The following is a 111,430-nucleotide window of genomic DNA, read 5'->3' as shown; positions in this document are numbered from 1 at the left end:
TTACCTAACAGACCATCTTTTAAATGTAAAGCTTGCAGGCCAGGCTCCCTGTTTTTTTACTGAAGCATCATCCTTTGCAGTTCTACCCCCCACCCCGCCCCAGAAAAGGAGCTACACTCCTTCACATCCTCTTCTTCCTGTCTGCTAGGGCTTTTGTAGTAATTGAACTTCTGAAATTTGTTCACACTTTTATATAAGGGAAGATTATATAGTCTCGATGATTCAGAACAGCGCAAGAAACCTCTTCCTTCACCTCACCCGTGTACAATTCTTACCAATTGTGAGGCTGAATGTGACCCGTGAGGTCGAACGAAAACAGCTGACACTGAAAAACCGTGGATACTTTTTAGCTTATCAAAGCCGCATTTAAGAAGCTACAGGAGGAATAAAATGATGAAGCGCTATGGTGCCAGGAGCGTCTGGATCTGGCGGGTTACGCCGCGCCGACTGCCCGTCTTTCTGCGGCGGACCCGGAAGGGCCTGTCCGCGTGAGGCGGCGTTTAGAGCCGGCTCTTGTCGGTCACTTACATGGGTGAGGAGGACTGAAGCCCGCCCACCTGCTTCCCTCCGCCTCACTTGAGAGTTCCTTTTAAACTGCGCACGGGAGCAGCCCCAGCGCGCCTCTTGCGTGCTAGGCCCCGCCCCTCGGGCGGCCCGCTCTTCCTTCTCTGATTGGCCGCAGTCCCTGTTCATCAGCTGTGACGCCGCTTTCGCCTGCCGGAGCCCCGCCCTTTTCCGAGAGCCCTGAAAACAATTTCAAGATGGCGGCGGCGGTGGCGGCGCGGAAAACAATGGGGCCGGGGCGGCGGGGACAGGCCGAGGCCTGAGGTGGGCAGCGAGCGACTGCCTGGGTTGGGCCGAGCGGGGCCAGAGGAAGACCCCTGCCGCGCGCGAGCCCGCTCCGCAGCTCGCGGGGCCATGGCGTGGCCGTGAGGCAGCCGGGCAGCCGGCGGGGAGCGGAGCCTGCCGTGCCAGCCGGCCCCGAGAGGCCCTCCTCGGGCCCGGCCCGTGCAGCCCGCGGCCCATGGTGCTGCCCACCTGCCCCATGGCGGAGTTCGCGCTGCCGCGACACAGCGCGGTCATGGAGCGCCTCCGCCGGCGCATCGAGCTGTGCCGGCGCCACCACAGCACCTGCGAGGCCCGCTATGAGGCCGTATCGCCCGAGCGCCTGGAGCTCGAGCGCCAGCACACCTTCGCCCTCCACCAGCGCTGCATCCAGGCCAAGGCCAAGCGCGCCGGCAAGCACCGGCAGCCGCCCGCCCCGGCCCCAGCTCAGGCCCCGGCCCCGGCGCCCGCCCCGGCCCCCCGCCTCGACGCCGCCGATGGCCCAGAGCACGGCCTCCCGGTCGCGGTGAGTAGGGCTCGGGGAGCAGCCCTTTCCCGGGAGATGCTGCCCCTGACGCCACCCAGGGCCCTTTGAGACTTCCCCAGTGCCCGCAACTTCTCTGGTCTGGCTCGGGGGAGGCTAACATGGCAGGGACTGAGCGGTTGTCATCTGCGGGAAGTGGCACTGTGGCGTTACTTTGGGAAAACATGACCCTAAGGACCTTACATTAAGGTCTCGGGTGGGAAGGCTGGCGAGCTGTCGGTGAAAGGTTTTTCTTCCAGACTGGATTCCGAAATTTTGAGAAGAAACAGACTGGCATTAAAGTTGCCTGTGATAGTGGCTTCATTTATTCTGCAGATGTTCATTGGGTCCTTGCTCTTTGCAGGGTCAGGGCTTAAATATGGAAATAAAACGGCCTTTAGTTGACCAAACTGTTCTGCATGGAAAATCAGGAATCTTTGGAAATCTTAGTAAAGACGTACTGCTCATTGAGGTGTACAAAGGTATTCTTTATCTAGGCAACCCTGAAATTTGTGAATTTGCGATTCCCGCAATACTGTTGACAAAGCCAGTGTTCATTATAAGCCTGTTTAAAACCTCTGATGATATTAGAGTTTGTTGGTAAATTATTATGCCCTTTGGATTCTCAGTAGATATTTGGGAAATTTGTTGGTTAGAGGTTTTCCTTCCTGAGACTGATTATAAGGTTCCTTGCTGTTGTTTGCTTGGTAATTTAAAGTTTAGAACAAATGTTACCAATTTAATTTGTGTGTTTTTAAATTCATGCCTTTGTTAAGGTCTCACCTGGGCTGTTGCAGTACTCTTCCCTAATTAGCGTTAAGGTGTTCGGTCTCTTTCACCCTTTAAATGCTAGGTCTGTCACAGTTCTGTGCTCTGGTTGAATTATTTTCCTTATTCTCTCCCACACTAGCTTGGGCTGCTGGACATCTCATTGCTTATTGTTATCAAGTCTTACATAGTCAAGTCTTCTCATCCTCACTTTTCTTGTCTGTAAACTGAGGATGTGTTTGGTTTCCTCTAGGATTTTTATAAGACTCAAAAGAAATGAGTGTCGATGTGAAAAATATTTCATAAATGGAAAGGCTGCCTGCAGGACCCTCCCCCATCACCTTTCAGAATCCTGACATCCTTCAGGTCCATCTCATCTTCCTCTTTAAAACCAGTTTCCACCCTACCCCACAGCAGTTAGAATCTCCTTTGTCAAAGCATTTAGGAAATGTATTGTCTGTGCTATTTATTTTAAGCACAGTGTCACATACTACTTTAGGACATCTCTTGCAAACAGACTGTAAGCCCTGGGAGACAGGGAGGGGGGAGCTCACAGTCAAAGGAAAGACTTTTAAGAGTTGTGGGGTTGGGCTTCCCTGGTGGCGCAGTGGTTAAGAATCTGCCTGCCAATGCAGGGGACACGGGTCGGACCCCTGGTCCAGGAAGATCCCACATGCCGCGGCGCAACTAAGCCCGTGTGCCACAACTATTGAGCCTGCGCTCTAGAGCCCACGAGCCACAACTACTGAGCCCACGTGCCACAACTACTGAAGCCTGTGTGTCTAGAGCCAGTGCTCCACAACAAGAGAAGCCACCACAATGAGAAGCCCGCACACCGCAACTAGAGAAAGCCCACGTGCAGCAGCAAGACCCAACACAGCCAAAAATTAATTAATTAATTAATTAATTAATTAATTTTTAAAAAGAGTTGTGGGTGGTAATTCCGTGTAAGTAAATAGTGAAAGCTCATAAAAATCTCAATTTTACACACACATAGTTACCTTGAACACCCCCTAGAATGTATATTAGTAGTGATTCAATTTGTTTAAAGAGACTAAGAATTTAGATCCCCTATGATATTTTTAGTCCTAAACTACTAGAGAGAAATTGTACATGCTGTTTGAAGAGAAATTAATTCTGAGTGTGTTAGAACTTGAGTCTGGCCTGTCAGTCATTCTTTTGGGTGATTAGGTGTGCCATGTTATGTTGATGACTTATCACATTAAACCTTGACCCATGGATTTCATGAGTTAAACTTTAGAATGGAATTGCTCTTCAGCCTCCTTACTAGGAAGGGGGACCCTTTTCACTTCAGTCTCCAAGTGATTCTAGGTGAGCTCTTTGGCCTTGGAGTGGGGTTTTAGGAATGGAAGATCAGTGTCACTAAGAACACAGTGGCTTGTTCCGTTTTCGTGGCTCCTTCAGTTCAGAGAGGGGGAGAGTCCTTGCCTTGGTAGGAGTTTGGCTTGGAGAGAGAGCACAGCTTTGCCAGAGAAATGGAGGGGAGATAGTGCCTCTTAGTCATTGTTATTTTTGACAATTCTGTGTATGTATTTGATCTAATTAATATTCCTTACATAAGGAATATTCTTATTTTTTTCCAAATGTCCTGTAGTGCTCTTAGGCAGTCGTTTCATAGCAAATTCACCATCGGTAAACCATGTGTACAAGTGAAAAGGGATCAAGTCAAATTACTAGTAGAGTACACCTTCTGCTTGTGTTATTCCCCTTCTTAGGATATTCCACCACAACAAAACCTTGACCACTACCTTCCTACTGTAGATGCTGTTAGAGATGGATAAGAAACAGTGCTTCAGACTTTTTTCTACTCTGATTGTCAAGGAATTACCTTATTAGGTTTTCTTCATACTGTGTGTGCTCATTAAAAACCAAATAGTAGTTTTCTAATCACAGGATTGACTTTTTTAAAAAATTTATTTATTTAATTAATTTATTTTTGGCTGTGTTGGGTCATCATTGCTGCACGGGGGCTTTCTCTAGTTGCGGCGAGTGGGGACTACTCTTCATTGCGGTGTGCAGGCTTCTCACTGCAGTGGCTTCTCTTGTTGCGGAGCACGGGTTCTAGGCATGTGGGCTTTAGTAGTTGTGGCACGTGGGCTCAGTAGTTGTGGCGCGCAGGCTCAGTAGTTGTGGCACACAGGCTTAGTTGCTCTGCGGCATGTGGGATCTTCCTGGACCAGGGATCGAACCCGTGTCCCCTGCATTGGCAGGCGGATTCTTAACCACTGCGCCACTAGGGAAGTCCAGATTGACTTCTTTGTATTAGGGATGCCAGATAATAGAGAATTATCCATTCACTTTATACATTCATTCTGTCATGAAAATAGTCTTCTACAATAGCTTGAACATTTTCTTTTAGTAAAAATTTTTTTAAAAATATTTATTTATTTTGGCTGCACTGGGTCTTAGTTGCAGCACACGGGATCCTCGCCATGGCACATGGACTTCTTAGTTGAGACATGCATGTGGGATCTAGTTCCGTGACCAGGGCTCGAACCCGGGACCCCTGAATTGGGAGTGCAGAGCCTCAGCCACTGGACCACCAGGGAAATCCCTCTTTTAGTAAAATCTTATAAAGGTTTATGCCACATCCCCTTATCCACTGTTGTCACGCTTTTGCTGCTTACTCCTTAAGTCGTTGTGATAGTCTACCAAGAAATTTGACGGTTGCATGCCAACCATTCATGGAAGTTGCCTTTCCTGCTTAGTTTAGGCATGCAGTATTTCTCTCTCTCTGTCTCTCTCTCTTTTTTTTTTCTTTTTCTTTTTATCCTTTTAAGAAGATCTTTAACAGGACAGAAAAATTTAATTTTGATAAAATCCAGTTTATAATCATTTATTTTCCTAATTGTGTGTTGGTGTTATGTTTAAGAACTCTTTTTATACATCTCTAGATTCAAAATATTCATATTTTGTTGAGGGTTTTTTGCATTTAAGTTCATGAGAAATGTTAATCTGTAATTTCCTTCCTTTCTCTCTTCTTTCCTTTTTCTTTCTTCTCCCTCTTTTTAACTTTTATCTGTACATAACTACAGAAATAGTACAAAGAACATCTGCATACCCTCCTCTTAGATTCTACCCATTGTCATCATCATGCCCCATTTGCTTTATCATTTGCATACATACCTCTTTCTCTCTTCTCTTTCTCCCTAAAACTTTTGTTCCCTGAACCACCTGTGAGAACACTGCACACGTGGCTCTCTACCCCAAACACCCAGTGTGTACCTTCTAAGAGTTAAAAAAAGATGTGCGAAATTTTAGTAATGATTTTGTAGACCGAACTTGTGTAGGAATTATGTAAATAACAAATTATTTTCAGGGAGTAGATATTTCTAAACATAAAACAGACATTGTTCTATAATCATGTGGGATAATTTTAGAGAAAAGATGACTAATGTGGCTTTAGGATCCCATTTCTTCCTGTAACATTTGCGACCTTGTCATAGTACCATCTTTCCTTTTTTATCTTCAGTATCCCCTTTCCCACTGGGTCCTTCCCTTTAGCTTGAAACAGGAGCACATAGTCTCCTTTCTTTTGTCTTTTCTCACCCTCAAAATAGTATTCCATCTCCTTCCTTCCCTTTGCGCTTTCCACCGCACTTCCCATTTACTCATTGCCCCGTTGTAATCTGCCTTCCACCTCTTCTACTTTTCCGAAGCTGCCCCCTTAAAGGACACCAAAGATGGAATTACCAAATTCAGTGGCTTCTTAGTCATCATTCTTTTTGACTTCCTCCTTCCTCAGACTCTTCTCTTAGCTTCTACTCTCTTCTGATTTTCTTTCCAGCTTTCTGACTTTTTTTCTGTCTCCTTCCTGCTTTCCCTTATTAATTCATGCAACAAATATTTGAGTGCCTACTGTGGGCCAGAGCACATTTTACTTGCTGGGGATACAGCGGTGAACAAGACAGATTGAAACTCTGCTCTTATGGAGAGAGATCAATAATTTTTAAAATTAATTTTAAGTTATAATAAATGCTAAGAAAAAATTTAAAGAGTTATGTGATACTGAGTGATTTGTAGCAGCAGCTTTAGATATGGTAGTAGCAGCTTTGTCTTAATTTGGCCTGAATGACAGGAGATTATGAATCAGCTGAAAGTTTCAGAAAAGAACATTCCAGTTAGAAGCACCAGCACAAAGTCTCGGAGGCAGGAACCTTCTGAGCTTGCATGAAGACAGAAAGGAGGTCAGTGTGGCCAGAGCAGCAGGTATGCAGCCGGTATGAGTAAGCAAGGATCAGATCAGGTGCAGTGAGAAGCAATAGCAGGATTTTAAGCAGAAACATCACATGATGTAACATTTTTTAAAGGCCATTCTGGTGCTAGATGGAGGATGTCTGGGATTGGTCTGGGCAAGAGTGGATGCAGTTAAAGCTTTTGCAATGTCTGGGCTGGGGCTCGTGGTAGTAGTGCAGATGGAGAGGAGGAGATGGATTCTGGACAGCTTCTGAAGGCAGAGGTGACAGAGGCTGCTGATGGACTAAATGGGTTGGGTGGGGGCAAACGGGAGGAGTTGAAGGGAATTCCAATCTTTTTCGCTTGAGAAACTTTCTTTGCACACTTTTTAAACATTCATGGTCCCCAACCAACTATATTCTCTACTTTTTTCACTCAGTTTTCTTTTCCTGGGTTAATGTCATTGATTTTTTTTTTTAATATTTATTTATTTGGCTGCGTCGGGTCTTAGTTGTGGCACGTGGGATATTCGTTGCGGCATGCGGGATCTTAAGATTGTGGCGCTCAGGTTCTTCGTTGAAGTGCACAGGCTTCTCTCTAGTTGTGGTGTGTGGACTCCCGGGCGCCCAGGCTCAGTAGTTGTGGCAGTGGGCTCTCTAGTTGTGGCTTGCGGGCTTAGTTGCCCCGCGACATATGGGATCTTAGTTCCCCGACCAGTGATCGAACCCACATCCCCTGCATTGGAAGGCGGATTCTTAACCACTGGACAGCCAGGGAAGTCCCTGTCATTGATTCTTTCATGGCTTCGTCTATCACCTATAATAATGAGATTCTCCAGATATCTCTACCAAGGTTCAGATTCAGCTGTCTACTGAACATTTCCACTTTGATTTCCCACATGTCCAAAAGGGACTCTCCCCTTTTCTTGCCAGTCTTATGTTTCTTCAGAGTATTTCCCCAAGTCCAGTCATCCAAAGTAGAAACTTGGGAATTATCCACTCCTTTTCTTCATTTCCTGTTTTTTTGGGTTTTGTGGCGTTTTGTCGTCGTCGTTGTTGTTTTGGCCACGCTCTGCAGCATGCGGAATCTTAGTTCCCCGACCAGGGATTGAACCAGTGCCCCCTGCATTGGGAGAGCAGAGTCTTAACCACTTGGACCGCCAGGGAAGTCTCTATTTCCGTCTTTAAGTTGGTTATTTGTTCAACCAACATTGAGCTCCTGCTGGGAGCCAGAAATTGTGGTGGTGCCAGACCTGTGTGTCATGCAGTCTGTTGGGGAGTAGATGGTAAACAGTTCATTGCAAAGCCCTGTTGAGGGCTGAAAAGCCTGTGGGAATACTAGGAAAGGGATGCCCCTTGGGTGAAGTTTAGAAAGCTTTAAAGACTTGACTTTTAAAATGGGTCTTAATATTTTGCCAAATGTTTTCCCAAAGGGTGTTACATGAAACGCTAATTTCATGGGCTGTTAAAAGAGTTCTAGAGTTGAGCAAATTTGGGTGACACTGGGATAAACAAATATAAGTTTCCTTTATTTAGGACATTTCCAAACATTTAATAGGCTAATATGCATGCAGACTTGAGCTCTTATCAGGGGGCATCTAATAGGATTTTGATTCCTTTGGAAAACTAAGCAAAAGCACAAAATTATGACAGTGAGTAAATCTTTGAATTTAAGGCTTAAAGTGCCAGAGAGACTGGAAGATAAAACTGGAAAGGTAGGAGTCATATCACGAAAAGCTTTATGTTTGATACTGGGTGTTTGGACTAAATAATTTTGGGACATTGTGAATCCCGCCTCACACATTTTTATGTTGACATTTTGAACTTTTCATCCTAAGTTTTTAAGCTTATGAAAAATTATAATGCATTGGTTATGTTAATCAATTGTATATTAAATTACTGTAACAATTTATTAAGTGAAATATATGAAATAAGAAATTTATGTAACACATAAGTGCTACATATGTTTAATGTGAATCGACTATTTTAAAAAGAGAAAAGAAAAAGGGCAAAAATGCTGTTTATAGTTGCAGAGGATATAACTTCCAGAGAATTATAAATTTTAGCATTTAAAATAAAATGGTTATATCATTTTTTAAAATGTCGCCAGTAGAATCTGAGTACCTTAGTGATATGCTCTCATCAACCATTTAAATAATGCTTTTCTTTAACAGAAATTTTATTTATTTTAAGAAGGTTTATTTATTATTTTTTTATTAATTAATTTATTTATTTTACTGCGCGCGGGCCTTTTTCTAGTTGTGGCGAGCGGGGGCTACTCTTTGTTGCGGTGCGTGGGCTTCTCATTGCGGTGGCTTCTCTTGTTGCAGAGCAGTGGCTCTAGGCGCGTGGGCTCAGTAGTTGTGGCACGCGGGCTCAGTAGTTGTGGCTCGCGGGTTCTAGAGCACAGGCTCAGTAGTTGTGGCGCATGGGCTTGGTTGCTCCGCGGCATGTGGGATCTTCCCAGACCAGGGCTCGAACCCATGTTCCCTGCATTGGCAGGAGGTTTCTTAACCACTGCGCCACCAGGGAAGTCCCTATTTTTTTTTTTTTTTTGGAAGTCCCTATTTTTTAAATTTATTATTTTTGGCTGCGTTGGGTCTTCGTTGCTGCGTGCGCAGGCTTTCTCTAGCTGCAGTGAGCGGGGGCTACTCTTCGTTGTGGTGCGCGGGCTTCTCATTTCAGTGGCTTCTCTTGTTGCGGAGCACGGGCTCTAGGCGTGCAGGCTTCACTAGTTGTGGCACGTGGGCTCAGTAGTTGTGGCGCACGGGCTTAGTTGCTCCGTGGCATGTGGGATCTTCCTGGACCAGGGCTCGAACTCATGTCCCCTGCATTGGCAGGCAGATTCTTAACCATTGTGCCACCAGGGAAGTCCTAATAGAAATGTTAAATCATTCCTTTTTCTTGGAACTTGCATTTCTTTTTCCTTTCCTTTCTTTCTTTCTTTCTTTTTGTTAATTGGAGTATAGTTGATTTACAATGCTGTGCTAGTTTCAGGCACACAGCAAAGTGATTCAGCCCTACACACATATATATCCTTTTTCAGATTCTTTTCTCTTATAGGTTATTACTACACAGTAAATTCCCTTTTTGCTCTTTTCAAAGTTGATTTATAGGGAATTCCCTGGCAGTCCAGTGGTTGGGACTCCACACTTTCACTGCTGAGGGCCCGGGTTTGATCCCTGGTCATGGAACTAGGTTCCCACAAGCCACACAGCATGGCCAACAAAAAAGTCGATTTATACAAAAGAATGTATGTAGCATTTATAGGTTCTGTGTGTTATATATATTTCTTATTTCAGTAAGTGGAATTACAGTAAATTAGTATACAACAAATAACAAGCGCATTATAAATTTTTATAAATAAGTAAGCAAAAAAAGTACAGGTTTACTATACATGCCTCCCTTAATGAGATGGATGAGGCTTTTCCCACCTCAATTTGTTCACATAATTGTGGATGAATATTACTTGTTGACAAAATGACAGTTCTTAATTCTTTTCCTATTTTTTGTTTGTTTTTATACATTTAAGTTCCAGTAATCCTTGTTCACATAAGTATAAAAGAAAGGAAAAAATTTAATTATACAACGTTAATCAGGTTTTTCAAATTTGAGTTGGTATGCCAAAAATCATACAGTGGTATGTATCATCAAAATTAATTTACCAATTAAACGACAGCTTGGTTTGGTACACTTTCAACTTTAATGAAAGCAGAGAATTAGAAACCATCTGACTTGCAAAAGGATAATCTAGTCATCAGTCATTCACTTTCTCAGTTACGGAGAAATGAAACACAAAGGCTTTACCAAATCTTATCAATTGATTGTTGATTATACCTGTTATTCTTTCACTTAGAAGCACCTTGTTTAACCTAATATACTCAAAATTGGTTGGGAAAATCAAAATACTCTTCATTTCAATACACCTTTGCCAATACAGTATTTTTTGATAAAATATTTTTATTTGCTTTAGATATATTTTCATCAAAACCTTAGAGCTGTGACTGTAGCTTGTTTAATGTATGAAAAATGTCTACCTAATTGGCAAACTCAGTCTCCGTTTTCAAGTTAATCAGCTTTTTGTCAGAAAAAGTTTGACTTCATTTTTCAAATACAAATAATACTATACAACCCCGTGAGTACCATCTCACTTCTGAATTCTAAGGGAGAGTTCAAGAGCATGGAGCCTTGTCATGAGTTTGTTGCCTGCATCAAATACTGTGCATTGCCTGCATGTATTTTATTCATATGAAGCATTCATTTGAAGAGCTATACGTTATTTGGTTAGTTGAGGATGGAGGAATGATGTCTTTAAATGAAAAATACCACCACTCCTGCTGCCTTAATTCAAAGCATCCCAACTCGCAGGCCAGACTTTGGCAATTTAAGTGCTCAAGTCAGTGAAGAACTGTTGTGCCTAGCAGAGCAACAGAAGAGACTGTGGTATACGGTGAACATTTGGAGCAGCATGTCATTGGGGTGGCATCTGGCACCATGGGAATGAAACCCATATGCAACACTCCAAGGTCCCTAAAATACTTTGAATGCAGTTCTTTGAAAATGGCCTAATTTCTCTAGATGTCTTTACACATATGCCCTTCCCTAGTCTCATAATGCCTGACACCTGCTCACCATTCAGAACTCTGCTCATGTGCCATCTCCTCTAGGACCTCTTTCCTAAGTCCCTCCTCTAGCCAGGCTAGGTACTTAAACCTATGCCAGAACAACCACACTGAGCTTTAATTAGCATGTTTGCCGCTCTCCATTAGATTATGAGCAATCTGAGAGCAAGACCAGTAGTTTAGCACCAGACCTCCCACATATTTGGCAGTCAGCAAGCATCTGTTGAACGAATGTGAATGATATTGTGGAAGGAGCTCTGAATTGGGAGTCAGAAGCTGTATGTTTTTAGGCTGGGATCATTTCAGAGGTGGAGTTGACAGAGGTAAGACAGTAGGCCCTGATTTGTACTGCCATGTTCATTGCAGCCTTGTTCATAATAGCCAAGAGGTGGAAGCAATCTGAGTTTCCATCGACAGATAAGAATGGATGAAGAAAATGTGGTGTATACATACAGTGGACTATTATTAAGCCTTCAAAAGGAAGGAAATCTTGTCGTATGTTGAAACATAGATGAACCTTGAGGACATTATGCTAAATGAAATAAGCCAACTGCAGAAAGCGGAATACTGCATGATTCCACTTATCTGAGATATCTAAAATAGTGAAACTCTTAGAAACACAAAGTAGAATGGTCGTTGCCAGGGGCTGGAGGGAAGGGGAGAGTGGGAGTTGTTCAGTGGACGTAGAGTTTCAGTTTTGCCAGATGAAAAGTTCTAGAGATTGGTTGCACAGCAGTGTGCATATAGTTAACACTACTGTACTGTACATATAAAAAAGATGGTAACTTTTATGATATGGTTTTTGACCACAAATTATTTTTGAAGTATAGTTGAATTAGTGTTGTGTTACTTATTGCTGTACAGCACAGTGACTCAGTTGTACAGAGATATATACATTCTTTTTCATATTCCTTTTCATTATGGTTTATCACAGGATACAGAATATCGTTCCCAGTATATATACCAGTTTGCATCTGCTAATCGCAAACTCCCCATCCAACCCTCTCCCCGCAACCCCTTGGCAACCACCAATCTATTCCCTATGTTCCTGATTCTACTTCTGTTTCATAGATAGGTTCATTTGTGACCACAATTTTTAAAAAATTAATTACAAGCCCAAAACTATGATTTTCCAAACCATATGCTCGGAAAATTTTTAGCAATTATAAGGGCTTTAGTTATTTATTTATTGGCCACACCTTGCTGGCATGTGGGATCTTAGTTCCACGACCAGGGATCGAACCAGTGCCCCCTGCATTGGAAGCACAGAGTCTTAACCACTTGACCACCAGGGAAGTCCCTAATAAGGGCTTCTTAATAAAGGCATATCGGGACATCCCTAGAGGCGCATTGGTTAAGAATTCCCCTGCCTTGGGCTTCCCTGGTGGCGCAGTGGTTGAGAGTCCGCCTGCCGATGCAGGGGACACGGGTTCGTGCCCCGGTCTGGGAAGATCCCACATGCCACGGAGCGGCTGGGCCCGTGAGCCATGGCCGCTGAGCCTGCGCATCCGGAGCCTGCGCTCCGCAACGGGAGAGGTCACAACAGTGAGAGGCCCGCGTACCGCAAAAAAAAAAAAAAAAAAAAAAAAAAAAGAATTCCCCTGCCAGTGCAGGGGACACGGGTTTGAGCCCTGGTCTGGGAAGATCCCACATGCCATGGAGCAACTAAGCCCATGCGCCACAACTACTAAACCTGAGCTCAAGAGCCCGTGAGCCACAAATACTGAGCATATGTGCCACAACTACTGAAGCCTGTGCGCCTGGAGCCCGTGCTCCACAACAAGAGAAGCCACCACAATGAGAAGCCTGTGCACCACAACAAAGAGTAGCCCCCACTGGCCACAACTAGAGAAAGCCCGTGCACAGCAATGAAGACCCAACACAGCCAAAAAAACAAACAAATAAATAAATTTATTTTAAAAAAGATACTCTGTGGCAGAGTGTCATGTATATCAGAATTAGAGCGGTCCCCACTTACCTGCAGTTTTGCTTTCCACTGTTCCAGTTACCTGAGGTCAACCATTGTCCGAAAATATTAAGTGGAAGATTTTAGAAATAATTCATAAGTTTTAACTGAGGTGCCATTCTGAGTAGTGTGATGAAATCTTGCGCTCTGTCCCCCTGGGGACATGAGTCATCCCTTTGGCTAGCATATTGACGCTGTATACCCTATACACCCTTCAGTCACTTAGTAGCCATCTGGGTTATCAGATTGATAGTCACGGTATTTAAGTGCATCTAACCCTCATTTTACTTAATCATGGCCCCAAAACACAAGAGTGGTGATGCTGGAACTTGAGAGAGGCCAAAGAGAAAGTGTAAAGTGCTTCCTTTAAGTGAAATGTATAGATTTCAGTACTGTCCCCGGTTTCAGGCGTCCACTGGGGGTGCAACCCCATGGATAAGGGGGAACTACTGTACTTGGGGCACTTTTTAACTACATATCTTCTTGCCTACTGATGCCCTCCCTTTTCCACCTCTCCCCTGACTTTCATCCCTTATCACTGCTAAAATGAGTCACTGTTATTCATGGGAATAGTCATATCCCTTAGTTGTGTGGAGGTAGGTTAAATGTTTGGTCTCAGTTCTTCACTCTTTGGGTCATATTATACACCTACACCCTTGCCCTAGTTTCAGAGCAGGCAGAGTATACATCCCCATTCCTTGATTTGGAGCTTGGATATATGACTTGCTTTGGCCAATGAGACATTAATGAGAGGGATAAGAGTATATATTGTATTTATGAAACAATAATTTTTTAATTCAGAAAACAAAATCTTGGAAATATTATAAAAATATGAAATATATGTGTGAACTATACATATGAAATATGAGTAATTTTCCCAAAAAGTAAAGAAAAAAAAGACAAAGCCGAAAATAGAGAAGAAAATTAGAGGACCAGTGTAGGAGGTTGAACATCTGAAAAATAGAAGTTACTAGAAGAAAGAAATGATTTAAAAAATAATTTGAGGGACTTCCCTGGTTGTCCAGTGGTAAAGAATCCACCTTCCAATGCAGGGGACGTGGGTTCCATCCCTGGTCGGGGAACTAAGGTCCCATATGCTGTGGGGCAACTAAGCCCGCACGCCACAACATTGAGCTTGCGTGCCTCAACGAGAGAGCCTGAATGCTGCAAACTACAGAGCCCACGTGCTCTGGAGCCTGCACACCACAACTACAGAGTCCATGCGCCCACGAGCCTGCATGTCACAACTAGAGTGAGAAAACCTGCACACCACAGCTAGAAAGTAACCTGAGCGTCGCAACTAGAGAGAAAGCCGAGCGCTGCAATGAAGAACCTGCGCACCGTAACAAAAGATCCCACGTGCCTCAACGAAGATCTCATGTGCCGCAACTAAGACATGACGCAGCCAAAAAAATAAGGAAAATAAATAAATAAAATATTTAAAAAATAATAATAATTTGAGAATTTAAGGGTATGAGTTGCCAGATTAAAAGGGCACACTGTGCCCAGCACTGGGGAAGAAAATAGACCCACGCCAGTTATAAATTCTGAACATTCAGTTTAAAGAAGAGATACAAACTTCCATCATGGGGAGGGTAGGGTACTAGGTCATATATCAAGAATCAGAGTATCTTTGGACTTCTTGGCAGCACCATAGGAATCAAGAAGACAACAGTACAATGCTGAAATTCTGAAGTAAAATGATTACCAACCTAGAATTCTATACCTAGGCAAAGTATACAACAAGAATGAGTATAGAATAAAGTCATTTTCAGAAATTAAGGATTAAAAATTTTTTAACTGTCACCCTTTTTAAGAAGCTACTGCAAGAAATACTCCGTCCATATTGAAAGAATCAATCAAGAAAGAGTAAGACATTAGATACAGAAAACAGGAGACCCAACAAAAAAAAAATGACAAGGGTTCACTTGGAGGAGGATGATAAGTGATACCAGGATGGCTTGTATTGATCATGTCTCTCCTTTCATGCTTTGCCAAGGACACTCATGGAAGTTTTCAGCTTTTCCCTGAGAGTGGGAGGTAGGCCACGTTGGGCTCAGAAGCAGAAGTACAGAGCAGACCACTCTCACTGACCAGACTTCTGCTGCATGTCCAGCGCCTGGTCTACATGCTGCATGTCTTGCCATGCGCCCAACTGTGGAGAAACCTGTGTTTCCCAAGACTTACTCATGACCTCGCTTGCAACTTCCTCAGAGGGGACTTTGTCAACTTCCATAGAAGCAGAAGTCAGACCATAACCCAAGACTGCTCTGCTTACCTCCTTCTGGAGCCTCTGTCCAGTGAGATCAGTGCTGCCTGCTCCTGGCATGGCTGGTGTTTGCTCGCCCTCCCTTTTCAAGACTAGATGGTATGCTGTTTGGGGATAGATTAAATGAGAGTGGTAGAACTATAATTAAAAGCAATTAACACAAAATCAAGATATTAGATATCTGTGTCAGGGGTTGAAGAGAAGGGATACAGGGGCTTCTAAGGAGAGCTTCTCAGACTAATGTGCATGTGAGTCACTTGGCGACCCTGTTAAAATGCAGATTCTAAGCCAGAGCAGGGGGAGGCTGAGATCCGGCAGTCTTTAAACCTTCCAGGCGATGCTAGTTCTGTCCTGGGACCATACTCTGAGTGCCAGCGTTCTAAAGTGCTGGTACTGTTGTGTCTTAAGTTGAGCAGTCGATGCACAGTGTGCATTGTATTGTTACTCTTGATGTATGCGTGTACGTGTGATACCTTTCACAACAAAAAGGTTTTAATTGCAAAGGAAAAATACGAGAAGGATGTACTGAGCAAAAATCCTGGAGATGTAAACATGTCAAATCATAAAAGCCTTGCATACTTTATTATATTAGTCGTGTTCTCCAGAGAAACAGAACCCTTAGGAGACATATATGTATGGAGTGGTGGGGAGTATTGATTGGTTTTATTGTAATGAACTGGCTCACACAGTGACAGAGGCTGACAAGTCCCAAGATCTGCAGTTGGCAAGCTGGAGACCCAGGAGAACCAATGCTATGTAGTTCCATAGTCGGAATGTTGGCATGCTCCAGACCCCATCAAGAGCCAGTGTTCCAGTTTGAGTTCACAGGCAGGAAAAAAAAACGATGTCTCAACTCAAGGCAATCAGGCAGGAGGAGTTCCTTCTTGCTTAGCCTTTTTATTCTGTTCAGGATCCCACTTGATTGGATCCATCCAAATCAGGAGGGCAATCTGCTTTACTCGGTTTACTGATGCAAGTATTAATTTCATCCAGAAGCACCTTCATAGCCACACCCACAATAATGTTTGACCAAATATCTGGGCACCCCATGGCCCAGTCAGGTTGATGAACAAATGTTAAGAAATTGAATGACTTAGAATTTCTCAACAGCAACACAGGGAGCTAAAAGACAGTGGTGCAGTTCCTTCCAAATTCTGAAGAATGATCTCCACGCTGGACTTACCTATCCAGACAAGATACGAGTCAAGGGCATGTGTAGAAGGAAGACATTTTCAGACATGTGAAAAATTAATCTACATGCTTTTTCTTAGGAAACTTTGGGAGAGTGTGTTTCGTAAAACAAAGGAATGAACCAAGAAGGAAGAAGATATGAGATAAGAGGGACCTTAGGATGACAGTAGCCAGTCCACACAAGAGCTTGTCAGAGGACTCCTGGACAGACTCCGCCAGAAGATGAAGAGACAATGTCTTATGTGAATGCACATCTCGAGAGACATCTAGAACACTGGCATAGACTCAGGGGTTGACAAATGCATGGAAAACCAAAGAAATAAGCGAAAAGAATATAACCTTTTTACACTTTTGTCCTAAACATTTTTATTAGAAAGTCTACAATCTGTGTCATTAGTTGGATTGTGTTGTACAGCTTGAGCACACGTGTGCCGTCTGTTTAAGTCATTATGTGGAGAGTTAAGAATTTGTGCGTTCTGTGTAGTGTATGGTACCAGCCTCTAGTATGGTAGTCAGTGAGCCATGTCTGGGAGTTATGAAGCTGCAGGTGGATGTTTGCAGCTCATGTTCCCCAGTGTTCTGTATTGTGCCTTCAAGGATTATTAAGATGTGAGCAGGCAGGCTTCCCTGGTAGCGCAGTGGTTGAGAGTCCGCCTGCCAATGCAGGGGACACGGGTTCGAGCCCTGGTCTGGGACGATCCCACATGCCGCGGAGCAGCTAGGCCCATGAGCCACAACTTCTGAGCCTGAGCGTCTGGAGCTTGTGCTCAGCAACAAGAGAGGCCGCGACAGTGAGAGGCCCGCACACCGCAATGAAGAGTGGCCCCCGCTCGCCGCAACTAGAGAAAGCCCACGCACAGAAACGAAGACCCAACACAGCCAAAAATAAACAAACAAGCAAACAAACAAATAATTTAATTTAATTTAATTTAAAAAAAGAATCCGCCTGCCAATGCAGGGGACACGGGTTTGAGCCCTGCTCTGGGAAGATCCCACATGCCGCGGAACAACTAAGCCCGTGCACTACAGCTACTGAGCCTGCGCTCTACAGCCAGCGAGCCACAACTGCTGAGCCCACCTGCCACAACTACTGAAGACCGCACACCTAGAGCCCATGCTCTGCAACGAGAAGCCACCACAATGAGAAGCCTGCGCACCACAACGAAGAGTAGCCCCCGCTCGCCGCAACTAGAGAAAGCCCGCGCACAGCAATGAAGACCCAATGCAGCCAAAAACAAACAAACAAATTAATTAATTTTAAAAAAAGATGTGAGCAGCTATCACTCCCATGTTCACTCCACACACACACTCTGATACTGCTTCTGAGCTACAATTACTGCTGATCTTCTTCCTCTTTGCTCTCTTTACCCTCTCCAAGCCTTAGTTCCCTTCCCTGTGAAATGGTGATAATACCTGCTTTGCAGAGTTGCTCTGCCTAGCACAGAATATATGCCTAATAAATGGTAGCTCTTACTGGTTTAGGAGGTTTCTTTTTAAATGTTTGTTTTTGATCTCCTACCTACCTCTTTTCATCAAATCAGGTATGAGCTGGTTTGGCAAACTAGCCAATCCCAACGAACAGAATTTAGGGGTCTGTTTACTGAGTGGTGTTAATGAGTCAGGTCCCGTTCTGGTGCTGAAAAGACAGAGGTGAATGAGGGAGTGACCCTGCCTTTGGAGCTGACAGAGACAGATGCGGGATTGGACTGGACATCACTGTGCTGTGTTACATGTGCCACATTAGAGGGTGGCATGAAAAGCCAGTGGCAAACTCTGCAGTCGCCTCTGGGAATTGAGGAAGACTGGAAGGTGGGCGCTAGGTGCTCTTTACTGTTGAGTGCAGGGGGGTGCCCACACAACTCCCTGTGCTCCTGGCACGTCCACTTCTCTGCCTGCTCACCTCCATCCTTATCGCCACACACCCATGGCCTCTCCCCACTGCCAGCCTGAGAGTCCATCAGAATAGCACCAGTGAACCTGACCTCTGCTGCCACCTGTCATCACTCACTGTGCTCTAGCCACACACAAGCCTGCCAGGGACACTCTTTTCCCAGAGACCCTTGGGCAAAACCCTATCAGCAAACCTCAACAGTTCCACCTTCAGCATACATTCAGAATTGGCGGGCTTCCCAGGTGGCACAGTGGTTGAGACTCGGCCTGCCGATGCAGGGGACGCGGGTTCGTGCCCCGGTCCGGGAGGATCCCGCGTGCCGCGGAGCGGCTGGGCCCGTGAGCCATGGCCGCTGAGCCTGCGCGTCCGGAGCCTGTGCTCCGCAACGGGAGAGGCCATGGCGGTGAGAGGCCCGCGTACCGGAAAAAAAAAATAAAAATAAAACAAATTGGCCACATCTCACCACCTCTGCTACTACCACCCCAGTCTAAGCCATTGGTTCTTTTACCTGGATTATTGCCTCCTAATCAGTCTTCCTGTTTTCCCTAATCTTCCTATGATCTGGTCTCTGCCCAGCAGCCAGAATGATCTTGTTCCCCTGCTGGACCCTGCCACAGGTTTTCCATCTCACCTGAGGATAAAACCAACCCTTAACCAGGGCCCACAGACCCTGTGCAGTCTGGTACTCCTATCCTTCCTGCCTTCTCTCGCTCGCTCTCCTCCCCCTGGATCCCCTCTGGCACCATCACTTCAGGCTCCCCATCACCACCACCACTAGGCACGCTCCCACTCGGCCTCTGTATCACTGTTCCCTAGGCCTGGACCCTCTTCCAGAGATGGCACCTCTTACTCATCTCTCACAGATTTTGGCTCAAGCTTCTCACACTCAGGCCTTTACTGAGCACATTTTAAAAATCATAAGCCCCCACAAACTCCCTTTCTGTGCTTTATTTCCTTGGGAGCACAAGTTGATAGGAATGTAGGCTCCAGGAGAGCAAGGGATTTGTCTGTTTCCTTCCCTGCTATATCCCCAAGGCCCAGACAGTTGCTGGCTTGATGAGCTCTAAGTAGATTTTGGTTGAATACCCTGAATGAGATCATGAGAAGCAGTTTGGGAGAAAGTGAGAAGGGGCAAGGTTGAGGCTTCCCAGCCAGGAAGCTGCCCATGCAGAGGCACAAAGGGTCCTGGTATGTTGAAGTTCAGCTTTCCTGACACAGGAGGGCAGGCTGTGACCAGGAGCCTTGTGTGCAGTGAGGAGCCTGCTGCCAGAAGCAGGCAGCAGGTTTAGGGGTGCTCCCTTCCGTCTTAGTGCTGTCCTGAAAACTTAGGTTCAAAGCTAATTTCTAGAGCTGCGTTGTCCAGTACTGTAGTCACCAGCCACGGAGGGCTGTTAAGTGCTTGAAGTGTGTCTAGTCCAGATTGAATTGTGCCAAAAGTGTAAAATACGTACTGGATTTTGAAACTGAGTACCAAAAAAGAATGCAAAATCTTTTTTTAATATTACATTTGAAGTGGAATATATTGGGTTAAATAAATTATTAAAATTAGCTTCACCTGTTTATTTTTGATGTCACTACGCCTGGAGGGCTTTTTAAAACGGTTTCCTTGGCCCAATCCCAAGTTTCTCACTCAGTGGGTCTCATTAACCCAAGTTGATGCCTGAGAATTTGCATTTCTAATAGGTTCCCAGGTGATGCTGATGCTCCTGGTCTGGGACTACACTTTGAGAACCACTGCTCTCGAACAGAACAGGTTGAAGTTATTTTTTGAGGTGGGGAGGGGAAGAATTTGAAGGGGAAAAGTCTCAGATGAGGCAGGTCCAGAGGGAACAAGAAGTGCAGCTGAAGGGAGTTCATCTTTGCAAGGAGAGCTGTTTCCCTCTCAGAGAAGAGGGAAAGAAGAGAGTTGACAAGTAAAGACATTAAGTTTTGGGGTGAAAAAGAGGTACATTTGAAGGAATCACAGAAGTTGAACTTTGGGAAATGACTTTGAATCCAATAGATCTGTGTTCAAATCCTGGTTCAGCACTCACTTTCCATTCCCTGTAAGCCCACCCCACAGGTAGTTACGGGGATTAGGTGAACCGGTACTGCCTCCATTATTGGGCAGAGATCCCACAAAACTGAAGGACAAATATCCACGGGGCTAAAGAACCGTAGAGTGACTGTGAAAGGGAGGGATGGGGAAGGTGGGAGGGTTAATTCTAGAAATGTTCATTGGGTGCTTGTAACTCGCTGAGCATTGGACTTGGTACTGGGGGTGAAAAGGGCAGGGCTCTTGCCCTCCACGGATGGAGGGAGATGCAGAGAAATAGATCAGTTAGTATTTACAGTATGACTCGTCATGGAATACAAGTACAAAGGTTTGTTAGAGCACTAAGGGATGGAATAAGGAACTTGACAAGGTTTGGGGTAAGTGGCCAGGGAAAAAATGCTCTAGAGGAGTTGAGGTTTGAGCTAAATCTTAAAAGATTAGTAGGAGGTCACCAGGCCAGAGGTATATTCTCAGTCCTGAAAGGAGTTCATTTAAGTCTAGGCTTCACAGGAACAGCAGAGGATTGAACAGAGTTTATTGAGATCAGATCAAACAGGCCTGTACATGCCAGGTTAAGGAATTGGAACTTCATGTGTAAGCGGTGGGGAAGTAAGGAATTTTAAATGGTTCAAATATGTGTGTTTTTTAGAGATCATGTTGAAAGCATCATAAAGAGTGGGTTAGAACACAGTGAGAATAGATCAGCATGAAGTTACTTCAATTATCTAGGTTAAAAAAATAATAATAATAATGAGGAGTTGAACTAAGATGGAGGTGGTGTGGAGGGATCTTACTGGAGAGCGATTAAAAAGGTAGAATCAGCAGAAATCAATGCCTGATCATCCAAGAGGTCAAGGATTGAGCCATGCACCGAGTCAGGGAGAAAGGGGAAGGAACGGATTTGGGGAGGAAGGCAAAGAGCTGAGTTTGGAGGATATCCTCTCTGATATCCATGTGGAGATTACCAGTTTACAGTTGTCTAGAGCACAGGACAGAGGGCTGGGCCCAAAGGTGATGATTTGGGAAATGTTCACTTAGTAAATATTTGAGTGCGTGCCTGTGCCAGGTTGTCAGGCCGTGGACGGGGTTGCCTGGTGAGGTGACAGCAGTGAAGAGGGACGGATGCCCTGCAGGTGTCATAACTGAAGGAGCAGCCTGCAAAGAGTGGCCTTGGAAGCAGGAGCAGGTCCAGTGTGGTTGCATGGGCCTTAAGGGAGGAAGGCGTTTGGAGAAGGTCAGAGCTCAGTGCCTGAAAAAGGTCAAGTAGATACAGTTTGAAACGAGTTCCTTGGATTTAAGAACCAGGAGATCACTTTGGTGAGTATGACAAAGTAGAGACTGCTCTTTGAAGAAGCTCTGAAACGAAGGAAGAGGATTAGCTGAATGGTAAGAATGTTAGCTGCTCTATAAGTGGTAGTGACACGCCTCACAGCCGCTCCTCCTCACCCCCTGGAAGTGGTTCTTCTTACCACCGCCACCCCTTATTTTTTTTAGATGAGGAGCCAGAGCTTTTGTAGATGTTTAGCAATTTCTCTGTGAGTACACAGCAGTTAAGCAACGGAACCAGGATTCAAACCCAGCCTAGCTGTGCTCTTAACACTGTGCTAAATGGTATGGAGAGTAGGATGGAAGTTAAAAGATGGGAGGTACTGAGCATGTGTCAGTGCTCAGGGGAGGAAGAACTGGTCAAGAGGGAGATGAATGGGAAATAGAGAAAAAGGCGGTATATGAATGAGCAAGAACCTTGAGGAGGCCCAATGGGGTAGAGAACCCAAGTGGAGGAGGGCTTGGCTTCGGAAGGGCATAGCATTGCCTTTATATACACAGTCCCTAATTAAGTCAGAATTTCCCCATAAACAGGAAGATCATGGTGTTTATGCTTTAGGTAGTTGTTATGATACATTTTTCATATTCATATTCCTGTGCCTGATTGCATTCATAGAACAACAGAATTCCAGAGGATTTCAGAGAGATCTAGTCTAATCGATAAGAATTATCTGCTGTTCTTTAAGTGAGCTCATGTATCATTCCAAGATAACCCTCCTTTAACCCTTTCTCTAATTGCGGCGAGTGGGGGCTACTCTTTGTTGTGGTGCACGGGCTTCTCACTGTGGTGGCTTCTCTTGTTGCGGAGCACGGGCTCTAAGCGCGCTGGGTTCAGTAGTTACAGCTCGCGGGCTCAGTAGTCGTGGCTCGCGGGCTTAGTTGCTCCGCGGCATGTGGGATCGTCCCGGACCAGGGTTCGAACCTGTGTCCCCTGAATTGGCAGGCAGATTCTCAACCACTGCGCCACCACGGAAGTCCTCTATATCTCCCTTTTTAAACTAAACTTGGAAGAGAACAATCCATATTCTCTCTACTTACTCACGTCTCAAGTCAAGGGTTTTTACTCCAGTCATTCTTCTGGAACTGTTCTGGGCAACAACATCGGTGATCGTTTAGTGACCAGACCCAGTGTACTTTTCGGATGTATTTAACCCATCACTCTCCCTTGTGCTCTGTCTTCAGTATGGACTCTTCGTCTGCCCCTTGGCTGGCTTCTCACTCTTTGTGAGTGAATGGATCTGCTCTTGGTTTTAGCTGCATGTGTTGCTGATGACCGTCTTTCCATGGAACTCATAGTCAATATTATTCACTGCCTCATGGACATTACCTGGATGGTCCAGTCATTTCTTCGTGGCTAAAACTGAACGAACCCTCCCCCCACCCCCAAAAAACCCTGCTTTTCCTTTGTTCTCTATCTTACCCATGTATGCAAGCTAGATAGAAACTCCTTTCTCCCTCACCCTCAATGTGAAATCGGTTTCCAGTATCTGCTGACTTTCCTTCCACCCTAAATCTGAAATCATCTCTTTTTCCCCATACCCATGGTCAGATCCTCATCTCTTTCATGAACTATTTCTGCAATTACCTACTTGTTTACTCTGGCTTGTAGCCTCCCTCCCTGAAATCCGTTCACTACACAGTCATTATAGAGAGCTTATAAAAAGACAAATCTGACCTCATCTGCTAAGGTCCTATTAAAATGACATGCAACACATCACCTATAAGTATTTATGCCCCACCCACCCCCCAGTCTGAATCTGATCGAGCTTCTAACTGCCAGTTTATAGAAAATACAGAGGATAGAACTTGTAAAGGACACCATGGGGCCACAGTCAGCCAACTATGGAAGTGGAAAATTTTACAGGACAAGTGACTAAGCGTCTTGGACAAATAAATGACAAAGGGAAGAAAGGGAGAGAGAACTGTTACATATTGAAAGTCTTAAGAGCATGTCAACCAAATGCAATGTGTTGGATACTGATTTGAATAAACCAACTGTAGCAACAATTCTTTTTTTAAACATTCAGTAATGGTGTTATGGTTATCTTTTTTTTGTCTCTGACTTTTCATTGGAGAATTTAATGCATTTACATTTATATAATCACTGACATATTTGAAATTATTTCTGTTCTTTTAGTGCTTGTTGATTTATTGTCTCCTTTCTTTGATTCTTCCTTTTTTCTTTCCTACTTTTGGATAGATTGATAGTGTTTTCTGTGATCCCTTTTTTTCTGTTGCTGGTTCTAAAGCTAAAAACCGTATTTCTATTTTTTTGGTAGTTAGCCATAAATTTTAAGGTAAGTACTTAACCATAACTTTTTTCTAACATACTTTATTTTTCACAAGTCTGTGGAGTGGATATTATTAGTCCCTGCATATAAATGAAAGAAATGAGTTTCAAAAGGTAAAGCATATTGCCCAAGATCATATAGCTTATTAGTGACCGAGGTGGATTTTAAATGAGGTCTATATTATTTGAAAGCGTGTATTTTAAAAAAATCTAACACCATGCCGCTTACAAGTGATTAAGGTTCAGTTAACTAGAATCATCCTTGTGTGGACCATATTTTTTTGAAACATCAGGCAGTCCAGATCTTCCATTAATTTTGCTGTGCAACCTTCAGCAACATACATTCTCTCTCCAAGTCTTAATATCCCCATCTGTAAAGTGGCTTGATTATCCCTAATAACATTTTTATTTTCATTATTTTTTAAGATTTTTATTTATTTTACTTACTTATTTTTGGCTGTGTTGCGTCTTAGTTGCGGCACACGGGATTGTTCGTTGTGGTGTGTGGGCCTCTCTCTAGCTGTGGTGTGTGGGTTATTTTTCCTCTTCTCTAGTTGTGGCACACAGGCTCCAGGGCGCGTGGGCTCTGTAGTTGTGGCACGCGGGTTCCAGAGTGTGTGGGCTCTGTAGTTGGCAGCACAGGGGCTCGCACAGGGGCTCTAGTTGAGGCGCAGGAGCTCAGTAGTTGCGGCGCGCGGGCTTAGTTTCCCCAAGACATGTGGGATCTTATTTCTCTGACCAGAGATCGAACCCATGTCCCCTGCATTGGAAGGCGGATTCTTTACCACTGGACCACCAGGGAAGTCCCAACATTTTTTAGATCATATTTTTAAAGTGCTTGGAGAGTTCTTTGGTTATTGTCTTTTAAAAAGCTTTTATATTTTAGCAATACATGCTGAAGTATTTAAGGAGAAATGGTGTGATTCCTAGGTTAGCCCAGGGAGCATGGGTAGGGTGAGTAAGACAAGATGGGCTGTGTTGTTTCAGCTGGACAGTGGGTACATGGGGGTCATTGTACTTTCTTTCTACTGTAGTGTGTGTTTGAAATTTTCCATAATTTATTATGCTTAATTTTGTTTTATTTGTTTTGTTGGCAAAAGATATTGATGAGACAGGGAAATGTAAGCACTGATAGGATATAGGATAGTAATAAAGAATTTAAAATTTTAAATTGTGGTAAAATACATATAACATAAAAATTTACCATCTTAACCATTTTTAAGTGTACAGTTCAGTGGCATGAGGTATGTTCACATTGTATGCAACCACACTGCCATCCATCCTCTTCAGAACTCTTTTATCTTGCAAAACTGAAAACACTATACCCATTAAACAATAACTCCCCATTTTCTCCTCTCTCCAACCTCTGGTAACCACCATTCTACTTTCTGTCTTTAATGAATTTGCTTCAGGTATGTCATATGAGTAGAATCATAGTATTTGTCCTTTTGTGGCTGGCTTATTTCAGTTAACAATGTCCTCAGGTTTCATCCATGTTATAGCATGTGTCCAAGTTTCCTTCCTTTTTAAGGCTTCTGTGGGTATACCACATTTTGTTTATCCATTCATCCATTGATGGACCCTTGGGCTGCTTCTACCTTTTGGCTATTGTGGGTTACGCTACTATGAACATGGATGTACAAATCCTTGGTTTCAGTTCTTTTGGAAATGGAATTCTTTTAGAAATTAAATTGCTGGCTAATACAGTAAGACTTTTTTTTTTTTTGAGGAACCACCATACTGTTTTCATAGTGGCTGCACCATTTCACATTCCCACCAACAGTGCACCAGGGTTCCAGTTTCTCTGTATCCTTGCCTACGCTTGTTACTTTCTGGCTTTTTGATGGTAGCCATCCTAATGGGTTTGAGGTGGTGATGATAAAGAATTATTACTGTTGTAGGTGTGATAATGACATCGTGTTGTTATATACATGCATGTATATTTAAGAGTTCTTACTTTTTAGAGATACATAGTGAAGTATTTGTGGATTACATGATGTTAGGCCTAGGATTTGTTTTTTTAATTATCCAGTTTTGGGGGGGGGGAAGATAAGGAGATAGAAATGAAACAAAATGCCCAAATACTAATGGTTGTTTAAGTTGAGTGATGGGCATATTAGGATTCATTATACTGTTCTCTCTAGTTTTGTGTATTTTTAAACATTTTCCATTAAATCACATTTGGGGCAGTCATAGTCCATTCCAGCCTTTCCCTTTCAGTACTCCCTGTTGTACCCTTTACGCTTCATCACCATTAAACAACTCATTTTTTTCTGCTTGCCTCCCTCCATCTACTGCCATTCAGTGCTCATTTGTATATCCTTGCCTTTGCCTCTCAGCCGAAGTGCCTTCCGCCTCCTCTGGATGACTTCTCTGCATCCCCTTCTCCAGAAGGTCTAGCAATGCCGTCCCCACACTGTTCTGTTCTCTTTCCTCCTGTAACACTCGGGCCTGCCTTCATTGATTCTCCATCAGATTCTGGGGGTGGAGCCGGAACTATGTCTTGTCCTTTTTTTTTTAAGTGAAAGTATTTTTATTTTTTAATTTTTTGGCTGCCCCTTGCTGCATGTGGGATCTTAGTTCCCCAACCAGGGATGGAACCTGTGCCCCCTGCCGTGGAAGCACGGAGTCTTAACCACTGGACCGCCAGGGAAGTCCCATGTCTTGTTTATCTTTTTATCCCCAGTGCCTAGTGCCCTGCCTAGCATGTAGTGAAAACCTAGTGAATATCTGAATTCACCATTATTTTGTGCACAGCCTGTATAGGGCATTATCTGTCACCTAGTAGGATCTCGGTGAATGAGCGCTGCATGAACCCGTGAGGGTATCTCCCTCTACAGGGCATTGATTTGATAGTAACAGGACAGCAGTGCGTACCTTTAAAGCTGAGTGGAACTTCAGGTCATTTTACCCAGGATCTTAATATTATAGGGCATGAAAGCAGATCCTAGAAGAATTGCATCTGAACTAAGATCACACAGCCAGTTAGCAGTAGCCTGCTTTGTTTTCACGTACACCATGCAACCTTCTGAGCCTCACGTGGCTTCCCAAATAGGTTTTTCTATAGCAAAGAGAATGTGCGGACTGCTTGCCAAGCATGAGAACCAATCTGTTTATCAATTTTGATTCTCAGTATACAGTGTGAATTTTAACTTTCTGCTTTATAACCATTGCAGGAAGAGATTACATTGTGTTAAATACATAGTCCTGCTTTCTTAAATAGCTTTTTATAAAAAAGCTTTTTAAAAGTTTTCTTATCAAAAAAGGTGATAGTCTAAACAGGAAAAGAATTTTAAAAAGAATAGATACATGTATATGTATAATGGAATCACTTTGCTGTACACCTGAAACTAACACAACGTTGTTAATCAACTATGCTTCAATATAAAATAAAAATTTTTTAAAAAGGTTATAGTCATTTGTTAAAATGACATAGAACTGTACACCCACATTCTACCCATATCTTCTTCCTTGTTGATATTTTGCTGTAATTAGGTAAAATACAACTGTTGGGGGAAACTGGGTGAAGGGTACACAGGACCCTCTGTACTCTTTGCAACTTCCTATGAATCTATAATTCTTTCAAAATAAAAAAAAATTTTAAGGTGATGATAAAAATGTCTAGGCACAAAACTATAAAGTTTTCTGGAAAATACATTTCTCAAAGCTTGGCATTTTCAGTATATCCTGTAGGCAGATTTAGTGGCAAAGAGTGGTGCTTACAGATCTCCTTAGTACTCAGTGTGCTTCTAATCAGTGATGATACCAAACTATTAAGACATAATGTCTTAAGAGTGGGAATCTTTAATAGCAAATTATAGAAGGTTCTGTAACATTTTTTTTTCTTTAAATATTTTACAAAGAATCTGTGTAGCCTTGGTGTGTGAGATTTTTTTCAGCACAGCCCATTTTTCTGGTAACGTCTTAATAGGGCTCTTTGTGCTTGGTCTCAGGGAGGTACTCCTTACAGTTTGAAACTCTGACTCACTCCCTGCTGCTTGTTTTTTACCAAACTCCTTTAGCTTCACAGGTGGAGGTGGGATTAATTTGGGCCCGATCTCAGACTGACCAGGGGAGGGGCAGGGCTGTGGGGATCTGCTGCAGATCCTTCCCAAGGCCTCTGAATGCTCAAACTTTAGGAAACCTCATGTAATCTGACTTTAATCTGCTGTAAAACAGAAACAGTGATACTCATCTTAAGGGTACCTTTGAAGATTGAGTGAGATTCTGAATCAGTGGGGAATAGTAAGTGCAGGTGCTGAGTGGTCCTCGAGGCACACTAAGGAAGTAACGACTTGTCCTTGTAGCATTTGGCTCAAATTAGTGCCTTATCAATGTTGCTACTTTGGACCTCACTGATTTTTCCTCAAATCATTGAAACCTTTAATGTTGCATGAAAATAGAGGATCTTTTCCAACAACAGTCGGGGTTCCTGAGGGTCCTCACTGTATATACAGGGTACTAGAAGAGCTCATGGGGAAAAGAAAGGTGAGCATGGTATTAGGTTGAAATTACCAATATTTAACTACTGTTACCTTAAAAAGTTAAATGATTTTATATGTTTCAACCTATACTCTTTTTTTTTGAAGTATAGTTGATTTACAATGTTGTGTTAATTTCTGCTGTACAACAGTGATTCAGTTATACGTATATATTACATTTTTTTAATAAAATCCTTCTTGGACTTCCCTGGTGGTCCAGTGGTTAAGACTCCACACTTCCAATGCAGGGGGCACAGGTTCGATCCCTGGTTGGAGAAGTTCTGCATGCCGTGCGCTGCGGCAAAAAAAAAAAAAAAATTCTTTTCCATTATGGTTTATCATAGGATATTGAATGTAGTTCCCTGTGCTATACAGTAGGGCCTTGTTGTTTATCCATTCTATATATAATAGTTTGTATCTGCTAATCCCAAACTTCCAATCCACCCCTCCCCAACCCCCCACCCACCTTGGCAACCACATGTGTGTTCTCTATGTCTGTGAATCTGTGAATCTGTTTCTGTTTTGTAGATAGGTTCATTTGTGTCATATTTTAAATTCCACATATAAGTGATATCACATGGTATTTGTCTTTCTCTTTCTGAATTACTTTACTTAGTATGATAATCTCTATTGGCATCCATGTTGCTGCAAATGGCATTATTTCCTTCTTTTTTTTTTTAGAAATTTATTTTTTATTTTTGGCTGTGTGGGATCTTCGTTGCTGTGCACAGGCTTTCTTTAGTTGCAGTAAGTGGGGGCTACTCTTTGTTGCGGTACATGGGCTTCTCATTGCGGTGGCTTCTCTTGTTGCAGAGCATGGGCTCTAGGGCACACGGGCTTCAGTAGTTGTGGCTCACGGGCTCTAGAGCGCCGGTTCAGTAGTTGTGGCTCACGGGCTTAGTTGCTCTGAGGCATGTGGGATCTTCCTGGACCAGGGCTCGAACCCATGTCCCCTGCATTGGCAGGCGGATTCTTAACCACTGCACCACCAGGGAAGTCCCTGTCTTTTTGACTTATAGTATTGTCTGGATATATGCCCAGGAGTGGGATTGCTGGAACATATGACAACTCTATTTTTAGTTTTTTGAGGAACCTCTGTATTGTCAACCTATACTTTTTTTTTTTCCTTCTTCTTTTGGCCGCGCCACACAGCATGCGGGATCTTAGTTCCCTGACCAGGGATTGAACCTGCGCCCCCTGCAGTGGAAGCGCAGAGTCCCAACCACTGGACCGCCAGGGAAGTCCCTGTCAACCTATACTTTCATCTACATGTCAGTGCATAAGGAACATTGATAAGAGAGCCACCCCTGTCTTGAACAGACACATCTGTTTGTTAATTCAGAGTGGGAGAACTCTCATTTGGGGGAGTTTTACCACAAAGCACACTGGAATTTCATTGGTGGGTGGTGGAAGAGGGTGGAAGTACAGACTAGGTGAGGGACTGTCCTCACTAAGTGAGGTCTGGTGGGTGGGTGGGGACAGTATACTGATTTGGTGTCCATAAGGTGTGGCAACTCCAGCTTGACTCACCGTTGATATCCTGGGGCCCCTCTCCCAGAGTAGAAGATGATGGGCGGCACAGGCTAGGGTAGGAGTTAGGACTGACTGGATGAGCATGCAAGGCCTCCAGTTTACCATCAGGCATGAAGTATTCTTCAACAAAACCCCCTTGTGGAGGAAATGAGCACCAGATCACATTATCCCAGAACTGAATCCTCCTGAAACCCCGTGCATCGGGAGACCATTAGGTAGTTACAACAGAAACCTCTGAGCTGAGTACCCAGAAGTACCAGATACACTGAGGGCAAGTACAAGGACAGCCAGTCTTGTATGCTTTATAGCCCTTACTGTGTTTGTTCTTAAAATAATTTATAATCAGTTCAGACCATTTTTCCATCTGTTATAAATTCCTGGAAATCAGGCTCCATGGTTTACTCATCTTTGTCTTCCTCTGCAGTGCCCTGCACATATCAGGCACTCCGGCAAATGCTCAAGACTCAAAAATCTGCCAGAGCCACCGTATTCCACACTTCCCAAACCCACCTACATCATTCCAGTTAAATTTTGTGTGCAGTTGAGAAAATGACCTGGCGTTTCCTTGGGCTAAAAGCAATTGGTATTGCAAAATTAAGTTGTTACTTTAGAACTCTGCAGCTGTTTGCATGTGGATATTGAAAGAGGACGTGGTAGCTTTTATAACTGTTATGGCAAAGAAGGATTCTGTTTCTAATCTGGGACAATCAGCTGACTCATCAGGTGCGTTGACCTCTTAGGTGTCCATCTTCCCCCTTAGGAAAATAGAAAACTGAGCTCCCAGGTTTACAGAGAGCCCAAACCTGACACTGAGGAGCAAATGATTTTCCAAAAAAAAGAAATAATAGAAAGAATAACCCCCCCGAAAATTAGCAACTCATTTTTATTTCCTTCTGACCGACTAAATGGGTATGAATTTACCTTCCCAGAGGGAAACTTTTAAAACAAAGGATCTTGTAAAGGGTCCATTTTAGGATTATGGTTCCTTTCCCCCTCTCACCCCTAGGTGGCAGCAGGAAGCAGAAAACCCTACATGAAAGTAAAGCACACGTCCTTGTGTTGTAGGGGCTGTGTTCTTAGTTTTGGTTCGTTTTGTTTTAATATTTATTTATTTATTTATTTGGCTGTGCCAGGTCTTAGTTGCAGCACGCGGGATCTTTGTTGCGGCGAGCGGGATCTTTAGTTGTGGCACGTGAACTCTTAGTTGTGGCATGTGGGATCTAGTTCCCTGACCAGGGATCCATCCTGGGCCCCCTGCATTGGGAGCATGGTGTCTTAGCCATTGGACCACCGGGGAAGTCCCAGGAGGTATAGTTGATTTACAATGTTGTGTTAATTACTGCTGTACAGCAAAGTGATTCAGTTATACATATATATACATTCTTTTTTTTATATTTTCCATATGGTTTATCATAAGATAGTAAATATAGTTCTCTGCGCTATACAGTAGGACCTTGCTTATCTGTTTTGTATATAAAAACTTACATCTGCTAACCCCAACCTCCCACTCCAACCCCTCTCTGCTGGCAACCACCAGTCTGTTCTCTATGTGATTCTATTTATTTCATAGATAAGTTCATTTGTGTCGTATTTTAGATTCCACATATAAGTGATATATCATGGTATTTGTCTTTCTCTTTCTGGCTTACGTTACTTAGTATGATAATCCCTAGTTGCATCCATGTTGCTGCTAATAGCATTATTTCCTTCTTTTCTATGGCTGAGTAGTATTCCATTGTATATATGTACCTCATTTACTTTATCCATTCATCTGTCAGTGGACATTTAGGTTGTTTCCAGGTCTTGGCTGTTGTGAATAGTGCTGCTGTGAACACAGTGGTGCATGTATCTTTTTGAATTATAGTTTTCTCTGGGTATATACCCAGGAGTGGGATTGCTGGATCATATGGTAATTCTATTTTTAGTTTCTTGAGGAACCTCCATACTGTTTTCCACAGTGGCTGCACTAACTGACATCCCCACCAACAGTATTAGGAGGGTTCCCTTTTCTCCACACCCTCTCCAACATTTATTTTATTTTATTTTTTAAAGGGTGTTGTTGTTTTTTTTGATAAATTTATTTATTTTATTTTTGGCTGCGTTGGGTCTAAGTTGCTGCACGCGGGCTTTCTCTAGTTGCAGAGAGTGGGGGCTGCTCTTCGTTGCGGTGCGTGAGCCTCTCATTGCAGTGGCCTCTCTTTGTTTCGGAGCATGGGCTCTAGGCACAGGGGCTTCAGTAGTTGTGGCTTGTGGGTTCAGTAGTTGTGGCTCGCGGGCTCTAGAGTGCAGGCTCAGTAGTTGTGCACAGGCTTAGTTGCTCCGCAGCATGTGGGATCTTCCCGGACCAGGGCTCGAACCCGTGTCCCCTGCATTGGCAGGTGGATTCCCAGCCACTGCACCACCAGGGAAGCCCTCCAGCATTTATTGTTTGTAGATTTTTTGATGATGGCCATTCTGACCGGTGTAAGGTGATAGATACCTCATTGTAGTTTTGATTTGCATTTGTCTGATAATTAACCATGTTGAGCATCTTTTCATATGCCTATTGGCCACCTGTATATCTTCTTTGGAGAAATATCTATTTAGGTCTTCTGCCCATTTTTTGATTGGGTTGTTTGATTTTTTTGTTGTCGAGTTGTATGAGCTGTCTGTATATTTTGGAAATTAAGCCCTTGTCAGTCTCATCATTTGCAGATATTTTCTCCCATTCCATAGGTTGTCTTTTCATTTTGTTGATGGTTTCCTTTGCTGTGCAAAAGCTTGTAAGTTTCATTAGGTCCTATCTGGTTTTTTTGTTTGGTTTGGTTTATATTTCTGTTACCTTGGGAGACTGACCTAAGAAAACATTGGTATGATTCATGTCAGAGAATGTTTTGCCTGTGATCTCTTCTAGGATTTTTATGGTGTCATGTCTTACATTTAAGTCTTTAAGCCATTTTGAGTTTATTTTTGTGTATGGTGAGAGGGTGTCTTCTAACTTCATTGATATACATGCAGCTGTCCAACTTTCCCAACACTAGTTGCTGAAGAGGCTGTCTTTTTCCCATTGTATATTCTTACCTCCTTTGTTGAAGATTAATTGATTGTAGGTGTGTAGGTTTATTTCTGGACACTCTGTTCCATTGATCCATATGTCTGTTTTTGTGCCAATACCACACTGTTTTTTTTTTTTTTTTTTGCTGTACGCGGGCCTCTCACTGCTGTGGCCTCTCCCGTTGCGGAGCACAGGCTCCGGACACACAGGCTCCGCGGCCATGGCTCGCGGGCCCAGCCGCTCCGCGGCATGTGGGATCTTCCGGGATCGGGGCACGAACCCGTGTCCCCTGCATCGGCAGGCGGACTCTCAACCACTGCGCCACCAGGGAAGCCCACCACACTGTTTTGATTACTGTAGCTTTGTAGTATTATCTGAAGTCTGGAAGGGTTATGCCTCCAGCTTTGTTCTTTTTCCTCAGGGTTGTTTTAACAATTCTGGGTCTTTTATGGTTCCATATGAATTTTAAGATTATTTGTTCTAGGGACTTCCCTGGTGGTCCAGTGATAAAGCATCTGCCTTACAATGCGGGGGACACGGGTTTGATCCCTGGTCAGGGAACTGAGATGCCACATGCTGCAGGGCAACTAAGCCCATGTGCCACAACTACTGAGCTCACATGCCTCAACTAGAGAGCCTGCGTGCTGCAAACTACAGAGCCCACACACCCTGGAACCCGCGTGCCACAACTAGAGGAGAGAAAACCCACATGCCACAACAGATAGAAGCCCACGTGCTGCAACGAAGAGTCCATGTGCTGCAGTGAAGATCCCATGTGCCACAACCAAGACCCAACTCAAGCCAAAAATAAATTAAATAAATAAATCTTTTTAAAAATGTTTTAAAAAAGATTATTCTAGTTCTGTGAAAAATGTCATGGGTAATTTGATAGGGATTGCATTAAATCTGTCGATTGCTTTGGGTAGTATGGCCATTTTAACATACTAAGTCTTCCAATCCAAGAGCATGGGATATCTTTCCATTTCTTTGAATCATCTTCAGTTTCCTTTATTAATGTTTTATAGTTCTCAGTGTATAAGTCTTTCACCTCCTTGGTCAGGTTTATTCCTAAGTATTTTATTGTTGGGGGTGCGATTTTAAAAGGTATTGTTTTTTTTTTTTTACATTCCTTTTCTGATATTTCATTGTTGGTGTAAAGAAATGCAACTGATTTCTGTATGTTTATCTTGTATCCTGCTACCTTGCTGAATTCGTTTATCAGTTCTAGTAGTTTTTGTGTGGAGTATTTAGGGTTTTCTAAGTATGGTATCATATTATCTGCATATAATGACAATTTTACCTTTTCTCTTGCAATTTGAATACCTTTTATTTCTTTTTCTTGTCTGATTTCTGTGGCTAGGACTTGCAGTACTGTGTTGAATAGAAGAGGTGAGAGTGAGCATCCTTGTCTTGTTCCAGAATTTAGCAGGAAAGCTTTCAGCTTTTCACCACAGAATATTATTGGCTGTGGGTTTGTCATAAATTTATTATCTTGAGATGTGTTCCCTCTATACGTAGGGGCTGTGTTCTTTTTTTTTTTTTTTTTTTGCTGTATGTGGGCCTCTCACTGCTGTGGCCTCTACCGTTGCGGAGCACAGGCTCCGGATGCGCAGGCTCAGCGGCCACGGCTCACGGGCCCAGCCACTCCGCGGCATGTGGGATCTTCCCGGACCGGGGCATGAACCCATGTCCCCTGCATCGGCAGGCCGAGTCTCAACCACTGTGCCACCAGGGAAGCCCGGGGCTGTGTTCTTGAGTTGAGTCCTAGGATCATGTTTTGCTTATACTTCTGCCCTACAGTTCCATTTATTGAGCATTCCTAACCTTTTCTGAGCTAACTTAAGTACCCAGATATGCATTTAAAGAAATACTTAGCCAGGATTTATAGAACACTGTGCAGTCAGCTTTAACAGTTAAGAAATAAGAAAATCTTGAAGGAGAGGGAATGGAACATTAAAATTGGAACTCAGAGACTGATAAAATTGCCCTCCTTGTTTTCTTGCTCATTGCACATTTGTGTCTACAGGTAGTTTGCTGCTGAGAGCTGGTGCCCTTGGCCCCCTCCTTCCCTCCACCCCCCGCCCAGGGAGTCAGGTACTTCTGTGCTCAGCCTCCTGGGGTGGATGTGATGGGTCATTGTGGCCCTTCTCTGCAGCAGAAGAAAGCAGCACAGAGTGTCCTGTGCTACTCTCTGACTCCTCTGAAATCTGCTTAAAGATAATAATGAAAGCTGTTAATTGGAATGTTGTAAATAGCACAGTATAAATGCTTAGGGCCAGTGGAGGGGGGAGGGTGGAATTGAGAGTGGGGAATAAAGGACAAAAATGTAACAGAAGTAAACATAGGAGAGGAGCAGACATGTATAGAGGCTGAGTGCAGGTGCCTCTGTTAGTGGAGAAGTTGTGTCCTAGTAGCTGAAAACGAGGCTGGGACATAACAGAAAGACACCACCTCTTCTCGTCCCTGTCATGTTCTCTCCATAAAACTCCTGCCCGTGAACTCTCAGGGTGCTTAGTGCTCTACGGCTTGCATATGGTGTTTGTCTTATTCTGTAGCCATGTCCATGTATGTCCCATGTCCTAGAAGATTGGAAGCCCATGAAGAGCAGGGACCACCTCATTTGTCTTGATATCCCCACAGCACTTGTCCCTGACACACGGTAGACTCTTAATAAGGTTAGTTGAACAAATCCAATTGAGGAGAACATGGGGAAGTAAGTAACTGCCAGACAGACATGACTGTGTTCAAATTAATGGTCTTGTTAAGAAGGGGTAGGGTTTGGGAGGGCTGGTGACTGGGTGCAGGGGATTAGAAGATGCTCACGGTTGGTGGGGAGCAGAGTGGGACAAAAGCCAAAACGCAGAGGCCTGTAAGGCATATGAGGAAGCAGCCTAGGCTGGAGAGAAGGGGTGGAGCTGGGCGAGGGCACCTAGAAAGATGAGGAAGGGCATGAACATGCCTGTGCACCAAGGTGGAGGCCTGGAGCTTGTGATCAGCACCCAACAGGGCCTGAAAAAGAGCCTATAGTAGCCAAGTCTCCTTTAGCTGAAGGCAACAGAAATCCAAGTTAAACCAGCTTAAACACAAGGAGGAATTTATTGGTTCCCATAAGTGACAAGCCCAGGGGGATGGCTGGTCTCGTGTATAACCTAGATCCGGGATGCAAATGATGTCCTCAAGAATATATGTGTATCCTTTGGCTCTTTCTCATTAGCTCCATTCTCAGTCACACCCTCAGATTAGATGACTGGGCTGCATCAGGCTTGTGTCCTGCAAAAAGAGCTGCAAGAGTCCAGGGACTGACGCATTGACTGCAGCCGGATTACTTTCCCACAGCTGAGCTAGTCTTCACTCAGGCAAGGCCACAGGAGAGGAAGAGGCAGAGATAACCGTGGAGGGGGAATGGGGGTGTGTTCCCAGAGGTGAGGGTTGTAAACTGGGCAAGCAGCATCGGCAGGAGAGCACTGCAGGGGTACAGGCCCCTGGTTTAAGTCACCATTAGAAGCAGACGGGCCTCATACGTGGTGTATATATAAGTCACTCTTTTTCTTGTTTTTCAGCATCTCCATGATACAGTGAAGAGGAATCTCGATAGTGCCACATCCCCTCAGAATGGTGATCAACAGAATGGCTATGGAGACTTCTTTCCTGGGCATAAGAAGACCCGCCGGGAGGCCCCTCTGGGAGTTGCCGTCTCTTCTAATGGCCTGCCTCCAGCCTCCCCCCTTGGTCAGCCTGACAAGCCTGGCACAGAGGCCCTACAGGCCAGCGGGAAGCACTCACTGGGGCTGGACTCCATCAATAAGAAGTGTCTGGCAGACTCGAGCCTCCACTTGAATGGAGGCAGCAACCCCAGTGAGTCATTTCCCCTGAGCCTGAATAAAGAACTGAAGCAGGAGCCCGTGGATGACCTGCCTTGCATGATCGCAGGGGCCGGAGGCTCCATATCTCAAAGCAACCTCATGCCTGACCTCAACCTTAATGAGCAGGAGTGGAAGGAGCTCATCGAGGAGCTGAACAGGTCAGTGCCTGATGAAGACATGAAGGATCTATTTAATGAGGACTTTGAAGAGAAGAAGGATCCAGAGTCTTCTGGTTCTGCCACACAGACCCCCTTGGCACAGGACATTAATATTAAAACAGAATTCTCTCCAGCAGCCTTTGAACAAGAACAGTTAGGCTCTCCACAAGTGAGGGCTGGGTCTGCAGGACAGACCTTTATGGGGCCTTCCTCTGGCCCTGTGAGCACAGATTCACCCAGCCTAGGGGGCTCTCAGCCCCTGTTCCACACCTCTGGTCAGCCTGGGGTGGACAATCCCAGTCCCAACCTGATGTCGGCATCAGCCCAGGCCCAGAATGCACAAAGAGCCCTCTCCAGTGTGGTGTTGCCTAGCCAGGGCCCAGGCGGGAGCTCAGAGCTGTCCTCTGCCCACCAACTCCAGCAGATTGCTGCCAAGCAGAAGCGTGAGCAGATGCTCCAGAACCCACAGCAGGCTGCCCCAGCACCAGCACCAGGCCAGATGTCCACGTGGCAGCAGACAGGCCCCTCCCACAGTCCCTTAAATGTCCCTTATTCCATGGAAAAACCTGCCAGCCCTCCCGGTTACAAGCAAGACTTCACTGGCTCCAAACTGCTCATGATGCCCAGTGTGAACAAGAGCTCCCCTCGGCCAGGAGGCCCCTACCTCCAGCCCAGCCATGTGAACCTGCTGAGTCACCAGCCACCAAGTAACTTGAATCAGAATCCCGTGGCTAACCAAGGATCAGTGCTGGACTATGGCAACACCAAACCCCTTTCTCACTACAAAGCAGACTGTGGGCAAGGCGGCCCTGGGGCTGGCCAGAGCAAGCCGGCCCTGATGGCTTATCTTCCCCAGCAGCTGTCTCATCTGAACAACGAGCAGAACTCCTTATTTCTAATGAAACCAAAGCCAGGAAATTTGCCCTTCCGATCACTGGTTCCACCTAGCCAGGTGAGCACGGGGCTTTACTCTGTTACTCTGCATCCACATCCATCCTAGTGTGGTTACCGGATCCCAGGTAGTTGCGGCACAAAGGGAGGGAGGGAGCTGGTACTTTCGTCCTTTGACTCCCTTGGGAGTGAAAATTAACCAAGCAAACGAGGATTGATTCTTAGTAAACAAAAATAGGGTAAAGTTCCCTAGTGTAACTTGGTTTTATCTGTGTACCCATTTGAGGAATCCCCTGCACGTGGTCTGGTGTCTCTTTCATGCCATACAACTTAAGTCATTTGTGGCAAGATCACATTTAATGTCCTTAGAGGCTCTCCTTTTTTTTTTTTTTAATATATACCACTTTTCAGACATGTGTGTTCAAAATACCATAAGTTTTAGTAAGATTATAACATTCAGGTGAGTGCTGCTTCCTAACAGGTTATTTAGTGAAAACACTCAAGCCTGGCAGAATCACATGGCTTTGTAGGGTGGAGAATGGTCAAGTACCATTCTATGAGGATCATTATTTGCATTTCTACTCACATTCAAATATGTTCTAAAATGTCTCCCCACTGGAAGCCTTGTCATGGCTAGGGCTTGTATAGTAAACAAACACAGAGTGTTCCTGGACTTCCTCAAAGTTAGCACCTGCTTTTCTTACTCCACAGTGTGTCCCGGATTGTCTTCTGTATCTATAGAAGACATATATATCCAGGTCCATTGATACTTTTTAACACTTGTGTGACTGTAGTTGTGTCACATGCAGGTGGGTGCACTGCATCGCCTCTTTCACTACTGGAAGCCTGCAGTCTCTTTGTAGCACACTCTAAAATTTTAAAAATTAAACATTAAAATACTCGGTGCTAGTAATACCATGAGGAAATCGACACGTTCAGATAGTAGTGAGGGTGTGTAAATGGGCACAGTGCTTTTGGAAAGTAATTTGACATTGCGTATTTTTCATAAGCCATAAAAATGTTTGTAAGCATTGACACATTATATACCCCTGCAAGAAATAATCCAAAAACAAGAGGAAAGTTACATACAAGATGTTCATTGCATGATTATTTCTAATAGCCAAAAACTGGAAGCAGTCTAAGCATCTGTCAGCAGAAGAATGCATGTGTACACGTTCTTACTTCTAATTATTTCAGCCACTAAACTGCTACACAGCCACTGAGAGCATCCTAAAGAGTGGCACAGTGATGTCTGCTATTTCAGTAGTACTTTGCACCTCACGAGGCACTCTTGTAGTCCATAAGCTTCTGGTGATTGGAGTGAGGAGATTACTTCAGAATCTGTCTGCTCTAAAATTAGAATCTTGTAAAAAGGTTAAATATACAAGTGAGGGACTTCCCTGGTGGTCCAGTGGTTAAGACTCCACACTCCCAATGCAGGGGGCCCAGGTTCGATCCCTGGTCAGAGAACTAGATCCCGCGTGCCGCAACTAAGACCCAGTGCAGCCAAATACATACATACAAATAAATCAGGACTGGGGAAAAGCTCAGAAAGTTGAATTTGTTCAAATGATAATTGCTTTTTGCCTTTTTCCTGTATGAGTTAAAATTTCTCCTTTTCTTTTAAAGGTAAGTAATGATGTTGGGGTAATACTGTGGTAATCTTTGACATGACTCTCACTTTAGGTCCAGGTGTTAATAGAGAATATCCATTAAAGTTCTCATTGGTACTCAGCATTTTTTGAGCATGAGTATCTGACAAAAGTCAAGCAGTCTCTTCCCAGGAAAACGCTGTACACAGGTGGACAAACCATATAATTTCAGGAGGTTCAGGGACAGCCCTGCCACCAGGGGCCCAAGGTTTGCACACTCAGAATGTAGCATCTCCATCGACCAGAGCCCCTCAGAAGTTCCTCCTCTGGGGGCCTGTCCACGCCCATGCATTCCAGTAAGGGAGCATTTATAAGTTACAGTTGCCGCTGGAACTGTGTATACAAATGTACGAGCTTAAATGTAAAATCACACCTTTGCCACTGGTGAATCATAGGAAACAAAGCTAACGTGCAGCTAGTGACTGTTCATTGCCATGCCTGGATACTCAGGTGTTAGTGCTGGTGGTCTCCAGCCCCGCCCTGGTGGGTGGTTTCACTGGAGTCACCTGCAGGGGAGAGGAGCCTGCAAGAGAGAGCCTTGAGGCAGGCTTTCACTGGATGCAGCGCATCTTCTGTGATCAGGGCTTATGGTCTTCAGTGGGTCCCACCTGACTTGAGACCCCCTTCTCTGTGCCGACAGGACCAGAACCCTCCCAGCGTCCCTGCACCAACCCAGGCTGCCAGTGTGGGGGCTCAGCCACCCGCCGTGTCCGTGGCCAGTGGTCACAGCAGCACCCCCTTTCTCAGCAACCAGCAGCAGGCAGCTGTCATGAAGCAGCATCAGTTGCTTTTGGACCAACAGAAACAGAGGGAGCAGCAGCAGAAGCATTTGCGACAGCAGCAGTTTTTGCAACGGCAGCAGCACCTTCTGGCAGAACAGGTAAAGGGGGGGGGAGGAGACCCCACCATCCCTTCGCATGTGCGCCTGCCTCCCAGGTCACTGCACTGGCTCCAGGCTCCCGTGTGTACGTGTGTGCATTCGTGACTGTGTGTGTGCCCGGCATTAGAGCACTCCTGGAAACGGGAGTGTGGCGTTTCTCAGACAGTGGTAGCCTGTGTCAGAGCAGCTCGATGTCACTTAGGGGGGATTAATGAAGGCCGAAGCTGTGGCTGAGACTGCATGTGTTAGGAACGTTTTTCCACGTCCCTTGTCAGCAGCTACCAAAGCACTGAGCTCACTTGGTCCACCAGTTTGCTATGGGATCCAGCTTTTTTGTAAAGGTAGAGATTGCTATAAGGGAGAACATAAAGCAGGGAAATGAAGACATCCCTGAGGTCCTGGGGTTCAAGAATCAGGACTGACAAGCCCCCTCCCGGTCCTGCAGTTCACCCACTTGGTCACCAAATGGAGTGTTCAGGTACCAAGGTTACAGGAGTTCTCAGGATTTTAAATTACATCCTTAAGACGTAAGAGAACTAGCTCCCCAGAGGATAAAGTTGATGGAGGATGACTTTAAAATCCACGGTACTGCCTCGGTTCTGCCAGTGTTTAAATAACAGCTTTATTGGGATGGAATTCACATGACATACAATCCACCCATTTAAAGTGTATAATTCAAATAGCTTTTGGTTTCTTCACAGAGTTACACAAACCATCACCACAGCCACTTTTAGAACATTACCTAAAGGAAACCCTGTACCCACTAAAAGTTGTTCCCCCATCTTCCCAAGCCTAGGGAACCACTACTCTACTTTTTATCTCTATAGATTTACCTATTCCGGACATTTCATATAAATGCATTCAAGATTCAACCATATTGTAGCATGTATCCATACTTCATTCCTTTCTGCGGCTGAATAATATTCCATTATATGAATATGCTGCATTTTATTTATCTGTTCATCAGTTTATAGACGTTTTGGTTGTTTCCCCTTTTTGTGGACATAGGTTTTCAGTCCTCTTAAGTATACACCCAGGGATGGAATTGTTGGGTTACATGGTAACTCTTTAGTTTAACCTTTTGAGAAACTGCCAGACTGTTTTCCAAAGCAGCTGCACCATTTTGCGTCCCCACAGCAGTGTATGAGGGGGCCAGTTTCTCCACATCCTTGACACACTTATCTGTCTTTTTGATTCTAGCCATCCTGGTAGTTGTGAAGTGGTATCTATCTCATTGTGGCTTTGATTTGCATTTCCCTGGTCTGCCATTCTTTTTTCTTTTAATTGATGCATCACCTTTTTTTTTTTTTTTAAATCATTGCCCCATCCTTCTGTCTCCTACTACAATTTATTAAGAGCCCCCCAAATGAGATTACGAGCATTATCTCCATAGGAGTCCCTCTGAGTAACAAACTTGGACAGTTTACTTTTCTCTAATCGCTTTGTTTTTGTTTTATTTGGGTCTTGTAATTTTCTGTTGTTCTTGGCATTTTCTAGGAGAAGCAACAGTTTCAGCGCCATCTGACCCGCCCGCCACCCCAGTACCAAGACCCAACACAGAGCACCTTCCCACAACAGGTTGGACAGTTCACAGGTGAGGAGTGTCTGAGGCAGTGGAGTGGGGCAGGGGAAGGCAGGCACTGGACAGAGCAGGTAGTCTGTTCCACTCATGCTGAGTTCCTGCTCTCTGCCCAGCTTTATGCTATAGATGCTAAATGGATGTATATGCTGCTGTAACTCCATTCTGCATAAGGAACCTAGCGTTCCGGTTACCCTACAGGTCAGAAGAAAGTCGTAGAGGCAGACTACTTTGGCTAAGTGCTTTGGCTGGGTCCCTGGCTGTATAATCTTTTGAGGCAAAATCATCTGTAGTTGGAAGATATCTTATCAATAGGAAGTGGTTTCTGTAATTCTTAAGAAAGTTCTTTGCTTCTAGCATTATGTGTCTGTTCAAAAAATGACCTTCTCCTATTTTCCAGATAAGGAGAGACTTAATGCACTTCTATGGCCTTTTGCTTCTTTTCTTTCTTCCTGTCTGCTCATATTGGTGTCACGGATGGCAGTATCAGCAGCAGACAGTTGACCAGAAAGGGGCAGGAAGCATTCTGAGGTCTCAGCTGTCATGTCTCAGATACGTGAGGGAACCTGACCGCCATTGCTCAGGCTGTTGCTCCAGAAATTTAGAGAGATTTCAGTTGACAGATGCAGTAAAATCTAGGCCATACCTGCCTTTCTAGCTCTTGGAATATCTTCGAAACCTGTGCTTCTCTTGGTCAGTGATTCTCGTTATAAAGTGTCCCAGAGAAGTTGACCACAGCTGTGCATTCCAGAGGAGACTTAAGTGGGGTTGTTTCTTGGTTTTTGGGGTTTTTTTTTGCGGTACGCGGGCCTCTCACTGTTGTGGCCTCTCCCACTGCGGAGCACAGGCTCCGGACGCGCAGGCTCAGCGGCCGTGGCTCACGGGCCCAGCCGCTCCGCGGCATGTGGGATCCTCCCGGACCGGGGCACGAACCCACGTCCCCTGCATCGGCAGGCGGACTCTCAACCACTGCGCCACCAGGGAAGCCCTTAAGTGGGGTTTTATGCTTGTGCTAACAGGGACCAGGGGTTGAAGTCTGTGGGCATCTCAGAAGCCTGGGTCTTGGCCAGCTTTCCTGCCTTCATCCCATCTGATGTTGTTGTGGGCTGTCAGTGGGAGAGAAGTGGACTGTTTCAGCATTTCCCTTTTTTCAACTCAGTTTTTAGTTAGGTGCTGATGGAGAGAGGAAGAGGAGAAACAAAGTGTACTCAGTTATGGCCAACCCCTGAACAATCGCTCACCTACCCACAAAAATACATCTCAGTCAGGGCTGTCACCATGCATCCACTGCTTAAGACAGAGTCCCAAATAGCAAGTTCCCTGAGGACAGGACCTCTCTGTCCCATTCCGTGCTGTCTCCCCAGCCCAGAACCCACCACAGAGCAGGTGCTCAGTAAATATCTTCTGATTTCAGTCCAGACTCCTTCCTCCCTTCACCACCCTGCAGTGCCACACTGTGTGGGCCTCATCTAAGTGATCCTGACAGTCCCTGCCGAGTTAGGTCTAAACCAGAGTCACAGTCCAGTTACCCTTTGGCTTTGCAGCCCTGTCCCCTCCTATGGTGGCTGCGGCTCTTCTGAATCCGGCCGGAACCATCTCTTCCCTTTATCTCTGGACACTCTCCCCACATCCTAGCCATAGCGTTTGCCCCTTCCTCTGTGCCTGTCTTAATCTCGTTTTTGCTCCAGACCGGCCTCCATTCCACCCTGTGGGAAACCTTTGCCCCCAGGGCTCTCTTTGAGGTTCCACTGATCATGAGGTATCTATCTGGTGTTCTGATTTTGCCTTTCAGGCCTGTAGGATAGCAGCTGCAGCTTGGGTCTTGGAGGTATCTCCATAGTGGTGGTGAAGAAATGCTAGCTTAGTTGACAGAATTTTCTCTGTCTTCTAGGGTCCTCTTCTGCCATGCCTGGCATGAACAACTTGGGCCCGTCTAACTCCAGCTGTCCTCGAGTGTTCCCTCAGGCCGGGAATCTGATGCCAATGGGCCCTGGACACACTTCGGTTTCCTCTCTCCCTTCAAGCTCAGGCCAGCAGGACCGGGGTGTGGCTCAGTTCACTGGCTCGCAAAGCATGCCACAGGGCAGCCTCTATGGCATGGCTTCTGGTATGACCCAGAGAGTTGCCCAGCCCCCGCCACAGGTCACCAATGGACATGCCCACATTCCACGGCAGACCGGTGTGGGCCCGAACACCTCGGTTTCAGCTGCCTATGGGCAGAACTCTCTGGGGAACTCGGGTATCTCCCAACAGCACAATAAGGGGACCCTGAACTCTGGTTTAACTAAGCCACAGGTCCCAAGGGTATCGGCAACCATGGGAGGCCAGAATTCCACATGGCAACATCAGGGAATGCCGAACCTGAGTGGCCAAACCCCAGGGAACAACTCCGTAAGCCCCTTCACTGCAGCTTCCAGTTTCCACATGCAGCAGGCCCACCTGAAAATGTCCAGCCCGCAGTTCTCCCAGGCGATGCCCAGCAGGCCTATGGCCCCCATGAGCTCAGCAGCTGCAGCGGGGTCCATGCTGCCCCCTGTGAGCACACAGCAGAGGACCAGTGCCCCTGCCCCAGCACCTCCCCAGGGAGCCCCACAGCAGGCCTTGCCGGGCCTGAGCCCAGCTGGGCCTGAGCTGGGGGCCTTCAGCCAGAGCCCCGCCCCAACAGTGGGCGGCCGGGCAGGGCTACACTGCGCCCAAGCCTACCCTGTGCGGACCGCAGGCCAAGAACTGCCCTTTGCCTACAGTGGGCAGCCAGGTAGCAGCGGGCTGGCCAGCATGGCTGGAGATGCCGACCTTATCGACTCCCTGCTGAAGAACAGGACTTCGGAGGAGTGGATGAATGATTTGGACGACCTTCTAGGGCCTCAGTAACAGGAGGATTTGTGGTGTTTTCAGTGTTCATACAGCCTATATTTTTCTTCTCAAATTCAAGAACAACTACTTTGGACCAAAAGCCCACAGCCCGGGGAGCTGGGCAGGTAGAGCTAGAGCCATGGGGCTGAGGCCTGGTCCTCCCAGGCTCTGTGGGGCCCAGGGCTCCCAGCCAGCAGTTGTGGTATGTTGGGCTGGCCCCACCCCATCTGCTGGCGTCGTTATCCGGTGTTGGGACAGCAGGACAGGGTTCTGCAGGTGGTTTTCTATCCAAATGACCAAAAAACCAACAGTGAAACCCCACGATGTCAGGCTTATAAAAATCTGTGCTATCATGTTGACTTAATCCAAGATTTCTCCACTTGCCCCAATTTTGGGACAAATTGTTGTTGAAACTTTATAGCAGAACTATTTGCAATTTGTAGCATAGAAAAGATTTTAAATTTTTTTTAAGGTTTTAAAACAGATTAGGGTAGGTGGTGGTTTAAATTGATAAGTGGCATTGGAAACTTAGGATTTCCTTTTGATTAAGAGCCTTTTTTATTCCTGCTCTTTGTCAGCTTTCAGGGCAAAGGGAGGCTCACTGGAAAATCATTTCCGTAAGTGCAGGCTGTGACTGCATGTGCCAAAAAGGAACAACAGGATGCCATGAGAAAGCAGAGTTAGGGACAGAGATCTGGTCTTTCCAGCAGCTCCTCCTTCTCCCAGAATGCTGTTCTTCCAGGCTGGCATTTAGGAGGACGTGGGCTGAGGAATCCCTTCCTCCCGTGTGTTGGTAGCAAGACCCCAAGCGGCCCCCGGGCCAAATGCTGAAATGAAATAATTGGGATTCCTGTGTCCTCTTTTGTTGTTTCTCCTTTTGCAGTTTCTCCGAAAACTCACATTTAATGTGTTAGGAAGGTGATCGTGGTTGAGTTATGAACAGATGTCTTTCCTGCACCCTGTCTTCATTCCCCATAACCTTTCTTTCTGCCTCCCCTTCTTTCTCTCTCCAGCCCAGATGGAAAAACTCCTTAAGCCACTGATTTACTGGATTGGAGAGGAAAAGAAAGAGTCACTAGAATTCCCTAGGGAAGCCTAGCATAGTAAGGAGCTGGGTGTCCCCTCCCCAGAAAGCAAAGGTTTGTGGGAAGGAGAAAACTAGGTGTGCCCTGCTTGGCAGGGAGGACGCGGGCCGGGCCCAGAGGAAGGATCCACTTTGTTGTACGACTTCCGCCACTCCCTCGTCAGGTGACTTGCACTTTTTAAAGAGAATTGCTTTGTAACACTAACACATCCTTTCTAAAGACTCGAGTGGATTTCTCTCTTAAGGTCTGTGACTTTTTAGGTCTTGACTAAGCTAAGAGTCCGCAACAACCTGTGGGCTGTTTGTGGGAAACGAAGACGGAGCACTTCGATGTAACAAAAGCAACATGGTGAGCACAAGGTGAGACCTTTTAAACGGGGTGTCGGAGAGAAAAGAGGACACTGAAAAGGGTGGCGTATATGCAGAGTGGTCTCTGGCGAAACCACAGCCCCAGTTTTATTTCCCTGGAGCCTCAAAATGGATAACTCAAGGAGTATCATATGTAAGGAACTGAGCCACGGAAAGTACTCACACCACCGGCTTGAGTGGCTTTGAGGGGACAAAGCGTTGTACACACATTGGTCGTTATTTCGTACCAGCAGTGCCTTTCATGGGGGTACTTGGACCCTCAGATCTTCTTCTTCGATAGCCGTGTGCCACCATGGGTGGTGTTTGGGCCACTTCCCCTTTAAACACCCTCCCTGCCCTCCCCAGTTACTGAGTATAACTCTCCAAGAAGGGAAGGAATCCTAAAGCCAGTGAAGTCTCCACCCTCTGAGTGAGTTCCCCGATCTGCAGGGGAAGAGGGTGACTTCAGCGGGTTTTCTACCAAAAATAGTGGGCGGAAGGCTGGTGGTGGGTCCTTGTTCCTCTCCTGGTCTCCCTCTGGCTGCTGCTCACCTCTATCCCCGGGCGCTCGCGCCCCTGCCTCCCCCTTGTGGGGAGGGCTGCCCCTGCCTTAGTCCTGGGGCCACCTAGACAGACAGCAGGCTTCTCACTTGCTGCAGTGTCAGAGCAATAAAATGTGATGCTTGGAGTCCCCCCAGGGAGCTGCCTGTGGCTTTATTTATGAATCTGGTTTTTGGGTAGTCAGGGAAGGAGACAACTCCACTTCAGTGCAAATCCCCATCTTCCAGGAGCCATGACTCAAAAGAAAAGGGTGCTTGGACTTTTGTTATACACACTTGCTTTGTGTAAATAAATGTTTACAATTTTATATTAAAGATGGAATAAGCGTTAGAGCTTCTGACTGTATATTTTTTACTTTTATAGATTTTAAAACTATGATCCTTTATATATGTGTTTCGGGGGCTATAAGTTTTATGTCAAACAGTTGGTATTGTTAACTTTTTACTGTCCTCAAAGTACATAAAAGTCCTATTAATTCCCTTATTCTTCTACTTCCCTTAACTCTGGTATACACCAAAAAGAAATCTTTACTTTCCTGTTTTATCATTATAAAATAATAAAAGTATTTTGCTAGTATGGAAACTGCCCATGTATTTCACTTCACATGGCTGTGCCACAGGCAGGAGATGGACCAGTACACAGCTGCTTTGCTTGGTAGTTGACTTCCTTTTGTGATTTAGCTGCTTTCTTAATGCACATTGGTGGTGGGGGTGTTTGGTTTGTTTTTTGGTGATACATAGGAAATTAGCACTGACGTTGCCCAGGGCCACCGGTCTCTCCCCTCTCTAGACCTCATCCATGCCCTTAACGTCTAATGTGAGGGAAGTTGGACTTAAGGGATACTTTAGACCCTTAGCAGTTCAGATGTTTTACTTAAACCCTTAGGTTTGCCGTCAGTGCAGTTCTCTAGGTCTTGTTTCATTTTCTTTTTTATTGTAAGAAAGTATGTGCTCTGGCATGCTCACCCCCCCCCCACTCCTGTCAGCGTCACACTGTGACGGGGCATCAAATGATGACAGAAGCCACACCGGGAGCCTGGAAGGCAAGTCTTCTCAGTGACCTCTCACCTCAGCCATAGGCTGGAAGCGGGTCAGACCTAGAGAAGCTGGAGCTCTTAGAAGGGCAGGAAAGAGCAGCCTTCAGGGAGGAAGCCTGTCATGTGATGGAATTAAAAGGTTTAATTACTCTAATGCAGCCTAACAGCATGTATATAAGACACAGTAAAGGGAAGAACACAAGACTCGTTAAGTCTTGGCTGAGAATGCACAGAATGTGTGTGTGGTTTGGTGTGGGGTGGGGGGCTCACTTTCATGAGTGGTGAAGGAAGTACAAAACAGAACCAGAGGGAGATGCTTCTGCTTGTCGGTCACCTCAGTCATCCTCAGTGCTGACTGCAGTGGGATGAGGCAGGCTGCTGTACAACTTTTCTGTGGGAAGACATTTTGAGAAAGGCAGCAAGCGCCTTAAAGTATTCGTGCCGTCTGTCCACCCCAGACATTCCAATTCTGAGAAGCCATCCTTGAAAATAATTCTGAGTGCAGACAAAGCTTATATATAGCACAGTGGAGTTCCTAGTACCACTACTTAAAACTGCAGAAAACGAGGGGAATCTAAAGAGCTGTCGGAGGGGATTGGTGAAGTGAAGTGCAGTACTTCCTCTTGATGAGATACAGTATAGTTACTTTAAATATTTAGGAAGGTTTTCAGCACTGCGACTTGGAGTGCTGCTTTTGTTGGGCCCAGCAGAAAAACCGGCTACTAAAGCCCTGAACCTTCCCTGCCCCCAGTCTGTATTTCAGGTTACCAGCTAATTCCCAGAATCAGAGGAGGTGTTGAACAAGCCAGGCCTCAGGAGTGCCAAGGGTCAGGCAGTTCCAGTCTCTGCTGCCCGGCCACCTTCCCGAGTCTGTCGAGAGTTACAAGCCAGACTCGTGGTGACCGAGGCAGGCTCCTTGAGTCACAGCTCCCTCAGCTCATGTTCATAGAGCACCCACTATGTCCAGGCATTGTGTTAGGAGCAGGGAAAGTAGCAGCAGTATAGGAGAGCAGGGCCCTGCTCTGTGCACCTTCAGTCTCATGTGAAGGGGATGTCATAAACAGGTGACAGATGGTTTCAAAATGGTGTCAGGAAGAAACTAAAGCAGTGCACAACGTAGGGGCTGCCGTGGGGGAGGGGAGGCCTGAGAGACTTTAGATGTGGTGGGCAGAATAGGCCCCTCTAAGGAGACACCTAACTGAGGCCGAGTACTGGAAGGGAGCCGGCCAGAGCTCTGGGGAAGAGCAGTTCACGGCCACATGGAATGGGAGAGGAAATTCCCCAAAGGAAGAGGGTGCTGTTAACAGGAGGGGAGGAACGCTGAGAAAGTCAAATCAACAGATGCTCAACACATGTTCAGTTAAAAGCACGAGGGACATATGTTGCGTACAGTAGGAGAGTGGGCCCTTGCCCCTCTGCCAGGTGAGCCCAGCACTGCAGCATCCGCAGTGCAGGCCTGTGCTACTCTGGGGCCTCTGCCAGCCCAGCCCAAGGAGATGCTGAAGGTAAGATGGGGTCCCGCGTTCATCCCTGGGCTTGGACTGCTCCTGCCATCATTAGCAGCTTTATCAGTTAGTCAACCTTAAGGCCAGTCAGCTGATGAGGGTGTGGAAGTGGCAACGTGGAAGTGGTAAAGGTGTTGAAAGATGCAAAATGGTGGTTGCCTGTGAACTTGGTCCAAGGCTAGTCAACTAAAAGTTCCAGGTACTCTGGGACCAACACAAAGAATGGTAGGTGATGTCTTGGAAACAGGTCTCTTCTGCACATGGGATCAATTTGCCTTACTGGAAAGCTGGTGATGCACTTGCCACTTTTCAGATAGGCTTTGCTTCCGTGTCAAAGATACTTTGCCTTCTGAATGGTTGCAGTAAGCTGGGCTGCAGACCCTAGTCAGTACCTGCAGACCAGTTCATGGAAGTCGGAAAACATAGCTTCAGACCCTCACTCGAAGTGAGATCCACACGGCTCCACCTCGATATCAACGTCCTGGAATGCGAACTCAGAGAGAGGTAACCTGTGCAAGAAAAAGGTAGGAAGGAGTCTGAGAAAAAGATACCTGCTGCAAAAACAGATATGGCAACAAATACAACCGCTGCCCGAGGGTGGGGTGAGGGGGTTCAGGATTCCCTCTCCTGTCTAGTGGGGCTGGGTGGGAAGAGTCCTGCTGCAAGGGACACGGCGGGTCCTGGCCGGACAGGCACACCGTGCATTCCGGGGCTGTTAGGTGGTCGGCGCCGGGAGTCCAAGCAGAAGGCTCCATTTGTCTTTGTATCTGGAAAGCAGAATTTTTCAAGGTTACGGGGGAAGAAAGCTGGAGTTACATATCCTTAGTAAGTTGTGAAGGGTCTAGCTCCACTTGACGCAGCTGAGGGGAGTGCTTCACATTATGTGAAGTTGTGGCAGACACGAAAGACCACATATTGTATATTCCCTTTATATGAAACATCCAGAAAACAGATCAGTGGTGGCCTGGGGCTGGGATCTTATGGGGGAGATGAAAATGTTCTAAAATCAGATTATCATGATGCTTGCACAACTGGGTTAATTTACTAAAAGTCATTGAACTGTACATTTTAATTGGGTGAATGTTATGATATATAAATTATATACCTCAATAAAGTTTTTTTTTTTTAATAGTACATAGAGGGGGCCTCCCTGGTGGCGCAGTGGTTGAGAGTCCGCCTGCCGATGCAGGGGATACGGGTTCGTGCCCCGGTCTGGGAGGATCCCATATGCCGCGGAGCGGCTGGGCCCGTGAGCCATGGCCGCTGGGCCTGCGCATCCGGAGCCTGTGCTCCGCAACGGGAGAGGCCACAACAGTGAGAGGCCTGCATACCGCAAAAAAAAAAAATAGTACATAGAGGGACTTTCCTGGTGGCACAGTGGTTAAGACTCCACACTCCCAATGCAGGGGGCCCAGGTTTGATCCCTGGTCCGGGAACTAGATCCCACATGCCACAACTAAGAGTTCACTTGCCACAACTAAGGAGCCTGCCTGCCGCAACTAAGACCCAATGCAACCAAATAAATATTTTTTAAGTTAAAAAATAAAATAAAATAGTACAAAGAATGCTTATATACCTTCACCCAGCTTCCCCATATGTTAACATCTTTTATAGCAACAGTACAATTAGTAAAAAAAAGGAAATTAATATTGAAACAAAGACTGTTAACTAATGGACAAATTTTTTTTTAATTTATTTATTTTTGCGTTGGGTCTTCGTTGCTGCACGCGGGCTTTCTCTAGTTGAGGTGAGCGGGGGCTACTCTTCGTTGTGGTGCGCGGGCTTCTCATTGCAGTGGCTTCTGTCATTGCAGAGCACGGGCTCTAGGCGCACGGGCTTCAGTAGTTGTGGCTCGTAGGCTCAGGGAAGACCCAAATGGAGAGATCTTATCCAAATTTCACCAGATGTCTCATATGCCCGTTTTCTGGTCCAGGATCCTATCCAGAATCACACTGCAGTGAGTTGTCAAGTCTCCTTCGTATCCCCGGTCTGTGACAGTTCCTATGTCTTTGTTGTTTATGTTCTTGGCACCAGCTATTCACATCTCCTGGAATGGACACAAAGTCCGGGTGTGGCTTTGCCTGTCCTGCAGGTGAGTGGGGACCAGCACTGCTATCCAAGGGATCAGAGTGTTTGACCTGCCGGTACAGAATACATCTTATGTTGCTTTGGACCAAGGGACCCTCTCCACAGCAGTGCTACCATGGGTACATGGCAGCAGGATCCCTTCCCTGGGAATCACCTTGGCAAGGGAGCTGTCTGGCCCCAGTTTACAACTCCGACCCAGGGCCGCCCGCATGCAATGCCTGGTCCCTGTGGCGGGGTGCACAGGCCCAACCTGCTTCCCCCAATTTGGAGCCACTCTGAAGGACTTCCCAGCTCCAGGGCCCTCTCTGGGGCGAGCTGAAGCTTGGCTGCAACCACATCACAGCTCAACACTCCCTGTGACCTGCCCTACTCTCCTCCTGTCTTTTACAGCTGATGTTTCCAGGCCCAATTCCCAAGAAACTCCTCGCACACAAATCCTGTTTCTGAGGAACTCAATCCATAAAAATGGAAGGTTTTACGTTTAAGTATGTTTTTGTTGAGGGTAGATTTAACAGCGTTTCAAAGGCTTTTGCAGCCCAAAACAGGTCAATTGAAAGCCCACCCTCCTTCAGCCTCTAGAAGAGCCTACAGGAATGAGAACAGCTATTTCCCAGCACCGTGGCCTCTCAGCATGTGCATGGGGCTTCTGCAAAATGAGCATTTTCAGTGTTGTGGGATTTTTCCTTCTAACTGATTTTAAGCTCTCTTTAAACTGCCAGGTAGGGACTTCCTTGGCAGTCCAGTGGTTAAGACTCTGCGCTTCGGACGTCCCTGATGGCGCAGTGGTTAAGAATCCACCTGCCAATGCAGGGGACATAGGTTCGAGCCCTGGTCCGGGAAGATCCCACATGCCGCGGAGCAACTAAGCCCGTGTGCCACAACTATTGAGCCTGCACCCTAGAGTCTGTGAGCCACAAATACTGAGCCCATACGTCACAACTACTGAAGTCCATGCATCTAGAGCCTGTGCTCTGCAACAAGAGAAGCCACCGCAATGAGAAGTCCACGCACCGCAGCGAAGAATAGCCCCGGCTCGCCGCAACTGGAGAAAGCCTGCGCTCAGCAACGAAGACCCAACACAGCCAAAAAATAAATTAAAAAAAAAAAAAGACTCTGAGCTTCCGATACAGGGGACGTGGGTTCAATCCTTGGTCGGGGAACTAGGATCCCACATGCGGCGTGGCCAAAAAAAATAGAGAAGAAAACTGCCAGGTAGAGAATTTTGGTGAACGTCCTCAAAAAGTCTTACTGCCTATGATGTTTAAATCAGTATTGATATAATTTCATTTTAGAAAGATAGCTGGTTTTGTATTTTTATATTTTATTCAAGTGAATGTATTAGCTATTCATAAAAATTAAATTTTCTAAAATCATTATATTAAAAAAAATACAACTAAGTATTCACTGAAGCTTCATCTATAATTGTGAAATATTGGAATCACCCTAACTGCCCATGCAGCAGGATCTTTGGATAAACTCCAGGACCTCCCCACGATGGGGTTGCCTGCAGCGGTAAGAAAGAATTAGGAAGATCTCTTTCGTTAGGAAAGAAAGCAAAGTGCAGCAGAGCGTATCTAGTATGTTACCTTTTGTTTAAGAAAAAAGAGGAAATAAGAAAATTTGCATGTGTCTGCTCATTTGTGCAAAGAGAAAAAAAGGGAAGATAAGCCAGAAACTGAAGGGATAGTTACTAGGAGTGCGGGTGGGGATGGAATGGAAAGACTGAAGAAATGGGATGGAAGCAGAGATGCTTCTCTGAGCCGATTTTTGGAAACTTGTGAATGTTTTACATTCACAAATAAAAGAGAATAAAGTCAACAAGGATGACAAACACATGAACCAGTTTTTCAAATGTATAACATTTGGACTACATACCCTCAGGCTGAAGACAAAGGGAAAGCTAAACAAATACGCAACTCTAGCTTGTAGGTTTCTGGAGGCATAAGTTAGCAATTCTGGAACTCTTGCCTGTGCAAGTAAGTAAATAACATTGTGGATAATGGGAGCCAGATTTTTCACTGTTAGAGAAAGACAGGGTTATAAATATGGAAAGGAGGAGGGATAGAATGAATCCTGTGGTTTTAGATTTAAAACTAAAACTTAGTGCAAACTCATGGTTTTTAATGTACATAGAGATATATGAAAATATATGTATCTATCTCTATATATAGTGTGTATATACATATACACACTATATATATTTATATATATACATACATACACACAACCTGTATGTATGTGTGTATGTGTATACATACATCTCTTTCCCAGTTTTTTCTCCTGAGGAGGCATAGAAGCAATGAGACCAGAGTAGCAGTGAGCACACCTGGGCCCAGATCTTGGTTTCTAAATACCATTGTCCACTAAAAAGAACAGGTCTTCTTATCCTTGGAGGAATGACTGATTCCAGAGCTGGAATAAGGAAAGTACTTAGATGCACTCTGAGAATCTTGTTGTGATAGAAAAGAAGGAAATGCTCAAAGGAAGCTGGGGACATGTAAAAAGGATACAGAAGCCAGTTCAAAGGTGTACCCACTAGCCAAATCTGGGACAATAGGTACATCAAAATAAATAATGGCAATAAAGAATTATAACCCATTAAGTAAACTAAGAATTTATTTTTAATTTAAGAATATGAATCCACAATGATTCAGATAAGTAATTAAGTGGAGAAGAAGGGAAAACTCTTTCTTAGTAATAAAGGTGAAAACGATGGAATTAGAAAATCACCATTTGGCAATCATCTAATAATAAATAATAAGTGATTCAGGCAAGAAGCACCAATACTTGTTAAAATTAGGGGGTGAGGGCTTCCCTGGTGGCGCGGTGGTTGGGAATCTGCCTGCTAATGCAGGGGACACGGGTTCGAGCCCTGGTCTGGGAGGATCCCACATGCCGCGGAGCAACTAGGCCCGTGAGCCACAGCTACTGAGCCTGAACGTCTGGAGCCTGTGCTCCGCAACAAGAGGCCGCCATAGTGAGAGACCCGCGCACCGCGATGAAGAGTGGCCCCCGCTTGCCACAACTAGAGAAAGCCCTCGCACAGAAACGAAGACACAACACAGCAAAAATAAATAAATTAAATTAATAAACTCCTACCCCCAACATCTTCTTTAAAAAAAAAAAAACAATTGGGGGTGAAAGTTTGAGAAGAAACAGAATTCTTTACACAATCTCAAATTGTGGCCCTACAAAGATACTTAATTCAATGTGGGAAAAAAGTCACTTTTGTCAAAGATAAACAGTCAGACATTAGGTAAGGGAGGTAACAGAGTGGGGACTCCAGGAGAGTACAGGAAGTGAAAGATTACAAAAAGCCGGTAAGAGGGTTGGCCAGTGTCAAAGTGATTAGGCCATCCTTGTCTGCTAACTGGCACTACTGAAGTTAGATTTCTCTCCTCCCTCAGAGATTGGAAGACAGAGGCCCCAGCCTAACTCATGATGACTTTTCAAGGGGATGATTTTCAGCTCCTTGAGAAGGACACTCCTGGGTTGTAGGAGATAACAAATACATCTTAAAGAGAAAGAAGAAGTTCTTAACAATTGTAGGGTTTTTAAATAAACGCTCTAAGAACAGGGAGGTCAAGAGCCTAGCTTCAGGTGTTGGCTGGAACAAATGGTAAATTCTTGTGTCAGCCTTGAGTTTTCCTGACACTCAAGGGGGCTGGGTCATCCCAGGGATGTGTGCAGCCTTAGGCTGAGTTTGGGCAAAGCCTCTTAGTGTGAGGGGTTTGTCCAGGGAGGGTGGGCCGAGAGTTCTTGCAGTTCTCACTTTACGGTATAGAAACCAGCAGACACCATGTTAAAAGCACAGGTATATCAGCAGGTATGGGACAGACTGACATCACGGATGGTGCTCGAAGGACACCACTTCTCTGGCATTCCTGCCCAAAGAGTATCATCAATTATAATCTGTGGAAACTTTGGATAAACCCAAATAGGTAGATATCTACAAAATAACTGACCTATGATCATGAAAGACCAAGAAAGATCCATGAACTCATGAACTCTTCCAGACTGAAGGAGACTGAAGACTCTTGACAGCTGAACACAACATGTAATCCTGGAGTCCATAAAAACAGTATGGGGGACTTCTCTGGTGGCGCAGTGGTTAAGAATCCGCCTACCAATGCAGGGGACACAGGTTCGAGCCCTGGTCCGGGAAGATCCCACATGCCACGGAGCAACTAAGCCTGTGCGCCACAACTACTGAGCCCATGCTCTAGAGCCTGAGAGCCACAACTACTAAAGCCCGTGTGCCACAGCTACTGAAGCCTGTGCGCCTAGAGCCTGTGCTCCACAACAAAAGAAGCCACTGCAATGAGAAGCCCCGACACCGCAACGAGGAGTTGCCCCTGCTCACTGGAACTAGAGAAAGCCCGCACACAGCAACGGAAGACCCAACGCAGCCAAAAAATAAATAAATAAATAAATAAAATAAATAAATCTATTACAAAAAAGTTTCATGCAAACACACTGGCACACAGCCCACCCGCGGACCATGTGTCCCACCCTTCAGGCGGGCCTGGCTGGGGCTGGAGGGGAGACCAGAGCAGTGGTCTTAAAAGGCTGAGCGGGCAGAGAGAGGGCTGGAGGACGTGTCTGACATCCAATCCCTGGCACTTCTTTCTCTGTTTACGAGCATCTGTCAGTCAGTTCCACATCACTGAACACCTACTACTGCTAAGGCAAGACCTGTCCAAAGCAGGGTACAGACTTGGAGACCCAGCCCTGCTCTTGAGGAGCCCCCAGCACACCCAGCTGGTTCCCTGGGGGCAACGATGGACAAAGGGAATTCATTGGGCTTTGGCCAGGTGATGAGAGGCTAAAAGGGATTCTTGGGGAGCCTAACAGCCAGCAAAGCCTTCAGGCTGGAACCCAGGCTTGGGGGCAGCAAAGAAGGAGGCCAGGTGCGCGGCAAGGACGGCGCTCCCAAGGTCATATGAGCCTGATGTGTGGAGACTCCCCAGAGTGACCAGGCAGAAGGGAGCCGGGGCATTATGGTGGCCCACCACCCAGTGCAGCAGCGGTTGCCCCGAGGACCTCGTTGCTCTGTGCCTCCCACAGCATGGTCTGTGCTTGCTTGCTTCTGCCTGTGCTTGTGTACCAATCTGGACTCTGCCACTGCTAACCAAAACCCACTTCAAACCAGCTTGAGCAAAAAGGAGAAATGACCATCTTACAAAACGGAAAGGCTGAATGGCCAGGGTGTTGTTCCAGGCAACGTGGCCCCAGGGCTTCAGGATATAAGCCACCTCTATCCTCACAACCTAGCCCTACGTTGGCTCCATCTTCCTCAGGATGGGGAGTGGCCATAAGTGGCCCTCAGTAATCTCCCTCCCCATTCTGAATTCCCTTTCCCAACGTTCTAAGGAAGTTTCCAGAACTGTGTCTCACCATCCTGAGTCAGCCTTGGCTCACACAGTCAGTTTTGGCTCACATGTCCATCCCGCAGGCCTGGGAGGGGTGGGAGGCAGCTCTATCGAGGTCACAGAACCTGAGTGTAGTTAGGGTTGGGGCCTCAGGAAGGAGGGATGCTGGGCAGGCAGAAATGGCAGGTGACTGTTCCAGGGTCAGAGGCCCCGGGGGCAGTAGTTTCACCCATCCCAGTGGGCTCACCCACCCTGCCAGGCCAGCCAAGTGGCCCTTGGGATGGCCTGAGCACATGGAGCCCAGGCAGCTGCAAGACTGGTGGGCATCAGGTTTCCTGGAAGGGAGCAAGGACGCGGCTGTGCCCAGTGTGGGCTGGGTGCCTGGACTACCCTGCAGTCAGAGTCGCATGTTACAAAACAGCCCCAGTTGGGGAGTGGGAAACAGGTGAGTGGCTATGTATGGATCAGCAGGGAGTCAGGGCCAGGAACCTGGGAGGAGCCCATGACCTGTGGCCAGGTGAGAGATGACTGGGGCAGGGTGGGGCTTGGAAGGTAGCACTGGGGGTGGATTTGAGAATGAGTGGGACTTGGTGATATTTGGGAAGTGGTGGCAGTGGGTGGTTCAAGTAGGAGCCTGACACCAGACCCAGGACAAGAGGAGGTCTGGAGGGCCAGCTGGGACCTGCTGAGGATGTGGGGCCTTGGGGGACACTAGGATCGCATGACAGCTGGAGCAAGCCTACGTGGACAATGGGTTCTGCCAGAACAAGGCTAGGCATAGAAGGGACAAAAGGACTGGGAGGATGTGGCTGGGCTGTCCCCAAGCGGCTGCTCTCTCCTGCCCAGGCTCCATCTGGCCCCGGTTCCCCTTTAAAAAAAAATTTTATTTGTTTTATTTATTTATTTTTGGCTGCATTGGATCTTCGTTGTTGTGTGGGGGCTTTCTCTAGTTGCGGCGAGTGGGGATGTGCGGGCTTCTTATTGTGGTGGCTTGTCTTGTTGCAGAGCACGGGCTCTAGAGCGCAGGCTCAGTAGTTGTGGTGCGCGGGCTTAGTTGCTTCGCGGCACGTGGGATCTTCCCGGACCAGTGATTGATCCCGTGTCCTCCGCATTGGCGGGCGGATTCTTAACACTGGGGAAGCCCTGGCCCTGGTTTCCTCTTGCTCAGCCTGACCAGGCTCCCCAGCTCTCTCAGGCCATGGTCACGCCCCCTTCCCCAACCCCCTCCCCTGAGAAGGGGCGGGGAGAGCGGGCCACTCTTCCTCTCCTGGGCCAACCTCTGAGCGGCCGACAAGGGTGATAAGAGCCTCACAGCTTGCCCTCCCACAGGCCAGCCTGGCCCGACCACCGGCACCATGAAGGACGAAGTGGCTCTTCTGGCCACCGTCACCCTACTGGGAGTCCTGCTGCAAGGTGGGCTGGCTTCTGCTCTGGCAGTGGGTGGGCCTCAGACCCCTGCGGTCTGCCTTCTGCCCTCCAGGCACTGGGGAGGTGCTGGGGGTCCAGGCCCAGGTGAGGGACAGCCCAGACTCCTGGTATGAAAGCTCTTCTGGCCCCCACCAGAGGGCTGAGGGGCTTGCACTTTCCCCAAGCGGGGAGGGGGGAGCCCTGGAAGGGTGTCTGCAGGGCAAACTGTGAAACCCTGGGCAGGGACCAAGGCTGAGAGGTACCCAACCTAGGGGATGGGCAGCGAAATGGAAAAAGGCCCCCGAGGAACAACTGAGGTAGGAGGCATGTGGGCTGCCTGGCTTGGGGTTGGAGGGTGGCCCCTCAGCCAGCATAAAGAACCCTGGAGGAGGGCAGGGGCTTTCAGGGAGCAGGTGGGGCATCCAGCTATGTTGGGCTCTAGGACCTGAGCAAGGGGGCAGGGTGCCAGGATGAATGGGTGTTCTGATGGTGAGTACAGAAGCGGGACAGCCATGGGCTTGATGCAGCCCTACTCCAGCTGGTCCCTGCCCTCCCCAGCGGTCCCCTCTCTGGGGTGTCCCAGTGGGAGGGCCCCATCCCCTGGCCCTGCCTTCAAAGTCACCCTCTCTATGCTGGAACCATGTGGAGCTAGACAGGGTTGAAACCTGCTTTTTGGCCCCCAAAGGTGCCTGCTTGGTGCCCTTCTCAGACCAGCCCTAGAGACACATTCCTGGGATAGATATTCTGGCTTTGGGGGGACACCATTGCCTCACACTGTGTGGGCTAGGACAAGACACAGCCTGGCGCAGGGGCCCTGCAGTGGCTGAGCAGACCGGCTGACTTGATCTCCCGCCATACCAGCAAGCTTGGCCCTCAGCCCTTTCTCATGTACCCTGTGCTGGCAAGGCCACCCTTGGTATCCACAGTGCACTCAGGTTGGGATATGTCTGCAGAGGGCCTGGCACCAAGGGCACCAGGGCCATGGGACTTGCAGGAAGATAGCTGGAGACACCCAGTACTGGGACTGTTTGTGTGGTGGGCACCTGGCCTCAGGCGAAGAGAAGGGCTCCTGGGCACTCAGACCCTCAAGGGCCAGCCCACCCTCTGTACCCACCCATGTTGGAAGGGAGAAGGGCAGAGCCCTGGTGGCTTGGGGTTGGACGAGAGGAGTCCCAGACGTTACCGCCCGGGGGCAGAGGAGAGGGTGTCTGTCAGATTGAGGCGGAGCCTGAACAGAGAAACTGAGGCAGGAACCCACACCACAGTGTGGAGGCACAGCGACCCAGGCTTGGTCGGGAGGCCCCTCCTGGTGAGCTCTGTGGGTGGCGGAGCAGGGACGGTTGGCCACAGGGTGTGTGCTCCTCTGAACCTGGAAGGATGCTGCCAACTCTGCCCTCAGGTGGCACTCCCATTCCAGGGACCTGGGCCAAAGTCCAGGCCTAGAGGGTGGGAGGTGGACATTTGTCTGTGTTTTGCAAGTGAAATGATTCAGGAGCAAAGTCCTTCTGCGGGCAGGTGTCCTGTGACGTGTCATCCCCTTCCCCTACACTCACTGGGCTGGACAGGGCCTCTTAGAGCCCCAGGCCGGCACCCTGCCCTCCCCACTGAGTGTCGTGGACACAGGGCAAGCTCGAAGAGCAGGGGCCGGCGGTCCCCTTGGTCGGGCTTTTAAAGGGGAGTCGTGCCGAGCAGGGGGTGGAGCTGGGAAAAGAAAAGATGCGCGGCCAGCCTGGAGGCGGGGCCGGGAGTGTGGGTGCCAGATCTGACTCCGGCAACACCTCCTCCCCCAGCCTACTTCTCGCTGCAGGTGATCTCGGCGCGCAGGGCCTTCCGCGTGTCTCCGCCGCTCACCACCGGCCCGCCGGAGTTCGAGCGCATCTACCGAGCCCAGTGAGGCGCGGTGGGAGGGCGCGGGGCAGGGAGCTAGGCAGCCCCGGGCGGTCAGGCTCGGAGGCCCCAGGCCGGCGCCCTCATGCCGCTCCTCCCCCACCGCAGAGTGAACTGCAGCGAGTATTTCCCGCTGTTCCTCGCCACGCTCTGGGTCGCCGGCATCTTCTTTCACGAAGGTCTGAGAGCGGGGCAGGGGCGCACGCACTAGAGCCCCGGGGGCCCCCGCGTCAGCGGGCTCACCCCACCCCGTCCTCCCCTTTCCCAGGTGCGGCAGCGCTGTGTGGCCTGGTATACCTGTTCGCGCGCCTCCGCTACTTTCAGGGCTACGCGAGATCTGCGCAGCAAAGGTGAGAACCGGGGCGGGGTTTCCGGGAGGCCCACCGGGGCGGGGAAAGGTGGCTTGGCTTGTGGGCAGGGTCTTGACGGCAGAGGCGGCAAGCGGATGGCGGGCGGGACCAGGAGACTGGTTGGAGGCGGTTCCCTTTTGGGGGCAGGTGGGCGGGCCCTGGTGGAGGCGGGCCGTAGGGTTGGGGTGGGGCCATTGCCCCCGCCCCGCCCCCGCTGAGCACTGCCCGCAGGCTGGTCCCGCTGTACGTGAGCGCGCGCGCGCTCTGGCTTCTCGTTGTGCTGGCGGCGCTTGGCCTACTCGCCCACTTCCTCCCGGCCGTGCTGCGCGCCGCGCTCCTCGGCCAGTTCCAGAAACTGCTGCAGAAGGCCTGAGACGGAGGACGCCGGGTGGGCGGAGCTGGAGTTCAGACGGACCCTCCTGGAGGACGGGGGAGGGTGCTCGCCCCCATCCCAGTCTCTCAATAAAGCGTGATCTCGAGTGCACTCTCTGGGTTGGAGTGGGTCGCGCACTGCGGGTTGTAGAGCTTGGAGGGGCCTAGCTTCAGGCCGCAGCAGTCTGTCGGGCTGCGGAAGGAAAGAGGCCTCTCCCGGGCAGGGGCTCGATCGGGCCCTGGGTCCGGTCCTCTCCCGCCCTGCTCCCAGACGCTGCTAGTCACACATCCTTTCCCGCCGGGGCTCACCCCACGGCTCCTCCTCCCTGCGGTCGGCGCTTTCCTCGCCTGTCCCCCTCCTATGAGGCCTGCCTCTCCACTGACCCTCGGCCGCCCTATTCCTCATACCCTGGACTTCACAGCCGACACGAGGGACTTTTTTGGGGTCGGTACTCGGTTACCGGCATCTAGAACAGTCGTGTTCAGGGCAACCTGTTGCGGCCCGCGGAGGACGACGACGATGAACGTAATCAATGTAGTTTTAAGAGGCGCGCTCCAGTAAACGGCCTAGTGTCTCGGGGGACCAGATCCGGGGAAGGCCTGCTGGCCAGGAAGAGTCCCTAAAAAGGTGACTTTTAGCTGAGCAGGCAGAGGAGAGAAGCTTTCAAAGTAGGGCAAAAACAAAGGCCCTGAGATGGATGGGAGACCCTAAGATGAGTCACAGACTGCGGACAGGAGCAGGGCCTTGGAGACGGTGGAAAAGGCGGGGCTGAGACCAACGAAGGAATGGGACGAGGAGGTGGGGGGATGCCTTTGGTGAGAGGCGGCTGCAGGTACTTGGGGAGGGATGACGGGCGCTAGGGGGCGCGCTCCGAGGAGGGTTATCACGGAAGTGGGGGCGGTTTGGGGGCGTGGACCCAGAGTCCGCACTAGCTCCATCAGCGAGTTACCGACCCGGCGGCCGGGACCCTCCCAGAGAATGCGCGCGAGGTCCTGCGGGACTGCGTGGAGGGCGGGGGCGCCGGGTGGTATCGCTGGGCGGCTAGGCGCCCGGCTGTGAGCTCGGAGCCCTCACCTGTGAGGCACACACTTCATTAACCCTTTATTACAAGGAGCGCTCTTATAGAAGTATATGTGGACTTAACGTGAAAAGAATCAAATGTATCCAAGAATAAAAAACACAGCACATAAAATAGTATACGCATTCCAGTGTTCGCGCGGAGACGGCGGGCGCCAGGAAAAGGCTCTTCTGTAAAGGCCTGGCTCAAGGGGGCCCGGGTGCGAACGGTTCCGGGCGGCGCGGACCGGCCTCAGGCACAGTGTGGGGGCCTCCTGCCTCTTCCCCGCGGCCGGCGGGCGGGGCAGCACCAGTTCCTGGGGCCTCCGGGCCAGCGGCCACCCCAGGCCAGTGGAGTGGGGCGCCAGGCAGAACCCCTCAGACTGGGGTGGCCGCGCCTGGCCCTCCGGGGGCAGCGGCGACGACATCCCGGGTCTCGTGGGCTTCAGGGCCAGCCAAAACGCACCCTCAGAAGCCCTTGGCTTAGTCAGCCTTTTTCAGGAAGATCTGGAAGAGCCGGGCTCAGCGTCAGCTGGGGTCTCAGAGAGCAGCCCTGGTCTAGCTATTTGGTAGAGCTCCCCGTTCCCTGCACCCAGCCCTGCCCTGTATCACCTCACTCAGGATGACCCACACCGGCGAGTCTGTCTGGATGGAGAGGCGCAGTGCTTCCAGGGGGCCAAAGGCTGGGTCCACTTCTCCCTGTGCCACACCCTTGTAGAAAGAGCCTGGGGGAGGGCAGCGATGAGAGGTGGCCCCAAGACTCCTGCCTGTCCCCCCGCCTCCACCTGACTGCCCCTCACTCACCGATCTGGAGGTAGCCATCAGAGCTCCGAGGGTACTGGAGAGTGGCTGAACGGCCCTCCTGCAGGGCCTCCTTGTCTGACTGGGGGTTCTGGGGACCAGATCAAGGGGCTGAAGCCAGTGGCTGTGGAGGGGGCAGGGGCCTCAGCGCACACCCACCTGCTACTACACTCACATCAAAGGGCAGCACCTCCACGGATGTGTTGAAGAGCTTGTCCTCTGGGTGCTCAATGTTCCCACTTCGGAAGAAGAACCTGTGGCCAGACAGGCCTGTGAGCTGCTGCGGGGTTTGGGCACTGCCCAGGCACACTACCCAGCAGAGAAGGGCCAGGCCTGGACCAGGAGTGCAGTAGGTGGGCCCTGAGGTACTGCGTGAGGCTAGGCACCACCCGGGGCCGCCGTTGGACTGCGCGAGGCAACCAGGGCCTTACTTGTAAGGACAATGGTGATGGGCAATGTCACTGAGCTCCTGTGGGCACTGCTGGACTTAGTCTTTACAAAGTGGCTACTGTTCTGAGCCCTACTTTTCAGATAAGAAAACTTCATAAGGTTAAGGAATTTGCGGGGGTCACAGAGGGAAATCTGCAGGTCCAGACATTTGTGGTGAGGCCTCTACTCTGGCGGCCACCCTGCCCCTCCCCCAAGGTGGACCTGTGGGCGCTGGCACTGACCGCTCCAGTCGCAGTGGCTGGAAGAAGCGGAAGCGGATGAAGTCCCCCGCAGCGGGCGTGAAGGCCCAGAAGAAGCCCTCGCGCAGGTAGGCCTTCTCCAGGGTGAAGCGTTGGTATGTCTTGAGGCTCGTGCTCACTTCCGCTGGCGGGTTCACATGCTCCTTCCGCACTGCCTGCTTCCCAAAGTCCTTGTCCTGCAGTGGAGGAGGGACAACGGTGCTAGGGTGGGCCCTGGACCTGCCGTGCTACCTGCTTGTCCAACCTCAGCCCAGGCTCTGCTATACTCAACTAGGCTTGAGTGTGGCACTGCCCACCTTCAGTTTCTGGATCTTGCCCGCCAGTGAGGAGTGCGTGCCCACGTGCTGGAAGAGGGATGGCTTGAAGCGGATCCGCAGGTTGGCCTTCTGCCGGTCACAGTGCTTCTGTGGAGGGAGAGTGACACACGCTAGGGCTCAGCTCAACTCTACCCCTGAAGACAGAAACTCCTCCAGCCGGCAGCGCGGTCTCCTCCTGTCAGGTGCATGGTCACCGACACCGTCCCTACTGGAGGCTGCTTGCTCCACCGCCCCCTCCCGCCTCTGCGCAGGCTCTGCTCACCGCATCCTTCTCAGGATTGCAGACCTTCACCCACAGAATATGGTCCAGGAGCCAGTCGATGGGCTTGTCCCGGTAGAACATGAGGATGAACTCCACAATGACGCTCAAGTCCAGTGACTTGAACATCTTCCCTGGGGGTGGGATTGGAGGGAGAGGGGTGCTGAGTAGGCAGCTCTGCCCTGCCCTACTTCCTCTTAGTCCCTGTGGGGGACACTGGGAAGGGTCCCACAGCAAAACCTCTGGCTGGCTGCAGGCAGGTGCAGGTAACAAGAGGGCAGATGGGATGGTGAGCCCAAACATCCCGATGCAGAGGGCAGGCAGGAACAGGCCAGGTGGGGCCGCAGTGGGCACTCCAGGCAAAGGCTCAGAGCACGACACTGCATGGTACTCGGGCTCGGAACAGGGCGTGGGGCTGAGAGATGATGACAGAGGCAGAAGTGGGCTGGATGGAGATATTTTGGTCAGGTCAGTGGGGCAGGGAGGGGGGTGGCACACCAATGAAGCCCAGCTGGGAGAACTCCAGGATCATCCAGTCCTCCGAGGGCTGCTGGAGTGCGAAGTTCTTCATGGTGCTCAGGTAGTTGGGCTTGGCTATGATGTCATCCTCCAGCTGCACAGTGATGGGTAGGTAGAAGGGGGCCGGGACTCAGGATGGGCACAGGGGCAGGGCAGGGCTTGCCACCCGGGCCCATCCAGGGTCCAGGGGGAAAAGGGACAGAGCAGGGTCTCAGTGCTCACCTGCACGTAGTAAATGCCTTTGGACTGTGCATACATCATGAGGAAGCAGTAATCAAGGTTCTGTTTGGTCCTCCACCTGTGGGCCGGGGGCAGGGGCCTCAAGAGCTCAGACCCCCTCCACCTCCAATGTGGCTACCACAGAGGCCACTGAGTGGGTAGGAGACCCCCCCCCATGCAGGAGTCCTCCAATGGGACAATGGAGGTACTGCAGGGAAGTGCCCAGGACTCATACACCCACAGACTAGGTTCTTAGCACAGGTGGGCAGGTTGCTGGGGGCACAGGGAAGTGGGTAGTGCTAGTACCTGACTCTCTCCTTGGGGTCCCCAAAGGACTCTCGGAGGCGGGAGAAGTCAGGGTAGAAGTGGGGAGAAGGGGAGATGATCTCTAGGAGCCCAGAATGGATCTCTGTAGGGAACCTGGGGGACAAGAAGGCCCAGTGAGTGTGCACCCTCCAGGGACTGGAGCAGGGACAGCGCTGAGCTAGCTAGACCCTGTCCTTTTCTTAAGGCCCACGAGGCAGACATCCCCTGACACCACACCCATCCTACTGAGGCACTGAGGCTCCAGAGGGGTTGGGTCACCTCTACATGCCCACCCCCTTTCAGCCAAGAGGAGAAGCACCCTTTCCCACAGAGGGATGGCACATCTTGCTGGGGGGGTGGTGCACAGCCGGCACCTGTCTGCCCAACACCCCGCGAAGGGTTCTCCCTCCACCAGCCTTGTCGGGCTGTCAGTACTCACAAGGCCTTGATATTCTCCGTCACCAGCGAGGTATACTGTGGGTCAGTCTGTGGGGAGACCAAGTGCCCTCCATGAGCCAGGCTGCCAGCCCAAATGGCCTGGAAGAAAGGGCTGAGGGAAGGACACAGCCTTCTCTCCCACGTGGAAGGAGTGAGCCCACCATCCTGAAGGCTAAGTAAGGCTGGGCCTGGGGGCCACAGGTGCCTCAGAAAAAGCCCTTTTAGATACCTCGGTCCAAGGGGTGGGACAGACTATAACTGGCATCTCCACGAGGGGGCGCTAAAATGTCTTTCCTTTTAACTTTATCTTGTTAAGTTTGTGAGTGAAACTGACGATTGAACTTCTGAGAGTTTTTTTCCTCCAAAATGTTGCTGTTTTCATTCTCCTTGTTATTTTGTGCCGTGTGTCTTCCTCTGAATGTCCCCTCGACCCGTGCCCTAGCCCACTTGCCTCAGCGATCAGCACCACGATGACCGAGTCCTCTTTCTCCTGTGGGCTGAGCTCTGAGATGAGCGAGTGCAGCGTGTCAGTCAGGTACGAGTGCACCTCGCGCCGCACGCTGGGGATGCCCATCACCACTGACACTGCAGGGACGCGGAGGGTTGGTACTGGGCACTGCGTGGGGGTCGTCCCACCACCCGCCACTCGCCCCTCCCGGGCCCCGCCCCTACCTCCGGTGCGGCCCTGGCCCACGCGCACGGCGGGCTGCAGGCTGCTTTCCTTGGCTAGCAGGTGTGGCAGGTGGTGGAAGACAGTGGGTAGGTGCAGCACGTGCTTGTGCGAGACGTTCCACGGCTTCAGGCGTGGATCCTCTGGGTGGGTCGGGAAGGGACAGGTCAGACAACGCGGTCCGCCATCGGCCTCGCATCCCCTGCCACTGCCCGCTCCTGCGCTCACCGGTTAGGCGGCCCCAGGTGCGATTGCTGTCTCCATCTCGCAGCGCTTGTCTCTCCGACACGGCCCTCTTGATCTCGTCCAGCACCAGGTTGAGCTCCTTGGAGCGCTTGAGGCTCTCCTGCTCAGCTGCATGCAACCGGTCACGCAGCGCCAGAAACTCCCGCTGGTACACGTCCACCACATCGCCTGTGGGTGGTGCACAGGCTGTCACCAGGGGGCAGCCTAGAGCTGAGGTACTGCTGCTTGAGTGTTAGCCTACACATCTGTTCATATGTCTGCCAAATGTGAGCCACATGGGGTTACATAAGGGTCACTGAAGTCACAGTGACACTCACACTTGGGGAAGAAAAGCCTCCACTGGGGGAGTTAGCCCTCTCCAGTGCTCTCCCTTTATTTTCTGCATTGAGGAGACATCTGAAGTGGAAGGGCTGCAGGACCACTTCCAGCCCCAGGCGAGACAAACCTAAGCTGAGGCTGAAAAGGCTCAGACTGAATCCTCTCCATCCCCTCCCCTCTCCTCCCAAAGCCCCCTCTTGCTTCTCCTTGCAGCATCTCCTCCTTCCAGGAAGTAGGGCACCCAAGGTCCCACCCAGGGCACAAGGACCCAGACCTTCCTCAAGGAGCTCTTAGCATTGAGGCCAACCTTCCCCTGTTCCTTCTTTCAGCCTCTGCACTTTGCTTCCCATCCCCGTTCACAGAGATCACAGGCAGCCCCATCCCCAAGGCCCCATGGGGACAGAAAACCTCCCTGGACTCTCCCCCGTATCCTGCAAGTAGTACTGAGCCCCAGGCACCCATTTGTCACTGTTCTCATGGTTGTCTTTCTACACTTAGGCACCAGCTCTGGATTTGCAATCTCACACAGTCCGGCAGGGGTGGGTGGGTGGGGACTGTTGCAGTTACAGCCCCCAATGCTCAGAGGAGCAAATGAAGTTGCGAAACTAGTCAGGGGTCCGTCAGCAAGTCAGCAGCAGAAAGGGGACAAGAGCTCTAGGTGCCCTGAGGCCTGCTTCTCTGGGGATCTGTCCTAGGCCTAGACCATGCCACCCCAGGGGGGCCTGTGTTAGAACCTCCAACTGGGCCCCATGTGCAGGCACGAGGGGTGCACATGGGCCAGAAGCAGCACAGAGGTACGGCTGCCTGACAGTGGAGAGGGATCTCCAGGGTGCCAAGTACCTGGCTCCACTGGTCCGGCAGGGCTCAGCGAGCAGGAATGAGATAAACAACACCAACAGCATCGTCATCTGCTGCTGAAGCAGCCAGGTCCTGCCAGGCTGTGCCCTCTCAAGGCCTCTTCTAATCCGGCTTTTGCCCTCTTTATTTGCCATCACACACACCTCCTTTTCCTTTTCTGATGTCTATGCTTTCACACACGCTGTCTCTTCTGACTGGAATCCCCTTTTCTCTTCTGGGCCTGATGAAAACCCATGTAGCCTTCACGGCCCAGTTGCCTTCCAGATCTCCCCTCTCACCCTCAGGCAGCTCTTATGTTCCAAGATCCCTTGCGGGGGGTGGTCACAGCCCCTAGAATGCCCTGGGATGGTGTCACCTCCCCACAATCGGGTATACCAAAGGTCATGACCAAGGCAAAGTTCGGGCATCTCAGGACACCCCCTTTCTGCAGCTGGGGCAGAGGCTGAAGTGCTAAGTCCTGGGGAAGAGGGAGGGGTAGCCTCCACGCAGGACGGAGAGGCTGTGGGGGGAGGGGCGGGGGAGCCAAGCAGATCCTTGATGAGGCACTCCAGAGTCAGCAGCTTGCCCCATCTCCCTTCCCACACCCTGCCCAAGGGGCCAAAGGCCAGGCCACTTCAAGCTTCTGTGCTCAGGGACAGCCCTGCTGGGGGAGGGAGTCAGGAGTCAGGTTACCAGATCTTTGAGGCTCTGCTCTGGGTTCTGAGGCCAGGTTACCCTGGAAACCTGACCCCTTGAACAGGGAGCTGGCCACCCCCAGCACTCACCTGCGCAGCTGCCAGTAGGGAGGGAGGACTGGAGGTGCTGAGGCCCAGCAGGAGGGAGTTCAGAGCTGCCTACACAGGCAGGTGGCCTCCCTCCTGCCTGGGTCCCTACCCACCCACCTATTGTCCCTGATGCCCTCCTCAATGCCACCCCAGTGCTGTGGAGCTGCTGAGTCTTGCGGGGGCAGCCCTTGTGCTACTGGCTACGCCCAAGGCAGCTCCCTGCGGTGGGGCCCTCTGTGAAGTGGAGGGAGGGTAAGGAGACCTCATCCCCCTCTGACTGCTGTTGCTGCCCCTGTCCCCCCCCACCCCCCTGCAAACCCGTGGCCTTCTCTGATCTTTAAGTGGGCTGAGCTCCGTCCAACCTTAGCCTGCCCCAGGGGGACAGGCCAGTGGCAGCGGTGGGCCCTGCTGACCTGAATCGTCCTGACCACCAAGGCCTGGGCACAGCCTGCTCCCTACCCTGGCCTCCCTTCCTAGGAGCCTTCTGCTGCCCGAGTCCTGGGGGCAGCTGCGGTCACACTACTGGAGGCTTTCCCGCCCCTTCCTCCACCAGAAGGCAGAGTAATCAGGATACCAGCAGCCCATGGACCACAGTCTTCCCTTTGGTTCCCTCTTTGTTAAAGAAACAGATTCAAGAGCCAGGCTGGGGCACAGACCTTGTGCTCTGTACTTAGGGAAGGAGAAACAGGCCCAGAGGGGCACAGGCAGGTTCCAGGCCCAGCAAAGGTCTGCTGTTAACCTGCGGCGAGGGGACTTCCCTTGCGGTCCAGTGGCTAAGACTCTGAGCTCCCACTGGAGGGGGCCCAGGTTCAATCCCTGGTCAGGGAACTAGATCCCATATGCCGCAGCTAAGACTTCGCATGTCTCAACTAAAAGATCCTGCATGTGGCAAGGAAGATCACACATGCGGCAGCGAAGATCCCACGTGCGGCAACTAAGACCTGGAGCAGCCAAATAAATAAATAAATGTTTTTTTAAAAAAGTCCTGCAGTAGGGCAGGGGCATGGACAGGGTGCAGGTGTTCACCTCCCCTCCAGGACTTGCACCCGCCCACCCAGTGGTCAAGACAGGCATCCATCATTGCTGAAATCCAAGAGAGGGGACAGCCTAGACACTGGGGAGGGCTGCGTGGCTGAGGCCACCCCCCTGGAGGGTCTGCTGTCTTCCCTGGGGACCTTCAGCAGGTGCTTGGCTGAGGGCTACCGTTCGAGCATTAGTGGAGCTGCTGCACAAATCTGGTCAAGGCTGGATGTGAAAGTGGGCCTGAAACCCCGTATCTAGGGTCCGTCTTGCCAAGGCCTGTGTGTCCTTCCTGGCCCTTGGCTTCCAGGATGCCACCTGTTCCTGCTTTCCCTTCCTCTCTGGCTTCCTGCCCACCTCTTCCCTTCCCTACAGATATGGCTTCCTCTGCCTTTCCTCTAAGCATCGGTGCCTGGGCCAGCCCTCTCCTGAGCCTCCTACTCACTGCAAGCTGGAAGCCAGGGTCCAGTCTGGCCTCAGACTTAGTCTGGTTTCCCCATGGGCTTAATACAGTCGTCTGAATGTAAGAATGAGAAAGGTTCATATAAGAGCCCAGACCCAGTCTTCTCTTCAAGCTTCCAAAGACCAGACCCTACTGGGACTCCCAGAACAGTAACAGCCCTCGACGGGGAAGGCACAGGTGACCATCTTGTTCCATGTCACACAGACTTCTGGACTGCCACACCCAAGGGACAAGGACCCCTGCATCTGAGCCCCGCATTTCTTTGCGTAGGGGTGTTCTCCTGCTCCCCAGGCCCTCCTCGATGCCCCGCTTAGGGAGAGTAGGCCCTAAATGGAGCCATGGGTATCCCCCTCACTCCTGGACACTGTGGCCAGCCAGACTCACAGAGAAGGTGTCCTGGTGGGAGGCTGGTGCTGCAGTTCCTGACACCTGGCTGATGGCCGGTGGCTGCCATAGGAGGCACACAGGAACTGCGGCCTAGCCCAGGACAGGGTGCAAGGGGTCATCGCTCCACTCACAGCTGAACAAATGTGCCCCAGCCCGTCGGATATGGCCCCACCTTGGCCTCCATGCCAGGCTGCTTACATGGTCACTCTCTCAAGGGTCCAAAATGCCCTTCCCCAGGTGACACACCCCACCTACGGAGAACTCTGCCCCAGCCATGCCCTCCATGTACCAAGTCCTAGGGGGTCTCCCCTCAGGCCCTCTGGAGCCCCTAGGGCAGCCCAGGCCTTCATCCAAACAGGGCTGGGCTGAGCTGGGCGGGCAGGAGCCAGGAGCCAGGAGGGGACACTGGGACTTGGAGGGTCAGAGAGGCTCCAGCTTCTCCCGCAGCCTCTGTTGGGGAACAGGGAAGCAGGAGGTGGGAGGGAGGCGGAGGGTCAGCTGGCCTCAGCCTGATCCCGCTTAGGCCTCCTGCAGGAAAGCCAGACGGCAGGAAGGAAGCAGCTTTTCCCGGTGCCTCCTGTGCTAACGGCTGGGTGGACAAGGGCCTGAGAGCGCCTCCTCAGCCTTCAACCCTCAGCCAAGGCCCCACTCAGCCCCAGGCATCCCAACCAACTCCAGCCGGTGCTGGGGCCTGCCCCCCCGTCCTAAGTGTGCTGGCCACATGCAGAGGGCCATGACGGTGGACTGGCCAGCTGAACCCAACTTCAGGTGAGACCACACAAAATAAGTTAACCGGTAGCCAGGGCGGGGTGGGGTGCTCATGAGGCCCCCCATGCATCCCCCCAGGCCAGCAGCCACAGGAAGGCTTCCGCAGCACCCACATCCCTGTGGAGGAGTCCTGGGGCCAGATGTCCTGGAGGAGGGCTGTGGAGGCCCCAGGGAGCCGCCCCCACAGTGCGCTGGGGTGGAGAGGTGGTGTGAAGTGATGGTACTGCCTGGATGTCCGGCTGCCTCCTCACTCGTGTCTCAGGATCGGTGTACCCAGGTGCCTGGAGCGGTACCTTGGGGACCCTCCGGCACGGCCACCTCTGTGACCTTGTGTCTCTGTCCCTCTCTGAGAACTCTGAGGTCTCCAGCTCACCAGAGGGAGCGACCCGCCCCAACACGGGCAGAACTGTACTCACGGAGGCCGGTCCTGAGCGCGCACGGGGCACCCGACTCCCGCTCACCGGCGCGGCCCAGCCCAGGCCAGAGGAGAATTTCGTTATTCCAGCAGCAAACAAGTGGGAGCAAGGATGGGAGGGGCGTCCTCTCGCACCGCCCGGGCGGGGAAGGGGCGCCCGCGTCGGCTTCCGGCCGCCTTCCACAGCAGCTGTCCGGACCCCGCTCCGGCCGCCGGCGCCCAGGTGTGGGAGGGGGCGCGGGGCGGAGGACGGCGGGGGAGGGGCTCACCTTTCTGGCCGCTGAGCGCCGCGTACCAGGAGAGCGAGAGGAAGGCGCACAGGCAGAAGAGCAGCAGCGTCAGGAAGGCGCCATTGCGGAGCCTCATCTCCTCAGGTGCGCGGTGGGCGCCGGCGGGGCCGAGGCCGCATGGCCCGGGGGGGCCGGGGCCGGGGCGCGGGAACCTGGAGGCTGCAGGGGCCCCGGCCCCGGGGCGGGGAGGGGCTGGGAGCCCGGGGCCGGGCAGGGATGCGGGCGGGCCTGCCGGGCTGGGGACTGGGCCGGGCACCGCGCTAACGGCTCCTCTGGGGCGCGGGGAGTGGACCGCCTAGGCTCGGCGCTTGGGCCGGGCCAGGCTGGGCTAGGCTGGGCGGCGAGAGCCGCGGCCCGGCCTGGATCCCGGGCCGCCGCGGAGTCGGCTGCGAAGGGCGGGGCGGCCGGGATTTAAAGGGGCCGCATCATCCGCTGCCGCCACCAGCACCACGAGGGGGCGGGGTGGGGGACCAACGCCCGGGATCCCGCCCTCCTGGCTCCGGACAGCGGCCCCCGCGTGGGCTCATGCGTCCCGGACTTCACGGCCCTGGGCACCGGCCTCAGGTAGGTCAAAGCTGGGGCCTTCGCGAGTTCGCGCCTTCTGTGGTGGAGGCCGTGTGAGGGGGTCCCCCAACCCCTTCTCAGTAACATTTTCGTTGTGAACTCTCGAAACCCAGATCTGGTCCTCAATCGCATTAACTTGAGGCCCCTCAGGTCCCTCCCCCAGGTCTGAGAAGTCTAGGCAAATAAAGGTGAGACGGGCTGGGACCTGGGACCGGGGACCGGGAACCCTTTGCTGCGGTGCTGGCTCCTGGACAAACATCTCCTCCAGCAACAAAATACAAAGAACCTACGAGGGACTAAAAAGTACTGTGTGCATGGGCAGTTGGGGCAAATTATGACCCGCAAGACAGAAAAAGACCAAAAACCTGACTGCCACTTCTGAGGAGCCGGGAGCAAAAACAGGGTACCGCACATGCCCCCTGTGCACCACCAAAGGGGTGGGCAGACCACCTAAGCCACCCCTCCTGCCCAACCCCCGGACACACCCCTAACCTCACCCCATGTAAGGAACCAGCGAGCCCCACCCGGGAGCGAGCAAGGGAACCTGTTACTTGTTTTCGCTGCCCCCCTGCTGCAGCAGGGGCCCCAGTAAAGCCTTGCCCAAATTTCTTGTCTGGCCTCTTCCATTGATTAAGGAAGGCCAAGAACCCTGACCAGTAACAGATTTCTGGCACCCAACATGGGACCTCTCCCTCTTCCCGGGAGAGGATCTGGGCACCTCTGGGACCACTGAAAGCAGCTTCCCCGTGGGTGACAAGAGATCGCCTGAACCTCACCTCGTCACCGCATTTGGTAAGTCTGCCTTTCGGGCCCCTGGGGGCCTCAGTACCTCATTCGTGCAATGCGTTCCCCCTCCCGTTTGCCCCTTTCCCTCTGCTGAAATCTCTCCTTTCTCTGTCCTTTCCCACTCCTCTGTCTTATCCTTTGGAGAGAGTGGACATTGGGCAGCTACAGTATCACTCCTCTCAGCACGTGAGACCACGCTCCCTCTGGCCGGCAATGGGTGACAAGCAGAGGTGGGAGAGGCTCGCCTCACACCGTGCAGACCTTGGTCCAGTGGGCTCTCCCTGATGGGAGATTTATGACAGTGATAGAATTCAAACCTCATGTGTTGTGGCTGGAAGTTCTATTGTCCCAGTATTCTCACCTTTATTTTCTTGCTGTCACTTTCTTTTTTTAGTCTTTCTCGCCTCCCTTCACCTCTCCCTTGATCCTTACACCTGCACTCCCATCCCCTTTATCCTGAAAAGTTCTTGTTTGTGTCAAGTTTTTGTCGGTGGTACATGCCGAGTAAAAGGATCTTTGTCTTACGTAGTTTTGTCTGTCCAACCGCTCCTGCAAGTCTCTGCTGAAATTGTGGGCCCTGTGGAGCACTTAAGCGTTGAAATACAAACACAGCTCACATTGCCTGAGACTCCAGCCTTGGGTTACTTGGTGGGATTTTAAAAAGAATAAAAAAGAGAGGAGCTTGCATTTCTCTCCTCTGCCTTTGCAATGTAACTATTCTGCCTGGGCTCTCAGGAACTATCTGATCCATCTGTAGTCCCCCGGACTGAGGAAAAAAAAGAGACCTTTTTAAATTCAAGTGGGAAAACTATGAGATCTCTGGTTCTGTTTCTCTTTATGTAAACATTAACTTGTAAATGAGCTGTATTTAATTGGCTTAAAGGAAACTGAGCACGTATATACATTCTCAGAAATATAAAACTCGCCAGAATACATTCCACATTCATGTGATCTGGGAAATATTCAATATTAAATTAATATCTGGTATTAGAGCTAGTTTAAGGTTGTGGGCTTAATTAATACAGACCTGTCTTTAGAGTCATCAACATTAAGAATAATATAATATTTTCATTGTTCCTAGGGTTACTGGAAGCCAATAAATGCATATTGTTTCTGTTATAAAATCTGTCAACAGGGAAAATAACCTGATATGATTACATTTTTTAGTAAATGTTACTGAGGTAAGAGCTTTTTGGTAAACTCTATAGGAATAATTATGTTTTGGAAATATCCATCTAAAATAGTCTCTCCACACTTTGGTAACTTGAAGCAATATTAAGTTAAATGATAGGAATTCATTGAGTATCCAGGCCATTTCAAATAAGGTGAAACATTGGCACATTAATTGCTAAACAGATCTAAACTTACGACTTTACAACTTTTGTCTTCTTATGAGGGGGAAACGAAAGATGTTTGGCTTTATTAAACACATGTCTTGTACCACATACCACACTGAGCAAAAAAATAGTGCTTTGGGAAGTTGCATGTTTCTAGAGGTTATGGGATATTCCAACCAGGGAATGCTAACGTAAAGACAGTTCATAGTTGTTTAAGGAAAGTAGGATGTGCGTTTTCAGTAAAAGAAGGTATGAGGAGTGGAAATATATTTTGTTAAAAGAAAAGGGTGATTCTGTCCTAGAGCTTGTTATTTCTGAATGGGAAAAGAATAAGGGACAAAATAATATGACTACAGGAAGTTGCAAAAGGTTTGTGGAAAAGGAACATTGGGAAAAGAGTTTTGTGTATGGTCAGGATTTTCTAGGGTTGGATTAAATTTGACTAGGTAAATGGATTTTATTAAGAGTAGGCTGATACAGGACTGGATTTAGTTTCTCTCTCTCATAAGAGAAGAGTTTTCCTGGAATGCTACCTTTGATCAAAGATTGTGTGAGTTTCAGTGCCTTTAAGTGGTCTGTATTTACTTTTTAAAAAATATACATTTATTTATTTATTTATTTATGGCTGCGTTGGATCTTCATTGCTACACACGGGTTATCTCTAGTTGTGGTGAGTGGGGGGCTACTCTTGGTTGCTGTGTGCAGGCTTCTCATTGCGGTGGCTTCTCTTGTTGTGGAGCACGGGCTCTAGGTGCCTGGGCTCAGTAGTTGTGGCGCATGGGCTTAGTTGCTCCGCGGCATGTGGGATCTTCCCAGACCAGGGCTCGAACCCATGTCCCCTGCATTGGCAGGAGGATTCTCAACCACTGCGCCACCAATGGTGAAATAAGTCCCTGTATTTACTTTTGAAATCCTTTTTTCACCTTAGCTCAAGGAATAAGTATTGTTTCACAACTACCTATGATCCTATCTGACCAGGCGTTTTAAAGCTTTTTGAGGGAATTCCTTGATTGTCCAGTGGTTAGGGCTCCATGGGGCACGGGTTCAATCCCTGGTTGGGGAAGTAAGATCCCACAAGCTGTGCAGCATAGCCAAAAAAAACTTTTTGAAATTTTTGACAGACTTCCCAAATATCAAATTCTAATGAAAGTTCTTTTGACCTCCAGCTAACTTTGGGGTGCTTCAAAGGGCCCTGGGAGCATCCCAAAGACAGATCCTAAACTAACTGGGTTCATTTGGTATGTTAAATTACACGGGAAACACTGTCTAGACTTACTGTTGCCTGTGTCAGATGGAGTCATCAGGCTCTTCCCAATTTTATCATAGCTGCCAAGCAGATAGGGGAGAGGGTTTTGGGTTCTTCTGCTGTCTGGTCTCTCACCTTTCTCTATGTCCAAAAATCCCCTATGGGAATACTCCCACCTCTAGACCCTGAGGTCCTGACCCCTGTGGCTTTTCCCACTGCGCCCAACTTCAATTCCTCCAGGAGTTCCTTTTTTGCACCTCTAGGACCCCCTTCACTTCAGGCCTTGGCAGCCCATACACTGCTACAGACAGCCTTTTGGACTGGCTGCTGCCGAGAAGCCCTCACTATAAACTTTGTAGACGCTCAATCTTGAGAAATACACCCTCGCATAAGGAAACTTATTATAAGGCATAAGCTTTACATATAACAGATCCCCTCAAGGAGAGTCCTGGCAGCGCACTGATACAAATGTCCTGCCCACCGCCCCCTACCCCTTGTGCAAGGGACTGGGTTGACCAGAAACATCGGGTTAGGCAATGGGAGAATAGAGGATGCTCAAAATCCCATTAGGTAAGAAGGGAATTTGGAGGACACTCTGACCCCCTTCCGACAAACGCCTCCTGGTAAGTGTCTCTGGGATGCTGGACTTCATTTCTAGGAATGCTTTCTCAGTTGCAGGTTACTCATCATGGGTGGATCCTCTAAGCCAGGAGCCCTGTTGGGAATATAATTCCCCAGAGGGAACAGAAGCCAGGAACCACATCATCCAATGTGTATTAGAAGGGATGAGAAAGTGTATCAAAAAGCCCGTTAACTATGAAAAGGTTAAAGGAGCGACCCAAGAAGAAAAAGAAAATCCAGTCCTCTTTCGGGGATAGCTTGTGAAGGTTTTTAGAAAATTTACTGACACTGATCCCTCCACTCCTGTGTGTCAATCCCTGCTGGGACAACATTTTATCAGCCAGTCTGCCACTGATATTATGCCCGCAAACCCCTATGCCCCAACTCCTAGAGCTGGCCTTTGGGGTATTTAATAATCGAGATCAAGCTGAGGAGGAAGAGAGAACCAATGTGAAAACAGGCAGGCTAGTGCTCATGGTACACTGATGGCCGTTGCTGTCAGCCATGCCTTGCAACCTCAGGACAACCCAAGGGAGCCAAGGAAGTCTAACCATTCATCTGGAGGTAAAACTAGCAAGGGGGAATGCCTCAAATGCAAGTCAACTGGCCACTGGGCCCACAGATACCAGAAAGAGTCCCCTGGTCCATGCCCAGTCTGCAAACGAACAGGTCATAGGAAGTGGGACCTTCCCTTTTCCCAAGGGGGTGGGGGACTCCCGCTCCTGAGGTGGCCATGCTACGTGACTGAGGCAGCCCGGGGATTCTGGCGGTTCCCCCCACGTGAGATGTCCATCTCCATCAAGGAGCCCTGGGTGGTCTTTGATGTGGCAGGTAAGAAAATCCATCTTTTAATTGATAGAGGAGCCACTTACTCTCTCCTGATCTCTCACGCTGGGGCTCTCTTCTCTGAAAGCTGTACAGTGACCGGTGTCGATGGAAAGCCTTATACCCATTACTTCACTGGGCCTCTCACTTGCCAATCTGAATAGTGTTTGATCTCACATGGCTTTTTAGTTGTGCCCGAGTGTCCTACCCCACTACTGGGGAGAGACCTTCTGGGCTCCCTTGGAGCCATGTTATACTTAGGAGACCCCGAGCAGCCCCTTTTCTTGACTCTGGCTAAGACAAATCAGCTGGAAGAACAACAGCTTATTCCCAGCCATATTCTACACACAGTAAACCCTGCAGTTTGGGACAAAGGAATCCCTGGGAAGGCTATAAATGCCAAACCTGTAAAAATTAGCCTTAAGCCAGAAGTCGCTTATCCTAACAAGAGACATTACCCCATAAAGTTGGAAGCAAAAAAGGGTTTGCAACCCCTCATAGATAAATTCTTAAACCATGGCCTCTTAGTGCCCCGTTAGTCTCCATGCAATGCCCCTATTCTGCCAGTTGTTAAGTTAATTGAGGAATAATGAATGGTTCAGGGCCTTAGAGCAGTAAATGATGCAGTGGTCCCTATACATCCCCTGTGGCCAATCCTTATATTAATCCAGGTTCTGGGGGATGCAAAATGGTTTACTGTGCCTGACCTCAAGGATGTCTTTTTTTTCATCCCAGTTCATTCCTCATCACAGTATCTGTTTGCCTTCAAGTGGACTAACCCCCACTTGGGCCAAATGCAACAATATACTTGGACAGTGTTGCCTCGGGGTTTCGGGACAGCCCACACTTGCTCTCCCAGGCCCTAAGAGAAGAACGAAGGGAGCTGTTCTAAAGGACTAAAGGAGCTGTTCTACAGTATGTGGATCATATATTAATACGTAGCCCTACCATGGGGGCCTCAGGTCGGAATACTGTTGAAGTCCTTAATTTCCTTGGGGCCCAGGGCTGCAGGGTCTCCCACAAAAAGGCACAAATCTCAAAGCAACAATTTAAATATCTGGGATATATTATAAACCCTGGAAGTAGACAGTTATCTCCAGATAGAAAACAAACTATATTATGCCAGAGTGGCCCAAAGACAAAGAAACATCTTCGTACACTCTTAGGCATGGCAGGATTTTGCAGAATTTGGATTCCAGGATTTGGGATAATGGCTAAGCCTCTATGTGAAGCCACTGAAGGCCCAGATACAGAACCATTACTTTGGACTGGGGAACGAGAAAAGTCTTTTAATAATACCAAACAGGGCCTCACCAGAGCTCTTGCTCTGGGTCTCCATTATTTATTTATTTAACTTTTCATGTTATATTGGAGTCTAGTTGTTTAACAACGTTGTGTTAGTCTCAGGTGTACAGCAAAGTGATTCAGTTATACATATACATGTATCTGTCCTTTTCAAGTTCTTTCCCATTTAGGTTGTTACATAATATTGAGCAGAGTTCCCTGTGCTGTACAGTATGTCCTTGTTGGTTATCCATTTTAAATATAGCAGTGTGTACATGTCAATCCCAGACTTCCTAACTATCCCTTCCTGCCACCCTCCCCCCAACCATAAGTTTGTTCTCTAAGTCTGTGAGTCTGTTTCTGTTTTATAAATAAGTTCATTTGTATCATTTTTTTAAGATTCTGCATATAAGCAATATCATATGATATATATATTTTATTTATTTTATTTTTATTTTTGGCTGCATTGGGTCTTTGTTGCTGTGCACGGGCCCTCCCTGGCCGCGGCAAGCGGGGGCTACTCTTCGTTGCGGTGCGGTGGCTTCTCTTGCTGCGGAGCATGGGCTCTAGGCGCACGGGCCTCAGTAGCCGTGGCACGCGGGCTCAGCAGCTGTGGCACGCGAGCTCTAGAGCGCAGGCTCAGCAGCTGTGCCACACAGGCCCAGTTGCTCTGCGGCACGTGGGATCCTCCCGGGCCAGGGCTCAAACCCGTGTCCCCTGCATCGGCAGGCGGACTCCCAACCACTGCGCCACCAGGGAAGCCCTCATATGATATTTCACTTTGTCTGTCTGACTTCACCCAGTAGACAGTCTCTAGGTCCATCCATGTTGCTGCAAATGACATTATTTCATTCTTTTTAATGACTGAGTAATATTCCATTGTATATATATATATATATACCACATCTTCTTTATCCATTCCTCTGTCAATGGACAGTAGGTTGCTTCCGTGTCTTGGCTATTGTGAACAGTGCTGCAATGAACATTGGGGAGCATGTATCCTTTCAGACCATGTTTTTCTCCAGATATATGCCCAGGAGTGGGATTGCAGGATCATATGGCAGTTCTATTTTTAGTTTTTTAGGGAACCTCCATACAGTTCTCCATAGTGGCTGTACCAATTTATATTCCCACCAACAGTGTAGGAGGGTTCCCTTCTCTCCACACCCTCTCCAGCATTTATTGTTTGTGGATTTTTTTTTTTTTTGCGGTATGCGGGCCTCTCACTGTTGTGGCCTCTCCCGCTGCGGAGCACAGGCTCCAGACGCGCAGGCTCAGTGGCCATGGCTCATGGGCCCAGCCGCTCCACGGCATGTGGGATCTTCCCAGACTGGGGCACGAACCCGTGTCCCCTGCATCGGTAGGCGGACTCTCAACCACTGCGCCACCAGGGAAGCCCGTTTGTGGATTTTTTGATGATGGTGATTCTGACTAGTGTGAGGTGATATCTCAATGTAGGTGTTTTTTGGGTTTTTTTTGCGGTACGTGGGCCTCTCACTGCTGTGGCCTCTCCCATTGCGGAGCACAGGCTCTGGACGTGCAGGCTCAGCGGCCATGGCTCATGGGCCCAGCCGCTCTGCGGCATGTGGGATCCTCTCGGACCGAGGCACGAACCCGCGTCCCCTGCATCAGCAGGCGGACTGTCAACCACTGTGCCACCAGGGAAGCCCCTCAATGTAGTTTTGATTTGCAGTTCTCTAATAATTAGCCATGTTGAACATCTTTTCATGTGCCTCTTGGCCATCTGTATGTCTTCTCTGGAGAAATGTCTATTTAGGTCTTCTGCCCATTTTTTGATTGGGTTGTTTGTTTTGATGCTATTGAGCTGCATGAGCTGTTTGTAAATTTTGGAGACTAATCCCTTGTCAGTCACATCATTTGCCAATATTTTCTCCCACTCTGTGGGTTGTCTTTTCGTTTAGTTTATGGTTTCCTTTGCTATGCAAAAACTTTTGAGTTTAATTATGTCCCATTTGTTTACTGTTGTTTTATTTCAATTGCTCTGGGAGACGGATGGAAAAAGATACTGCTGCGATTTATGTCAGAGAGTGTTCTGCCTGTTTTCCTGTAAGAATTTTATAGTGTCTGGTCTCACATTTAGGTCTTTAATCCATTTTGAGCTTATTTTTTTGTATGGTGTTAAGAGTGTTCTAATTTTGGGACTTCCCTGGTGGCGCGGTGGTTAAGAATCCGCCTGCCAGGGGCTTCCCTGGTGGTACAGTGGTTAAGAATCCGCCTGCCAAGGCAGGAGACATAGGTTTGAGCCCTGGTCCAGGAAGATCCCACATGCCATGGAGCAACTAAGCCTGTGCACCACAACTACTGAGCCTGCGCTCTGGAGCCCGCGAACCGCAACAACTGAGCCCACTTTCCACAACTACTGAAGCCCACGCGCCTAGAGCCCATGCTCCCAACAAGAGAAGCCACCAAAATGAGAAGCCTGCGCACCACAACGAAGAGTAGCCCCCACTCGCCTCAACTAGAGAAAGTCCACGTGCAGCAATGAAGATCCAAAGCAGCCAAAAATAAATAAAATAAAATTTTAAAAAAGTTTTAATTTCTTTTTTTTTTACATGTAGCTGTCCAGTTTTCCCAGCACTATTTATTGAAGAGACTGTCTTTCCACCATTGTATAGTCTTGCCTTCTTTGTCGTAGATTAATTGACCATACTTGTGTGGGTTTATTTATGGGCTTTCTATCCTGTTCCATTGATCTATATTTCTGTTTCTGTGCCAGTACCATACTGTTTTGATGACTATAGCTTTGTAGTGTAGTCTGAAGTCAGGGAGCCTGATTCCTCCAGCTCCATTTTTCTTTCTCAGGATTGCTTTGGCTATTCGGGGTCTTTCGTGTCTCCATACAGATTTTAAGATTTTTTTGTTTTAGTTCTGTGAAAAATGCCATTGGTAATTTGATAGGGATTGCATTAAATCCGTAGATTGCCTTGGGTAGTATAGTCATTTTGACAATATTGATTCTTCCAGTCCAAGAACATGGTATATCTTTCCATCTGTTTGTGTTGTCTTCAATTTCTTTCATCAGCATCTTACAGTTTTCGGAGTACAGGTCTATTGCCTCCCTAGGTAGGTTTATTCCTAGGTATTTTATTCTTTTTGATGTGATGTTAAATGGGATTGTTTCTTCAATTTCTCTTTCTGATCTTTCGTTGCTAGTGTATAGAAATGCAGCAAATTTCTGTGTATTAGTTTTGTAACCTGCAACTTTACCAAATCCATTGATGAACTCTAGTAGTTTTCTGGTAGTGTCTTTAGGATTTTCTATGTATAGTGTCATGTCATCTGCAAACAGTGACAGTTTAACCTCTTCTTTTCCAATTTGGATTCCTTTTCTTTCTTTTTCTTCTCTGATTGCCATAGCTAGGACTTCCAAAACTATGTTAAATAGAAGTGGTGAAAAGGGCTTCCCTGATGGCGCAGTGGTTGAACGTCCGCCTGCTGATGCAGGGGACACGGGTTCGTGCCCTGGTCCGGGAAGATCCCACATGCCGCGGAGCGGCTGGGCCCGTGAGTCATGGCCGCTGAGCCTGCGCGTCTGGAGCCTGTGCTCCGCAATGGGAAAGGCCCCAACAGTGAGAGGCCCGCATAACGCAAAAAAAAAAAAAAAAAAAAAAAAAAAAGTGGTGAAAGTGGACGTCCTTGTCTTGCTCCTAATCTTAGAGGAAATGATTTCAGCTTTTCCCTGTTGAGTATGTTAGCTGCAGGTTTGTTGTATGTGGCCTTTATTATGTTGAGGTATGTTCCCTCTTTGCCCACTTTCTGTAGAGCTTTTGTCATAAATAGGTGTGAATTTTGTCAAAAGCTTTTTCTGCATCTATTGAGATGATCATATGGTTTTTTTATTCTTCAATTTGTTAATGTCGTGTATCACACAGATTGATTTGCAGATATTGGAAAATTCTTGCATCCTTTGGATAAATCCCACTTGATCACAGGGTATGATCCTTTTAACGTGTTGTTGGATTCAGATTGCTAGTATTTTGTTGAGGATTTTTTTAAAATATTTATTTATTTATTTATCTATCTATCTATCTATCTATTTATTTATTTTTGGGCACGTTGGGTCTTAGTTGTGGCATGCAGAATCTTTTGTTGTGCTGCATGGGCTCTTCATTGTGGCATGCGGGCCCAGTAGTTACAGCGCGGGCTCTCTAGTTGTGGTGCACAGGCTCAGTAGTTGCGGTGTGCAGGCTTAGTTGCCTGGTGGCATGTGGGATCTTATTTCCCTGACCAGGGATCGAACCTGTGTCCCCTGCATTGGAAGGCGGGCTCGTAACCACTGGACCACCAGGGAGGTCCCTTTGTTGAGGATTTTTGCATCTGTGTTCATCAATGATATTGGCCTGTAATTTTCGTTTTTGCGGTATCTTTGTCTGGTTTTGGTATCAGGGTGATGGCGGCCTCATAGAATGAGTTTGGGAGTTTTCCTTCCTCTGCAATTTTCTGGAACTGTTTCAGAAGGATAGGTATTAGGTCTTCTCTAAATGTTTGATAGAATTCGCCTGTGAAGCCATCAGGTCCTGAACTTCTGTTTGTTGGGAGTTCTTTAATCACAGTTTCAATTTCAGAGCTTGTGATTGGTCTGTTCATATTTTCTATTTCTTCCTGGTTCAGTCTTGGGAGATTGTACCTTTCTAAGAATTTGTCCATTTCTTCCAGGTTGTCCATTTTATTGGCATACAGTTGCTTGTAGTAGTCTCCTATGATCCTTTGTATTTCCTTTTTTTCCTAAAGAAAGCCACATGGCATTTATTTTTTTAAATATTTATTTATTTATTTATTTGGCTGCCCCAGGTCTTAGTTGCAGCACATGGGATCTTCATTGCCACAAGCGGGATCTTTGTTGTGGCACGTGGGATCTTTAGTTGTGGCATGAGGGATCTTTAGTTGTGGCATGTGAACTCTTTTTTAAAATTAATTCTTGGCTGCGTTGCGTCTTCGTTGCTTTCTCTAGTTGCGGAGAGTGAGGGCTACTGTTCTTTGTGGTGTGCGGGCTTCTCATTGAGGTGGCTTCTCTTGTTGTGGAGCATGGGCTCTAGGCACGTGGACTTCAGTAGTTGTGGCATTTGGGCTCAGTAGTTGTGGCTTGCTGGCTTTAGAGTGCAGGCTCAGTAATTGTACTGCATGAGCTTAGTTGCTCCGTGGCATGTGGGATCTTCCCAGACCAGGGATCGAACCCGTGTCTCCTGCATTGGCAGGGGGATTCTTAACCACTACACCACCAGGGAAGCCCTGGCATGTGAACTGTTAGTTGCAGCATGTGGGATCTAGTTCCCTGACCAGGGATCGAACCCAGGCCCCCTGCACTGGGAGCACGGAGTCTTAGCCAGTGGACCACCAAGGAAGTCCCCATCCTTTGTATTTCTGTGGAGTCAGTTTTAACTTCTCCTTTTTCATTTCTAATTTTATTGATTTGAGTCCTCTCCCTTGTTTTCTTGATGAGTCTGGCTAAAGGTTTATCAATTTTTTTTATCTTTTCAAAGAACCAGCTTTTAGTTTCATTGATCTTTGCTATTGTTTTCTTCATCTCTATTTCATTTATTTCTTCTCTGATCTTTATGATTTCTTTCCTTCTACTAACTTTAGGTTATGTTTGTTCTTCTTTCTCTGGTTGCTTCAGGTGTATGGTTAGGTTGTTTATTTGATATTTTTCTTGTTTCTTGAGGTAGGATTATATTGCTATAAACTTCCCTCTTAGAACTGCTTTTGCTGTATCTTATGGGTTTTGTTTGTTTGGGTTTTTTTGTTTTATTCTGTTTTGCTTTTTAGCCACGCTGTGCAGGACCTTAGTTCCCCAACCAGGGATCGAACCTGTGACCCCTGCATTGGGAGCACAGGGTCTTAACCACTGGACCACCTTGCTTTTCCTTTTGTGTGTGTGCATCTATTGTAGTTTTTGGGTTTGCTGTTCCCGTGAGGTTTCGATATAGCAGTCTATATATGTACAAGGTTGTTTTAAGTTTCTGGTCTCTTTCCCACCTAGAGAAGTTCCTTTAGCATCTGTTACAAAGCTGGTCTGGTAATGCTGAATTCTCTTATCTCTTGCTTGTCTGTAAAGCTTTTGATTTCTCCATCAAATTTGAATGAGAGCCTTGCTGGGTAGAGTATTCTTAGTTATAGGTTCTTCCCTTTTATTACTTTAAATATATCATGACACTCCCTTCTGGGCTGCAGAGTTTCTGCTGAAAAATCAGCTGATAACCTTATGGAAGTTCCCTTGTATGTTGTTTGTCATTTATCCCTTGTTGCTTTTAATATTTTTGTCTTTGTCTTTAATTTTTGTCATTTTGATTACCATGTGTCTCGGCATGTTCCTTCTTGGGTTTATCCTGCCTGGGGCTCTCTGCGCTTCCTGGACTTGGGTGACTGTTTCCTTTCCCATGTTAGGGAAGTTTTCAGCTGTTATCTCTTCAAATATTTTCTCAGGTCCTTTCTCTCTATCTTCTCCTTCTGGGACCCCTATAATGTGAATGTTGGTGTGTTTAATGTTGTCCCAGAGGTCTCTTAGGCTGTCTTCATTTCTTTTCATTCTTTTTTCCTTATTCTGTTCTGCGGCAGTGATTTCCACCATTCTGTTTTCCAGGTCACTTATCCGTTTTTTGCCTCAGTTATTCTGCTATTGATTCCTTCTAGTCTCTTAGACTGTCTTCATTTCTTTTCATTCTTTTTTCCTTATTCTGTTCTGCGGCAGTGATTTCTACCATTCTGTTTTCCAGGTCACTTATTCATTCTTCTGCCTCAGTTATTCTGCTATTGATTCCTTCTAGTGTATTTTTCATTTCACTTATTACATTGTTCATCTGTTTGTTCTTTAGTTCTTCTAGGTCTTTGTTAAACATTTCTTGCATCTTCTTGATCCTTGCCTCCAATCTTTTTCCGAGATCCTGGATCATCTTCACTATAATTATTCTGAATTCTTTCTCTGGAAGGTTACCTGTCTCCACTTCACTTAGTTGTTTTTCTGGGGTTTTATCTTGTTCCTTCATCTAGGACATATTCTTCTGCCATTTCATTTTGTCTAACTTCCTGTGATTATAGTTTCCGTTCCACAGGCTGCAGGATTGTAGTTCTTCTTGCTCTGCTGTCTGCCCTCTGTGGATGAGGCCATCTAAGAGGCTTGTGCAAGCTTCCTGATGGGAGGGACTGGTGGTGGGTGGAGCTGGGTCTTGTCCCTCTGGTGAGCAGGGTTTTACTCAGTAAAACTTTAATCTGCTTCTCTGCTGATGGGTGGGGCTGTGTTGGTTGTTTGGCCTGACACAACCTAGCACTGGAGCCTACAGGCTGTTTGGTCAGGCTGATGGTGGCCTCCAGGAGGGCTCACGCCAATGAGTACTTCCCAGAACTGCTGCTGCCAGTCAGTGTCTTTGTCCCTGTAGTGAGCCACAGTCACCCCCTGCCTCTTCAGGAGACCCTCCAATACTAGCAGGTAGGTTTGGCCCAGTCTTTTATGCAGTTACTGCTTTTTCCCCTGGGTCCTGATGCACCTGAGACTCTGTGTGTGCCCTCCAAGAGTGGAGTTTCTGTTTCTCCCAGTCCTTTGGAAGTCCTGCAATCAAATCCCACTGCCCTCCAAAACTAGATTCTCTGGGGACTCCTCTTCCCGTTGCTGGACCTCCATGCTGGGAAGCCTGACGTGGGGCTCAGAACTTTCACTCCAGTGGGAGAACTTCTGTGGTATAATTGTCTTCCAGATGTGGGTCACTCTCCTGGAAGGTATGGGATTTGATTTTATCATGATTGTGCCCCTCCTACCATCTCGTTGTGGCTTCTTCTTTGTCTTGGATGTAGGGTATCTTTTTGGTTGGTTCCAGCGTTTTTTTGTCAGTGGTTGTTCAGCAGTTAGTTGTGATTATGGTGTTCTTGTAAGAAGGGATGAGCATACCTCCCCAATGTAAAAAAGCCATTCATTTTGTAGGTGGCTGAAAAGCAAGGGATAGCTCTGGGGGTCCTTATACAGAAGCTAGGAGAAGTTCCTCAGCCTATAGGCTATTTTTCCAAACAACTAGGTTCCATGGCCTGAGGTTGACCTGGTTGCCTCCAGGCAGTAGCTGCTACTGCTTTGTTAATGGAAGAAACTAACAAGCTCACCTTTGGACAGCCCCTGGAAGTCCAGACCCCTCATCAAGTACAAGGGATTCTGGAGATTAAAGGCTACCATTAGCTAACTGGAGGCTGCCTTACTAAATACCAGTCTTCACTCCTTGACTCCTTAGAGGTAACCCTCAAAACTTGCCACACCCTCAACTCGGCTACACTGGTGCCTGATGAAAGCCCCAAACTAACATATTCCTGCCTCGAAACCCTGAACCAGGTTTATGCCTGTAGGCCTGATCTAACAGAGCAGGCCGTAGAAAACCCTGAGGAAGAGCGGTTTACTGATGGTAGTAGTTTCGTTAAAGATGGAGCCAGGAGAGCAGAGTATGCCATTGTGAGCACCCCTAGTATTATAGAAGCAAAACCTTTGCTACCCAACACTTTGGCCCGGAGAGCTGAAGTGATAGCCCTAACCTGAACCGTAACTTTAGGGGAAGGAAAAATTGTAAATATATACACAGGCTTCCTTGTTTTACATGCCCATGCCGCTATCTGAAAAAAAAAAAAAAAAAGAGGACTTTCAAATGCAAAAAAATCCCCTGTAAACTATGGGGCTGAGATTTTACATAGCATAGAAGCAGTTCAAAACCCAAAAGTAGTACAATTAACCAACAATCCTCACTATTCAATATGGGCAGGGAAATTGAAAACTGGTTCTCTAGTTTGTTCTCTTGGATCCCACAAGGTATAAAAACTTTCTGGTGGGAGGTTTTCATTTTCTCATAACCCTTCTCTTTTAAGTCATACTAATTTATGCTATATTTCATCTAGTGTTTTGTTGTCTTCCCTACTGTTGTAAATCTGTGACTAAGACTTTTTGGTCCAAAAAGGAGACCTGGGACCAACAGGTCCAGACCTTCCATTCTAAAAATAGAGAAACATGTCAAACTTTAACCCTGAGATTAACAAAAATATACACCCAAGCAGAATGGCTTCATAAGTTTGGCAAAGACAATATCACTTCCCCTGTCTAGTCAACAGTTAAGGAAGCCCTCCCAATGTTAACCTGGTTTCTTCCCTTTCTAGGTTATTGTTGTTCTTCTCCTTTTTAGCCCTTGTTTAATTAACCTTTTGGTTAAGTTTGTATCTTCTAGGCTCCAATAACTTCATGTAAGGCTCATGATGTCTCATGGAATTTAAACCATTTTAGTGGAGAGTGGCCCAGGTCCCTACAGGTCCTTGGTACAGTCAGCGAGGGACTTCTATACCTCTACGGTAGGGTAGGATCTGTGGCTCCTGTCCAGCAGGAAGAAGTTTCAGAAGAAGAGACCTTTAGCCCCTTACCCCTTAAGAATAAGGGTGTAGAGTCTCTCAAGGGTGAATGAGGCAGGCTGGGACCTGGGACCTGGGACCCTTTGCTGCAGTGCTTGCACCTGGACAAACGTCTCCTCCAGCAACAAAATACAATGAAACTATAAGGGACTAAAAATAACTGCATGTATGTGCAGTTGGGGCAAATTATGGACAAGATACAAAAAGGCCAAAAACCCAGCTGCCACTTCTGAAGAGCTGGGGCAAAAACAGGGTGTGAGGAGCAAAAGCAGGGTACTGTGCATGCCCCCTGCACACACCACCACCAAGGGGGTGGGCACACCACCTAACACACCCCTTCTGCCCGACCCCTGGACATACCCCTACCATCACACCATATAAGGAGCTAGCTTGCCCTTGGGGAGCAAAGCAAGGGAACCTGTTACTTGTTTTCACTCTTCCCAGCTCCAGCAGGGGCCCCAATAGAGCCTTGCCTGAATTTCTTCTCTGGCGTCTTATCAATTTCTGTTGATTAAGGAAAGCCAAGAGCCCTGATGGGTAACAGTGGGAGTGATCTCAGGTGGCTGTGGGGTGGCCGTGGCCTGCGGTGGCTTGAAGTAGGATATCAGTTCCCCAACCATGGATTGAACCTGAGCTGCGAAGGTGAAAGCGCTGAATCCTAGCCACTAGACCACCAGGGATCAGTAGCTAGGGGTAGGGCCCTGGCTCTTTATCTGCTCTGGAGAAGAAATCCAGCAAAGAGATGGAAAGTAGCAAAACAAAGTGTTTATTAGGACAAAAATTACATGCGGATAGACACACGGGTGGGCTCAGAGAAAGAGTCGTACGCTCTTGGGGTAGTTTAAGTCACTTACATGGGGCAATTCTTCCGGGTTTCCTCTGGCCAATCATCTTGCTTTGTCTGGCTCTGAGTCCATATTTGGTCTGGCTCAGGCCCCTCCCCTGTGTGTGCACACATCTTTTAGCTAAGATGGATTCCAGTGCAAGGGTCTCTGAGAAGTTGACAGGACATATTATGGTCTGGTGCCCCCTCCCTTCTCTGACCCCTGAGGAGCCGTTCTGCACATGTGTAGTCGGGGAGGTCTCTTTGACCTCAAGAATGAGAAATATGTGGTCTCCTTATCTTTTTTCCCGGCATCTGTCCACAGGGAACAGAGTCCAGCTGCTCAGCCTGGGGTCCATCTATCTCCTTCCTCAGGACGGAGAGAGATGTGGCTGGAGCTGGCATTGCCTCCAGCTGGGAGAAGGCGGAGTGGTGGCTGCCTGCACCGATGCCCATGGGCACTTCACTCCCCCTCCCTTTGGGGGTTACTTTCTCTACTCTACTGGATAAAGGCATGCTGAGGACCAGGAGCCATTCCTGCTCTGCGAAATGGAGCAAGTGGGCTGTTCTCAGGAGTAAAAGGGCCAGTGTATGTGGGTGTTGGCTCAGTCACCAGCCCAGAGTGGGGCTGGCCTCCCGGGTGCCAGGAGAGGGAGGGCTGGAGGCAGAGGAGCTGCCAGGAGATGGGGGCTGGGCCAAGCACCTCCTCTCCCTGACCACAGGACGCTTACACCTTCATACCTGTACTAATTGCAGGCTTTTCCCAGTGCTCTGTGGAACCAGGAGGGGTGCAAGCAAGCAAGGGATTCGTCTAACTCAGGCTCTGGGCAAGCACTGGGGGAGTGCCCTTGCCATTTCCCTGCTTGGGTACTAGTCCTAAGAGTCCTGGTTCCCAGCATTGGCTGTAAGGCCTCGGTTGGGTGTTGGCGGGGCTAGCGGGAGAGGCCTCTTGGGTGGGTTCAGACTGGGAGGTGCCAGGATTTGTCTTCCTCGTCCAGCCCAGGCCGGCAGGATGGAAGCCTGGGAGTGTGGTAGGTTCTGGGCGTCCACTTCTGCAGAGGTATCTATGCCAGGAGCATGTGAGGCAGGGCCAGTGGCTGAGAGACCTTGACTCTGGGGCCTGATGGAATGAGTGGCCTCAGTGTTCCTGCAGACCAGATGCCAACACTGACACAGGGGCACTGCTCTCTACGTGCTAATGGACTTTGTCAACAGACTGGGCTGTCTGAGCTTTCTGGAGTAAACTGTATTCTGTGTTCTTATGTTTTCACAGACATCTTTTATTTGTGGCAGGGATAATGGTTTTTCATTTGGACTATGATACAAAGGGTTTACATTTGTTTCTAAATGCATATTTAAGTTTAAAAGTAAATTGATTTAAGAAAAATTATTAAACAGTAAAAGGTAAGGAGATGGTCTGTCAGTGCTGTAAATTTGGGAAGTTCATCTGCGTCCCCTCCCCCTCTACACTCTGGCTTTGAGGAGGAGCAGGAAAGGGGAGGCCTGGGAAGGGGACAGCATTCTGCCCTGACATCTGGTGAATATAGGGCCTCTGTCACAAATGGGACTGTCCAGGGCCACGGTGAGGGAGAAGGGTGGTGATTGACTTTGGGAAGTGTGAGGTCTGGAGTGATGAAGAGTGGGAGATGGGGCAAGGGTACGTAGGCTGGTGGGGGCCACGCGCCAAAACTGATGGCTGGAGTTGGGCAGCTATAGGGGTGCAGGCAGTGGAGACTGAGGGTAGTCTTCCAGATCCCACCACCCCGCCAACTGCCAGGCTGCCTTTCTGTACCTTCTCCCCAGTGGCCCCTTCGGAATTCCAGGAGAGGGTCCTCTGTGCCACACACCCACTCAGGGACACACACCCACCACTTGGCTGAGAATGGGTCAGCACCGTGCCTGACTGACCTGCCAGGGTTGTGTGCTGAGGGAGGGCAGGGGCATATCCCAAACGAAAGCCAATGCTGCCGCCAGAAGGGGCTAAAGGTGAGGCAGTCATGGAGAGAGAGAAGCCTAAGGGGGTGACGTCACCCTGGGCCTGCGGAAGTGACATCACAGTGAGGGAAGGCCTGCTGTCCCTTGGTTCATTAATTCCGGCATGCATGCATGCGTTCATTCTGTCCACTGCTGGGAGTCGGGGGTGCGCCTAGGCCCTGCTGACCCAGAACTGGCAGGCCTTTAGCTTGTCCCTCACTGTAGCCTCTGGACTCCCAACTTTTCCCTTTCAAATTGGGGTTGCCTGGCTCTGGGCCAGTTTTCCACTGCTCTTCGTGCCCCTGCAGTTATGAATTCCTTGGGGCCTGCCTGCAACCCAGACTCCCTATGGGCGCTTCCAAGCAGGTGCGTTCTGCCTCTTACTCTGCTAATGGTTCAGCTGCTTGTGCCTAGAGACACCAGCTCTGGCCCCCATCTAGGAAGGAGGATGGAGCCCAGTGGGCCCAGAAGAGTTCTGCTTTCTCGCCGGACCTCAGGCTGTGGGCCCTTCCTCCTCTGTTCGTGCTTCCCACAGAGTGAAAACGCCCTTTTGTGTTGGGATTACATGCCATCTCTCAGCTCATTTTGCCTTCCTGTAGAGTTGCTGGGATAGCACTTGGAGGTGGCCAGTCCTTCCATCCATCTTCACGGAGCTTAACCTGTGGTCCAAGGATCCAGAATTGGTGCCATCCAAGAGCTGAGAAAAAAAATCCTTCATTTTCACTAACCTCTAACTGAAACTTGGAATTTCCTTCAATTATGAATGGAGGCAGCAAAGTCCGTCAGAATTAGCAGGGTTTGCGACTGTCAAACAGAAATCACAGGTATTTTCATACTAACTACAGGTGTTGCAGACACTTCAAAATAGCAGTTACATACTCACGACTGCCTCATGTTTCTGGTATTTATTAATCCACAGGCATTGCTTATAATGTCTGTTCTATAATTTAATGAGTTAGTAAAGAGTCACAGGTATTTCTGTATCACAAATTTGTATGCTTTTATATTTTGATATTTGTGTTTCAACGTTAGTAGTCTTTTTGTAATGCAACATACTTTATGCATTTCAAAACATGGTTCTAAGCAGGAGTCCTTCTCCAGATGCTGACGGGTGTCTCTGGCACAGTGAGAGTTTGGCAGCCCTAAAGGCTCACCTCATGCCTCCACTGGTCTTTCCTTAGACACCTTGTTACCAACCAGGTTTCTTGGACCCCTTAATCAACAGAAATTGGTAAGAGGCCAGGCAAGAAATTCAGGCAAGGCTTTATCGGGACTCAGTGTTGCAGCAGGAGGGAACAAAAACAAGTAACACGTTCCCTTGCTCGCTCTCTGAGGTAGGGGTGATCTGGTTCCTTATATGGGGTGAGGGTGGGGGTGTCGTTTTTTTAAAAAAATTATTTATTTATTTATTTATTTTTGGCTGTGTTGGGTCTTCACTGCTGCGTGCGGGCTCCCTCCAGTTGTGGCGAGCGGGGGCCACTCTTGGTTGCAGCGCCCGGGCTTCTCATTGCAGTGGCCTCTCCCGTTGTGCAACACGGGCTCTAGGTGCACGGGCCTCAGCAGCTGTGGCTCACGGGCTCCAGAGCGCAGGCTCAGCTGCTCCGCGGCATGTGGGATCCTCCCGGTCCAGGGCTCGAACCCGTGTCCCCTGCATTGGCAGGCGGATTCCCAACCACTGCACCACCAGGGAAGTCCGGGGTGTCTTAGGTGGTCTGCCCACCCGCTTGGTGGTGCTGTGTGCAGGGTGCACGTGCAGCACCCTGCTTTTGCTCCTGGTCCCTCAGAAGTGGCAGTTGGGTTCTTGTTATTAGTTATTCGTAATTTGCCCCAACTGTCCATACACGCTCAGGTATTTATAGTCCCTTATACTTTCTTTGTATTTTGTTGCTTGAGGGGGTTTGTCCAGGTGCAAACACTGCAAGCAAAGGGTCCCAGGTCCCAAGGTTTAGGTCCCAGCCTGTCTCATTCCCCCCTGAGGGATTCTACACCCCTTATTCATAAGGGATAAAGTGATCTCGGGGTGACAGCTGTGTGTGGCGGCTTGAAGTGAGATCTTAGTTCCCTACCGGAGACTCAGACCTGGGCCACCTGGGTGAAGACCAGGAATCCTAACTGCTAGACCACCAGGGACTAGTGGCTAGAAGCAGAGCCCTGGCTCTTGTCTTCTTTGAAAAAAGTATTTTACAAAGTGCCTGAAGTTGTAAATTAGGCACGGAGTTTATCAGAAGCACAGTATGTGTGGAAGAGCACACAAAGAAGTAGTTTATTTAGGACAGAAGCAAAGTGGAGCTACACACTCAGAGAAGAGTGTGGGTGTCCTTGCTAATGAGGAGTGCACTAAAGGGGTGGCTTGATCATTTACGTAGGGGCAGTTTTCTTTGTTCCCTTTGGCCAGTCACCTTGCTCGTTGCCCATAGCTGAACTGACTCAAGGCTCTCCCCTATGTGCACACGCGTCTTTTAGCCAAGATGGATTCCAGTGGGAGGGTCTGTGGGAGGTTGATGAGACATATTATGGGCTAGTGTCCCCTCTCTTTCTGACCCCCGAGGAAACTTTTCTGCGCATGTGCAGTTGGGGAGCATTCTAGGCCTCAAGAATGAAAGATGTGGTCATCTTATTTTTTCACTCCAGCAGAGCCTAGTTCCTCTCTGCTCCTGCTGTTAACTTTTTCTTGATATATCAGGGGGAGCTCTAATTGCTCAGCCTGACAAGCTCCAACTGCTCAGCCTGGGGCCCACCCACCTCCTATGTTAAAGGAGCCAAAGGTCTCTTCTTCTGAAACTTCTTCCTGCTGGACAGGGGCCACAGACCCTACCCTAACCTAGAGGTGTAGAAGTCCCTCGCTGACTGTTCCAAGGACCTGTAGGATTTGGGCTGCCCTCTGCTGGAATGGCTTGAATTCCTTGAGCCATCATGAGCGTTACTTGAAATTGTTGGAGCCTAGAAGACACAAACTTAACCAGAAGGTTAAACAAACAAGGGCCAAAAAAGAGAACAACAATAGCCACTAAAGGGCCTAGGAAGGGAAGGAACCAGATTAACTTTGGGAGGGCTTCCTTAACTGTTGACCAGACAGTAGAGGCAATATCGCCCCTGCCAAAACTGTGAAGCCATTTTGCTTGGGTGTATATTTCCTTAATATTAACTTCTACCTGTCCTGTTGCATTGATCCAGGCGCAGCAGAAGTATTAGTTATTGTACAAACTCCACCTTGTTCTGCCAGAAGATAGTCAAGAGTTAGACGACTGTCAAGAACTACATTAGCCAAAGAAAGAAGAGAGGTTTTATGTCCTGTTAAGGCTTGACCTGTCTGTTCCATCATATAACCAAGCTGTCTGGTGAGATTACTTGGTGTTGTTTCATGATAGGTAAAGCCTCCCCATGGAGCTGCCAGTCCTATGGGCAGCCCTGCCCCGGCTAAGACCATTCCTGGTGCTCTCTGGGTTCAGTGGTGAGCTGGAGTGGTCCTGTTAATAGATTTAAAAAATCCCTCGTATTCCTGTAGTCCCTAGAGTGCACTCTCCTATGAAGTGGACACTATCAATGCATTTATAGGCCATAGCTTGGTTGGAAAAAGGACAGGGCCTGACCATAATTCCATAACACATATTGGTTTGGGTGTCTGCAGAGGAAAACAAACCCTTCAGGGATGCAGACCTGGATGTCTGTCTCACAGTTGTTAAGAGCGGACAGTCCTTGAAGGACATAACTGTGGTTAGTACTTGAATAATTAGGGGACAGCAGACCACTATGTTGATAATTAAGCATATAAAGCTCTATGATATTTTTAACAAGATGGTTGTGCGTGATCCTGCTGGTACCATCAGAGGGTTGCACTCGACAGCAAAGAGTCCCACAGGCGGGTTGAAGTGGATTGACCAGGTGGATACGACATTTCTTTTCCACCACTCACATTCCCCTTCTGTGTTGTTTAGGGGTATGGGGCCATAATTTGAAACAGGGCACCAGTGAGTAAGGTTGTAGATACAGTTTATAGAAGAGGCAGGATACCTGGTGTAATTATATCTTGGGGGGTTCATGGGACTTGTGAAACAAATGCCATTTGTGCAATTTAACATAGCATGCCCCACACCTCACGTCCAGTTGTATGGAAGAGTCAGGTTAAAGCATTGGAATAGCCCCCTGGAAGGTGCAATTGTGACCAGCAGATGGTCGTGGGGGTGGTAATTGTCCCTGATTTAGATTGTTAATTCCCATTGGAACCAGCAGGTTCAGGGGAAATGCAAGAGGAGGGCCAGTAGCCAGCTGGGGGTGTTGATGGCACATCCAGCATTCTTTGAAATAGTCTCCTTAGGATATGATTCTAGAAATGTTGATAAGTGAGTTTTCTTGCCATTATCCCCTGGTTACAGGGACTAGTAAGGTAGACAGAGTCAATAGGAGGAGCATTTCTGTAGTGGACTGTTTCCCGTAAACCCAGCGCAGACAAAGGAGCTGCTTCCCTGGTGGGGGTGGCTGAGCAAAGTGGTAGAAGGCAAGCCAGAGTTACAATAGCAAGGATGGCACATAGGAGTCCAAACCGCCACATCATTTTACTTATCTGTCGATGGTGCCTGTCTTCTGAATAGGTATCTCAGATTTTCCACTGGCTCACAGGTGTAATGTTCTTCTGTTGTGACCTTTGGGGTTTTTGGAGGAAAAAGCTTTAGTCTGGACAAATGTACCCAACTAGCTATCCCTTGCAGTCTGACAGCAGTGGGGGTGGCTAAAATTACTTTATAGGGGCCCTTCCATTTTAGCCATAGTTGGTCTTCGGGGACGCTTCTTTCCAGGTTTTAAGAACTTGGTCCCCGGGGTTTACTTGTGAAGGAACTGCCCCTTCCACTGTATTTTTAGTGGGAGCTGGCAATGCCTGTTGGCATAGTCCTCGACTGCTTTCTGACCTTGTCCTAGATTAATAATATATCTCGGGACTTCCCTGGTGGCACAGTGGTTAAGAATCCACCTGCCAGCGCAGGGGACACGGGTTCGAGCCCTGGTCCGAGAAGATCCCACATGCCACAGAGCAGCTAAGCCTGTGTGCCACAACTACTGAGCCTGCGCTCTAGAGCCCATGAGCCTTAACTGCTGAGCCCACGTGCCACAACTACTGAAGCCCGTGCACCTAGAGCCCGTGCTCTGCAACAAGAGGAGCCACCGTAATGAGAAGCCCACACACCACAACGAAGAGTAGCCCCCGCTTGCCACAACTAGAGAAAGCCCATGTGCAGCAACGAAGACCCAATGCAGCCAAAAATAAATAAATAAAACAAATAAATATATTAAAAAATATATATATCTCAGGGTCTGGTTCACTTCCTTATCTAGCAGAATGTCAGTAGTAAGAAAAGGCCTCCTATAGGTCATTTCAAATGGGCTAAGACTCAGACTACTCCTGGGGGCTACAACGGACCCTGAGGAGTGCAATAGGAAGCAAGTTGGTCCAGGGTACATGAGTCTCTTGGCAGAGTTTTTTGCTAAGGTTTCTTTAAAGTATGGTTCATTTTCTCTACTTTCCCTGAAGATTGGGGGTACCAAGAAGTGTGTAGCTTATAGTCTATCCCTAGGGCTGTTGTGAGCCCCTGTGTGATTTTGGGTATAAAAGAGGGCCCATTATCACTCTACAGGGACTTTAGAAGTCCAAACTAAGGAATTATTTCTCTTTTTTTAAATTAGTTTTTTCTAGAGATTAAGACTTTAGGGCTTCCCTGGAGGCGCAGTGGTTAAGAATCCACCTGCCAATGCAGGGAACACGGCTTGAGCCCTGGTCTGGGAAGATCCCACATGCCACGGAGCAACTAAGCCTGTGTGCCACAATTACTGAGCCTGCACGCTACAACTACTGAAGCCCGCGTGCCTAGAGCCTGTGCTCTGCAACAAGAGAAGCCACTGCAATGGGAAGCCCACACACTGCAACCGAGAGTAGCCCCTGCTCACTGCAACTAGAGAGAGCCCGCGCAGCAACGAAGACCCAATATAGCCAAAAATAAATAAATTTATTTAAAAAAAATTTACAATAGCCAGGACATGGAAGCAACCTAAATGTCCATCAACAGATGAATGGATAAAGAAGATGTGGTATATATATACAGTGGAATATTAGTCATAAAAAGGAATGAAATTGGGTCATTTGTAGAGACGTGGATGGATCTAGAGACTGTCATACAGAGTGAAGTAAGTCATAAAGAAAAACAAATATCGTATATTAACACACATGTGGGATCTAGAAAAATGGTACAAATGAACCTATTTGCAAAGCAAAAATAGAGACACAGATGTAGAGAACAAGTGTATGAACACCAAGGGGTGAAAGGGAGGGTGGGATGAATTAGGAGACTGGGATTGACATATATACACTACTATATATAAAATAGATAACTAATGAGAACCTGCTGTATAGCACAGGGAACTCTACTCAATGCTTTGTGGTGACCTAAGTGGGAAGGAAATCCAAAAAATGAGGGGATATATATATACATATAGCTGATTCACTTCGCTGTACGGCAGAAACTAACACAACATTGTAAAGCAACTATAACCCAATTTAAAAAATAATAGTTCAATTAAACCTTACAATTATGTAGCATGACAACAAAGAACTATCTGAGAAGTAGTCTTAGTAAATACAGACCTCAAAACAGAATTAGAATTTGATGTCCACTGAAACACAATCTTTTTCTCTCTAAAATTACCCTTGTTTTTCCCAAGTACAGCCAAATTACAATTTATTAGATTGCAAATTAAGTCTGATATCAATAAACTTGACTTGATTACTTATGTAAGTGTAATTGATCATATAGGTTATTTTCAATTGATTGTGCTGGAACTTTTCATAAGGAATCTCAGACTAAACCTTTAAAAGGCCGCTCAGTGCCAGGAAAGCAATGCCAAGCACTTATCACAGATTTTGCCTTACAGATTTGGATGAATTCCTCCCTTTTTGAGGTCTCCCCAAAATACTTTGAGATTCTTGCACCTGTTAGGAGCTGGCCTTTCGTATTTACCTGATAAAGCTGCTGGGAACCTCTGAGTTGCCCATTTCTGGAGGGATCAGGTAGAGGGAAAGATAAATGTTTCAATTCTACTTTGGGGCGTAAATTACCAAACTGCTGTAAATTATAATTAGCTTGAGGGGAAGCGTTTCCTTATATCTGGAAAACACAGAATAAAAGCCAGTAATATCTCAGACAAAACTGAAAAATTGTAACCATCCATCAGTTCACTCAATCCTATTTAGCAGTTTTATAAGGCCATCACATTTACCCAATTTAGTGGTATGATATGAAAGTTATGAGAAACCTGTACTTGTCAAAAAGCTCTTTCTGGGCTTCCGTGGTGGCGCAGTTGTTGAGAGTCCGCCTGCCGATGCAGGGGACGCGGGTTCGTGCCCCCGTCCGGGAGGATCTCACATGCTGCAGAGCGGCTAGGCCCGTGAGCTATGGCCGCTGAGCCTGCGCGTCCGGAGCCACAACAGTGAGAGGCCTGCGTACCGCAAAAAAAAAAAAAAAAAAGCTCTTTCTGTGAATCTTCTTGAAGATGAAGCATTTTTGCGAACCATCAGCTTAACTGTCTATGAATGGCAAAAGACTTAAAATTAAGGCACAGTTGAACACCTGATCACAATGCAATTGACAAAGAAACTTGGTCATAACAACTAGAATTATGACTGATAACACTTTATCAGGATATACCAGATTTTTAGGAAGGCCATCCAGGGGCCCTTGAAGCATCCCAAAGTTAGCTGGAGGTCAAAAGAACTTTAATTAGAATTTGCTATTTGGAAAGTCTGTCAAAAATATCAAAAAGTTTTAAAACACTTGGTCAGATAGGATCACAGGTCACTTTAATACTTACTCATTTAACCAAAGTGACGATAAAAGATTTCAAAGGGCAAACGGAACAAATTATTTAAAGGCAAAGAAATTCTCACAGTCTGTTATCAAAAGCAGCATTCCAAGAAAACTTTGTTCTCTTAAGAGAGAGGGAAACCAAATCCTGTACCAGTCTACTCTTAAAATCCATTTACCTAATTAAATTGAGTCCAATCTTAGAAAATCCTGACCACATACAAAATTCTTTTCCCAATCTTCCTTTTCCAGCAAACCTTTTCCAACTTTATGTATCATATATTATTCTGTCCCTCATTTTCTTTTTCATTTAGAAACAACCAGCTCTAGGACAAAATCATCTTTTTTTTTCCTTTTAACAAAATGCATTTCCATTCCTCATACCTTCATTTACTGAAAACATGTTTCCCATTTTCCTTGCATACTGAAATGTTTTCCTTATAATTCTTAACCTTAAAGTCTTTTTCTTTTTTATTTAAATTTATTTAATTTCTTTATTTTTGGCTGCGTTGGGTCTTTGTTGCTGTGCGCGCGGGCTTTCTCTAGTTGTGGTGAGCGGGGGCTACTCTTTGTTGCGGTGCACAGCCTTCTCATTGCGGTGGCTTCTCTTGTTGCGGAGCACGGGCTCTAGGTGCATGGGCTTCAGTAGTTGTGGCACGTGGGCTCAGTAGTTGTGGCTTGCGTGCTCTAGAGCACAGGCTCAGTAGTTGCAGCACACAGGCTTAGTTGCTCCACGGCATGTGGGATCTTCCCAGACCAGGGCTCAAACCGTGTCCCCCTGCATTGGCAGGCGGATTCTTAACCACTGTGCCATCAGGGAAGCCCTAAAGTCTTAATCTCTAGAAAAAAACAAGAAGCAAGTAATTGTAAACTGTTTGTCATACCAGCATTTTCTGATTGGAATATCCCATAACCTCTAGAAACATGCATCTTCCCAAAGCACTATTTCTTTCCTCAGTGTGGTACAAGACATGTGTCTAATAAACCCAAACATTTAATTTCCCTCTTGTAAGAGAAAAGTAGGTAAATTTAGACCTGTATAGCAATTAATGTTCCAATATTTTATCTTATTTGAAATGGCCTGGATATTCAATGAATTCCTATCATTTAACTTAATTTAGTTTCAAGTTACCAAAATTTGGAGAAACTATTTTAGATGCACATTTCCAAAATATAATTATTTCTATAGAGTTTACCAAAAAGCTCTTATCTCAGTTACATATACTTAAAAGTTTAATCATATCCGGTTATCTTCCTTCTTGACAAATTTTATAACAGAAACAATATGCACTTATTGACTTTCAGTAACCCTAGGTACGATAAAAGTATTATACTTAATGTTGATGACTCTAAAGAGAGGTCTGTATTAATTAAACCTACAAGTTTAAGCTAACTTTAATCCAGATATTAATTCAATACTGGGTATTTCCCAGATCACAAGAACCTGAACCTGAACTGTATTCTGGTGAGTGTCTTTTATATTTCTGAGAATTTATATAAGTGCTTTATTTCCTTTAAGCCAATTAAATATAGCTCATTTACAGGTTGATTTTTACATAAAGACAGACAGCACCAGAGACCACAGTTTTCCTGCTTGAGTTTAAAAAGGCCTCCTTTTTTCTTTTTCCTCCTCAGTCTTGGGGGCTACAGATGGATCAGATAGTTCCTGAGAGCTCAGGCACAACAGTTACATTTTAAAAGCAGGGGAGAGAAATGCAAGCTCCCTTCTCCCCCTCTCCCTTCTTTAAAGTCCTACTAAGTAATCCAAGGCTGGAGTCTCAGGCAATGTGAGCTGTGTTTGTATTTCAAGGCTTAAGTGCTCCACAGGGCCCACAATGAGGCAGAGACTTGCAGGAGCGGTTGGACAGACAAAACTACGTAAGACAAAGATCCTTTGACGTTCACTGACTGAGACTCAACATGTACCAATGACAGAAACTTAAAGGCACAAACAAGAAACAAAGACATGGTGTTATGGCGAGGTGGCCTCTGGAGGACTTGGTCCAGCACAGCCCCTCTCTCAGCTGGCCCTTCTGCCAGCCAGAGTTAGGAACACAAAACAGAAAAGTATGGGGGGTCATGAAAAAGGTGAGCCAACAGGGAGTCTGCAAGATGAAAGGGATGGGAGTATAGGTATGAGGACCAAGGGAGAGGTAAAGGGAGGAGGGACAGAAAATACTGAAAAAAAGAGAGGGATTGCCATTTCAACCTGCCCCCTGTGGGTGTCTATTCAGGCACCAGACTTTGTGCTTCCAGAAAGGACCAGTGAAGGAGGGAGCACCCTGTCCATTGCCCACCGGGGCGATCAAGCCTGGAAACTAGTCAGTTGGAAGTCGTCTGTGGGACTCCAACCCACAGGTGAGACTCTGACCCACACATACACCAGTATATAGAAATCTGCTGCTTCAGCCTGGTCCCTCCCAACAGGACTTCTCTTGGCAGCAGGAAAATAAAGGTGAGCATATTGCGATGATAAGACTTCTAGCCACTACAGGAGATGAGATTTGAACTTCTATCACTCTCAAAAATCTCCCATTCAGGGAGAGCCTGCTGGACCAAGATCTGCATGGTGTGAGGGGAGCCTCTCCCACCTCTGTCACCAATCAAGGTGAACCATTGCCAGCCAGAGGGAGCAGGTCTCACGAGCTGAGAGGAGTGAATCTGTAGCTGTGTAACATCCACTCTCTCAGAAGGATAGGCCAGAAGTAGGAGAGGACAGAGAGAGGAGAAGACGGAGAGAGAAGCAGGTATCAGGAGAGGACGGGGACAAAGGGAGGGGCAAAGCAGTGAGGGTAAAAGGGTAAAAGGGGGAGGGGCAGAGCGTTGCTTGAATGAGGGGACCAGGAAGGGAGACTTACCAGGTGTGGTGACAGCTGCATTCAGTGGTCCTGCAGGTGCCCACATCCTCTCCCAGGAGGGAGACAATGTCCCTTTGTGGAGTCTCCACAAAGTGTGTTACTGACCACGGTTCTTGGACTCCTTAATTAATAGAGATTGATAAGAGGCCAGACAAGAAATCCAGGCAAGGCTTTACTGGGACCTGTGTTGCAGCAGGAGGGAGTGAAAACAAGTTAACAGTTTCTGTTGCTTGCTCCGGAGGCGGGGGCAAGCTCGTTCCTTATATGGGGTGAGGGTAGGGGCGGGTCCAGGGGTCAAGCCTGAGGGGTGGCTTAGGTGGTCTGCCACCCCCTGGGTGGTGCTGTGTGCAGGGGGCATGTGTGGTACCCTGCTTTTGCTCCTGGCTCCTCAGAAGTGGCAGTTGGGTTTTTTTTTTTTTTAAAGAAGATGTTGTTGGTAGGAGTTTATTAATTAATTTATTTATTTTTGGCTGTGTTGGGTCTTCGTTGCTGTGCGTGGGCTTTCTCTAGTTGCGGCAAGTGGGGGCCACTCTTCATCGCGGTGCGCAGGCCTCTCACTATTGCGGCCTCTCTTGTTGCGGGAGCACAGGCTCCAGACGCGCAGGCTCAGTAGCTGTGGCTCACGGGCCTAGTTGCTCCGCGGCATGTGGGATCCTCCCAGACCAGGGCTCGAACCCGTGTCCCCTGCATTAGCAGGCAGATTCTCAACCACTGCGCCACCAAGGAAGCCCGGCAGTTGGGTTTTTGTATCTTGTTATTCATAACTTGCCCCAACTATGCATGCTCAGGCAGTTATTTTTAGTCCCTTACAGTTTCTTTGTATTTTGTTGCTGGAGGAGATGTCTGTCCAGATGCAAGCACTGCAGCAAAGGGTCCCAGGTTTCAGGTCCCAGCCTGTCTCAACCGCATTTCCTTATTCATTCATAACAAATGTTCTGAGTGTCCACCTGTGCCAGATCATGCTTGAGTCACTGGTGGCATAGAAGCACTGTGCACTGACATCGACCTAGTCCCTGCCCTGCCAGAGTCCCATCTGCAGCCACTGTGCCCAGTGCTGGGAAGGTAAGGTCCATGGGGCTCAGAAAGCTTATAATGTGGGGCATTACCACACAAGGACAGAGGGCCTCCCTGGGAAAGTGAGGTTAGCTGTGTGACCCAGGGGAGAAAAGGAGTTGCCTCAGTACAGTATTGATTAGCATAAGCAATCAGTGCCAGCCTGGTAGAGCTCACTGAGAGAGGAGGTCTGGAACCACAGGGGCACAGCAGAGCGCCAGCATCTAGCACGCCTCGTCAGGGATTTGGGTTTTTACCCTTGGAACTGTGGGATCCATCAAAAGCAGGGAGAGGAGTGGGGGCTGTGGTGGGAGTGAGAGTCATATGTGCATTTTGAAATGATCGCTTTGGCAGGCATGGAGAAGGAACTGGAGAGAGTGATAGGAAGCAGGAAGACCAGCCAGGTCTGTGGTAGAGAAGGGGGTCCAGGATGTGCCACTGTGACATAAAAATTATTTTGAGCTGAAGGCATTCAAGGATAGTTTTTTTTTTTTTTTTTTTTTTCTCCTGGAACTCCTTTATCTGCCTAAAAGCAGAGCCTCCCCAAAGAATTCCAGTGTCCTAAATCCCCTCCCTGGGAGCAACTAGGTAGGGAAAGATTTGTAATAGGGAAGAACAAATCTGACTCCATATTAGATGTTTCTTTTACTTTAACGTTTGAGTTAAGAATGTTGCCTATAGCCTGAAATATACAAGATAGCCCATTCTCAAGGCTCTGACCTTTAAGGGTATAACACTTTTCCATTCACATAGAGAGAAAAAGTTGCAGAACAGAGAATAACATTTGTCTTGCTGGAGGTTTACAGGAACGTTGTGACCTGACCTATGTAGACAGGTACAAGGATAAAGGATTCCTGCACCAAGAAGTTTACAACAAACAACCACGCCCCTCCCTCACCTTGCCTTTAAAAATGCTTTGCTGAAACCCTTTGGGGAGTTTGGGGTTTTTTCGGCAGGAGCCATGCGTTCTCCTGTGTGGCCCTGCAATAAACCTTTCTCTGCTCTGGACTCCAACGTTTTGGTTTGTTTGGCCTCACTGTGCATCAGGCACACAAACTTGCCTTCAGCAACAGATTGACTCTTTTCACCTGTTAACCCAAATGGACGTTGTCACAAAACTCCCACATATTCTCCTAAGGACCCATTTATCCTTCCTAAAAGGCATGTGTTTTCCACATAAGTACCTTTCTCCCCCTCTTCCCTCTCTGCTACCCCCATTAAATTGGTATATAAGCCCCAAATTATAACTGTCTAGTACATGAATAAAAACATTTTCTTGCTCATCTGTCTTTTGTTGGTTTAATTCACAGGCTCCAAGTACTAAATCTAAGAGGGTAGAGGAAAAGGTTCTCTGCCCTGACATAGGCAGCTAGGAGAGACCTTGTCTGGAATGGGGGACGGGGATTGGAAATGAAAAGTAAGTGGGTTCAGGACATTCTTTAGAAGATTTTTCATCAGTGAGGTCAAGAGCGTGGACTAGAAAGACAGCCTGCCTGGGTTCATAATACTGGCTCCACTTGACACAAGCTGTGTGACCTCGGGCAAGTTACTTTATCCTTTCTGTGCACATTTCATCGACATGTAAACTGGGGATAATAATCAGTCTGGATGGGCTTGATTATGCTGCTTCAATAACCCCAAGTCTCTATGACTTAATAAAGGTATATTTTTCAAAGCCTGAGGGTCTGGTAGTTCCTGCCCAGGCTCCAGGAGTAACCACCTGAACACTGAAGGCTTCCCTGGAAAAGAGAAAGAGAGCTTTAGAAGCTCTGGCTTTGGCAAATAAATAAATGCTTTGGCAAATAAATAAATGCTTTGGCAAATAAATAAATGGCTCTTCTGTCTCAGGTGCTTCGCCAGAGCTAATCACGTGGTCTCAAGTCAAGGGAGAAGGTTAGTTAACATATATAAAAAATTGAGAATGCTCCCCAGCATAAGAGGAGCACTACAAGAGTGTTATTACTTTTATTTTTGGGGAAGCACAATCAACAGGAACTGCTGGTGGTTTGAGGGCATGGCATGGCCACAGCTGACCCCCCTATTTCTGGTCCGCATTGTGGTGACCATCACTGCCATTGGGAACCCTGTGGCAAGCACGGCGTGTGGGGAGGTGGTGGTTCAGTACTCTTGGATACAACTGACCAAGACCAAAATCAACTGGTTTAAGCCATTTCATGATCCAGCACTCAGCCTGCAGGGACCCAGAAGCTTACAGGCAAGCTCCTGCTTTCAGGTGGCCACAGTGGGCATTTCCATGACCATCCCTGACCCAGGGGGCTACAAATGCTCTGGCCAAGCCTGGGTCATGTGCATACCCCACCCTACCCACAATGGCAGGGGAGAAATGACCTCCAAAGGAAAATTTCCATCTAGAAAAGGGATGGAAATTGAGCAGGGTGAGGGTGATAGGCTGGGACTTGGGAACTGGGACCCTTTACAGCAGTGCTTGCACCTGGACAAATATCTTCTCCAGCAACAAAATACAAACTATAAGGGACTAAAAGAAACTGCATGCTTGCACAATTGGGGCAAATTATGAACGATAAGATACAGAAAGGCCAAAACCCAACCGCCACTTCTGAGGTGCCTGGAGCAAAAACAGGGTACCAGGCATGATCCCTGCACACAGCACCACCAAGGGAATGGGCAGACACCCAAGCCACCCCTCCAGAGTGACGCACCAATCTGCCCCTACTGTCACCCCATTTAAGGAACCAGTTTGCACCCCCCCTCCCCCATCCCCTGAGAGAGGGAGCAAGAGAACCTGTTACTTGTTTTCGCTCCCTTCTGCTGCAGCAGGAATCCCAATAAAGCCTTGCCTGAATTTCTGGCCTGGCCTCTTACCAATTTCTATTGGTTAAAGAGTCCATAAGCCCAGGTGTTAACAAGCGGACTAGGGAATGCAAAATCCAGGGCTGGGGAGGGGCTTTAGCCCCCTTCTCTCTCCAGAAGTCTTGTCTAAGGGAACCTCAGCTCCTCCTCTACAACTGCAGTCTGAGAGTGGAAGAGTGTGGATCCCTGGGGGTGAGGGGGCTGTGCCCTTCTCAGTAGCTGTGACCCATGCCCTGCGGACTTCTCCCCACCTGACATGCTTTTCACCAGGTCGCAGGGGCTGCCATCCTGCCAACTTTAGCACGTCCCCGAGAAGCTCAGGCTCTGTGGGCTCTCCAGTCCTCCACTCTGTCCTCCGCTCAGGGCCTGCCAGACAGTTACTACTGGGCGCCAGCCAGAGCGGCTGCTGATGACCCTGCCTCAGCCGCCAGGGCCAGGGCACACTCTCCCCTTGCCCGGTCGCTTCCGCGAAGCCCGGGCATACCCTTCTTTTTTTTTTTTTTTTTTTCCGGTACGCGGGCCTCTCACTGTTGTGGCCTCTCCCGTTGCGGAGCACAGGTTCCGGACGGCAGGCCCAGCCGCTCCGCGGCATGTGGGATCCTCCCAGACCGGGTCACGAACCCGTGTCCCCTGCATCGGCAGGCGGACTCCCAACCACTGCGCCACCAGGGAAGCCCCGGTCACACCCTTTTGCCACCACGATAGGGCGACTGGAGCAATGCAGCCCTGCACCGCGGCCCCCGCAGAGCCCGTGCTCATGGCCTCTTCTTTTCGCGGGCAGGTTTGGTGGCTCCTGCGCGACGCGGCCGTCACGGGAAGGGGGCGCCCGGGATACGGTTTTCCAAGAGGTCCGAGGCGGACCGCGCCGCCGCAGCTCCAGAGAGTCAGGGTTACACGATAAGGAATACACGGTACGTCCAACACTCGCACGACCCCCACGCACCCCGCAAACGCTACCTGAGCTCCCTCAAATGCCAGGCGCGGGCACCCAGGCTGAGCAAAGGGCGTGCCCAGAGCCTGCGCCAGCAGCAGAGGGCGCGCAGGGCCGTGGCGAGAGCCAGCCGCAGCCATGAGGCCGAGCGGCGAGAGAGAGGAGCTTGCTCGGGGCGTGTAGGGCCGGGCGCGGTGGCGACCGTTTAAGTACCCCTCCCAGAGAAGCACTGGCGGGTGCCGGAGCCTGACCCTAGGGGCCGTGCACCAGGACTTCGGAGCACGAGAGAACGCCAGATAACTTTTCCATAAAGTTTTCGACGGAGAGAGGAGGGGAAGGGCCCTGTGCCTGACCGGCAGTGGCCGCCCGTTCCAAGTGATCCTAAACTCCCAACCAGGTCGGGAAAGCGGCTCCCGCCCCCCGGGCACCCTCTCACTGCTGGGCCTGGGCGTGGCGCTCCTGGGAGACTGCTACGCTGACCTCTGCTGCCCCGAGCCCAGCTGGGAGCCCCCGCACCTTCTCCCGCGCCTCCTCCTCCCCCTCTGCCTTGAGCTGTTGTCCACCTGTCCTGAAGGACCAGGCACCCCCGCGGGGCTCCGGCCTGGACCCGCCGGGGGCACCACTTACCGGCAGGGGTCGCCAAGCGGTTTCCTCACAGCTCCTCTCCCCCACACCTCATGGCTCCTCCCTTGATTTTTCCAGAACCTTGCGCAGTCAGGCTGGTCCTCTGCTTTGGGGGTCCCGGGCCCTGTGCGCCCAGGGGTAGGTCTCCACCGACGACCGGAGAGGCCGGCGAGGGCCGGGGCTTTCGGATCCCAGTTGTGACCCTCGTCCGAGCCCCGCTACACGCCCCCCCCCCGCACCCCAGGCAGAGGCAGGCAGGTTCTACTTAACTTCGTTAAGTGTCTTAGGGGACCTGAGACCCGGCGGCCTGGCCAGACCACTTCTGACCAGCGGATCTGACGCATAGAGCGAGGTGTGCGCTCCCTATCGTGAGGGAAAACCGAAGGCCCTGCCGGCTTTTCAGTCAGGCAAGGACCCCGCCCGGCGCCGGGAGCCCAAGGACACATGTTGGAGGGGAAGGCGCTGGCTGGCGGACGCTGCGGGGGTCGGATCAGCCTTCCCCCAGGCGGCCCGCGGCCCCCCTCTAGGGACCCCACCTTGGCCCGAGCCCCGGCCGCTTCCGCTCCGGGCCGCAGGTTCCTTCCGGGCAGGCGCAGGGCAGGGGTCTCAACGGGAGAGGTCCCTGGCGCCGCCCGTCTGATCTCATGATTTTTTTTTTTTTTTAAGATGTTGGGGGTAAGAGTTTTATTAATTAATTAATTTATTTTTGCTGTGTTGGGTCTTCGTTTCTGTGCGGGGCTTTCTCTAGTTGTGGCAAGCGGGGGCCACTCTTCATCCCGGTGCGCGGGCCTCTCACTATCGCGGCCTCTCTTGTTGCGGAGCACAGGCTCCAGACGCACAGGCTCAGTAGTTGTAACCCACGGGCCCAGTTGCTCCGCGGCATGTGGGATCCTCCCAGACCAGGGCTCGAACCTGTGTCCCCTGCATTTGCAGGCAGACTCTCAACCACTGCGCCACCAGGGAAGCCCTCATGCTTGTTTTGATCTTGGGCGCCGGGCTTTGAGATACGTATTTACAAACATCACCCGGTATTGGGCCTCCCTCGGCTTCCCTTTCCCGGTTCAGCTTAGGTGAGAGCCGTCTCCACGGTCCCGTGCGCACAGCATGGTAACGTCCAACCCAGCCCGCGCCCCCTCGATGGCCCCCGCAGGGCCTGTCGTGTCCCCCCTCCCCCTTCTAGTGCGAGCAGCCCAGCCCAGAAAGGCCGCTCCTGCCCTCCAGCAGCCATGCAGGAGGGCCCCGGGGCTCCCAGGTAGCCCACAACTTGGCATTACCTAACTCTCCAACCATGTCTCCTCCGTAGCTTTATTTCCCCAGGACCACTGACTCTTTGAGCTCCTTTTCTTTCAGAAGCCCCCCTCTCGCCCCCATGGCCCTTCTGGGCTGGGCTGTGGGCTTTTGCAGGAAGGGCTAAAATAAGGTGATGTCCAGTGCCTGGGGATTTTCCTGAGGGGGTGCTCAGGGAAGGCCCCACTGAGAAGGTGGCATTTAGGGTAGGAGGTTGCCACTGGAAGCAGTGACTGGAGGCAGTGGGGAAAGTGGTCCAGGCAAGGGAGGAGCCAGGAAAAAGTCACCAGGTGGAATGATTTGACTGGTTAGGAACCAAGGAGAGGGTGTGTGCCTTCCTCCTCAGGGAGAGGAAGAGAATAGCAGACAGGTCCTAGGGCAGTGTGTCCTGAAGGCACCCTACCCATGACACTGTTCCCCCATGGAGAAACAAACTCAAACCTTGGGCCTGGGGTTGGGGTGGGGAGAGGCTTGATCCCCTGTGATCTTCAATCTAAATGGTGGCCCAGAGCAGCTCAGCCTGTGACCTGTGGTGGCCTTGTCTCTGGCTGCCCCACCACCTACCTCTAGGCTTGGCTCCACACCCCAAAGAAAATAAACTGAAGGAAACTTCAGGAAACCATTGTCAAGGGATGGGATTGAGAAACAAACAAACTTCTTCTGTACCTGGACAAACTTCTTCAGCAATGAGAAACACAAAGAAGCTATAAGGGACTAAAAATAACTGCTCACATATGCATTTGGGGCAAATTATGGACAACAAGATACAAAAAGACCCCCCAAAAAACTCAACTGCCACTTATGAAGAGCCGGGAGCAAAAACAGGGTGTTGGCAGCAAAAGCAGGGTACTGCACATGCCCCCTACACTCACCACCACCAGAGGGGTGGGCACACCACCTAAGCCACCCCTCTGGCCCAGTCCCTGGACATGCCCCTACCCTCACCCCATATAAGAAACAAGCTCACCGCCCCCCACCCCCCAGAGAGAGAGTGAGCAAGGGAAACTGTTATGTGTTTTTGCTCCCCCCTGCTGCAGCAGGGGCCCCAAGAAAGGCTTGCCTGAATTTCTTGTCTGGCCTCTAGTCAACTTCTGTTGATTGGGGAAGGCCCAGAACCCTGGTGGGTATCAGGATTATTTTTGGAAGGGAGAACTGAGGGGGTGGTTACAACACACCAGAGAGCAATAAAACCAGAAGGCTTTCCAGGCACCCCTGCTCCTCTCATCTTCCAGAACCTTTTGACTTAAGGTCTCTTCTGTGCTCCCCACTCTTTCACCTCAATCTTGGCTGTAGTCTCCTGCTTGACACCCCCCCCTCCCAGCTGACACCCCCAAAGGCAATCAAACAACAACTAACACACCTAGGGGGCATCACCAGGGACCGGTAACTCAGATTGTCCCCTCCAGTTCCATTTCAAAGGTGAGGAAACTGAGAGGCTGGTCATTTGCCCAACAGTGGCAGGGCTGGTGGATAGTGGGTCTCCTGATTCAGGCACCAAGCTTTCCCATTGGCGGAGTGTGCATGCTATGTCCTGGAGGGTAGGGAGGGGTGTCAGTGGGCAGGGAGCTCCCTGCAGCCCTGGGAGGGTAAGAAAATCAGATGTGGGAAGGAGGCCTTGGATCATAGGGACAGGGTCTGGTGGCCAGCGCCTCTACTTGCTCTTTTGGCTCCTGCGTCCTGAAGAGACCCATGCAACAGCTCCTCACCTCGGCTGCCTGGCTGCCTGATGTCATTGAGATGGGTGGCAGCAAGGGGGCCGGGGATCCCCTGGTTATGACAGCTGGTCATGGGACGCTGACTCACTGCCGGCCAGACCACCTGACCACAAACGCAGGCGGAGAGGGCCCAGCAAGGGAGTTCCCCAGCTGCAGCCTTGTTTACCTCTAGCAAGCCTTGGGGGAGGGCAGGAGGAGGGCAGGGCTCAGCAGTGGGGCATGCTGGGAAGGCCAGAACCTGGGATCTCCAGGGGCGGGGGTCTCCCTGCTTCCCAGGGCCCCATTTCCTTCCAACCCCTTTCTCCCTGAGCTTTCCATCCCTCCCTGCAAACCCACCACGGTCCCAAACAGAGCCAAAAGGCAAGAAAGCAAATGTGTTCCTAGGGGCGGCCTCCATCTCAGCTGCCTGTTTAGACAGAGGCTGTGCCTGGAGTCCTTCCTGAAACCTGAGGCTCCCTAGAGCCACAGGGCTTTCGTTGTGCACCCCCCACGCTCTCAGATGGGGATGATGTAGTTCTGGGGTCAGGAAGCTGGGCTCTTGGTCTGGCCTGCCCTGCCCAGGGCTGAGTGGCTCCCAAGCTGCTGAGTCACACGGGGGCACCTGTGGGCCACTGCAGCCTCCGCCCACTGGAGGCTGTTGCCTCTTTGTCCCCTGACCCTGTCTGTAGGGCAGCAGGCATATAGGGTCACTTTCCCAGGCTTACAGCAGGGATGCAGAAAGAAGCCTGAGAGGGGACTGTCCTCTCTACAGGGCTGCTCTGGAGCTCTCTGCGAAAGACAAGCCACACCTGTGGACAGGTCCCTGCTGTGCTTCCACAACCAAGTCCCCCTTGCACCTGACTAACCAAAGCCAACCTACTTTCCTGTGGTCTCCAGGTTTCCCATCCCTTGAAGTTTTACCTGCTTCCACAAACCCTACCATGAAAAAGCATGAATTTGACTCAGTAGGTTTGACTTTCTACTCACAGAACCGTATCTGGAGGGATTCATAGGGTGACATAACCTTCCTGCCTACCTTCTTCTAAGACACCCACCCGTAACAACCCCCTTCCCCCAGGCCATTTGAACAGGTCACTTTTGTCACATAAAGCCGGAGATGTCCAGCGCAGGAGGGAGGTGGGCAACAGAGGCCCAAAGCCTCTGTTTCTTGGTCCCTAGCTGGGGGCTGTTGAGCTAAGTACTGGGCTGCCCGTGAGGCCAACAGACCTGAGACCCCTCAGGCCCTTGGGCACCACCGGCTGACTAGTGGGTGTCCAGGCACCAATGGGGAGTCTCTTGGGCTGCAGTGAACACTTGGTGGCCACTGAGGCTCCAGGAAGCCTTAGCAGGCCCTCCAGTCAGGTGGGGGTGGGAAGATCCTGTGCTCTTCTGGCACCTCTCAACCCTACCCCCTATCAAACTGGGAGCTCCTCTGGTGCTCAGGCTTCATTTGGGGGTCTGTCCCTCAACTCAGTAAGGGACAGTCATGGAGGATGCTGGGGATGGCGGAGTGGGCTGCCACCTGAAAAGCTGATGGCTTCGAATGGGGTCGGCTGCCAAGAGTGGCAAGGTCAGGACAGCACCTCGGGAGCCAATTTGTTCTAGCTGGCGGTGCCCGCTGAGTGCCTAGGAACTTCCTGGCTTCCGGCCTCTGTTGTCCACCTCCCTCCTGCACTGGCCATCTCCGGGCGGCCTGGGTTCTGCTCTGCTGAGTCACGGCCAGCACCAGACCTGCGAGGGATCTGGGGCGGGACCCCGGCCGGTCCCTTTCCCTAGGTGCAGAGGCGGGCGCCAGACCGAGATGTCGGACTGCGGGGCCG

General features: G+C 48.8%; 3 protein-coding genes and 1 long non-coding RNA gene across 5 annotated transcripts; 3 read left to right on the top strand and 1 right to left on the bottom strand.

Moving 5' to 3' along the window:
* The first annotated feature begins 758 nt into the window (after positions 1–758).
* On the top strand, positions 759–47,401 carry MAML1 (mastermind like transcriptional coactivator 1). The gene is made up of 5 exons (XM_082620226.1): positions 759–1,351; positions 36,511–37,923; positions 40,155–40,394; positions 41,892–41,988; positions 43,865–47,401. The coding sequence occupies exons 1-5, from the start codon at positions 1,025–1,027 to the stop codon at positions 44,842–44,844; spliced, it is 3,057 nt and encodes a 1,018-aa protein (XP_082476352.1). The 5' UTR covers positions 759–1,024; the 3' UTR covers positions 44,845–47,401.
* A 10,168-nt stretch (positions 47,402–57,569) lies between these two features.
* LTC4S (leukotriene C4 synthase) lies at positions 57,570–60,932 on the top strand. The gene is made up of 5 exons (XM_082623358.1): positions 57,570–58,233; positions 60,018–60,117; positions 60,223–60,293; positions 60,383–60,464; positions 60,696–60,932. The coding sequence occupies exons 1-5, from the start codon at positions 58,176–58,178 to the stop codon at positions 60,835–60,837; spliced, it is 453 nt and encodes a 150-aa protein (XP_082479484.1). The 5' UTR covers positions 57,570–58,175; the 3' UTR covers positions 60,838–60,932.
* A 980-nt stretch (positions 60,933–61,912) lies between these two features.
* Positions 61,913–72,044, bottom strand: MGAT4B (alpha-1,3-mannosyl-glycoprotein 4-beta-N-acetylglucosaminyltransferase B). 2 transcript variants are annotated; one of them, XM_082622992.1, is made up of 15 exons: positions 71,620–72,044; positions 66,340–66,525; positions 66,114–66,254; positions 65,893–65,945; positions 65,443–65,489; positions 65,004–65,117; positions 64,701–64,776; positions 64,458–64,572; positions 63,963–64,093; positions 63,680–63,787; positions 63,366–63,559; positions 62,870–62,948; positions 62,698–62,785; positions 62,506–62,618; positions 61,913–62,400 (listed from the first exon to the last, which is right to left on the bottom strand). In XM_082622992.1, the coding sequence occupies exons 1-15, from the start codon at positions 71,714–71,716 to the stop codon at positions 62,377–62,379; spliced, it is 1,566 nt and encodes a 521-aa protein (XP_082479118.1). In that variant the 5' UTR covers positions 71,717–72,044; the 3' UTR covers positions 61,913–62,376. The 2 variants fall into 2 exon arrangements, with proteins under 2 accessions (XP_082479118.1, XP_082479117.1); XM_082622991.1 differs by having other exon boundaries at positions 65,893–66,026; positions 71,620–72,043.
* On the top strand, positions 71,636–91,705 carry LOC309805158. Its single transcript, XR_014294230.1, has 3 exons — positions 71,636–71,724; positions 72,910–72,996; positions 91,084–91,705. It is a non-coding gene; the product is annotated as an uncharacterized lncRNA (long non-coding RNA).
* The last annotated feature ends 19,725 nt before the right edge of the window (positions 91,706–111,430 follow it).

Source organism: Mesoplodon mirus (assembly GCF_964341445.2).
Source record: "Mesoplodon mirus genome assembly, chromosome: 5".
In the NCBI taxonomy this organism is placed as follows: Eukaryota; Metazoa; Chordata; class Mammalia; order Artiodactyla; family Ziphiidae; genus Mesoplodon; species Mesoplodon mirus.
Note: the sequence above shows the minus strand (reverse complement) of the source record. Positions and strands in the feature narration are given on the sequence as shown.

What these genes read in the sequence shown, in the direction of transcription:
- LTC4S (XM_082623358.1), top strand. Translation starts at nt 58,176, where the DNA reads ATGAAGGACGAAGTGGCTCTTCTGGCCACCGTCACCCTACTGGGAGTC. An exon ending in CGGCATCTTCTTTCACGAAG is followed by an intron (nt 60,294 to 60,382) that starts GTCTGAGAGCGG and finishes CCCCTTTCCCAG; the next exon opens with GTGCGGCAGCGCTGTGTGGC. An exon ending in GCGAGATCTGCGCAGCAAAG is followed by an intron (nt 60,465 to 60,695) that starts GTGAGAACCGGG and finishes CACTGCCCGCAG; the next exon opens with GCTGGTCCCGCTGTACGTGA.
- MAML1 (XM_082620226.1), top strand. Translation starts at nt 1,025, where the DNA reads ATGGTGCTGCCCACCTGCCCCATGGCGGAGTTCGCGCTGCCGCGACAC. An exon ending in CACTGGTTCCACCTAGCCAG is followed by an intron (nt 37,924 to 40,154) that starts GTGAGCACGGGG and finishes CTGTGCCGACAG; the next exon opens with GACCAGAACCCTCCCAGCGT. An exon ending in ACAGGTTGGACAGTTCACAG is followed by an intron (nt 41,989 to 43,864) that starts GTGAGGAGTGTC and finishes TCTGTCTTCTAG; the next exon opens with GGTCCTCTTCTGCCATGCCT.
- MGAT4B (XM_082622991.1), bottom strand. Translation starts at nt 71,716, where the DNA reads ATGAGGCTCCGCAATGGCGCCTTCCTGACGCTGCTGCTCTTCTGCCTG. An exon ending in GGCGCTCAGCGGCCAGAAAG is followed by an intron (nt 66,526 to 71,619) that starts GTGAGCCCCTCC and finishes CACCACCCACAG; the next exon opens with GCGATGTGGTGGACGTGTAC. An exon ending in TCGTGGTGCTGATCGCTGAG is followed by an intron (nt 65,490 to 65,892) that starts GCAAGTGGGCTA and finishes GTCTCCCCACAG; the next exon opens with ACTGACCCACAGTATACCTC.